The sequence below is a fragment of the Lynx rufus genome, unplaced genomic scaffold, assembly GCF_022079265.1.
Source record: "Lynx rufus isolate CCGP_SWC_20201006 ecotype Redwood Valley unplaced genomic scaffold, mLynRuf1.p SCAF_1, whole genome shotgun sequence".
In the NCBI taxonomy this organism is placed as follows: domain Eukaryota; kingdom Metazoa; phylum Chordata; class Mammalia; order Carnivora; family Felidae; genus Lynx; species Lynx rufus.
The window spans coordinates 110729716-110872593 of record NW_025814823.1 but is presented as its reverse complement, the minus strand read 5'-3'; the positions used below and the strand labels follow the sequence as shown (position 1 = coordinate 110872593).

The window sequence follows — 142878 nt, the reverse complement described above, 5'->3', positions numbered from 1 at the left end:
AGGTAACTTTCCTGTGGACCCAAGGAAAGGAGGCCCTGACCCCTAGGCCCTGAGAGGGGTCTATTTTGGTGTTCCTTCACCAAACTTTTTGTTTTTAAGTAACAAAGTTACTTGCTTTAAGTTTGCTTTTAAGTAATCTCTATACCCAACATGGGGCTCCAACTCATAACCTTGAAATCAAGAGTGGCATGCTCTATCCACGAAGCCAGCCAGGGACCCCGCCCCTTTTGTTTTCTTAGTTGACCAGATCCTAGATGATTGGGAATTTGCTATGCATGCACTGGGGGTACTGCTTCTGGGACCCCTTGCAGCCCCCACTGAGCCTCCACCAGGAACAGCTTAGAAATCTAGGGGAAACGCCTCTGGGCTGACATCCCACACTGTTAGGGTGAATAAAACCTCAATGGCCAGAGGCTAGTGCGGACATCTCTAGTTCTGAAGATTCAGCCTCCTCCCAGAGACTCAGATGTGGGGGGGGGGGGGGGGGTGGTGCAGGTGCTAACCCAATCAAACTTCTTTGGTCGGCTTCTAGCGCCACCTGGTGGCTTATTCTCTCATAGCAACCAGGTCTGTCCCTGGCTGCAGAAGGTTCTCAACCCTGCTATGTGGGATCACCCAGAGGGAGCTTTTCACAATGCTCCTGTTGGGGGCATCCTAGGACAATTAAATCGTCATCTCTGGGGGTGGGGCCGCCATAAGTGTTTTTTAGAGCTCTCCAGATAATACCAAAGTGAAGCCCCGGTTAGGAATAATCGGTAGCACGAGTTGGTTGTTTCCCCGGTCCTGTGCTAACCTGTGAGGAAGGATGGGTAGGGTGGGCGAAATTCCAGAGATTTTCTGAAGAATGTGCTTCACTCCCTTTGTGCGGACCCGCTTCAGTGCTCTGAAAACTCCGAGACAGGAAGACCAGTGAGTCATGATCACCACAATGGCGAATGTTGTGAATAAAGAACTCTGTCTGGGATTGAGCCTTAGTGTCTGTGGACATTTCATTGAGGTCCACAGGGTTTCTATGATCATTTGCTCATTTTGTGTCTTATCTCGGTGAAAATTTTCAAAAGTCAACATAGACACACCTTGCATTACCTGGATGACGATTAACTAACTCTCCCTCCCAAGGTTTTGGTATCCAAGGTCGATTTGGAACTTACTATCATGTTTATGCCAAACAGAACTACTTTAGTTGTTGTGGGTAATTAGCAAAGACTGAAAGAACTTAATTGGTGCAGAGTGTGTTTGAATCAGGTGAAAGCTCAGAGAACATTCCAGAACATTCTGCAAATGAAAGTTTTATAGCAGTTTGAACCAAGAAAGGGCTTGGGAGAATTGAGATAGCTTTTCAAAAATCCTTTCATGTTTTCAGAACTAAACTGTAGTTATTTTGAATTCATAATCACCTGCCCCATGCTGTCCTATATGTGTTCACATGGTGAATGTTGTGTGGGATGGGGAGGAGAAGTCACAGGCATTTGGACAAGAAATAAAGTGACTACTCCTGACCATGGCAGGCAAACCCCTGTAGGCTCTCACTTTGCCTTCCTTCAAATCTCCTTTCTTACCACTTCACCCTTCCTGGCTTCACTCTACATATACTCAACTTTTTGCTGCTTCTCAAACATGTCTGACTTGTTCCCACCTCAGGGTCTTTGCACCTGCTGTTTGTTTTGCTTGGACCACTCTTGTCCCAGATATTTACATGGTGTGTTCTCTGAGTCCTTTCAGACCTCATCTCTGGCCTTTCCTGACCATCCTAAGTAAATTAGGACCCTCCCCTAATTCTCCTCATTTTGTGTTCTCCATTGCACTCTTCACTATTTGAAATGTATCATTTATTGGGGTTGTGAACCCCATGCATTGTAACTCCTTGAGGGTAGAGGCCATGTCTAGCATTTCCTACAATGCCTCCAATCTCTGGCACAGTCCCTGACACATAGATATGATTTAATATTACTCTTTTTTTTGTTTAAAGGAAGTTCTATGCCCAACCTGGGGCTCAAACTCACAACCCCAAGATCAAGAGTCATATGCTCTACCGACTGGGCCAGCCAGGTGCCCTTGGAAGTGGTGATTTTCTGTTTCCATGATTAACTTATTTTTGGAGATTCTAATGTAAGGAAGAGCTGTCCCTTCTCCCCCATGTATTTTTTTAAATATTTATTTATATCAGTATGGATTCATGGATATTTATTTTATTCTGTGGGTTATAATCTATTAATATCATTAAGTATTTTGTTGCTCTAATTGTCCCACGTTTGGCAGCCGGGTGCTGTTTCAGGCTGGTTCCGTGCACACCTATCCCCCACTCCTTTTTTTTTCCTTTGCAAAATTGTAATTTCTGGAACTATAAAATATACCAGGCTCATCTTATAATTTCTCTGCCTCAGCCCTGGGGCCAGCCATTTTTTCAAGGAGCCCTGATTCGTCTATTGGAGCATGGTGTGTAGAAACCAAGATCTGGTTCCTAAGCTGACTCACTGTTACTGAAGCATCATTGCTTCTAGGTCCTCTCCATGGACAGAGCTGGGAAATACACGTCCATGTAGACTGCCCAATCCCTCCTTCCCTCTCTCTTTTCCTTCCTTCCTTCCTTCCTTCCTTCCTTCCTTCCTTCCTTCTACTCTCTTTCTTTCTTTTTCTCTCTCTTTCTTAAAAAATCATGAATTTATACTCATACCTCTGATCCCAGTTCAGTATCCATGGGTTTATGTTAACGTTTCCCCTTTCCTTATTTGTAACTCTTTTCTTCAAAAATGAGAAACCTGGCCCTCCTTATCCACATATATTAGCCCATGTGCTCAATCTCAGTGTATATACGTTGTGTTTGTTTCCTAAGGTTACTGCAACAAATTGCCACAAGCTGGGTGGTTTAACACAGAATTGTGTTTTCTGGAGTTGTATAGTTCTGGAGGCCAGCAGTCCAAAGTCAAGGTGTCAGCAGAGTTGGTGATTGCTTCTAGAGGCTCTGAGGGAGAAACCATCCTATGCCTCTCCTGGCTGCTGGTGACCGAAGCAACCCTTGGTATTCCTTGGCATGGACCTGCACAACTCCAATCTCTGCCCTGTTTTCAGATGGTCTTCTCCCCATGTGTCAAATATCCCTCTCCTTTGTCTTATTAGAACGCCAATCATTGGATTCAGGGCCCAATCTCATCTCAATATCTTTAACTTAATCACACCTGCAAAGACCCCCTTTCCAAATAAAGCCACATTCATAGGCGCTGGGGATTAGGACTCAGATATATCCTTTTGGGGGCACAACTCAATCTCCTACACACATAAAGTAGTTTTATTTTGTTTTAATTAATAAATACTTTTTATTTGTTTGTTTGTTTGTTTATTTTTAAGTACACTCTGCCCCCAACGTGGAGCTCAGACTCACTACCTCAGAGATCAAGAGTCGCATGCTTTGCTTTTTCTTTTTTTTCTATTTATTTATTTTAAAAAATTTTACATCCAAGTTAGTTAACATATAGTGCAACAATGATTTCAGGAGTAGATTCCTTAGTTCCCTTTACCCATTTAGCCTATCCCCCCTCCCACAAACCCTCCAGCAGCCCTCTATTTGTTCTCCATATTTATGAGTCTTTTATGTTTTTGTCCCCCTCCCTGTTTTTATATTATTTTTGCTTCCCTTCTCTTATGTTCATCTGTTTTGTATCTTAAATTCTTCATATGACTGAAGTCATATGATATTTGTCTTTCTCTGACTAATTTCGCTTAGCATAATACCCTCTAGTTCCATCTACGTAGTTGCAAATGGCAAGATGTCATTCTTTTTGATTGCCGAGTAATACTCCATTGTATAGATATACCACATCTTCTTTATCCATTCATCCATCCATGGACATTTGGGCTCTTTCCATACTTTGGCTATTGTTGATAGTGCTGCTATAAACATGGGGGTGCATGTGCCCCTTCGAAACAGCACACCTGTATCCCTTGGATTGCACCTACTAGTGCAATTGCTGGGTGGTAGGGTAGTTCTATTTTTAATTTTTTGAGGAACCTCCATACCATTTTCCAGAGTGGCTGCACCAGTTTGCATTCCCACCAGCAGTGCAAAAGAGATCCTCTTTCTCTGCATCCTCGCCAACATCTGCTGTAAGAGTTGCATGCTCTTCTGACTGAGCCAACTAGGCACCCCACATATTAAATGGTTTTAGAATGGCACATAATATTCTGAAGAACAAATTCACTTGCTAAAATATGGGTGCCTATTCTTTTTTGTCTTTGGTCTTACCATGTGTTATCACAATCATGCTTTCCAAAGTTACTTAGACCAGCTTTTTTCTTCCCCACTCCTCTGGTATGGTTGGCTTTGTTATTTATTTCTAATAGAATTAAATTCATTTCTTACTATCTTTATTCCATTTGGGGTTCCCCTGCATCCTGGTTGATGTGAATGATTATTACTATTATTTTTTGGTATGTGAAGTATTACCGTGGTTTTAAGACTTAGATCTAGACAGGGCCTCCTGGGTGGCTCAGTTGGTTGATTTTGGCTCTGGTCAAGATCTTGCAGTTCCTGAGGTTGAGCCCTACATTGGGGCTCACTGCTGTCAGCACAGAACCCACTTCAGATCTTTTGTTCTGCTTTCTCTGTCCCTCCCCTGCTCCTTTTCTCTCTCTCTCTCTCAAAAATAATAAATAAACACTAAAAAAAAAAAAAAAAAGAACTAGGCGAAAAGATTGGCTCAAAGAAGTAGCACTCCGCCATCTTTTCTCCTGCCTGCTGTCATTCCCTCCCTGTCACCACTGTTTCCACTCTCTCCTATAGGTTACCAGTCTCATGAATTGGCAGTTTCTCCTTCCTCAATTTCTCTTTGCACCATGAGCAGATGTTTTTACATATTTTCTTATACTCACTTCCCTTCTTTCTCACATGAAAAGTAGCATGCCATAGGTACTCTTGCATTTTTCTTGTTTTCACTTAATATCTCTTGGGAATCTATTTGGATTACGTTCCTTATTTTTCTTTCTGGCTGCAAGCTGCTGCACTATGTGGTCCTACCATAGTTTATGCAGCCACTCTCCTGCTCATGGACGTTGAGGTGGTTTCCAGTATTGTGCCACTACAAATAATTCTGCAATGAATAGCCTCGTGCATGCATATTTGTGTTGTTGAAGCTTGGTCTTCAGAGTAAATTCCTGGAAGTTGGTTGTTGGGTCAAAAGGTGAGCACAGATGTAGGTTTGTGAGGTAACCCATTGGTTTGTTAAGGCTGCTATGTAACAAATCATCACAAATCTAGTGGCTTAAAATGGCACAAGTTGATTATCTTCTGGTTCTGGGGACCTGAACTCCGAAATGGTGTCACTGAGCCCAAACGAAGGTTGTCAAGGCCATGCTCCCTCCAAGACTCTAGGACAGAATCTGTTTCCTGGTCTTGTCCAGGGTCTGGATCTGTGTTCTTTGGCTTCAGGCTTCTTCCTTCATCAACAAAGCCAGCAGGCAGCGTGTTACTGTCACTGTCACATGGCCTCCTCCTGTAAAGAACCCTGCTCTGACTCTCTTTTATAAGAACACCTGAAATGGCCTTCAGGATCCATCTGGATAATCCAGGATAATCTTTTTATCTCAAGGTCCTTAATTGAAACACATCTGCAAAGTCCCTTTTGCTATATAAAAGGAATCTGTAAAATTCACAGATGGCACGGATTGGATCCTCGATATCTTTGGGGACATTATTCAGTTCACCATAGGTAATGAATGCTTTTTGGAACTAGGTTGAATGTAATCCCTATAGATTTACTGCAAGTTTTCATTATTTTAAAGTTTGTTTGGGGCGCCTGGGTGGCTCAGTTGGTTAAACATTGGACTTTGGCTCAGGCATGATCTGGTGGTCCATGAGTTTGAACCCTGGTTGGGCTCTGTGCTGGCAGCTTAGAGCCTGGAGCCTCCTTCAGATTCTGTGTCTCCCTCTTTGTCTGTTCCTCCCCTGCTTGCTCTCTCTCTCTCTCTCTCTCTCACACACTCTCTCTCTCTCTCTCTCTCTCTCTCTCTTTTTCAAAGAGAGGGCTCCGGGTGCCTCTGGAGCATCTTCTTTTGGGTCCTTGGGCTCCCTAGGGAAGAAGTCCTGCTCCAGCAAATTTGGGCCTAATTCATGGTTCCAGTACAAACAAAGAACTGAGGGGAAAAATTTTCTACCCTGAGACCTGCTAGTCTGAACGTTCTTATTATTAGAGCTGCCAAATAGAACCTTGTGAGGCAGTGAGTTTCCTGTCACAAGAAGTTCTGAACAGACGCTAAAGGACCAGGAGATACTTCTAGGGGAACCTGTACATTATTTAGGCCCTCACTGTCTGACATGGTGGGTACTAGCCGCATGTGCTAGTTGATGCTTTATGCTTATGTCATTTTTACATTTTTAAAAACTTTTTATTGTGAAGTAGTTATAGATTATTGCAAAAATAGTACAGAGGAGTCTCATGTACCCTTCCCCCAGTTGCCCTCAATGGTTACATTTTATATTCCTGTAGTACAATATCAAAACCAGGAACTTTACATTGCTATAATGTGTGCATTGTCCTATGTGATTTTCCTACATGTATAGACTTGGGTAACCACCACCATAATGGAGATATAGAACTACTCCATCACCACAGAACTCTCCCACGTGTCACCCCTTAGAGTCACCTACCACCCTTTCTCCCACCACCCACCCTTAGTCCCTGGTAACCACTACTGTTTCCCATCTCCATTATGTTATCATTTTGAGAATGTTACATTAGTGGAATCACACACATGTGCTATTTATGTATTAGTTTATATTTTTATTTTTATTAAAAAATTTCAATGATTATTTATTTCTGAGAGAGAGAGAGAGGGAGACAAAGTGTGAGCAGGGGAGGGGCAGAGAGAGAGGGAGGCGCAGAATCTAAATCAGTCTCAGGCTCTGAGCTGTTAGCCCAGAGCCTGACGTGAGACTCGAACTTAGGAACTGCAAGATCATGACCTGAGCTGAAGTCGGATGCTTAACTGACTGAGCCACTCAGGCACCCCTATTTTTTATTTTTATTTTAAAAATGTTTATTTATTTTGAGAGAGAGAGAGAAGTAGTGGGGGAGGGACACGGAGAGAGAGAATCCCAAGCAGGCTCCGCAGAGTCACCGCAGAGCCCGACGTGGGGCTCTATCCCATGAACTGTGAGATCATGACTCGAGCCGATCCAGAGTCAGACGCTCAACCAGCTGAGCTACCCAGGAGCCCCCACATGGGCTATTTAAAGTTTAATTCATTAAAATTAAATCAAAATTTAAACTCAGTTCCTTAGTCATACTAGCCACATTTCTAATGCTTAGTAGCCACAGGTGGCCAGTGACAGTCAGTGGACAGCATGGATATATGACTGTCCCAATATTGTAGAAAGTTCTATTGGAAAGGGCTACTTTAGGGAATAAGACCAGATCCGTGATTCACAAATGCTGATTCATAGACAAATCACCCAGGAATGTGATGAAATAGAGTCCTGAGTATATTACTTACCTATTAGTACATAATAATAAACTATCCCTAAAGGTTGTGGCTTAAAACAACCTTTATGATGTTGCATATTTTCTATTGGTCAGGGTTCAGGAGTGATTCAGCTGTGTTATTGAGTTCAGAGTCTCTCATGAAGTAGCAGTAAAGTGTTGGCTAGGGAAGGGGTGCCTGGGTGGCTCAGTTGGTTGTGTTGGACTCTTGATTTCATCTCAGGTCTTGATCCCAGGGTCATGGGATCAAGCCCCACGTCGGGCTCTGCGCTGAGCATGAAGCCTGCTGCAGATTTTCTCTCCCTCTGCCCCTCTGCTTCTCTCTCCCATTTGCATGCGTGCTCTCTCTCTAAAATAAAATAAAATAAAATAAAATAAAATAAAATAAAATAAAATAAAATAAAATATTGGCTAGGGCTGTAGTCATCTGAAGGCATGGCTGGGCTGGAGGAACGCCCCCTCCAAGGTGGTTCCTCACGTGGCTGGCAAATGAGTGCTGGCTGTTAGGGTTACCAGTTGTCTCCATTTACGCAGGACTAGACTAAGAGGTTGCCTGAATTGTGGGACTTGGCTGTGAAAAGTGGGACTGTCTGAGACAAATGGGAACAGTTGTTGATGGGAGGACTCCCAACGTGGGCCTCTTACAGGGCTATTCTAGTGGCCTGTCCTGTGACATGGCCGTCAGCTTCTCTCAGAGCCAGTAATCTTAGAGAGAACAAGGTAGAAGCTCCAGTGTCTTTTCAGACCTGCCTTGGAGGCCACACAGCATCACTTCTGCTGTGTTTCGTCATTAGAAGCAAGTCCCTGAAAACTCTGGTCCACATTGGAGGAGAGGGGGATTAGGATCCACCTTTTTAAAGGCAGGATTGTGAAGGGATAGGTGGACATATTGGAAACCCTCCACAATGGCCTACACCTGAGATCCTGGTGGGGCAAAGGGAGCAGGGCCTGGGAATCCGTACTTTATCAAGATTTTCTGATGACCCCTGGTGTGCCCATCACTGGCTTGCCTGGCCTCAAAGTCCCTTCCCACCATGAGATGGTGGTCATCTCATCTATTTCCGTAGACACTCACAGGAGGCAAGAGGAGGGAGGGTGACTCCAGGCCAGCAGAACCGGTGAACTGAGCATGATTCCTTAAGCTTTATTAGATTGTATGGATGTCCCATACTGTGGTGTAAATGAACAACAACCGGGAACCATTTAGAAAATCTTCACTGCACTGCATCATTGAACTGTGTTACAAACGATCATCCCCAAACCATATAGCAAAATGGGGGAAGATATGCTACTACACACACACACACACACACACACACACACACACACACACACACACTTGAGGAACGGCTGAAATGCTGTAGCAATACATGGACAAGGTCTGGAGATGCATTTATTATACAAAAAAGAACACAACTACAGTTATGGCAGGTGGGTCGGGACTGGACAGTGAATAATTTAAAGAAATGCATATTACTGTCTATTCTGTTGTCTTTTCAATAAAAGAGGGTCATTCCTCCCTCAGACCTTAGCTCACCTGTCACCTTTTTTGAGACCTTTCCAAATTTCTTGGCTAAAGCTGGTCTTCTCTGTACTGTTTTTTAAATTTATTTATTTATTTTGAGAGAGAGAGAGAGAGGGGGGGGGCTTGAAAGTGGGGGAGGGGGAAAGAGAGAGGAGAGAGAGAATCCTAAGCAGGTTCCTCTGTCAGTACAGAGCCAACGTGGGGCTCGATCTGATGAACCGTGAGATCATGACCTGAGCTGAAATCAAGAGTGGAACACAACCGACTGAGCCACGACTGAGCCACTCAGGCACTCCTGGTCTCCTCTGAATTATTTGGTATTTTTGTGCTTTGTTTGTGCCCATATAGCCCTTGTCACATTTGCAAATCTGTTTCTCCCTGCAGCTTGAGAGCTCCTTGAAGAGAGGAAGGGACTGTCTGCTTTTGTCCCCCATGGTCTCTCTAGGGCCAGCACAGTGCCTTGGATATGCTTGCTGCCCAGGAATTGTTAATTGAGGCCTGAGTGAGGTGAGATATGAAGGAAGGAGGAGAGAGATGCTGCAGGTGAAGGAGGCAAGGGGACATCTTGCAGCTGGTTGGGGGTGGGGAGGCTGGGATCAGCCTCGTTCAGTGGGCTCTGATCCAGGGATGTCTAAGTCTTCATGGGCCAGCACTTGAACATCTGATTACATCAGTGTTCCTCAGCCTTGGCACTGTTGATGTTTTGGGCTAGATAATTCTTTGTTGTGGGGGGTTGTCTTGTGTAAGATGTGTAGCACCATCCCAGGCCTCTGTCCAGTAGAGGCCAATACCACATCCTCCCCTGTTGTGACAATTAAAAATATCTCCGAAGGCTGCCAAATGCACCCTAGGGATTGCCCATGGAGTTGTGTCAGAAAACCTGTCCAGCATCCTAGTGGGCCTGAAATCTTTGCATGAAGATGAGCTGGGGATGTAAAAGAGGGACGCTAATGCCTGTCTTAGGTGGGAACTGCTCTCTGGAGAATTTGATTCAGAACCGGCTGGGTGACAGGCACAGCCTGTGCTGCCACCTATTGGTGGGTTGTTGGGAGTGCACCCACGACAACACAAACTTGCCTGGCAGGTGGGGGCAGTGGGGCTGGCCATTAAGGGCCTCTCCTTAAGAATGGGCCAGGGAAGCCCCCAATAAGGCCAGCCAGGGTGTGCAGCAACCAGAATAGCCAGTGGGAACAGGACATTTTCCTATCATTTTGGTCAGATGTTTCATGATGTACTTGTCAAAAAAAAAAAAAAAATCAAGCCAACGTATTCTTTCTTTCTTCCTTTTTCCTTGAAGACACTATGATCCCTCCTCCTTTGAAATTCTCTGATTTGGGCCTGGCCCTCAAGGGTTTCAGTCAGGGCAGGGACACTTTGAGATGGAGTCATGCCCAGCTTCTTGCTCCTCAATCACTTCCCTTGGCCAGACTGCTGGTCATCCTAGAGATAGCCCATTCCCACAGGCTGCCCTTGTGGGGGTAGGAGGGACTGGGGGTGGGGATTAGGGGGGAGGGGTTTGTTGGGGGGAAGGCAGGAGTTTGGCATCTCCAATGGCCAAACCCAAACTTACCATCTTCTGCTACACCTGCCCCTTTCCTGTGCTCCCAGCTCAATAGGGACAGTACTAGCCCTAGTTACACAGCGAGAAACACCCCCTCCATCACTGACTCCTACAGGTTCTACTTCCACTATCAGTCTACTTCACCCACTCTCCTGCCTCCCCACTGTTGTTCTCGTCATTGTCTGAGCCCCGCTCATCCCAGTGCAGTGGCTCAGCTGGACTGTTGTAATGCATCTAGTGTTGTCTGAGGTCACACTTGTGGCTGCATTTAGCTGGAAGCTTGGCCACGGCTGGGATGTTCTAAATGGCTACACTCACATATCTGGTACCTGGGCCTGAGGGTGGGTGTGGGAAAGCAGGCCAGTCTCCCTCTCCTGCAGGGTAGTTGAACTTCTTATTTGGGGGACTGGGGCTACAAAAGACAGAGAAGGGAAGCTGCTTGACCTCTGAAGTCTGGGCCTGGAACTCGCATAGTGTTCCTTCCACCACATCTTGTTGGTCAGAGCAGAGCCCGAAGGCCAGACAAGTTTTAATTTTTTTTTTAAGTTTATTTATTTATTTTGAGAGAGACAGAGACAGAGTGAGCTGGGGAGGGGCAGAGGGAGAGAAGGAGAATGCTAAGCAGGCTCCACACTGTCAGTGCAGAGCCCCATGCTGGGCTTGAACCCACGAAATTGTGAGATCATGACCTAAGCTGAAACCAAGAGTTGGGTGTTTAACCGACTGAGCCACTTAGGTGCCCCCAAGTTTTAATTTTTAAATTATTATTATTTTTTATGGGGGGGGGAAGAGTACAAGCAGGGAGAGGGGCAGAGGGAGAGAGAGAGAGAGAGAGAGAGAGAGAGAATCTCAAGCAGGCTCCATGCTCAGCATAGAGCCAGATGTGGGGCTTGATCCCATGATCCTGGGATTGTGATCTGAGCCAAAATCAAGAGTTGGATGCTCAATGAACTGAGTCACCCAGGTGCCCCCAGCCAAGTTTAAAAAGGAGGAGAAGACTCTAGCTCTTGATGAGAGAAGTGGTTGGGAGGAATTGGCCACCATCTTTTCAGACAACCTACCAAGCCCACCTCCCTCAGGTCAGGTCAGCCTCTCCATTGAAGATTCACTTTCTCACTTCATTCATTTCTGTTTAAAAGTCACCTCCTTGGAGAGGCCTTCCCGGACTGTCCTGTGTGGACCCTCTCCCCATTGGTTTCTGTCCCTACACTGCCTTAATTTTCTACAGGACACTTTCCAACACTTGACATTATAGTTCATCTTTATTGACTTTTAGTCTTGCCCACTTGACAATGAGCCCCAAGAGGGGAGGGATTGTGTCTGTTGAGTTCAGTGCTGAGCCCTCAACATCTAGAAGAATACCTGGCTCATTGTAGGAACTCAATACATGTTTGTCAGATGAATGAATGTTTCTTTTTATCTTTTTTTTTAATTTTTAAAAAAGTTTTTTAATATTTATTTTTGAGAGAGAGACAGAGACAGAGTACAAGTGGGGGAGGAGCAGAGAGAGAGGGAGACACAGAATCTGAAACAGGCTCCAGGCTCTGAACTGTCAGCACAGAGCCTGATATGAGGCTGAAACTCACCTACAGCAAGATCATGACCTGAGCTGAAGTCAGACCCTTAATTGACTAAGCTGCCCACATGCCCCTGAATGAATGTTTCTAAGAAACTTTCTTCCATAGGAGTTACCAAAGTTCATCGTTGTGTGTTTATTTGTATAGAGATTTGAGCAAAGTCTGTCTTTTCCACAAAGAAAGGAACAGTGTATGTTTATATCCACCATTAGGTTAAATTGCCAGTTCTGGGGGCAGTGTCTGGAAACTAGCAACCTGCCATGAGGCTTGGCTGAATGAATGAACCCTGAGTGGAGGGGTAGGATTCAGGGCAAAAAGTGAAGTATCTTCCCATGGAGTCATTCCTCTTTACAGCACATGGACCCTGGATCTTGAAGAAAAAAATAAAAATGTTCTGACTTGGGGCGCCTGGGTGGCTTGGTGGTTAAGCATCTGACTTCAGCTCAGGTCATGACCTCGCGGTTCATGGGTTCAAGCCCTGCGACGAGCTCTGTACAGGCAGATTCTGTGTCTCCCTCTCTCTCTGCCCCCCCCCCCCATTCTCTGTCTCTCTCTGTCTCTCAAAAACAAACATTAAAAAATGTTCCGACTTGAGGGGCTCCTGGGTGGCTCAGTCCGTTAAGGGTCTGACTTCAGCTTGGGTCATGGTCTCACAGCTTGTGGGTTTGAGCCCTGTGTCAGGCTCGGTGCTAACAGCTCAGAGCCTGGAGCCTGCTTCAGATTCTGTGTCTCCCTCTTTCTCTGCACCTCCCCTGCTCATGCTCTGTCTCTCTCTTTCAAAAATAAATAAACATTAAAAAAAAAAAACCATTAAAAAAAATGTTCTGACTTGATATTCTTTAACCCCCTCAGGGTGTTGGTGTTCAGAGCAGCCACACCTTGAATTTCTTTCTGTGAGGTTATGGAAGGTCACAGCATCTCTCTGATCCTTCTGTTCCAGGACCACTAGTGGTGCTTGGGAAAAATGCAGATGCTGGCCGCACCACAAAAATATTAATGGAGAACCCTGAGTGGGGGAGGCCCCACCACCTGCACGTACCAGCAGCCCTCCAGGTGATTCTCATGTGTACCGTGTTTTCAGAAATACTGCTTTCCATTTCTGTTTTCGATGTTTGGGCTTTTTGGGGAGCTGGGTTTTCTTGTAGACCACTTGTGTCTCTTGAGTCCTTGGTAGCTTTATTTATTTATTTCCCTCAGAAGGCTTTGTGAACAAGCAGTCTGTTCCCTAATCCCTGGAAAATGAGGCATGTTTGCTTACTTTTTGAGGAGGCTGATGCTTAGGGTCATGGAGAGGTCATATGGTCCAATCCCCTGTGGTTGGGCAGGATCATGCTTAAACCACAAGAAGCAGAAAGGAAGCTGAAAACTGGGTCTCTCCTTCTGTAGATTTACTCTGTGTGCTTAGAGAGAGAAGGGGTGGGGTCCTTGATGTGGGGAGGTCCTTGGCACAGTTAATGGGAAGCCAGCATTTCCCCAGAGGTGAGGAGGAACTGGGGAGAGAAAGGGAGGGATAAAGGGCCTAATCTTCTTATGTAAGAGTCATGAAGAACTTGTTTTGTAATCCCAGGGCAGCAGGGCTTCTAAGTTTAGATTTGAACCTGAAACTTCCAAACTTCGAGAGGCATCTGGGCTGCTGCTCCCTTGGACTGTGTTGGCCCTGGCCAGAAGGGCTGTCTCTGGCCCCATGGTCTCCACCTGGGCAGCTGGGGGAGATGGTGGGCATTAGAGGAAGGAGACACCTAACTAGTTTTAGGAAAGCTGTGGCATTTCCAGAGAATACCCTGATGGTCAGCCCAACCCCCACAATGTCTCCTCCAGCAAAGACTTTAGTAGGCGGTGGGGTGGGGGTGGGGCATGAGAGGCTGGGGTGGGGACAATGGCAGGGGCACTTGGGGTCAGTAGCCCACCTGGTTTGTTGCCTGCCTACCTACCGGTCACTGCCCACATCATCAGGGAAGTCCCCCCCAGCAACCTGGACACAGGGGGAAGCACTGCTGGTGGGGCCAGGGAGGAAACAACTATTGTCCTGGAGCACCTGGAGGACGCCTTTGGGAATAAGAGCAGTAGGCAGCGTGGTCTCAGTTGGGGCAGATTCCTGGTCTGATAGCAGACCTAAGTCAGCCAGGAGAAACCAGGAGAAGCCAGTCCTCCTCCTTTAGAGTATATCTGTTTGTACATGTGTTTGTGAGTGGAGTGGGGAGTGGCTTAAGGGACAAGCAACATGAGAGGGAGCACAGTCCCCCAAACCATCCCCACTGACACCAGTTGCAAGTTTCAGGGTTTCCAAGGTCACCTTTACATGTAACAATTTACTAGAAAGACTCATAGAACTCACCGAGGACCATTGTACTCACAACTACGGTTATGGAATATTGCCAAGCAGGAAAGTTCACTCGAGCTTTGGTGACCAGAAATTTATTGGGGGCTCCGTGGTCAACTGTCCACGGAGCTGACATCAGTTTCCAGTCCCTCTGGAGGTCCAGCTGATACTGTGTGACTCAAAGCCCCCACCCTAAATCACATTGTTACTTTATCTAGTAGCTGGTCCACACCCTAAATCACATTGTTACTTTATCCTGTGTGGCCAGCCCTCACCCTATCTGGCATGACGTTACAAGGGCTCAGAGATTATTTTCCAGAGGCTAAGGACAAGTTCCAGATCTCTCTTTGGATGAGGTGTGGTTCAATTATTTTTTCTTTCTTTCTTTTTTTTTTTTTTTACGTTTATTTATTTATTTTGAGAAAGAGAGATAAAGCACAAGTAGGGGAGGGGCAGGGAGAAAGGGAGAGAGAGAATCCCAAGCAGGGATCCAGGGCTCTAACCCATGAACTGTGAGATCATAACCTGCTTAACTGCCTGAGCCACCCAGGCACCCCTGGTTAAATTCTTTATTACAAAGGCAGACTAAACAGCCCCCAGCCCACACCAAGGCTGTCATCCCATTCTTCCTGGATGATTGACATCTCACAGGCACGATTCCTAGCTGTCTGGACAGTAGGACTGAGAATAGCTGTCCCCGAAGTGTGCCCCCTGCATAGAGGTGAGAGTAAGCCACTTCAAGTCAGTTACCTCCTTTACGCTGTGTGCCACTCACCATCTATTTAGAAATTTGTTTACTCCCCATTTACTGAACACCTGCTACGCGAACAGCATTCTAAGGAGGGAGACACAGAATAAAGAACAAACCCATGGTTAAATAATTTTAAAGTGTGCTCATGCTATAAAATAAACAAAGGACTGATCTCAGAATACAGACAGAGAGGAGAAAAGAATCTGCTTTTTAACTGCAAAGCAGGAAAAGGCAGCTTTGAGAAGGTCCCGTGTTAGCTGAGAATGAGAAAGGAACCAGCTGTGAGAAAAGCCAGCAGAAGGAGCATGTCTGGTGCAGGGCAGTGGGCCTCAGCTGCCAGCTGATGCCCCCACACAGATTGTGAAAGGCACCTGGAAGCAGAAACATAGTTGCTTCCTTGTGGCTGACAACAGTGTTGTCAGGACCCAGGGCTTCATGAGCTGTGTGGAGACAGGACCTCAGTCCCACACATCCCCTTGGCCTGTGCTGGTGCAGTGTGTAGGCCACATGACTCAACATGGCAGCCTTGGACAGACAACATCTGGAAGCAACACCCCTGGGCAGTCCTACCAGGTTGGTACCAGGTACAGGCCATTTTAATTCCATCTGACTTCGTCCACATTTCAAATAATATTTTGCCTGTTAGCAGAGGCCATGGTGCAGAAATTGGGAAATTCTTCATCAAGTCCCAGATCCTTGAGCAGCGTGTGTGAGTTAAGGGCAAGAGGCATTTCTATTTCTGTCTTCAGGGCAAACTGCATGCATCCATTTACTGGTGGGCTCCAGAAAAGGGGTTCCCTGTTCCTTGCAATAAAAGGGGATCCTACGTGATTTTTCTCCTGGCTTTCTTCATCTTTTACGGGACCCAGTATACGCTGAGCACTGGGGAAACTCTTGCCTTCTTTTAGCTTAGCAGTCTCTGGTAGGATTCCAGCCCAAGTCAATTGTACTTAGCACCGTGAAACCCACCTACCCATACCCACACCCATGTGCACATGAGCACACATTGATGTCCCTTTCAGGGGTCTTTATAAGTACCAGAGTTGGACCTGGATTGAGGCCCAGGTTTGCCATACAATAATAGTAGATTCGGATTCCAAATCACAGGAAGTTTTGTATGGCAGGCAGGGTTCCCTGCCTGTTTTCATGATTGAGTTCAATTTGTTTACCACAGTGCTTAAAAGTCGGAACTTAGTGGGTGCCTGGGTGGCTCAGTCAGTTGAGCATCTGACTTCAGCTCAGGTCATGGTCTCGCAGTTGCTGAATTCGAGCCCCACATGGGACTCGCTGCTGTCAGTCTGTCAGCCTGTCAGCACGGAGCCCGCTGCAACTCTTCTGTCCCCATCTCTCTGCCCCTTCCCCCATATGTGCTCTTTCAAAAATACAAACATTTAAAAAGAAAACTATTTAAAAAAGATGGAACTCAGAGAAAATTAAAAAAAAAAAAAAACAACAACAAAAAACAAACACCCACTGCTTAGAAACTTGCCATTTATTGTGGACTGCATGCTTGTGTCTTCCCCCAAATTCAAATGTTGAAATCGTACCCCGCCCCCCTCCAACAGGATGGTGTTAGGGGGCAGGGCCTTTGGGAGGTCATTAGGGTTAGATGGGGCCTCCATGTTGTGAATAATGCCCTTATAAAAGGAGGTGGGGTCTCCCTGCCTCTCCCTCTCTCTCTTTCCTCCTTCAAAGGAAGGCCACGTGAGGACATAGCCCGGAGGCGGGGCTCTCAGCAAGAGCCCAACCATGCTGGCACCCTGGTCTCAGACTTGTAGCCTCCAGACGGTGAGAAACTAATGCCTGTTGTTTAAGCCCCCCAGTCTGTGGTTTTCTGTTACAGCATTCTGAGCTAAGACACCGTTCTAACAAGTCATTTATAGTATCGTCTCCTGCAGGTTTGTGCACTAGTTTCCTCAGGTATTATAAAAACCATAGACTTAGTGGCTTAAAACAATTTAGATTTATTATTTTACAGTTCGGGAGGTCAGAAGTCCAAAATTAGTCTCACTGGGCAAAAGTTCAGGTGTCAGCAAGGGCTGGTTCCTTCTAGAAGTTTTTGAGGGGAGAGTCTGTTTCCTTGTCTTTTTCGGCTTCTGGAGGCTTCTTGTATCACGTAGCTCATGGCCCATTCTGCCGCCTTCAAAGTCAGGAGTGAAGCATCTTCCAATCTTTCTCTCCAGTCTCTGCTTCTGTTGTTATATCACCTTCTCTTGCTCTGAGTCTCTTGCCTTCCTTCATAACACCCTTGTGATTACATTGGGCCCACCTGGACAGTCTAGGTTAATGTCTCCATTTCAAGACCCTTGACATAATCACATCTGTTAAGTTCCTTCTGACAAGCAAGGTAACATATTTATAGGTTCAGGTGATTAGGATGTGGACATCTTTGGGGGGGGGGTCATTATTCTGATAATGAAATTCTGATAATGAAAAACAGTCTACCACTGTTTATCTCTACAGTTTTTTTTTTCTTAATGTTTACTAATTTTTGAGAGAGAGAGAGGAAGTACCAGCTGGGGAGGGGTAGAGAGAGAGGGAGACACAGAATCTGAAGCAGGCTCTGGGCTCTGAGCTGTCAGCGCAGAGCCCAATGTAGGGCTCAAACCCACAAACCGTGAGATCATGACCTGAACTGAAGTGGGATGCTTAACTGACTGAGCCACCCAGGTGCCCCTCTACATTTTTAAAAAAATGTTTATTTATTTCTGAGAGAGTGCATTTGGGGGAGAGGCAGAGGGATCTGAAATGGGCTCTGTGATGACAGCAGCAAGCAGTCCGACGTGGGGCTCAAACCCATGAACCTCAAGATCACGACCTGAATTACCCAGGCTCTCCTGTCTCTGCAGTTTTTAATGTTGTGGTTGCAGTAATAGTAATACATGATTGCCTTCAATTAGCATTGTAACAGAAATATTTCCCCACAGGAAGTCTTTGTAACCTTCTTTCCTCAAGGCTGTGAATGATCCGTAGAGGGTATAAGCTTCAATTTGCTCAAGCTAGAAACCAGGCTGTATTCCATTCTGGGCTGCAACACATCTTCCTGAAGCTAGTATTCCCAATACTTGGGATTGCTTTAACATAGGTTCCCAGGAACAGATCAAAGGAGTGGGTTTATGATTCTTATTCCATATTGTCTAATTGCTTTCCAGGATTGTATCAGTTTATACTACCTCTCCTAATCAACCTCATTTGGCCTATTTTTAAAAAAATTTTTAATTTTATTTATTTTGAGAGAGAGAGAGAGAGAGCGAGCCAGGGAGGGGCAGAGAGAGACAGGGAGAGAGAGAGAATCCCAAGCAGGCTCTGCACTGTCAGCACTGAGTCTGATGCAGGGCTTGAACTCACGAACTGGGAGATCATGACCTGAGCTGAAATCAAGAGTTGGACGCTTAACCAATTGAGCCACAAGGCACCCTGTTTTTTTTTTTTTTGTTTGTTTATTTATTTATTTTGAGAGAAAGTGTGCAAGTGGGGGAGAGGCAGAGAGAGGAGAGAATCCCAAGCAGGCCCCTCGCTGACAGTGCGGAGTCTCATGAGGGTCTTGAACCCACGAGCCATGAGATCATGACCTGAGCCAAAACCAAGAGTTGGACGTTCAACCAGTTAAGTCACCCAGGTGTCCTCTCATTTGGCTTTCTTATTTATTTATGAATTTACTTATTTATTTTTTTAATGCTTATTTTTGAGAAAAAGAGAGAGCAAGCGTGAGCGAGCAGAGGAGGGTCAGAGAAAGAAGGAGACACGGAATTCGAAGCAGGTTCCAGGCTCTGAGCTGTCAACACAGAGCCTGATGTGGGGCTCAAACCCACAAACTGTGAGATCATGACTTGAACCGAAGTCCACTTAACTGACTGAGCCACCCAGGCATCCTCCCCTCATTTGACTTTCTTAAGAAAAAGTTATCTCATTTTATAGTAAAGGTGTTATATCTCATTACAGAATTTGTGGGAAATACAGAAAGGGGCAAAGGAAAAAAAAAAACACTCATAGTTCCATACAATGATTTTTTTAAAGTTTATTTATTTATTGTTAGTAATCTGTATACCCAACACAGGGCTTGAACTCACAACCCTGAGATCAAGAGTCACATAGTCCCATAAATTGAAACATAACTTTCACTAATGCTTAATAAATTTGTTTCCAATATTTCTCTCTCTGTGTACGTATATATAATTTTTAAAAACCATGGATATTATGTTGGAACATCTTGGAACTGTTTTAGATCTAGGTCACCTTATGTTTCTGGATATGCAGGAGAAAAAAATTTTTATTGGGATGTTCTCAGAATCTAGTCTATGTCTGTCTTTTGTGGGCTGGCTTCATTCTTAGGGCAGGTCTGCCTTTCAAAAGGCCCAGGAAGTCTGACCCGGGTCTTTGGTCCATCCCTATGAGAGCAGTGCTTTGATTGATCCAAGAAAGTCCCTGGAGTGGAGTCAGCTCCATCAAAGCTTATGGACTGACAGGAGGAGGGGAAAGTGGTTATTACCCCCAAAGAAAAACTGTTAGACCTGACCTGGGTGTATTTGTTCATAATTGCAAGAGAGGACCTGATTAGCCAATCAGTCTTGGGTCAGGTGCCCACCCCAGCCCAAAGCCCTGGAAGACAGAGTGGAGGTGGGGCTGGGGGTGGGGGTGCTAAGCCTGGCATAACAGGCTGCCTTGTACAGCTCTTCTGTTGGGGCTATGGTGGGGAGGGTCAACAGTAGGGCCTGATTCCATGTCCCACCAGATTCCTTCACTGTTTCCTGAGTGCTTACTCCTTTTGCCCCCCATTTTAGACTTGCCACAACTCTCTGAAGTTGCAGCTGAGCGGTTAGGTCTGTTGCCCAGAGTCACACAGCCAGTGACTCAAATGGCACTCAGGTGATTAATCTGAAAGCAGCCGGGAGGGGAGCCCCAGAAGGGACAGGTGGGGGATGGGGGTTGAGGGTCCTGAAAGGGGGTTTGGCAAGGAGGTGCTGGAGGGGAGGGAGCACCTTGGACATTTGTGCCAAGCATCACATCTGGACTTCACTGACCCAGGGCAAGACTCCTAGCTCATGTGCGGTTTCTGGAGCCCCATCTTCCCGCAGAGCCATCTGGCTCTGCCCTGCCTCCCTGAGGATCTGCCCTCCCAAACTCTGCTTTACCGCACTCATGGATGACTCACTGGCTTTCCTTGCCCCACCCTCTCCCGGAGTGTGCTGAGGCCTTTGTGTGCAAGAGTGGGAATGACCAGGTTGGAAAGCTCCGAGTTCCCAGTTGGCCATGGAGCAGCTCAGGGGGCCGGGGGAGAGTTCTAGCATCCGTCCTCCACGCTAAATGAGCTCAAGGGGTTTAGCTGTGCCTGCTCACGTTGCCAGTTAGACTAGGGACCTCTACAGAGCCCAGTGCGTCTTGTCTGCAACCCCCCCCCCCCCCGCCGCCCAAGCTCCCCTCTTCCTCAACATCCCGCCCCCACTGGAACAGGTGCCCTTTCCTATTTAAGCTGCCATCTCTTTCCAGCAGCCTGTCCTGACTGCCTCTGCCCACGCCCCAGTTGCCTACTCCTTGAATTTGTGCTACGTCTGATTGGGAGCGAGTGTCCCGATTTTGTAGCCCTGCGCCTCCTCCACGGGGCCCCTAGACGCCTCACGTCTGTTGGCTGCGGCGAAAGAGGTGCAGAAGCTTCATCCAGCCACGAATTGTTTAATACCTGGGGACACTCAGTGGTAATTCTTGGTGAAGGAAACCACCCACTTAAGGCCTAACGCGGAGACGACACACGCTTTCACCGAGCTCCGCGGGGAGGCAGGCCCCGGGTTCCACCAGGGGCCCTCCACTGGCCGGAACCTGCGTCTCGTCTGCGCGCTGTCAGACCCAGCAGGGGACATTCTGGCAAAACGCAATTTACTTTTTTCACTTCTCAAATGCTCCGAAAATGGCTACTAGCTGCTTCGCTGCAGGGGAAAACTCCGCGCAAACTCCGCGCACAGGGGAGTTTTCCCAGCGCTGCGCCCACGGCGGCCGCAGGGTTCCGGCGAGCCTGGAGAGGCGCGACGAAGTGTCGGGGGCGCGGGAAACACTGGGTTGGGAGCCCAGGGCCGGGAGCGGGGGGGGGGTGGGGGGGGGAGGCGACAGTCGTGGCTGCTCCTCCGTATCGGCGGCGCCTCCAGCGCCCAGTCCCTCCCACCTTCCGCTCCAGGGACCGCCCCCGGGGGCTCGGAGCCCGATTTAACAACCCGCGCGGGCTTTGCCGAGGTGAGGGTTCCGGGGATCAACTAGTCGAACCGGGGTAGGTCCTGGTCCGGCACCGCACGCCACATCATCTCTTGGGGGTGGGCCGTTGTCTCCCAGCCCCGAGAACCGGTTGGGGGCCCAGGATCCCGTGCGTCTTCCATTAGCGCAGGAGGCCCCGGGCCACGGCTAAGAGAACCGGAAGCCCCCCTCCCCCCCCAACGCGGGCTTCAACCTGGCGCGTTTCCAGCCAAAACTGGCTCCCGTGGGCGGCTGGCACGCGTGTCCCCGCGCACGCACACATCTTGTACACGTCAGCCCCACGCCTCCCCGGCCCCGTGTCCGGGCGCACGCAGCACCCACGCGTGCCCGCACACGCCCGCGGGCACACGCGTCCGCGGTGGGCACTGAGGTCGCAGGAAGGTAATGGTTCTGGCCGGGAGCTGGTTGGGGACCCGGGCCCAGGCCTGGGCGGTGTCCGGGGCGGGCCCAGGGGCGGAGCTCGCCAGGCCAGGCGCGCAGGGTCGGGGCGGGTCCGCGCCGCCGCCGTCCGCGCTGTCCCGCCCTCGGCCCCGCCGCCGCTCTCCGTTCCTCGCGCTGCAGCCCCCGCGGTAGCAGCCGCCGAGCCCGCCGCCACCGCCCCCGAGGTAGGCGCTGCGGACATGGGCCCGCGATCTGCCGGCGCCTGGGGTCGCGGGCCCTGCCCTGGGGAGCTGAGCAGGAGGTGGGGGGAGGAGCGGTCGTGGGCGAGGGGTTGAGGACCGGGCCCCAGGGGCCGAGCGGGAGCTCCCCGCGCAGAGCAGGCCGCACAGGCGGGCGGCAAGCGGGCCGGGGCGCGGGAGCGGGAGGCCGGACATCCGGGGGCGCCTGCGGCTGGGACTCGATCCTTCGGGGACCTGCGGGCGGAAGGGCACGGGCCGCCGCGTGAAGGCCTGGCCGGCTGCAGGTCTAGGTGACCTTTCCCGGCGGCGCCCTCTGGCCCTCGATCCCGCCAGCGCGGGTCGGGCGGGGAACCGCCTGCCCCCACACTCACCGGGCTGGGCGCACGGATCTGTGCGGGCCACGCTGTCGCCGCCGGCATGAGTTCCTGTGACGACCGCGGTCCCTCGCTCCCAGCCCCACACGCCCTGTCCGGCCTGTCTGGTCCACGCCCGGAGAAGCTGGCGCCCGGCGCTGTTCCGCGCGTGCCAGCTCCCTACCGGGCGGAACGAGAAGCTGAGAGTCGACTTAGGCCGCAGGAGCCTGTGCAGTAGGCTCGGCCTTGGGAAAGGACGCCCTGCAGGGAGCGGATGTGGCCTCCTTGGCCTTAGGAGAGATCCTGGTTCGGTTGCTCATTCATTCACCGAGTGCGTCTGTGCCTTCACGAAACTGGTTGGAGCCCTTGGATTTCAGGGCTGCAATCCTAGTGACTTGCCCAAGGTCACACAGCCGGGGCGATACGAAGCCTAAGTTTTCTCATCTGTACAATAGGAGCAATTGTAGCTCTCCTTGTAGCGGCCATTCATCTTTGGGAAGAATGATATGAGTTGATTAACGCCAAACCTTCAGTAGAAACCTTGACACTTGAGGCTTTTGGGGAGGATTTAGCCCATCCTCTGTAGACCATTCTACTCCACTTGGTGTTCTGGAAAACGTTTAATAAATACAGCCCCTGTTATTTTAAACGTTATTACTAAACACTTGTGTGCCAGGCACTGAGTAACTTCCATGATCATTAATGAAAAATTCTTTAAGTTTATGGACAAGGTCAGGTTGAAGTAGGAAGTGCGTGCAGACCTGAGGGAAGGTTTCACCTGAGGTCTCCATCACCCTGACCAGCCTTACCTCCGCAGAGGAGGTAGAGAATGGGCCCCTACTTTGCCTAATGTGCTGTTGGCAAGGCCAGGGCAGGCTGCCCAGGGCTTGCCTTGTTTCTCCACCCCAGCTCTGGAATGAGTTCTACAGGGTTAGGCTTAAGCCCTTTGCAGCTTTGTTTTCATTGCCTGGGGTGGTGCCATTTGGCACACAGTAGGTACTTGAGAAGGGTCTGTGGGGGTAAATGTGCTCTTCCTTTTTATCTAAGAGTCAACTTACCCTTACTGATAGGAGGATAGTTGTGGTTTTTGTTTTTTTGTTTGTTGTTTTTTTACCATTGCAGCATATGTCTTCTAGTAGTTGCTCATTAAGTATTTGTGAAGTTATTGAATGGGCGTATGTAGTGGCTGCAGCCCTGGACCATATTCTCTTGATCTTGGACATCCTTTCTGAGGGACACACACATCTATCTCACTCACTTCCAGAAAATAGTCTTGCTTAGCAGAGGGTCACGTCTGTTTAAAGAGCTCCTGCGGAAAGTACAGCCCTAGAGCGCTGAGACAGCAAAACTGTTTCCCAATTTGACATAACTGCTTTAAACGTGCTATCTTCATTCTGTGACTTTCCAAGTCCTGTGGGAAAGTTGTAGAACTGGTGTTTCTGGGCCTGCAGGGGAGGGCGACCAGGGTGAATGGGATTCTCCTAAGTGCTTTTCCCTTCTCTGATGGTGGGTGGTGGGTGGGTCGATAACTTCTGCTGGAGTTGTTCTGAATAAAATGCTTGACCTTGGGGAGGGGGGGTACTGCTCTCAGTTGATTGCTTAGTTTTATTTCTATATTTTTATTCTGTTGGGTAGAGGCAAGGGCTGTCTGTAGACACAAACACAGGGGCTCCGGGAGACCATATAGTGAGGAGTTGCCTGTGGGCTGCCGGTCCTGCTGGACCCTGGGCAGATGTGGACAGTAACCTTCAAGCTGGTGGTAATGAGGGACATTGACCCCCCCCCCCATCTTTACTGATGAGATGCTCCCAAGGCACTGAAGTTCACTTTGCCCTTGATGGAATTTTAATGGCTTGACATTGTTGGTGGTGGTGACTGGGGGAGATGTGTGTGTGTGTGTGTGTGTGTGTGTGTGTGTGTGTGTGTGTGAGAGAGAGAGAGAGAGCCAGCCCAAACCTGCAGACAGCCCCTCAGGGAACTCAGAGAGTCTGTGGCCTTGGGCTCCTCACAGACTCCTCTGGTATCCACTGAGGAAAAGTGAGCAATGGGGTCCTCTGCTGGGCCTGGGCACAATCCTCCATTTTACTGCTTGCTGTCAGGGAGGTGAGGGTGAGTGGGCTTCTAAGCCCTTTATCCAGAACTGTCCTGGAAACAGTCCTGGGGAGCAGATTGAGCTCACAACACAGCTCTGACAAGAGCCACAGGATTGAGTACAGGTCAACTCACTGTCTTGTTCCTCAGTGTCTCCTTTATAAAAGTGTGACCATCATCATCATCATCGTCACAGTCAGTCTTCATTGAGGGCCTGCTCAGCACCCTTCTGCGGGGGCTTAATGTATGTGTGACGTTGAATCTACCATCCTGCAAACCCTGGGAGAGAGGCACTCTTGTTCATGGGTTGGGAGGCTGGAGCCCAGAGTTGGGATTCGGGACCTGGTCTGGCTAGTTCTAGTGCTGGTGATTCCACACTGAAGTTGACACGGCAAGGGGCCATTGCCACCAGCTAATAGATGTGGACGCATTTGAAAGGTCGAATTTGCTGTTCAGAGGGGAACTGTTCTCCTTTCACGCTGAGCAGAGCGAACGTGTGTATGGCTGTGTGTAGGCTGCCTGGCAGTGGATTGTAATCAGTGGAGTCACTCCTCCTTGTTGCAAGGACAGTGACACTGGGTGTCTATCAGGAGAAAGGTCAGTTTTTACTGGGATGAGGTAGGAGACATTCTTCCAGGACTTACCTGGACAATATTCAGCTCAAGAGTACCTCATGTGGTCAGGGAGGACTCTGGACCTTGTGGTTGAGGGTGGCCTTTTGATAACCTGCACAGCAGCGGTAATTATACTAAGAAATCTATAAAATGTAAACCTGTAATAAAGTCCTCACGGTGATGCTGAGACAGATACTCTTTCCCCATATTTGAGCTGAAGAAACGTGAGATGCATATACATTGTGACTTGCCCTGGGTCCCATATCTGGAGAGTCGTGGAGTGGTATTGGAACTCAGGGCTGCTTGACTCTCAAATCTACTTGCCCAAGCACTGTCTATTTAAACCCCACTGGGTCAAGCCAGGCAGCGAGGTTCCAGGAAATGTGAGGTGTCTGAGGTCAGACAGGAGCCCTGGGTGCACCTGGGACCCAGACCTTGCCATGCTGCCTGCCAGCCCAGGCTTTTCTTCCCTTGATGGGTGGGTGGGCCTGCAGGCTGCCCCCAAGTCAGTTACATTCCCTTGCGGCTTCTTATGGAAGGCTGTGCTGGTGGTGGCCTAGCTCCCAGAGTGTTTTAAAATAGAAGCAATGCCTAGGAAGCCGGGCTCCCCGGTGTGAGCCTCTCGTGGAGTAGGAGGGGAGGGCAGCTGTACTGGGAGCACAGACTTGCTTCAGAGCACAGGTCACCGGCTTTGCCAGCATCCGGTAGACATAACCAGGGGCTGCCTTTTCCGTGAGATAGGGATAGGGGTGTGAGGAGGCTTCTGATGGTGTTGGCTTGATATATTGGTTTTCAGAGCTGGGCTAACCTCCTGCTGGGGAAGTTGCTTTTCCTGGTCCCCAGAGTTAGGGGGAGGTGCTTTTGTTCTAATCCCTGGCTGGTCTGGTGCTCCTCCTATGTGCTGGCCCAGTTCTGCTCAGACAAACCACCTCAAATGATGTTAGAGAAACAGCAGAACCAAAGGCTTTCCTACAATTTTCCCTTTCTAAGGGAAATCCAGGATGGTCATGGTGATGGTGATGGTGGTGAAGGTGACTGCCCTCTTGGTCAGGGGCCTTGCACGAATCAGTTGCACACTTACATGGGGTGATAAAAGAAAGCATAATGAAGGGGCCATTTGCAAAGGTATGAGCAGAGTGTGGAGCTCCTTGGCAGGAGCTGTGGCCTTGGAAAGCAGTCACTGCCCACCTGAGGCCCAGCAGGGAGGGAGCTTGGGAAATGAGTACTCCAGCCTCTCTCTCCCATCTTCTGCTGGTGCCTCCTGTTGGCCAAAACCAACGATACATAGCCTTTGATAGCAGTCCATAGTGATCAGCTCTTGGGTCACAGAGCAGGATGGAGGAGAAAAATGGATCTGAAGGGACAGAGAATATCCAGAATAATGGACTGTGATTAGCACTGCCATTTATGGAGCCCTCACCGTGTGCCAGATACTCCTACGTGCTCTGCCTACCTAACTTACTTAATCTTTGCAGTAGTTCTGGTAGAAAGGCACTAGTGTTAGCCCCATTTTATAGGTGAGCAAAATGAGACCCTGGGAGTGTAAGTTATCAGTGGCTTGTCCAAAGTTACACAGCTAGTAAAGGCTGGTGCTGGCAAATCCTCTGCCAGGCTCGTAGCTCCTTCTCATAGTCACTGTGCCTTGCTGCCTGGGCACCCAGTTGGGCTGTGACATGCCGTGGCAGGGTGGTTCCTGGTGTTTGCGTCCTAGTGCTGTTGTACCCTTGCCCTTGAAGATGGTGTCTCTTAATCCATTAGGTGTCACCTTGCTCACAAGACTGAATCTTGGGAACTTAAGGCCACCCTGCTCCCTGTGTCCCCCACCGCAGTGGTTGTTAGCTCTTTGAGGGTACCACGGCTCCTGTGCCAGGATTCTACCTCTGCCGACAGAAGTGCTGTCCTGCCTGTTTCTTAGGCTGCGAAAGGCTAAAGGGGGGAAGGAGGCTTTTGAACAAGTGCTTCAGGCCGTTCTCATGCACATTAAAGTTAGGGAGCCCTGCCCTACTCCTGCCTCCTGGGCAGGGTGGCCAGAGCCACAAGTGGTCATCTGGGGGTAGAATGTTCCCCCTGCAGGCCCTGCCTGTTACCCCTGCCATCTCAGTGTAGTTGGACTCTGTTCTTGGAACCCGGATAGATACTTCCCACGTGGCCTTTTCCTTCTGGCACCTTTATTGCAGCAGTCTGTTAGAATGTGGCTTATTGTGGCATCGGGAAGGCAGCGTAGCTCAGTTTCAGACACGTTGGTTGGGTTTTTAAATTTTATGTCCTTAAAAAAGTTATCAGTATGTACAAACAACTTTAATAAAGTGGAATAAGAAATGAAAATCCTATTTTAACTCTGCTCCTTTCCTAAACCCCCCTCGTTTCCAGAAGCAGCTCCCAGTCAGCCACAATGTACAGATGGGCTTGTAGCCTTCCTACATGCTTTCCCATCATTCACAAATGTGTGAGCGCATAAACATGTATGTGAAAGGGTTTTCCTCTAATAATGCAGAATTATACATTTTCTGTGACTTGCTTTGTGCATTGAACTACAGTTGGCCCTTGAGCACTGTGGGGGTTAGGGGTGCTTACTCCTCATGCAGTTGAAAATCCTTCTCTAATTTTTGACTCCCTCCCAATTTGACTACTACTGTTCACCTCAAGTTTTATTGATATTATACAGTCAATTAACACATATTTTGTATGTTATATATACATATATATTATATATTGTATTCTTACAATAGAGTAAGCTAGGTAAAAATATTACTACTTTTGAAAAGAACTCTTAAAAAAATTTTTTTTAATGTTTATTTATTTTTGAGAGACAGAGAGAGCATGAGCAGGGGAGGGGCAGAAAGGAGAGAGACACAGAATCCGAAGCAGGCTCCAGGCTGCGAGCTGTCAGCCCAGAGCTTGATGCGGGACTTGAACTCACAAACTGCGAGATCATGACCTGAGCTGAACCTGGACGCTTAACTGACTGAGTCACCCAGGCGCCCCTAGAGAAAATATACTATTAACGAAATCATAAGGAAGAGAAAATACATTTACAGTATTGTATTTATTGAAAAAGATCCAACATATAAGTAGACTTGCAAAGTTCAAATCTGTGTTTTTCAAGGGTCAGCCATGTGTCAAAGATAGCTTTCTATGGCACCTTGCATAAATCCACCTCATTCTTTTTGATTACCACATGGTGCTCTTTAGTTTTTGTAAGTACCTTAATTTTCATTCATTTCCCCATTGGTGGACATTTAGATTTCTTCTGGCCTGTGTTACAGAACTAATGCTGCAGTGAGCATCCTCGTGTGCTCCTCTCTGGGGACCTTGGCTGGGTTCCTAGCAGTCGAATTGTCTCTAGGTTAATGCATGCCCACTTGCGCATTGGCCAGTAGTTGTCTCCAAAGGGGCTGTCCTATGCTGGCGTGAACAGGGGTGACCATTTTCCACACCAACAGTGGATATTTTCATTTGCATTTTTGCTGATTTGTTTGTTGAGTGAGCCTTTCAAACACAGGTGTGTCATTCACTCTACAGTGGCTCCCTGAGGCCCTTAAAGTCCACACCTTGTTCTGAAGTAGTAAGTGGCCCTGCTCCCTTCTGAAGCCCGCTGGTCTCCTCAGCCTGAGTTGAGTTCTCCTTAGGCCAAGGCGGGTGGAGAGGGTACTAGTTATGGCTGTCTCCACCCCCCCATTCCTGGCGGTGCTGCAGCCTCCCTGTAGAGGGCGCTCCTGCTGCTTGGTTACATCGCCGTTTGCTTAGATTCTTGTCAGATACTAAGTTTCTATTTTTTTCCTTCTACTATAAACATACTTTCATGCTCCTTGCACATTTTCTCATTAAACAGACCTTTATATTGAATACCTGCTACTTGCCAGGGCTTGTCATCTTTGACACATAGCTTTTTACATATTTTGGATAAATTTATGCATGACAGGCTCCGGGCTGCTTTGAGTTCAAGGGTGTGAGTTGGGGGTAGGTGTGCACTTGTGGGTGTGGTGGGGGCGCTGGAAGCAGAGCAGCTGTCACTGACAGGCAACTGATGAGTCAAGGAAGATATGTCCCCCCAAGGTGGAGGTTATGTAAGTGTTATGCAGACTGTTCTGGGCGATATACTATCTCTCCCCTCTGAGTTTCCAGTATGGGCTGGATTTTCATTCCTCGGCTGGAGTGGAGCTTGCATAATCCGTTCAAGGTCAGCCAGCGAATGGTTGGGTAGGTAGGCGAACAGGCAGTGGAGGGAAACAAGGGACTCCTGTCTCCCACTGTGACTTACTGATCCTTGTCAAAGTCATCAGTGACTGTGGGAAGGTCTGCTCAGTCCAGTCCTGTCCGTCCCTCATGTTCCACTTATCCTTGGGAACCATGCTCGCAGGCTCTGCATTGAAGCCTTCACCCAGGCCGGCTTCTGATTCCCATCTGTCCAGGGCTGGCTGCTTTCCTGTGTCAAAGTGCCCCGCCTCACGCTCGGACTCTAGAGGCTGGGCTTCTGAAGGCACATGGGGTGGATGCCACCAAGACAGATGGTGAGCGATTTGGAGCGATTTGGAGCTGATCTAGGCGGAGGTAGGGGCCAGGGGGTCAGGGTTCAGCCTTAGAATCAGCACATGCAGCGTATTAAATGAGAAAGCAGGATGCTGAGGTCTCTTTCACACCCCCTGGTCCCGGCCTGAGAAAACATGAATGGAAATCATTTCTACAAGAAGATGATTTTTGCAGCGGGTGCTGAGAACTGTGTAAAAATGGGCATTTTCTAGGCACTGTTGGCAGTTGTAAGAAAGCGGAGCTTTTCAGAAGCACACTGCCTCAGGCCTTGGCACAGTCCTGTCAGATAAATGCAGGAGGCGACTGGGTGGGGAAAGAGAAGACTGCAGCAAAAGCCTAGGGGAAGCTACAGTTGCACAGCAGGTGTGGGCCTGTGGTGAAGGGAGCGTCTTGGCTTCTGGGTGGGTGTTTCCTCAGGTCCAGGAGTGGGTTTGGCTCCGCTCAGCTGAGGGATCCTGTGCATCTTCCCTGCCAGGTGCCGAGCTGGAGCCGCAAGGAGAGCCTGGCCTCATCCAAGCTCCCTCTGCCCTCCCAGCTCCCTTGTGTTTGGATGGTAATCTCCTTAGTGGCCATGTACTTTAGGGTGATGTTTGTCGGTGGTGGAGTGTTTTTTGACAGGTGGTTTTGCTGGTTCTTTTTTTGGGGGATTAGTGATGAGTGAGAGCATTTGGGGAACATTAAATGATGAGTGATCTGCTTTTCCCTGATGCGAAAGCTGTTCTTGTCTGGTGAGGTGGGTCCTAGAGCCACAGAGGGTACTTTTTGGAACGCCCTGGCCCCTGAGGTACAGGGAGGTCTTGGCTGACCCAGAGAGGTTGCCACTGTACTGCTCTTTCCTCACCCTGGGGCTGAGTTTGCAGTCCAGCTGGGGAAGGGCAGCGCTGAAGAGGGGTGCTCAGTCCACTGATACCTGTTGGCACTGGTGGCCGTAGAGAATGTTCTGGATCTTTTGCTGAGATATTCTGCAAGTTTCCTTGGGGCTCCATCACCTCAGCCTTTGACGCAGGTTTGCGGAGGGGCCAGGGCCATCTGTGGTTGAGACATATCCACGCCTTAGGCTGGGGGTATTCTGCATGACCTGGTGGATGGTTTCTTTGGCTGTCCCTGGGGTGGATGTGCCTGTGAGGTTCGCTTGGGGTGGAAGGGGGACAAGTCGAGGGGGGGGGGTCCCCAGACTTGAAACAGCCAATGGGGACAGCCTGAAATGGATCTTCCCCCATGCTCTTTGTGCCCTGATCCTAATGTGGACTGAGCTGTCCATGGTTCCAGCCTGATCACGTGCAAGAGATAACAAGAGCAACAAAGAGGATCGTAAACAGCTCGCTGGGCTGCTCCACTCTGCTCTGACAAAAAAGTGAATGGAGGCGGAATTAGCAGAACCTCTGAAAAAAGTACCATAGGACCTGGACCACAATTTTATTACTTCAAGTGGTGGAAGTTTGTCGTTGTTTGTTTTATAGCGTACTCATTGCTTCTGTGGGCTCCTTGCAGCATCTAGGATGTTAAAGCTTATGTCAGGAATGCAGCTTCCTGTGGTGATGCTGTTCGCCTAGGACCGATTGAACTATTTTTCTTAACCGACGGAGCCATCCAGGCGCCCTGATTGAGACATTTTTCATTGGGTTCCCACTTACCAGGAACATGCCTTGCAGGTGTTTGCTTGTGTGAGTGCATATGTTGGTGACCTCAGGTGGGATATATGCAGGCTCAGTTTGGAAATTTAGGTATACTATATTTTAAAAATTAATAGAACCATCCTTGGGTTAATTGGATTCCTGCTAATTAGGGCTGATAATTTGGGAAATGGAGAAGATGCAGATCATGGTGCTTTCTCATGACTCCTTTCCTCCTGGATGGAGCACACTGTGTGTGTGTGTGTGTGTGTGTGTGTGTGTGTGTGCGCGTGTGTGCTCGCGCTGTCCTGGATTAGGATTTTAATTCTGTGTATGTAATGCGTCAGAATACAGCCTCTCAGGGACACAGTGTGGCCTTAGGGAAAGGACTCTGAATTACTTGCCTTTCTTGAACCCTGAGGTGTTTAATAAATGCTTGTTGACTTAGTGATATGCAACAATTTCAAGTAGTACTTTAAAAAACAAAGTCACATTGTAGCTCAATAAATGTTTGTTTGAATTATTTTTTTTTGGCAGGGCGAGAGGATGTGGTTATATCTCCTTCCATGTGAAGAGTTGCCTAATTGTTAGGTTTTACTGTATTCTCTGTGAGGAATCTGATACTCAAAAAAATGGGGTCCCCTGAAATACAAAGTTTTTTGAAAAGTTGCATTTATTCTGGCACATAGTAGGTACTCTGTAAGTATTTTGTTGGAATGGATGAAATCAGAGCCATATGGAAAATAAGATGGCCTGAAAAGCTCTGATTTCTGTTCAGTACACTGAATGCCATAGCAGCCGACATTTTGTAAGAAGATATGTTTTATTGGCAAGAGTCCTGCGATTCAGTAAAGTAGCTGGCTCGTGGGAATTTGTCTTTGACAGTTAATTCATTCAGCAAATGTTTACCGACTGCTGCTATATTCTGCACTTGTGCTCAGTCCTGGGGGTGCTAAGGAAGAAGAGGCCTAAAGGCAGGCTGGTCTGCTGTTGACAGAACTTACCTGGGTGTCTCCACCTCTCAACATGAGGAGGCACGAGAGAGCAAGGCTTCTTCTCTGTGCACACCTGGGAGAATAAAGTGCCTGGGACTCTGTGCTGATGATTTTTATTGGTGGTTAATTATAGCTAATAATTTTTATTGATGGAAAACTAATTTCCCTAATTACTGATGTGTGTCTTCTGGTGATTCTTTTATTGTAGCAGAAGATGGCTGTGCCTCCCACGTATGCTGATCTTGGCAAATGTGCCAGGGATGTCTTCACCAAGGGTTATGGTGAGTGTTTCGGAGCTAATGGGCTGGGTTGGCATGTTTGGGATTTTACCCATCACAGTTCGGGAGACCTGGGTGGGTCAACTCTCAGAACTTTGATGTCGGGGGGAAAAAAGACAAGCCTACTATGCCTAATAAAGCAGTGTTGGTTTGTACACCTGGTAAGGGCAGGCTTACGAATCGCTGCAGACAAGTGGACGCCCTGGTTTCTTCTCCCACAGGTGGGAGCAGCTCTGTGTGTGCCGTGGTCATGGAGTGCAATTTCTAAGTGTTGCCCATCCTTAGGCCTGTGCTCGCACTGTCCCGTACCTTTCCCTGTCATTCTGCTGGGAGCGCACAGCCACTGTTCGGTAGCCAAAGTTCCACATGTAGGCAGGCAGCAGTGGAGACAGGCACCCTGCACACTCACGGCATCTTGAAACAGGAGAAGGGAGGCAGAGATGCTGCTCTCGAGCTAGTTATTTAGCCTATTAACAGTTCCCATGTTCTTTCTTTAGGATTTGGCTTAATCAAACTCGATTTGAAGACAAAATCTGAGAATGGACTGGTGAGTTGTCTGACCGACACGGAGCGTGGGGGTTTATCGTAGATCAGTGGAGAGGATGACTACCGTGTCCTGGGTGGCAGAGTCCAATGAAAGGACCTTTTCTTTTTATAAATTAAAATTTTTTATTTTTTTGAGAGAGAGAGAGAGTGCGTACATAAGTCGGGAAGGGGCAGAGGGAGAGAGAAGGAGAGAATGTTAAACAGGCTCTGTGCTCAGCAAGGAGCCTGACATGGGGCTCATTGTCACGGCCCTGAGATCATGACCTGAGCTCAAATCAAGAGTTGGACACTTAACTGACTGAGCCCCCCAGGTGCCCTGAAAGGACCTTTTTGATTGTGGCAGTTTGTGGTTGTCACATTCATCGCATCCTGTATGGGATGGGTGGTCCAGGGGCATGCTGCTGATAGGTCCCTAGTTTAGCAGCTGTTAATACTCACTGAGTTAATAAACTCTGTTTTATTTTTCCTTGTTTCTTTTTAAATTTTTTTTTTTTTAACGTTTATTCATTTTTGAGACAGAGAGAGACAGAGCATGAACGGGAGAGGGGCAGAGAGAGAGGGAGACACAGAATCAGAAGCAGGCTCCAGGCTCTGAGCCATCAACCCAGAGCCCAACGCGGGGCTCAAACCCACGGACCGTGAGATTGTGACCTGAGCTGAAGTCGGACGCACAACCGACTGAGCCACCCAGGCGCCCCTCCTTGTTTCTTTTTAAAATTGAGCTGTTTTCAATGCCACCTGATTATCAAAAAAAAAAAAAAATTAGTAATCCCTTTTAGACTGTGTGTGTGAGGATTGTTGGAAGGAGGACGTTTTGGGGTTGATGTACTCCAGTGTCATCTTGAGCTCAGTGGTTTTGGTCTGTATTTGGCTGGAAGTATTGTGGAAGCGGGATTGTCTTCCTGTCCAGACTGATGTATTACCAGGGCGGAAGGAAGCTGTCTCCTGACAGAGAATTCCCCATAAGAGTCTTTTAACTAACAGGGCTCTTTAATCCCATCTGTATTTAAATATTGAATTGAATTGTAGAAGTAGCCTTTGCCTCCACACATTCAGGTCTCACCTCTTGCATAGAGGAAAGTCCGTTCCATTTAGGATGCTTCAGTGGAGCCCTGGGGAACAGGCCGTGACTCTCTCTCTGCTTTACAGGAATTTACGAGCTCAGGTTCTGCCAACACTGAGACCACCAAAGTGACGGGCAGTCTGGAAACCAAGTACAGATGGACTGAATACGGTCTGACGTTTACGGAGAAATGGAACACTGACAACACATTAGGCACAGAGATTACTGTGGAGGATCAGGTAATGGTGGTCACTGCGAAGAGACACGGTTTTATTCTGCTGCCCTGCCTTTGACTAAACCTGGCACGTTTCTTTTCTGTTCAGCTTGCACGTGGACTGAAGCTGACCTTTGATTCATCCTTCTCACCAAACACAGGGTAAGAATGTCACGTGTTTTCTTAGCAAGGACGTTTAACAGTGTTTTTTCTGTTTGTTTTAAAAAATTTTTTTAAATGTTTTATTTATTTTTGAGACAGGGAGAGACAGAGCATGAATGGGGGAGGGTCAGAGAGAGAGGGAGACACAGAATCTGAAACAGGCTCCAGGCTCTGAGCGGTCAGCACAGACCCCGACGTGGGGCTCGAACCCACGGACCGAGAGATCATGACCTGAGCCGAAGTCGGATGCTCAACCGACTGAGCCACCCAGGCGCCCCTTAAATTTTTTTTAATGTTTATTTTTGAGAGAGAGAGAGAGAGAGAGAGAGTGAGTGCACATGAGCATGGGAGGGGCAGAGAGAGAGGGAGACACAGAATCCAAATCAGGCTCCAGGCTCTGAGCAGCACAGAGCCTGACGTGGGGCTCAAACTCATGAACTGTGAGATCATGACCTGAGCCAAAGCTGGACGCTTAACCGACTGAGCCACCCAGGCACCCCTAACAGTGTTTTATAGTGAGATTCTGTGCTGTGTGTTGTGGCCATCCTGGCTTCATCTGTGGAGGGCTACAGGATTTGTGTGGTCCAGCAATGCTGTGTTTCATGTGAGTGAGGCTGCTGGGAATGTAAGCGGCCAAGGCTGTAGGCAGCCGGCGGTGTTGGGAAGCAGTGTCTGAGCGATCATTGTTGCCAGCCCCAGTTTTCAGGCTGGCAGGGCCCTTTCCCCAGTTTTCTACATAGGAGCACTGAGAGAGGATGGGTTTTAAGTGCAATGTGGCTCCTGAGGCTGCACTTTTTGCCCCATGTCCCCCAGCCACAAACCAATTATGCTTCACTGTTATTGGGCTCATCAGGAGGCAAGACCGTGTGTTGGTTGCCTCAGCCCCTGGTGCTTTTCAAAGTGACTAGATGGGACACATGTTGCACAAATAGCATGTCGGGTTCCCTTACATCCTACACCCAGCTTCTCCTAATGTTAACATCTTACATAACTATGATGTAATTATCAGAACCAGGAAATTTATATGGCTGTCATACATTTAACTAATCTGTTGTCCTACTGATGTCTTAGTTCTGGCCCATGACCCATTTCAGGATACTAGATTGCATTTAGTCCTCAAATCTCTTTGGTCTCCTCTAATCTGGAACGTAGTCTTTCTTTGTCTTTCATGACCTGGACACTGTTAAATAGGATTGATGAATTATTTTGTAGAATCCTTCAGTTTGGATTTGTCTGATGTTTCCTCATGGTCAAACTCAGGTTATGCATTTTTATTATATTATGTTATATTATTGTTATATTATTTATTTTATTATCTTATAACACTTCTGTTATACAGCCACAGAAGTGATGTTGGGTCTGTCTTGTGCGTGATATCAGGATGTATATGTCAGTATTCTTTACTGGTGATATTAACTTTCATCACTTGATTAAAGTGGTCTTTGCCAGGTTTCTCTATGAAGTTACTTTTCTCTTTGTAAATGGGTATGTCGGGAGATACTGTGAGACTATGTAAATATTCTGTTTCTTACTTTTTGAAAAACAAAATTAGTATCCATAGTGATTCTTGCCTGCAACTAGTATGTTTGGTAAAGATTTTCTCTTCCCATCATGCCTTCTGCATTTATTAATTGGGATTCTACTCTAAGGAGGAGCTCTTCCTTCTCCATTTATTTATTGAATCATTTATTTATATTGATATGGATCCACAGACATTTATTTTATTCTGTGGGTTATAACCTATTACCACAATATATTTGATTACTCATATGTTTCAGATATGGCCATTGGGCGTGTCTCCAAGTGTGCTTTTGATAATCCCCTGTCACTTCTTTTGAGCTCTACTTCGGAAGATATAGCAGGCTCATCTTCTGCTCTAGTCCTGCCATCAGGCATTTCTGCAAGGAGCTTCAGTTCCTTTTATTGAAGAATGGCATGTAGAAACCAAGATTGTGGGCACAGTGTGTCCGCATTGCTCCTGGGTATTTGAGGCAGGTTTTGATGGTTTATGGAGATTGGAAGTGAAAGCTGGCTTTCCAAACCTACTGAGGCGGATAGCCTGGGAAAGCATCGTGGCTTCTGAAGGAGCTGAGCGTAGACCACATAAGGATGAGGCTGCAAACTCCTCTAGGGACCAGCCCCCACATTGAGTACCTACCACAGAAAAACCAGATCGTTAACTGGATATCAGAGTCATGCCTCTCTCAGGTGCTTGTCAAGTTAGTGCTATTGTTTAAGTAGCTTAAAAAAAAAAATCCCAGTAATACTTGAAAGAGGGAAAACTCCAAAGACGTGGAGTGTTGCATTAGAGCAGAAGCCTGGAGAGAAACCTGAGTCACTGCCCGAGCACTGCCTATTCTCTGGGGACTTTGTGCTCCTGGCCAGAATTCATTGAGACAGGGTAAGGAGGCACCATGTAAATGGTCTGGGATGGTTGGTCCACACCACTGGTCAGAGGCCCTGCCACAAGCAGCACGCTTTGGTCAGCAGCAGCTTTTTACCCAGTGGTTATAAGATGCCTGATTTTTACAGTGCTGGTCTCCCTCCCTTCCTAAATGTCAGCCTCTGAGCAGCTGCCTTTCATCAATCACCCCACCAGCATGGTGCCAGTTGGATAAGCCAAAACCCAGGTTGCTTCCTCCAAAGGGTAGGCAGACCAGAAGAGGTTTATTTTATTTTGAGAGAAAGAGAGAGAGAGAGAGAGCACGCATGAGCAGAGGAGGGGCAGGGAGAGACAGGGAGAGAGAGAATCCCAAGCAGGCTCTGTACTGTCAGCTTGGAGCTCTACACAGGGCTTGATCTGACGAACCATGAGATCATGACACCAGGTGCCCCTATTTTGAGTTTTTCTTATTGACAGATAATTTGTTTGGTTGTTATTCCTTTCCTTCAAAGCTTGTGAAAATGTACCAAAGCAACTTGAACAAAAGTTGTAAGCATCATTGTCACTTGTGAAGGGTGTTGGCTTTATTTTCAACCATGACCTCGGAAAGTCTCATCTCCTTGATGACTTGGAATGTTTAACCTTAAATTTTTTGTTATAGAAAATTTCAAACATACTAAAGACTAGTATATTAAACACTCATCAGGGGGGCGCCTGGGTAGCTCAGTTAAGCCTCCGACTTCAGTTCAGGTCATGATCTCGCGGTCCTTGGGTTCAAGCGCTGCCTTGAGCTCTGTGCTGACAGCTCAGAGCACGGAGCCTGGTTTGAAATCTGTGTCTCCCTCTCTCTCTGCCTCTCCCCTGTTTGCTCTCTGTCTCTCTCTCTGTCTCTCAAAAATAAACATTAAAAAAAAAAATAAACCTTCATCATGTTACCATCACCCAGCTTTAATAATTATCAACCCATAGCTAATTATGTTTTATTTATGCACTCACAATCAGTCTCTTCCACCCTCAGATTATTTTGAATAACAGTTATTGCATAATTTCATCTGTAAATGTTTTAATATATATCTTTAAAAATTTTTTTTTAATGTTTATTTATTATTGAGAGACAGAGAGACAGAGCATGAGCATGGGAGGGGCAGAGACAGGAGAAGACACAGAATCCAAAGCAGGCTCCAGGCTCTGAGCTGTCAGCACAGAGCCCAACATGGGGCTCGAACTCACAAACTGTGAGATCATGATCTGAGCTGAAGTCGGACACTTAACTGACTGAGCCACCCAGGCGCCCCAATATGTATCTTTAAATGATGATTTTTTTTTTTTTTAGTTTATTCTGAGAGTACAAGTGGGGTAGGGGCAGAGAGAGAGGGAGAGAGAATTCTAAGCAGGCTCTGAGCCATCAGTGCAGAGCTTGACATGGGGCTTGAACCCGTGAACTGTGATTTCATGCCCTGAGCCGAGATCAAGAGTCAGATGAATTGACTGAGCCACCCAGCTGCCACTTGTTTTTATTTTAATTCTGGTAGTTAACAGTCTTGTGTATTAGTTTCAGGTGTACAATATAGTGATTCAACAATTCCATACATTACCTGGTGCTGATCATGACAAGTGCACTCCTAAGCCCATCACCTATTTCACCCAACCCCTGGCCCCCTCCCATCTGGTAGCTGTCAGCTTGTTCTCTGTAGTTAAAGATTTGCAACGTTTCACAAATTTGTATGTTGCCCTTCTGCAGGGGCCATGTTAATCTTCCCTGTATCGTTTCAGTTTTAATACATGTGCTGCTGAGGCACACATTTTTTAAAAAAAGTTTAGTCACAATATGATTACATTGTAAAAAATTAGTCATCTTTCTTTAATATTGTTAAATCTCTAGTCCGATCAAATTTACATAATTTCATAAAAAAAACTTTTTTTAATGTTTATTTATTTCTGAGAGAGAGAGAGAGAGAGAGAGAGAGAGAGCACAAGTGGAGGAGGGACAGGGAGAGAGGGAGACACAGAATCTGAAGTAGGTTCCAGGCTCTGAGCTATCAGCACAGAGCCTGATGTGGGACTCAAACTCCTGAGCTGTGAGATGATGACCTGAGCTGAAGTCAGACACTTAACCGACGGAGTCACCCAGGTGCTCCTACATGATTTCATTTTTAATTTACAGAATCAAAAATTGTCCGTGCAAAATTGTGAAAATTGGGTCATTTGCCTCCTTAAATCTCTTTAATTTTTAGATTCTCCTCTGCCTTTTTTCCCCCCCTTCTAACTTATTTGTTGAAAGTAGGTCATTTGTCCCATAAGATTACACATAGACTAAACTATGCTGTGTGTATCTCTATGGTCATTAAAAAAATTTTTTTTAATGTTTTTATATATTTTTGAGACAGAGAGAGACAGAGCATCAGCAGGGGAGGGGCAGAAAGAGAGGGAGACACAGAATCCGAAGCAGGCTCCAGGCTCTGAGCTCTCAGCACAGAGCCCAATGTGGGGCTCAAACTCACAGACTGTGAGATCATGACTTGAGCTGAAGTCAGACACTTAACCGACTGAGCCACCCAGGCGCCCCTCTCTATGGTCATTTAACTTGTTACCCTGTCCCTCATATTTACTGTGAATTGGTAAGTCTACAGGCTTCATTGCATTTAGATTCCATTGGGGAGGGGAGAGGGTAGAATAAAAGTGGTGACATATGCTTCCATTGGATGTGCATAGAAGGCTGGGTTTTTTCTTTGTACGTTAGTGCTATTCACAGTTCACTCAGGGGTTACAGACTGGTGATAATTCCACTTTAATCATTCATTCTTCATTTGTTAGGTAGAATATTTCGATAAAAAGAAACTTCTTTTTTTTTCAATATATAAATTTTATTGTCAAATTGGTTTCCATACAACACCCAGTGCTCATCCCAAAAGGTGCCCTCCTCAATACCCATCACCCACCCTCCCCTCCCCCCCCCCCATCAACCCTCAGTTTGTTCTCAGTTTTTAAGAGTCTCTTATGATAAAAAGAAACTTCTAAACTATTGGTTACTCTGAGATAGTGTAGGAAAGGTGGAATAAACATTTGCTTCCTTTTTATTTACTGTTTCAAAGTAACACATTGGTTCTCTAGTCTCTAAAGATGCCCAGTGTCTGTGTTTTAAGTGTCAGTATGAATGAATTCATAGATTTAAACATATTTGATATGTTTCAATCCATTGCCAGTATTTTTTTTTCCAAATTTTGTAATGTTTATTCATTTTTGAGAGACAGAGACAGAATTCGAGCAGGGGTGGGGACAGAGAGAGAGAGAGGGAGACACAGAATCTGAAGTAGGCTCCAGGCTCTGAGGTTTCCCAGCCCCCATGACTGCAGGGTCCCGGGTTCTACATCTGTACCCAGGTCTCTGAAATACATGCTCATTGGGATCTCATGAATACCGAGTTAAAAGCTATCTGTCATATTTACTTAGGAGGGATGTACCTAGTATTTGTTTATTTACTAAGTGAACCACAAAGTAAGAAAGCAACCATCTCCTTAAAAGCTGCTGTTTAGGAGCCCTTGGGTGGCTCAGTTGGTTAAGTGTCCGACTCTTGGTTTCGGCTCAGGTCCTGATCTCAGGGTGTTGTGAGTTCAAGCCCCACATCGGGCTCCATGCTGACAGTGTGGAGCCTGCTTGGGATTTTCAGTCTCTCTCTCTCTCTCTCTCTCTCTCTCTGCCCCTCCCCCACTTATGCTCTCTCTGTATCTTTTGAAATAAAAGCTTGAAAAAAAAAGCTTCTGTTTAGATAGATGCCTTCATGACAGATACACTGTGTCTTTTTCATAGACTTGAAGAATAGCAAAGATACATCTGTTTCATAATTACATGAGCGCTCTACCTAATAAATGCCTGTGTAGGCCATTACATTAGGCATAGGGAGAGGTTAGTAAAGGAAAATTACTTAGTGCCCCCCTTGCCTGTGTTCTCACTTGATTATTGAGGCATTTCTGCAGATGGGTTTGTGGTTGAAGAGAGGTTGTGGTCTTCCATTGGGGCACAGCAGCTGCTTAAGGGAGATCTGGGGTGTGCTGACTTTGCCCTCCATCCCTGTATATAACCTGAGCTTTAAAACTTTTTTTTTTTTTTTTTTTTTGCCTTCTTTTGGTATGGTTGTCACAAGGTGAGTAAGCTTATGACTTTAATACAATTTCTTTTCCTTCAGGAAAAAAAATGCTAAAATCAAGACAGGGTATAAGCGGGAGCACATTAACCTGGGCTGTGATGTGGATTTCGACATCGCCGGCCCTTCGATCCGGGGCGCTCTGGTGCTGGGCTATGAGGGCTGGCTGGCTGGCTACCAGATGAATTTTGAGACTGCAAAGTCTCGAGTGACCCAGAGCAACTTTGCAGTTGGCTACAAGACTGACGAATTCCAGCTCCACACTAATGTGTAAGTGTACGTGAGTGTCGTGTGTAAGTGTGTGCAGGAGGGGGATTGCTTTTCAAGCTCACATTTTAATCACTTTAAAGTGAGTGTTTTGACATCACATGAGCCACATGGCCTGCTGGTCTTTTTCTGTTTCCCACCTGTCCAATTCTGGAAGTGGTTTAGGCTCTTTGTGTTCTAGAGACGGTCGGAGCTGTCACTGGTACACACAGAATGACTGATCAGTTACAGCAAGGGCATGATGTCAGTCCAGTGGAGTGTCCCTTCCCTTTGTGGACATTGGAACTCCTTTCATTGTTAGTAACAAAATAGTGGGGAAAGGTGTGGCTGTCCCTCTTTCTCTGTAGGAAGCCTGAGGTCAGCTTGCCATGCTTAATGAAACATAGATCTGAGACACCAGGTTAGGGGATGATGATCTCAGTTCCATACAGTGTCTTCTCATGGCAGAGCATGCAAAAGTTGACTAACTACCAGATAGTACAGTGAAGGGAAGAGAAAAGTTCAGACTGGCTTAGAGAGCCCCTTGTAGTTAAGCTTGGGAATTGGAGTGCAGTGGAGTGCTGATGTAGGTGAAGGGAAATGGATGTTTCATCTCTAAAATCCCAATGCCACAATTGGGGGACAACTTTTTCGGATTTCTTTCTTTCCACTAGAGGTCACTAAAGGAGTGACTTCTTAAAGTTAAGTTAAGTGGTACATGTATAGTATTTAATAACATTTCCACTTACAAAGTTTTTTGAAAAATTTTTATACAGTAGTTCCCCTGTAACTGCCATTTCACTTTTTGCGATGTCACTTACCCATAGTCAACCACGGTCCAGAAGTGGATGATCCCCCTTCTGATGTATTTTTGGAAGGTCAGCGGTAGTCCAATGTACGTCACAGGCCTGTGTCACTCACCTCACTTCATCTCATCATGTAGGCATTTTATCATCTCACATCATCATAACAAGGCCATACATAGTACAATAAGGTATTTTGAGACAGAGAGCACATTCATATGACTTATATGACAGTATGTTGTTATAATTGTTCTATTAAAATCATAAAAGTTATTGTTGCTGATCTCTTACTGCATCTACTCTATAAATTTTGTCATAGGTATGGATATGTAGGAGAAAATGTAGCATATATGTAGGGCTTGGTACTGTCTGTGGTTTCAGGCATCCCCTGGGGGTCTTGGAACGGATCCCCTACAGATAAGGAAGGGCTACTATAATTAGTATAATTAACATAACAGAATTAATATAACATCTATTATTTTGAGTTTTGAGTTTATTTATATTTATTTATTTTAACATAACAATTAATATAACAGATCTATTTTAAGTTTTGAGTTTATTTATTTATGTTAACATAACAGAATTAATATGATATAACAGATCTATTATTATAATAAGTTTTGAGTTTATTTTTTCAATGTTTATTTTTGAGAGGGAGAGAAGCAGCGTGAGTGGGGGAGGGGCAGAGAGAGAGGGAGACACAGAATCTGAAGCAGGCTCCAGGCTCTGAGCTGAGCCGTCAGCACAGAGCCTGATGCGGGGCTTGAACCCATGAACCGCAAGAGCCGAAGTCAGAAGCTTAACTGACTCAGCCTCCCAGGCACCCCTATTTATTTATTCATTTTTAAAGTTTATTTTTGAGAGGGGGGGAGGGGCAGAAAGAGAGGGGGGGTGGGGACAGAGGATCCAAAGCAGGCTTAGCTGACAACAGCGAGATCATGACCTGAGCCTAAGTAGAAAGCTGGACGCCCAACCAACTAAGCCACCCACGCACCCCAGTTTTGAGTTTTTTGAAGCTAAAAAGTCATAGGAAAACCAGAGTAATGGACAGTCCAGTGGTTTCTGGAGTGGGAGTGGGGGAAAGTGTGACTGCCCAGGGGTGGTGTGAGGAGATTTGGGGGTGGTGGAGCTGTTCTGTATCCTGATTGTGGTGGTGGTCACACAAATCTTGTACACGTGTTAAAATTCATAGAAATGTACACCCCCCCAAAAAAAGTCAAAAAAGGTATATAAATTCAAAAAAAGCAACATACAAAAATGTCACAGGAAAAAGGGCACAAGCAATAGAAGTGTTTTTTAAGTTAGAGTTATGACTGAAATGGAAAGTCCTTCCTTGGTGTCGAATTGGAAATTGGCACCAATTCTAGGAATAGCAATGGCCGTTACTGTTTTCCCCACATACCTGAGCCTCACATACCTGATTTTATTAAGTGGACACGGTTTATTTTTAGCTGGCATGGAAACTGCCGACACAGCCATCTGGGTTGTCCTAGGGCTTGCAGAGGTCCAAGTGTCATAGTTGTGCTCTGTGCTTCATGTAGATGAATTTGAACAATGACTTCCCTCTGTTTATGGTTTTGAGAGCTCCCAACAGGAAGGCAGTGTTGCTGGTTTTAGAATATAATGAAAAATCTGACATTTTTTAGATACACATGTGAGCCCAAGAAAATTTCCCGATTTCAGTTATACTAAAGTTAATCAAAAACTTTAGTTTTGTCTGTGGCAAGCTGCTGTTCTGTGGACTTTCTGGTTCCCTGCAAATCAGGGGGTGCCTGTCCTGGCCTTGTACTTTCTGGAAGTACAAGGTCTGTATCACTGAATTTCAGGGGAAAACTTGAGCATTTAGAATGTATTTAATGAGCATCTACTTTAGGGAGAGTATATTAGTGAGGAGGGGAGTTTGCAGTGAATCAGCAGTTTGTCCCTGGATTAGTGAGTTCTAAGCTCTTTGCTGAATTCTGGAGTACGTGGGCTCTGCCTTACTAGTTTCTGATGACATTTCTACTTGAAGCACCCAAAATGACGAGGCAGAACTTTGACATTGTTTTGTGTTAAAAATGGAAAGGAGGGGAAAGGGATATTTCCAAAGGCTGGAGTCACTGTGGTGTGTTTGGAAGAGATGAAGGAGTTTGTCCAGTTCGGTTTCAGTCCATTTTTGAAAGACGGGAACATTTTGTAATGCACCAAGTGTCTCCTTTTCATCCCATCAGAACTGTAGAGATTTTGCAGTTTGGGCCAAGAGTATTGCACAGGTGGAAAAGTCTGAATTGCAGGTCAAGTTCTTCTGTAATTGCTGCCCCTCCAGGGGGCTAGGTGGGTTTTGGCTGTGCCCGCCCAGCAGTGGCTGCAGCTGGTGGTGCTAAGGGCTGTAACCTGCCTTCTGAAGAACACGGGTGGCCCAGCCTTTCTTACCATTTCTGGTTGTGTTCTCTTCTCATTTGCTTCTACTCCCTTACCACTGTTATGATAGATGCATTGACAAAAGAGTTAATATTAGCAGCAGCAGCAAAAAAAAAAAAAAAAAAAAAAAAATCACCCAGAATTCCATTTTCTTAGTTGCTGCTTCTATTTTAAAGAATATTTTGGAAGCAGATTTCAAATTCCATGCAGCCTCAGCTTCCTGCCTTTGGGTGTTCCCAATGGTGGTTGAAAACTAGCCTCTCCCTTTGAACCTTCCCAAAGCTGGTGTCTGTTCCATTCCTATCAGGCTTTTCCCTACTTTGGTACTCGTTTTGTGATCATTTTGGTCCATTTACAGCAGCCCTGCCCTCTGTCAGACTTGGACAACTGTGCCCAGCTCCAGCCTGCCTTCAGGGGTGGATGGGCACCTGTGCTTTGATTGTTTGCAGAAACGATGGGACAGAGTTTGGTGGCTCCATTTATCAGAAGGTGAACAAGAAGTTAGAGACCGCTGTTAATCTGGCCTGGACAGCAGGAAATAGTAACACTCGCTTTGGAATAGCGGCCAAGTATCAGATCGATCCTGACGCCTGCTTCTCGGTGAGTACCTGTGGAATCACGCATCACCCAGGCTCCACCTGAAGCTTAGGATGGAATCCTTCTGGATTGCAGGAGTTCCATGCTGGAGCTAGAGATTTTTTTTCTCTATGCAAAGAGTTTGACATGAGGAAAGTGATAATAATAGCTCTTACTGTAGATGCCAGCCACTGTGCGGAGCCCATTATGTGTGGGTTACTGTCTTTAATTCTTACACAACCTATTTGAGGCAGGTGCCTTTAAAAAAAAAGAAATATCATTCCAACCCTGTTTGCACAAATGAGGAACTGGAAATTCAGAGAGGCTGAGGGCAGATGGAGCAGACATCTGGTAAGTGCTGGGGTGCTGGGCCTGGACTTGACCCACACTGGTTTGCTCTGGAGCCTACTCTTATCAGCCCATGTTCCATGCTGCAGACTCTAAAGGGGGGTCACCTTGAATCCTAAGGTTTTATTTTTTTTATTTTTATTGTTTTAATGTTTATTTTCGAGAGATAGGGCAGTCAGGGGAGGGGCAGAGAGCGAGGGAGACAGAGAATCCGAAGCAGGCTCCGCGCTGACAGGGGAGAGCCTGGTGTGGGCTCGAACTCATGAACTGTGAGGTCATAACCTGTGCTAAAGTTGGCTGTTTAACTGACTGGCCACCAAGGCATCTCCCCCCCGGCTTAAAAAAATTATTACTATTATTATTTTTTTTGAGAGAGAGAGGACCCTCAGGATTCATGTTCATTTAATGCTTCTCATTTTTCATCCTCTTGCCAGCTCTTGTATTGGATATTAAGAAACCAGACCCTGGCACTTAGTAGTTGGCATCTAATCTTGCAGACTCGGTGGCATTGCTCGCGGTTGAGTTGCTGCACGATTTTTGCATTAAATCCTGTTGAACTCATCTCTGTTGTCACAGGGCACTGCTGGCTGCTTCCCTTTGGGGTGGAATGCGGAAGTCTCATGTTGCAGGATGGTTATTGTGTAATTTACAAACAGCCCATTTGAAACAGGAACTGAATTTGGCTCCCTTAAAGTTACGCAGTTAACAACAAAGGAAGAGGGGCCTTATTAATTAGATGGTATAAGCAAAAAGGAACAGCCAGATGGGGCCCTTACTGCCAGGAAATCTTTCCCCCTGCTTTGTTCTTTCTTATGGAAGTTGTCAGGTCTGAAAACAGCATTCAAGCAGGAAAATGTACCTTGGCAGCCTTAGCTTTTGCCAGGACTTGGTGTTCTCATGACGTGAGCCTTCTCTGCTCCTGACCTCTCCTTGTTTCACTAGAAAGGGGGTCAGGGGGAGTCCCAGATTTTCCTACAACTCAGGCAGAGGAATGAGGGTAACATTGACTCAACTTCTTTATTGAACTTAATTATTAATTAGCATTCACAAAATGCTGAAATTTAAGTGACTGGCTAGGTCATTCTTTTGCTCCAGTATGATTTTATTTTATTTTAATGTTTTATTTATTTTTGAGAGACAGAGTATGAGCGGGGAAGGGGCAGAGAGAGAGGGAGACACAGAATCTGAAGCAGGCTCTAGGCTCTGAGCTATCAGCACAGAGCTTGATGGAGAGCTTGAACCCATGAACTGTGAGATCATGACCTGAGCTGAAGTGAGACTCTTAACTGACTGAGCCACCCGGGCACCCCATAACTTTCCTTTAACTGACAGTTGTGTTGACTCTTTGAGTTTCTTTTCTGAGACTTTGCTCTCAAATTTGATATATTTCATGTTGAATTTAATGAATCTCATAATCAAAGTGGTCATGAAAAAAGAGAATTTGATTCTGAAGGCCTGAGTTGGTTGGTTCCAAAGCTCTTACTCATTTTGGAGATGAAAACATAAAGTACTTAACAATTTCACTCTGTCTTATCTTTTCCTTGACTAGGCTAAAGTGAACAACTCCAGCCTGATAGGTTTAGGATACACTCAGACCCTAAAGCCAGGTAAGTGTTGCTTTGAAAGTTAGTGAAATTGTTTCTTTGCCTTAAAGAAAAATTGTGCTGGTTTGCTGCTTTATGTTACAGCTTATATAATGCCTGAATAGTACATTATAAACGAGTGGAGAGAAAGTTTTATAATTAAATGTTTATAAAAGTGTGCAGAATTGTTATAAAACATTTGGAGCATAGAAGTAGTAAGTAGGAGAGAAAAAGGCCAAGGCTAGAGTGTTACACTTTTGGTTATTTTCTTCTATCTGTTTTTCCATTGTGTACGTAGTGTCTGATACTTATTTCTAGCAGATTCTTAAAACTAGTCCATAAGTCATCCTCATTGTAAAACCGTTGTGCCGATTTCCTCTGCACAGGTGGCTAGTCCGGCCCATGGTATGTTAGAACTACGGGAGATAATACCACTTTGGGATTGGTTTCGTCAAGTTGGGTCTTTGAACTCTACAAATCTGAGATTACATGATGAAAGAATCAAACTTTTATAGGGAAAATACCAATTAGTCGCGTGCACGTGTGTGTGTTTGTGTCCATGCCGAGAGTGAGATCTCAGAGTCTGATTTATGGTTGGACTTCCTTTCAAGGCACTTTTGCTGAAGAAGCTTACTGCATGGTGCCACTAGAAGAGAGATGATTGTAGCAGGGGCAATGACAGGACAAAGGAAAGTGGACTCCCTAAAGTGGATGTGGAAAGCCTGTGGAATTAATCAGATGGGTGTTCAGTAACAGGGACTGATGGGCCGTGTGGTTTTTTTGCCTGCTGATCACACACAGCTGAAGCAGGTTTTGCATCTGGTGTTGTCTTGCCATTGTGCTTAGGTACTCCTCCTTGTGTTAACCTTTCTGCTCTGTGTTGACCTTTCTTTTTGTTTCTCTCCTCCATCCCTCCCCTTTCCTTGTCCCTGGTTATTCCCCTTGCAGGTATCAAACTGACGCTCTCAGCTTTGCTGGATGGCAAGAATGTCAATGCTGGTGGCCACAAGCTTGGTCTAGGACTGGAATTTCAGGCATAAACAAATACTGTACAATCGTTTAATTTTAAACTATTTTGAGCATAGCTACCTTCAGAATTTAGTGTACCTTTTAATGTTGTATGTCTGGGATGCGAGTATTGCTAAATATCATGTTAGACCTCCAGGTTAAAGATGATTCAGCTTTAAGGTGTTACCCTTTCAGAGGTACAGAAGAAACCCAATTCCAAGAAAAGTCCTTTCAGCTGTAGACTTTGGGGGACCTTGGTGGCCCTCTAGAATTGTCAGGTTTCTTTTTTATCTAGAAATGGCTGCAAGTGGAAGCTGAGACTTCGTAGGCACTTTGTAAACTGGTATTGAGTAAATGGATGAAATTATGACTTCCTGAGAATTAACTTTGGTTTCCTACCCTAATGAAGGAGAGACTCACTGATGGTGTGTACAAACTCATCTGAAAGAGACTTTTTTAGACAGATTTACGTGACCTGTTTCCACCCCAGTCCATCACCTCTTTTACACCAAAAGTAGTCTGCAGGGCGTGGTAGCTGTTTCTTTTGTGCCATTTGGGGTGGAGAAGGTGGATGTGATGAAGCCAATAATTCAGGACTTAATTCCCTCTCATGTTGTGTTTTTTTTGCCCTTGCACCAGAGTATGAAATAGCTTCTAAGAGTCCCAGCTGCAAGCTGGGAAGAGTCTCTGTGACTGTAATCACATGGTGACAACATTCGGAATCTAAATTGGACTTCTGTTATATTCTCGCCACTCAGTTTATTTTTTAGCAGTTTAATGGGTACATTTTAGAGTCTTCCATTTTGTGTGGAATTAGATCCTCCCCTTCAAATGCTGTAATTAACATCACTTAAAGTAAAACTTGAATAAAATATTGAAACCTCATCCTTCTGTTGTTTTTATTATATTAATAAAAGTGTGAATAAACAGGGCATTTGGCATTTGTGTTTGCACTGTATGTGTGTATGTTGTGTGTGTATGAGAGGGGGATTTTTAGTTTTCTGTTGTTGCATAACAAATGACCCAAATACAGTTGCTTAGAACAACACTCAGTATTTATTTCCCAGGTCTCTAGGTCAGAATTCCAGCATGGTATGGCTGGATTTTCTGTTAAAATTCTCATAATGCTGAAATTAGGATGTCTGCCAGACTGTGTTCCCGTCTGGAGCTTGAGGTCCCCTTCCGGAGCTTGAGGTCCCCTTCCTAGGTCACATGGTTGTGGCAGAATTCAGCTCCTTTCAGTTGTAGGATAGTGGCCCCTATTTCCTTGCTGGCCATCAGCTAGGGGCTCCTCTCAGCAAATAGAGACCACCTGCCTTCCTTGCTGCATGGCCCCCTCCCATATTCACAGCTGGAATGGAGTAATTCCATTACTGTCAGATCCCTCTCACAGTTGAAATCTCCTCCAGGAAGAGCCCCAGCTATACTTTTCCCCTTTTAAAAGTTTTAATTTTATTTACTGAGTTACAATTGACATAAAAAATTGTATTAGATGCCCAACATGGTTCAATATTTGTATATATTATGAAATGATCACTACAATAAGGCTAGTTAGCATCCGTCACCACACAGTTACAATGTCTTTTTCCTTGTGATAAGAACTTTTTTTGGGGCGCCTGGGTGGCTTGGTCGGTTAAGCGTCCGACTTCGGCTCAGGTCATGATCTCACGGTCCGTGAGTTCAAGCCCCGCGTCGGGCTCTGTGCTGACAGTTCAGAGCCTGGAGCCTGTTTCAGATTCTGTGTCTCCCTCTCTCTCTGCCCCTCCCCTGTTCATGCTCTGTCTCTCTCTGTCTCAAAAATAAATAAACGTTAAAAAAAATTAAAAAAAAAAAAAACAACTTTTTTTTTATTTTTTTATTTTTTTCTTTATTTTATTTTATTTTTTTCAATATATGAAATTTGTTGTCAAATTGGTTTCCATGTGATAAGAACTTTTAAGATCTACTCTCTTAGCAGCTTTCAAATATACAATACACAGTATTATTAACTCTAGTTACCATGCTGTACATGACATCCCCAGCACTTACTCATTTTATAAGTGTCCCAATCCTTTTAAGGACTCAACTGATGAGGTCGGGCCCTCTGAGGAAAATCTCCCATTCTTGTTTTTTTTTTTAATTTATTTTTTAATGTTTATTTATTTGACAGAGAGAGAGCGAGCGAGCAGGGGAGGGGCAGAGGGAGGGAGACACAGACTCAGAAGTAGGCTCTAGGCTCTGAGCTGTCGGCTCAGAGCCTGACACAGGGCTCAAACTCACAAATCTCAAGATTATGACCTGAGCCGAAGTTGGACGCTCAACCGACTGAGCTACCCAGGTGCCCTGAAAAAAATCTGTTCTTAAAGTCAACTGTGCCATTTAATAACGTAACCACAGCAGTGGCAGCCCATCATTTTTACAGGTTCCTCCCACACTCAAGGGCAGGGGATCATACAATGGCACGGATCATTGGGGTTCGTTCTAGAATTCTGCAATATGTTTAGTTTTTAAAAACGACAATGTGTCAATTTCAAACATTTACAAAGTAGAAGAGTAAACTCTGTTACATTATCAAGCTTCAATAAATGAACATTTTTCTATTCAATAATACACATTTTTTTTAATGTTTATTTTTGAGAGTGTGACTGGGGTGGGGGGCAGAGAGAGAGAGAAGGGGAAACACAGAATCTGAAACAGGCTCCAGGTTCTGAACTGTCAGCACCAAGAGCCCAATGTGGGGCTTGAACTCGGGAACAGCGAGACCATAACCTGAGCTGAAGTTGGATCCCAAATGACTGAGCCATCCAAGTGTCCCAATAATATGTATGTTTTTAGGCAGAGTTCCTTTTTTTTCCTTTTTTTTTTTTTTTTTTAGGTAGGCTCCATGCCCAACGTGGGGCATGAATTTATGACTCCAAGATTAAGAGTCGCATGCTCTTCCGACTGAACCAGCCAGATGTCCCAAGGTAGAATTCCTTTTTATGTATGTTTGGAAGCGACCATGCCAAACAAGTATCACATTTACTTGAATATTTTGTGTAACTGATTACCCAAAACTTGCTTGCCTCAGCATTTGTCATACTGTCTTCATCAGGTTTATGAGGATCTGTATGTTTCAAAGTGAACTTTTGAATTTGTCCAGAGACTTTGACACATAATGGTTGTTAGGTACATCCAGTCAGATGCCAGATACATACTGCTATTTTGAAATGTACACAGGGCCCTCTGAATATTGAGGGTATATTTCCCTCCTCACATATTATCTGCCTATACAGCATGTCAGAATATTGTGCAACTGCCTTAGGTTCATGATATCTCACCAGTAAGAGGACTGAAACACTCTGGTGTGAGGACAAAGGAAGAAAGGGAACAAAGAAGAGAGGATTGAAAGTGTGTTTATTACAGAAAAAAGGCCTATGCCTGGATCTCCCAACAAGCAGAAGCTAGAATCGAGAGGCTTATTCATTAAACTGAGTGATGGTTTCTGTACTCACAGAAGGGAAAGCTCCAAGGGAATTTGGGAAGACTTTGTATCCTGGATACCCTGGGAGGTTTGCAATAAGGGCACCATTCAGTCTCTCTGGGCTTGTGGTGGGCTTAGGCAAATGGACATGAATGACCTCTTAGTTTTCTTAACAACACAGAGTTTGTGTGTTTCTGAGCTGTCACTGGGGCCAGATGAATGTTAAGGGAAATAAGATTCAGGAGAACAGGGGCCCTTCTCTCTTTAGGGGGGCAGCTCAGCTTTGTCTCTGGAAGATAGCAGCAATCTTCTGTGGGAATCATGGAGATCAGAGTGGTGAAACTGTGGGTACAACAAATATCTTGCTTCATGCCACAATGATTTTCCTGGAAATCAATCAAGTGGAAGGAACTTCCATGGTTTTAAGCCTACTGACATTTATTTAAGAAACATTTGCAGAACATACAGACCAAAGCATGTGCCAAGGCCATAAGGGAACTTCCTAAATCTGCATTTTCATATGCTGGGGGTTTTAAAGATTAAATTTAAAAAGTAACAGAAGCTTATTGTAGGAAATCTGGAAGCTGTTTGCACCCTACTTCCTACCCCGCTTTCCTGCTTTTTCTCCATAACACCTTTCCCATTGTATAGTGTATATCTTACACTATCCTCTTCTTCACAAGAAAATAAACTCCACAAAGGTATGTGGTTTGTATTGTTAACAGCTGTACAATGAAATATGAAAGGGTGCTAAGTATTTGTTGAAGGAATAAATGGTTAGGAAAAAGATAAAAAGTAAAACATTACCTATAATTCCACCACCCAGATACGGCAAATGTGAACATCTGTGTTTCCGTTGCCTTTGGGAGAGCGAAGGCGGTTACTTCCTCTTCCAGACCAGTCTATTACCCAGTTGGATCTTCCTTTTAACAATATTTTAGGGGCCTCTGATTGGCTCAGTGTGTAGACCACGCAACTCTTAATCTCAGGGTTGTGAGTTCGAGCCCCACTTTGGGTGTAGAGATTACTTAAAAAATAAAAATAAAAAAAAAGTTTATTTTTGTGAGAGACGGGGTGGGGGTAGGGAGTGGCAGAGAGAAAAGTAGACAGAGGATCCAAAGTGGGCTCTGTGCTGACAGCAGACAGCCAGATGGAGGGCTGGAACTCACGACCTCTGAGATCATGGCTCCCTTGGAAGTCGGAGGCTTAACCGACTGAGCCCCCCAGGAGCCCCCCAAATAAAATAAATCTCTAAAAAACAAACAAAACAAAAACCCCTCAATGTTTTAAAATACTTTCATGAGCTGTAATAGTATCCCATCACGTGGCAGGCAGAGAGAGGCTCACTCTGAACCTCTCTACATCTTTCACTTTACAACCTCGACCCGAAAGGGGCTGGGGCAAGACCTACCCTTCGCTGAAACTCCCACTACCCTTCCTCTTTAACCCGGTTTCCGGAGCGCCCCTCCGGGCTGCGACGTCATCACGTTGGGACGTACGTGCTGTGGTGCCTTACGCAGTGTCTGATGTCATGACGTAGAGCCTAGCAACAACGCAGGCTCCCGGCGGAGTCCGTTATGGCCGCTGCTGTCTTGAGGAGGATGAGGGGAACCGTGCAAGCGAAACTGCGGTACTCGCCCGGCCTCCAGATCCCGGGAGGGTTGGCGCAGCCGCTCGTCCTGGCGCTCCTGCTTGCGTCCGCCACCTTGTCCAGTGGTAAAGTGGGCGCGGCGGCAGGGCGGGCGCGGGAGGGCTGCGCGGGCGGAGAGACAGGCCCGGCCAGGGAAAGGGCGCTTCCGAGTGTCCTGAGCAGATGGCGATGTCCAGATGGGGCAGGGTCTCTAGGCGCCGAGGAGGGAGGGTAGGCTGTCTGATGGAGTCTAAGGAGGTGGGGTTTCTGAGAGGCCCGAGATGCGGGGTTGAGAGATGTGGGAATCCGGGCAGCAGAGTATGGAGATGGGCGTGAGGGAGGAGTGGTGGTGTTATCTACAGTGTCTTGAAGAATGCGTTGCACAGGGAGTGGCGGTGGTGGGGGGTCTCCAAAATTGCTTGGAGGGAGGAGTTATGAGGAGGCAGAGGGAACAGATGCTGAGGAGATGGCCATGGTTAGGAGGTGTGGTGTCTAGAGACGTTCCCTAGGTGGGGGGAGGTACCCAGCGGTCTGGCAGGGCCAGGGGAGTGTGGGGGTTTTCCAGAACGGGCGGGTAAGTGGTAGAGATCGAGGTGGGCAGGGGCAGGGACCAGACTGAGCTGATGGAATATTTCGGAGAGCAAAAGTGAAGGGGAAAACGCTATCTTAAGGTAGTGCTTCATCTCTCAGATCTGGGAGGTTCTGGTGCTTGGTAAAGAGCCAGAATACTGGGGCTTTGGGCTCCTGAGGGGTTTATGAGGACGAGAGGGAGAATGCAACAAGGGAGATTCTTTGTAAACATGGTTCCCTGTGTCCTGGGTTAGCTGGGCAAGACTGCTTCATTTTTAATAGAGTCGTAGGATTTGATTATTTCATTTAAAACATTTAAAAACTTCTATTTAAAAAAAAAGATTTAAAATTAAAATTTTTTATTTGAAAGTTTTTATTTATTGAGGTATGATTGGCATATTACGTTATGTTAGTCCTAGGTGTACAGCATAATGGTTCAGTATTTGTATACAGTGGGAACTGATCACCACCGCAGCTCTACCATTCACCATACAGAGTTACAGATTTTTTTTCTTGTAATGAGAGCTGTTAAGATTTACTCTTTTAGCCACTTCCAAATATGCATTACTGTAGTATTGACTGTAGTCACCAAGCTTTATATTACATCGTCATGACTTACTTATTTTTTTTTTTTTAAATTTTTTTTTCAACGTTTATTTATTTTGGGGACAGAGAGAGACAGAGCATGAACGGGGGAGGGGCAGAGAGAGAGGGAGACACAGAATCGGAAACAGGCTCCAGGCTCCGAGCCATCAGCCCAGAGCCCGACGTGGGGCTCGAACTCCCGGACCGCGAGATCGTGACCTGGCTGAAGTCGGACGCTTAACCGACTGCGCCACCCAGGCGCCCCTGACTTACTTATTTTGTAACTGGAAGTTTGTACCTTTTGATGCTCTTCATCCATTTCGCCAACCTCTTATCTACTCCCCTCTGGCAACCACCCGTCTCTTCTTTATATCTATGAGTATGGCTTGTTTGTTTGCTTGTTTGTTTTGTTTTGATTTTTTCTGGACTCCACATATAAGTGAAATCATATGATATTTGTCTTTCTCTGACTTATTTCACTTAGCATAATGCCTTCAAGGTCCATCCATGTTGTCACAAAATTTCATTTTGGGTGTGTGTGGCTGAGTAATATTCTCTTGTATGTATATATATATACACACCACATATTCTTTATGTGTTCATCTATCCATGGGCATTTAGGTTGTTTCCATATCTTGGCTCTGGTTATTTTTAGAGAGAGAGAGAGAGAGCATGAGTGGGGCAGAGGGGAAGAGGGAGAGAGAGAATCTTTTTTTTTTTTTTTTTAAATTTTTTTTTTTTTAACGTTTATTTATTTTTGGGACAGAGAGAGACAGAGCATGAACAGGGGAGGGGCAGAGAGAGAGGGAGACACAGAATCGGAAACAGGCTCCAGGCTCTGAGCCATCAGCCCAGAGCCCGACGCGGGGCTCGAACTCACGGACCGTGAGATCGTGACCTGACTGAAGTCGGACGCTTAACCGACTGCGCCACCCAGGCGCCCCGGGAGAGAGAGAATCTTAAGCTGGCTTCATGCTCAGTATAGAGGTCAATGTGGGACTCTAGCCCATGACCCTGGGATCATGACCTGACTTGAAATCAAGGGTTGGATGCTCATCCGACTGACCCATCCAGGAGTCCCCATATCTTGGCTTTTGTAAATAATGCTGCATGATTAAATATTTCTTTTCTTAGAAATGTTACATTGTGAATGAAGATATTGAAGCCTTTATCAGGAAATAAATCTGTAAACTAGGGCTTGAGACTTCGGGGGAACAAATCTATTAATAAGAATTTGTAATGATTAAGCAATATTTTATTTAGTAATCTCTTTTTTCTTTCAGGCCAAGACACGGTCCTGCTTTTTTCCGTAAATCTTTTTTGAGTTTTCAGATGAAAAACATGGTGAATGGGATAGCAATTTTCTTATTTGCCAACAGGGGCTGTCTAGCTACACGTTCTCTGCTATAGTGCTCTGGTTACTTCCTTAGGTTTCCTCAGCAGCACTGAGGGTGGGGCATCCACTGTCCCAGAAGCATTTGTAAGTCTGTGGGGAAGAACTGAGGTCCATTTTTCCAAAGCTCTTTAATAATGACTAAAATATAACTAGGATTTCTCTGATCGATGCAGATATTCCTGTTCCTAAAGTACTTATATAGCATAATTGTTTTGGTTATTTAATCATTTAAGAAAACAACTAGCATTTAAATATTTATATTTCTTACTGAAATGCTAAAGACATACAGCCTGAGGGATATGTAGCTGGTAACTGTAGTTGCAGGAAGAACTTTTCCCTTTAAGAGATGGTTGGAAATCTTGTGGAGAGGGGCAAGTGAGGGGGTAGTTTGGAGTATTAAGGTGTCTTCTTGTCTTTGTTTTTACTTACTAGACCCTCATAAATATTGCTCCAACCATACTGGGACATTTTAGGTAATCTTTTTCTTTTTTATTAAGTCTTTATGTCAATTTAAAATTCATATTATTCCCTACTGAAAATAATTTAAATGTAAACTAACATATATGCTTCTAAGGGGGAAGCAGCTACATTTAAGTACAGCATAGCATTTGTAAAGGTTTGGGTAGTGTAAATGTTTTTTGTAAGCATGCCTTGGAGTAGTGTGATTTCAAAGTTAATTACTCTTGTAATATGAAACTTATAGTCTAGATAGGAGATGTTAAGTCCCAAACTTCAAATAAGCATAGAAAGTTAGGAAGTTACTCCATTAGATGTATTTAAACTTGTTCCATATTAGGTTTCTTAAAATTTCAGTTCTCAGGTATATTCCTGGCAATCTGAAAGGATTTTAAGGTTCTACATTTTTATTTTGACAAAATCTAAAAAAATTAATATAAGCATTATTTTGGATCACTGGATGATCACCTTCTGATTAAGTCTTGCCAGGCCATTAAGACAGTTTTTTAAAGGGACCCATAGAAGAGAATTAAATGTAGAAAGTTATTTTTAAAATGTTTTAATGAGGGAGGTAATATCAAATAGGAAAGGACAGAAATGGAACATTTAGAAGTCTAAAGTACTATATATGATTGTAGAAGCTCAACAATTAAATCCATAAAGTCAGAGTTCTCACTTTGTTCTGCATACCCTTCATTTCTGACTAGATCATATTCTCTGATTTGAAGGAGTGGAGGTCTAGGAGGTTGATCTAATTTGCATCAAATGTTTCAGATGGATTTTTCATTTGTTTTCTGTGTATTACTTCCAAGTTTTTACTCTTTGAACAATACTTACTAATTCTGCTCCTACTTGGTGCTAGGTTTTGGAGTTACAACAACAAATGGGTTAACATTGACGATACCCTTAGAAGAATGAGTGGGTTTTTCCTGGCTGAAACTATGGGAAAGGCTTTTCAGAGGGTGTGATAGGTGCAAAGATCCTACTTGAGAAGTGGTGTAGGGTTTGTGGTGAGAATTGGGTCAAAAGCATATTCTATAAACATTGATTGCTATCTGTTAAGTAGGCAACAGGGATAGAGGAGTTTGGGAGATAAGTAAGAGATAAGATTGAGGCTCCAGATCCTGTAGGATCTTGTAGGCTATTACAAAGACTTGGAATTTCACTTTTGAGAGATGGAGAGCTCTCAGAGGGTTTTAAGCAGAGGAGCAACATCAAACTTAATCACATTGAACTTATATCACATTCTCAAATGTGATGATGACTCGAGCTGTTGTGTTGAGAGTGGACAGTAGGAGTTAGGGTAGAAGCAGGCAGATTAGTTAGAAGGCTACCATAATACGCCAGGTAAGATGATAGTGGCTTGGACTAGGCAGTACCAGTTACAAGGTGAAAAGTCTTTAAATTTTAATACACTTTGAAGGTAGGGTAACAGATTTGTTGTGGGATATTAAGAACATAATGATTACAGGGTTTTTTCTTCAGTAACTAGAAAAAAGGAATTGCCACTAACTGAAATATGGACTGGAGGTAGAGCAAGTTTTTTTTTTTTTCTTTTTGTGTGGGAAGTAAAATTCATTTCTTAAAACTCTTTATTTTGAAATAATTGTAGATTTACTTGCAATTGTAAGAAATAATACAGATCCTGTATACCCTTTACTCATTTTCCCTAGTGGTTACATCTTAAGAAACTGTAGTACATTATCATAGTCAGGACACTGACATTGCTAGTCAAGATAAAGAGCATTTCCATCAACCTCTCATGTTGCCCTTTTATAGTCACTCCCATGTCCTTCCTTTCCCTACTCCCTCCTGAAATTCTGGCAACCACTAATCTGTTATTTATTTCTTTAATTTTGTCATTTTGAGAATGTGATATAAATGAAATCATATGGTATATAACTTTTTGGACTTGGCTTTTTTTACCTAGCATAATTCTCTGGAGATTCATCAAGTTGTTTCATGTGTCAATAGTTTTGTTTTGTTTTTTTAATTGCTGAGTAATATTCCATTATCATGTAGCCACACTACACTTTGTTTAACCATTCATCCTTTGAAGGATGTCTAGGTTGTTTCCAGTTTTTGAGTGTTATGATTAATATGAAGTAAACATTGATGTACAGATTTTTTGTGTGATCCTAAGATTTCATTTCTTTGGGATAAATGTTCAGGCGTGCAATTGCTGGGTCATGTGGTAGTTAGATACTTAGTTTTTTAAGAAAATGTCAAACTGGGACACCTGGGTGGCTCAGTCAGTTGAGTGTCCGACTTCGGCTCAGGTCATGATCTCACAGCTCGTGAGATCGAGCCCCACGTTGGGCTCTGTGCTGACAGCTCAGAGCCTGGAGCCTGCTTTGGATTTTGTGTTTCCCTCTCTCTCTGCCCCTCCCCTGCTCATGCTCTGTCTCTGTCTCAAAAATAAATAAAACATTAAAAAAAAAAAGAAACTGCCAACGTGTTTTCTGGCATAGTTGTCCTGTTTTGTGTTACCACCAGCAACATAGAAATGATCTAGCTTCCCTGCATCTTTGCATATTTGGTGTTGCATATTTGGTGTTGTCATTACTTTTTATTTTACTGTCATTCTGATAGTTGTGTAGTGATATCTTTATTGTGGTTTTAATTTGTGTTTCCTTAGTGGCTAATACCTTTTCATGTGCTTATTTGCCATCTGTATATTCTCTTCATTGAAATGTGCCTTTGTGTCTGTTGCCTGTTTTCTAATTGGATTGTTTCCTTTTTCATTTTTGAGCTCTCAGATTTCTTTTTTTTTTAATTTTTTAATGTTTATTTTTGAGAGAGAGAGAATGAGAGAGACAGAGTGGGAGCAAGGGAGGGGCAGAGAGAGAGGGAGACACAGAATCCGAAACAAGCTCCAGGCTCTGAGCTGTCAGCACAGAGCCCGAGACGGGGCTGGAACTCACGAACTGGGAGATTATGACCTGAGCTGAAGTTGGACACTTAACCAACTGAGCCACCCAGGCACCTCGAGTTTTCAGATTTCTTTATGTGTTCTGGATACTCTTCCTTTGTTGGGTTGGGCCTTACAAATATTTCTCCCATTGTGTAGCTTATCTTTTCATCCTCCCATGAAAGTCTTTCCATGGAGCAAAAGTTTTTCATTTTGATAGAATCCAATTTATGGGTTTTTTTTCTTTTATGTATTGTGTTTTTGGTGTCAGGTCTACAAATTTGTGCTTAGTCCTGGATTCCATAGATATTTTCCTTTGTCTTTTTCTATAAGTTTTATAGTTTTGCATTTTACATTTAAATTTGTGATCTACTTTTATTTATTTAGTAATTATTACTATTATTATTTTTTAAGTAATCTGTACACCCACTGTGGGGCTTGAACATATGACCCCGACTTCAAGAGTCACATGCTTCATTGACTGAGCCACCAGGTTCCCCCATGTTCCATTTTTAGTTAAGTTTTGTAGAAGATATGAGACTTATATGAAGGTTCATTTAGCTTAATATGGTGGACTGCATTGATTGATTTTTGAATATTGAATCAGTTTTGCATTGCTGGAATAACCCTCACTGTTCATGGAATATCATTCTTTTTATGTATTACTGGTTTCTATTTGCTAATATTTTCCTAAGGACTTTTGCAGCTATTTTCATGAAAAATACCAGTCTGTAGTTTTCTTTTTCTGTAGGGTTTTTGGTTTTGGTATCAGGATAATAATACTAGCTTCATAAAATGAATTGAACAATGTTCCCTCCTATTCTCTGGAGGAGATTCTGTAGAATTGGTGAGAATTCTTCTTTAAACATTTGGTAGGATTCACAATGAAACCATCTGAGCCTGGAGATTAATTTTTTGGGAATTTTAAAATTAAGGATTCAGTTTCCTTAATGATAATAGGGGTATTCAAATGATGTATTTCATATTGAGTGAGTTGTAGTAGTTTGTATTTTCAAGACTCTGGTCTTACTTAAACTTTCTCTTTTGGTTAGCTTTTTATGACATAACTCTGGCAGGGGAGGAGGGAATTACTGCACATTATTGTCAGGTAGAGGTAGGAATCTGGAGTCTCCATTTGATCGCTGTTGTCACCCAAAGAGTGGTAGTCTTCTTGTTACTTCTAGACAAGAATGGGAGTTCTGTCTCCACTGATGGCCTGTACTTACATAGTGGTGGGAGTGGCCTCATTACTATTGGGTGATGGTTAAAGTCTTGACTCTCCATTAGGCCTCTTCTGACAACATTATTGTGGAGGGGAAGAGGCACCTTATTACAGCCTGCTGAGGGTGGAAATCTAGGCTTTCTACTTGGCCTTTGTTGGTGTGGATGTGAGCAGAGCCACAGTTTTTTTGTTTTTTGTTTTTTGTTTTTTTTGTGGGTGTTTGCCTCGAGTAGAGCAGTCATTGTCTAGAAGTTTTCTTTCTTACGAGGCTGCGTCTCTCCTGATCTTTTAGAGAGAGAGCTTTTTTGGGGGGAGGGGATGGCATGTTTTTGTCCATACTCCTTGCCGTTTCCAGGTTGCTGTCTTCTTCAGGTACAAGTCTAGAATATATGAGGCAAAAAGAAAATCCAGGAAAGTCACTACTGGGTTGTTTCTCAAATCTTGAGGTCTCTAACCATTCTGCTGTGTTCTCTCCACCTTTCAGTCTTCTTAAGCTATTTTACATATAATATCCAGAGTTAGTTTTTTCACTGGAGAAATAGGGAAAAGTTTTCTACTCCATCTTCCTAGAAGCCAAAGTAAGAATTCATTTTGAGTATGTTAATTTGAATGTCAGACATCAAGAGGAGATGTCAAGTAGCAGTGGATTTATGAGTCTAGAGTTCTGGTAATTCATGGAAGTTCTCTTCTCATGGCTTCCTTTTTCTCTGAGAAGTTAGGAAGTGATGCCAGTGAAAACGAGGACAACAGAGAAGGTGTTGGGAGAACAGAGGAACTTGTGAATGGTCTCCTAAGGGAGCAAGAGGGTGAATGGACTAGAAAAATACAGTATAATTGCCAGTAGTATTACACATACACTTGAATTTTTGGCATTGAATTTAAAATGAAATAAAAATGGTGACATGGTTTTGTATTTATTTCCAGCCAAGTTCAGCCAGTTGGTGCAACAGGGAGTGGTCACAGAGTTTGATTTTACTTGGGATGTAGCCTTGCCAAGTGAGTGGAACAAAGTGAGCAAGGGGATGGGGATTGGAGGTGTATGTAAGGGATGCATAATGCTGACTATAAAATTGAATCTGGGTAAAGAGGGAGGGCAAAAATATTGGGCAAGTGTGGGATGGTGGCCATGAGGGACTGAAAAGATGGTAGAATCAGAACTGTAGGTCCTGATAGATTCAGGATACCAGGGAATGAATTAGAAGGATAGGTGGTTATGTCAGCAAGTAGGAGGATGCATGAAATTGAGATTATGGAAGAGTTGTGATGATAGTGACCATGGTGTGACAGGTTAAGGTAAGGGGGAGGGCTGGTCATCAGAAGAGGGGGCAAGGATTTGAAATCAAGACAGGAGCACCTGGGTAGCATGAACTCTAGAGCCAGAAGAATAGGAACTGTGACCGGGAGTTGGTGGACAAAGGTTAGTGGGTGATAGCTGATGATAGGAGAATCAAGGCTGGTGCATTTAGGGAGGGGAAAGGGAGAATAGTCTGGAAGGTTCCCCCGCCCCACACACCCCATGCCCCACCCCAGAACAGTTTCCCCCCTTTTCCAAACTCAGTGGTACAAGGATGTGGGTGAAAAAACAGCTATTAATTAAAAGGGCTTCAGGGGAAGTGTATCTTTAAGGGAGAGCCAGGTTTCAGTTATCACAACAAAGTGAAGGATAAAGGAGGGGATTTGCTGATACTTGACTGAATTCTAGAGTGCACAGTGGATGGGTTTCTAGATGTGGAGATGGGTAGGAGGTGGGGAGAATTATAATCACTGCCACCCTTATCAGGTTGTGTCCTTTAGATATACATGATAATTCTATATTAGTATATGTGCTGCCGAAGCGAGCACTATACACGATTATTCTAAAAAGGGGCGCCTGGGTGGCTCAGTCGGTTAAGCGGCCGACTTCGGCTCGGGTCATGATCTTGCGGTCCGTGAGTTCGAGTTTGAGCCCCGCGTCGGGCTCTGTGCTGACAGCTCAGAGCCTGGAGCCCGTTTCGGATTCTGTGTCTCCCTCTCTCTGACCCTTCCCCATTCATGCTCTGTCTCTCTCTGTCTCAAAAATAAATAAACATTAAAAAAAATTTTTTTAAAAGTGATGTATAGAAAAATGATTTTTTAAAAAAAGTCAAGGTTAGTTAGTTCGCTCCCAACTTAAAAAAATTATATTTTAAATCATATTTTCACCAACTTTGGCAGGAAAGTTAAATATACCAGAGAAATAATAATTTGTAAATGTCTGAATCATAACATTTGAAGTGACAAATGTAAAAATTATTTTAACAAATTCCTGTTAATAATTTTCTGAATAATGTACTCACTTATAGGCCCTGTTTCTTTCTTCTAATGGAAAGTTTCAAGGAATCAATTGTTGAAAATATTTAAGAGAGTGTTACTAATTTACTAATTTTTTTTACCAATTTATTAAATTATTTTTTCTAAGAGATTCCATTCAGTCCAGTTGACACTAGCTATTTATTTTTTCTATACAAAATAGGTGTCATCTATGATACACAAACCAGAGTGTATTCATGTATTCAGGTATTACATGTTCGAACAGAGTGGTCTGTTAGATTCTTAATTTATGTGCATGCACATGTTTGTGAAAGCCCAGGAATTATTTGGTTTAATTTTACCCCTATAAAATATTTTACTATAATTTGATAGATGTTAAAATAGTATCTGTGTATTTTTAGATCTCACGTGACCATTCTTTTTTTTTTTTTTTTAATTTTTTAACATTTATTTTATTACTGAGAGATAGAGACAGAGTATGAGCATGGGAGGGGCAGAGACAGGAGGAGACACACAATCTGAAACAGGCTCCAGGCTCTGAGCTGTCAGTACAGAGCCTGACGCAGGGCTCGAATTCACAAACCACCAGACGGTGACCTGAGCTGAAGTTGTACACTTAACCGACTGAGCCACCCAGGCGCCACCCCCCCCCCATTTTTTTCTTTTTTACAAGTATAATGGATATTCTTGAAGTTCTTCAACAGATATTACATTAGCTTATAAATTAGAGACACTGTTAAATTTCAGCAGGGATTCTTCTAAACTTTTGCTGTGTAGAGTTACTTCTCTAAATAATTTAAACTACTTAAGTAAACCACACTGAGTGGGTAGGAGTACAGGGAAATAAGAGCTTGTATGTATTTGGTGTTATTCCCATACCTGGATTGCCTTCCCCAATCGTGAAAAGTCTAGTTCACACTTAGTTTTCAAGTTTCCAATTTCCATTTCTTCCCTTTTAGGAGTTTTCCCTTAGTCCTTCCTAAGAATACTTAAAAAATTGGGAGAGGAAGTGTTCTGGTTCTAGTATCATTTAGAAATGCTACCTACAGCTTGCTTATAGCTTCTCTTAAATTTGTTGTATTGGAAATATTTAGGCTCACATTCCATATCTGGTTTGTGACCTACTTGAGCTAGGATCAGCCACCGATCTTTCTGTTCTGGGGATGAGGTGCAGTCTAGGCAAGGATTACTGAAGTACAACCTCTTTGTGAAATGAAAACGGGATGCATAACAACTTTGTGTGGATTTCACCATTGTGACCTAAAGTCATCCCTCTCTATTCTTTTTCTTTCTGTGACAGGCTGTGTAATGTAGTTGTTACTTTCTGGCTAAGGAGTTATTATCTGATGAATGATTGACTAAGAAGAAATGTGACTGATGGCTGGCTGTTGAGACTTATTAACAAATTCTCAAGAGAAAGAGGGATTTGGCAAAAAAATGCTTAGCAAAAAATTTAGGCAAATATGCTTCTAGCTTGATGGAGATAAAGTTGGAGATTTCAGTTTAATGTTTTTTATTCACCATTTTAGCTGTACCACAGACTGATTTGCTGAGCCAAACTATACTCCAGCCAGATGTCTCTGCTCCAAATATGAGTGTTTTAACACATGAAAACCAAACCAAACTTTCTGTCTCCCAAATCAGCGCCACTCTCCGTCCCACAACTAGTACAGAGAAAGGTGGAGGGGCATCTGTGGCCCCTCATCCCTCACCTACTACTTCCCTGTCTCAAGAGGAGGCAGATAACAATGAAGATCCCAGCATAGAGGAGGAGGATCTTCTTACGCTCAATAGTTCTCCATCTACCGCCAAAGACACTCTGGACAATGGAGACTATGGAGAACCAGACTATGACTGGACCACCAGCCCCAGGGACGATGAGTCCAGTGAAGCTCTGGAAGAAAACAGGAACTACATGGAAATTGAACAGTCAGTGAGATCTTTTAAGACCCCATCCTCAAATATTGAAGAGGAAGATAGCCATTTCTTTTTTCATCTTATTATTTTTGCTTTTTGTATTGCTGTTGTTTACATTACATATCACAACAAAAGGAAGGTAAGTTTGGGGTTTTCATCCCCTCTATTTGTCCTTTATTATCTCCGTTGTATTTCTTATGAATATTTTTGATGATTCAGAATTTTTTTTCTTTTTTAGTCAAGTTTAAATTGATGGTAAAATATCAAGATGTCTAATCAATATAAATCTCTGGTGTATTTTTACAAATTAAAATGCTTTACCTTGTATGCTTCTGAAAAAGAAGTCAAATTGTTTTTTAATGAACAAATCCAAAGCCCAGTGGTTTTTTAAAAAAAAAACCACTTAGGTCTTAAGTTAGCATTGCTACTTCAGTGGGAGTACATGTGGAGAAAGATTGTTAATTTAATACTTTTAATTAAGCATTGAACTTAATGATATTTTAATAACTTTTTCCTTGTTATAAAGGTATTACACGTTTATTTTATTATCATTTTTAAAATATTTGTTTATTGTTGAGAGAGAGAGAGAGAGAGCAAGTGGGAGATGGGCAGAGAGTGAGGGAGACAGAATCCGAAGCAGGCTCCAGGCTCTGAGCTGTCAGCACAGAGCCCGAAATGGGGCTTGAACCCGTGAACTGTGAGATCATGACTTGAGCCAAAGTCAGAGGCTTAAATGACTGAGCCACCCAGGCACCCCTACATGTTTATTTTGAGTGCCAGTGATACTCTAACCCAGTGTTGAATGTTGGGCCAACAAGTGGGCTCCTGGGCTCCACTGTGATCTACTAACTCATCTCTGCAGATAGAACCCAGGAATCAGTCTTCAGCAAGCACTCTGTACATAAAATTTGAGAAGCACTGTTTAACTTTGTTTACAAGATGAAAAATACAGTCCTTTTGTTGTTATTTTATTTTCCATAGTTAGGAAACTAGGAGAGAGGGAGAGTGCACTTGTTATACATATTTTTACATATCCTCCACTTTGTTTTTTCCACATCTAATTTATTTTGTTCTTTTCCAGATTTTCCTTCTGGTTCAGAGTAGGAAATGGCGTGATGGTCTTTGTTCCAAAACAGTGGAATATCATCGTCTAGACCAGAATGTTAATGAGGCAATGCCTTCGCTGAAGATTACCAATGATTATATTTTTTAAAGCACTGTGATTTGAGTTTGCTTATTATGTAATTTTATTTGCTTGACTTTTTTATATAATATTGTGCAGATGTTTGCCATAGGCAGTTGGTACTTAAATGAGAGGTGGGTCTCTCTTTATTTTGCCTTGGTGCTTTCGAAATGAAATGTCACAAACAAGGAGTATATAATTTTTTATCTACACATTTAGAGGTAAATTCAATCAGGTGTCCAGAATGTGGAGCTAAGCATTATTATTAGTTTTGTTTTAGATTTCTTTATTGTTCTTCTTCTGGAAGTGTTAGTAATACTAGTTTTACAAGATCCCAACCTTGTAACTAAATCCTAACATATCTGGTACTGCTGGCTCCGATTCTCTTTCTGCCATCCAAATACTGTTTTATAAGCACACATTTTGTGATCCCAAACTGTTAATGTACAAGGATGTGTATAATAGCGCTTGGCATATAAGTAACATTTTTTCTTCCAGGAAAATCGCTTTGGATATTTTTGGATGATTTAAACATAACTTAAGATAATGATAATGCTCAATCTGACCACAGTTTTAGGTAACATATTAATAAATGTCTCTAGAAATTCTGGCAATAGAGAGACTCTGCAGTTTGCCGTGGATATAGATGAAATGTTATAGAGATACCATATTTTGGCTTAAATTACTGAATTAAATTTAGAGGTAGAAATTGTGGCAAAATATTAAATACACATACAGTTGCTTTCAGTCAGCAATTGATTGTAGCACGGGTTCCTCCAAGCTTCCAAGCAAGGAGCAGAGTTTAAAATTCTATCAGATTTTTTCATGTTGTCTATTACTTTATAGTAAGTTTGAATAAATTTTAGGGGTCATTATCACTTAAGTAATTCTGTATCTAGGCCTTTCAAATTAAAATTATACCTGAATGAAGTTGTTTGTATACATAGAGGGTATATGTGTGCACTGACTTTTTCTCCCCCTGTACTTGTTTTATTTTCTTCTGTTTTGTTTTTCACAGCAACTGGAAATTATTTACTGTAATTTGTTTTACCCTGTCTTTCTATAATAAAGAATTGATCAATATGTACATATGTGATTTGAACCATGGTTGACTTACAAGTGTCACTGCAACTTTGTAGAAAACATAACCCCTAATATATGTTAAACACCCACTCAGAAAGTCCGGGTGAGCCAGTGGGCATGAGCTTTGTGTAAAGAAGGAAGAAGCGGGGCAGTCCACCATTTCTTTCAGGTGGACAATTAACTGTCCTGATAAGGAAGGGCAGCACAATGGAAATATACCTGAACTGTTTTATGGCAGTAATTTTTCATATCTGAAATTGTATTATTTAATATTTTGAATAAGATTTTAAAAATAAATGGCAAAAATATAAATCTATGATTTTATAAGTGTGTTTCATTTTAGTGATGGCATGATGGAGCCCTTCATATGGGTGGTGACAGAGGGGTAGTGCTTTGTTTGGGAGGAAGCTAGCTTGGTTTTGTTCCTTTTAGTAGTAGTACTCTATGAATTCCCCTTAGATTTCTAAATCCTACTTTAGGCCCAATATTCTGCTGAGTAGTGAAGATTATTGAAAATGTGGTAAAGTAGGATTGCAAAGAAAAGTAAAGCAGCTAAATCAGTGTGTACTTTCTGGCATCCTGGCCTTCCTGTTTCCCTGTCGAAGGCTCCCCTATCAGGAGGCTCATCCTCCCTTAGTGGATCTAGCGTTCTTGTGCTCTTCCTCTTAGCACAGTCTCTGCGTTCTAAGCCCCAGTGTGCTGCAGTCAAGTAGTCTTTGATGTTTGGAGCGTCGCATCATACATCGATCAAAAATGCTGCCAGTAGGATGCCTGGCGGGTTCAGCTGGTAGAGCACCCGACTCTTGATCTTAGGGTTGTGAATTTGAGTCCCACGTGAAGATTACTTTAAAAACATAAAAAATCTTAAAAAAAGAAAATGCTGTCCAAGTCTTAGGCACCTGAGCTGCTGGGCTATAAATATGTATATAATTCAGACATACAGGTGTATGTTACAACTTTTAAGTGAATTTGATCTCCTCTAGGGTTTTGTGTCTTGCTCGTTACCTAACAAATGAACATTTTTCATATCATTAATATTCTTTAAAAACCTCTAGTAGCTATATAATTTAGTTAGCTCTTTTCCTGTTTCGATGGTTTCCAATTTTTGATTCAGAAATAATGTGATGAACTTTTCTGTATTGGAATCAATTTGTTGGATTATATGAGGCAAAGGAGGCACAAATAGAACTGGATGGTGCAAACAAGACCCACATGTGAGTCTGAAAGCACCAGAATAGCCTACTTACGTGTGCTGTCTGCTCTCTTCTCTCCACATCCCAGTGTGGGCAGACTAGGTGCTCTGCACCGAATGTTGGAAATAATAGCATAATAGGTTACCCTTTAGCTTCTGTTTCTGTGTCTTACCTGAAAAGGAATGTTTTGAAATTTGTGAGACAGATGGAAACAGACCAGACATTTTGAATTTGTGCAGGCAGGCAGGCAGGCATGTCGTAACTGGGATTTTGATTTTTTAAAATTTTATCATTTTTTAAATATTTATTTTGAGAGAGAGAGCATGAGCTGGGGAAGGTCACAGGGAGGGAGGGAGAGAGAATCCCAAGCATGCTCCACACTGTCGGTGCAGAGCCTGACATGGGGCCTGGTTCCACAAACCATGAGCTTGTGGCCTGAACTGAAATCAAGAGCTGGATGGATGCTTAACCGACTGAGCCACCCAAGGCACCCTGGGGATTTGATTTTAGATGTGATGTCACGTGGGTGAGTGCAGTCTCTTGTAGAAAGTGTGCAGAGGTGGCTCTCTCTATAGTTTACCCCAGAATGGAAGCTTGAAAACAGAGGACTGGCTGTTACTCTTCTCTGGCTGCATATTCAGCACTGCCTGTCTCCTACTAGGCCCCTGGAAATTGTACAGTGATGTCTTTGTGAAATTAGATCAAGAGAAAATCCAGTCGAATCAGGCTCAGCTCTGGCGCATGTAGTTGGCATATGGGCTAATATTGACATCCGAGACCCAGAACTCCATGCAGTGGCGGAGAACCAAGATGTAGTGTGTCCACTTTGTTGGACCGGCCACATTTCTACTTGGAGCTAAAGTCCACATTAATTGTGTGAGATCTCAGCCCTCCCTGCAAATCCCAGGTTCTGATCAGAGTAGGCTGCCCATGGAAGCAAAGGGGAGGGAGAAGGTTACTGGGATAGTGCAGTTGCCCACAGTGTCCAGGTCTTTCTCTCTCTCTGGCTGACTTTGCCCTTTGCCCTCTCAACCTGGTCTGCTGGTGCAACAGTTTGCCTCCCTTCTGGGCCCAGCAGTGAGCAGTTCCATCCTTTCCAGCAGAAGTACAAGAGGTTGGAAGGATTCTGAGGGCTAGGTGTCTTCCAAGGGAATGGAAAAGAAGGCTGTCCCAAGGTGTGAAGTCCAGTCTGTGAACAGGATTCTGTTCACCTGTGGGTTTATAGTTACTTTTTTTAAAATTTAAATTCAAGTTAGTTAACCAAGAGTGTAGTATTGGTTTCAGGAGTGGAACCCAGGGATTCATCACTTCCATGTAACACCCAGTGCTCATGGTCTCCTGGGTTTTTAATTTCGACGTGAGGAAGTTGCCAGGATAGATTCTGGAAATGGACCTGGGGTCATTTTTGACCTCCACCCCCCCCCCCCCATCTCAATAGCCCTGAGGTAGTGACCTGCTGTCTGGATGATGTGTCTCAGGGAGCCTGATTCTGGAGTAGTAGGCAGCACTTCTACCCTGTAAGCTCCAAGTCCACCTTTCTTCCAGCTCCCTCCTAAAGAGCCCCAGACCCCTCTGCCACTATTGATGAAGCTCCAGGTTTAAAATTCCTGCTCCTTAGGTGGCGTTTCTCCACCTGACACCCTAATATCTTTGCTTTAAAACCCTATGCTTCTTTTTCTCACAGCCCCCAAGCTGCTTCATTTCTCTGCTGGGTGATGACGGCATGTTCTGGGAATCCTTTACTTCCTGCATATTTTTCTCATAGGGTCCTTTGTGCTTTTGTGCCAGGCCGCCCTTTGGCATATGGGTTGGACAGCACTCCCATGTGGGACCCTTCTAAAGGGTCTATCCCTGGTGGGCCCTGGAGTCAGACTGGTCTGGGTTGAATTAACAGTCTGGGCCTGACCTCTCTGCTGTGTCCTCCCTATTTTGTAGCCTCGAGGGAGACGCCAAACACATTTCTTGATACATTTGGATGTGAGAAACGGTGTGGGGTCTTGAGGGCTAAGTTGAATGCCCTAGGCTTTGCTGGGGCTAAGATGTCCTGGCCCATGTTGCAGCTACCTGCCTTTCTAGGAGGACCTGGGGAGAAATGGAAGAAGGGAAAGAGGAGTGTAGGATGAGGTCAAGTCTAGATGACCTTGGTCTGAGCTCTTTGTGTTTGTATCAACCTCCTACCTTGTAAAATAGACAGTTGAGTAGCTCACAGGTTTGTCAGGAAGAGAAAATGGATTTATGTTTGAGAAAGGACTTTGTGTAGAGGGAGGAGTTTCCAACATGTCAACCCTAAAAGAGCCAGTTCAAGGCTTGGGCCCATCAAGGAACAAGAGCTTGATGGAGCTGCTCAGGAGTTGCCCACAGTCCTGGGACTGCCTTCCCAGCTTCCTTGAGGCATGCAGCTTATCACAGCTGGGTATACCCCAAATCATCCAGGCATGTTCAGTTTGCTAGGTGACATTTGGTGCTTCCTTGGAGTTTCCCAACCCCATTCCGTGTTCCCTATCCTCATCCTTTTCCTGAATCAAGGCCAAAGGGTCCTTCTCACCATGCTCTGGCTGTTCCCAAGAACTTTTGCTTAGAGGCAGTGGGGCCCAGGACCCCGGAGAGAACTACTCTTAGGCCACTTAGTATGCCTGAGCTAAGGGGGCTTGATCCTCCCCTGGGGGAGCAAGGACAGAGGCAGGGCTTGGGTGCCAAGGTTTGCTGTCAGGCGTCCACATAATGCCATTACCAGAGCATTGTGTTAAAAGCAAAATACCTGGGCTCTTCTCACGGGGTCCCTGTGCTGCCCCCTGGGGATGGCAGTAGGTCTAGACAGACACCATCTCTATACCCATGGTGCTCGCTGTCAGAGAAGAGAAGAATTAAGAAATTGCAGTAAAGTATTACACACCAAAAACTGGATTTCACTTGTGTTTCTTCACTTTAGACTTAGCACTGTAATAGCAGCCTGGTGGGCCAGGCACTCTTCGTTCTGTGTGTGCACACCAGCCCAATAAGGTACTTACTGTTATTACCCCCATTTCACAGATAAGGAAACAGAAACCTACAGAGTTAAGTGACTTGCCTGAGGTCCTGTAGCTGATAAGGGAGAGCTGGGATTTGAATTTAGATAAAGTCACACTCCAGACTCCTTGTTCTTTATCACTAATTTGCCTGTTGTTAGAGAAAAACAGCTACAGAGAAGTAAGAAGAAAAAGTATCCAGAGTTTCTGTCCCCTTAGGCCCTAAACATTTAGGTGTATTCTCTTTTTCTTTCATTTAAAATTGCTTTTATTATGAATATAACAGAATATACCACAGGAAAATGCATCAGGCAGATGTGCAGCTTAACCAATTATTACAAAGCAAATGCTTGTGTAGCTAATCGCCCAGACAGAGAAATAAACCTTTGCCAGCTCCCACGCTCCCTTCCTCATAACTATCCTTTTCCTGTCCCCATAGGGAACTATTATTTTGACCTTTGTGGCAATCGCTACCTTGCTTTTCTTTTTGGATTCATCACCTAAGTACATATGCCTTAACACCATAATTTAGGCAGTTTTGGATTTTTATATAATTGGAATCCCATAGCATACATTATATATATTCTTTTGGACTGATTTCTTTCATTCTGTGTTCTGATGGTGAGATTGATCATGTTAGTTCATTCATTTTCATTGCTGCATGGTATTCTATTGTGAAGTATACTGCAATATATTTTTCTAGTCTACTGTCGATGGATGGTTGAGTTATTTCCACTTTCAGACTGTTACAGATGACACCGTTAGCCATGTTCTTGTACATATATGTGTCTTTTGTTGCTTGCAGCAGTGTGTGCATTTCTGATGGGGATATACCGAGGAGTTGACTTGCTAGATGCACACTTTCAACATGAACAGCTAATGCCAAACAATTTTCTCGAGTGATTGAACCAATTTATACTCCTCCTAGCAGTGCGTGAGGCTTCCTGTTGCTCTACATCCTTGCTAGCACTTGGCGTTGTTAGTGTCCTTAATTTAAACTATTCTGTGGATATGTGTAGTGGTATCGCATTGTGGTTTGACTTTGGATTTTTCTAATGATTAGTCTTATTAATAATTTTTTCATGTGTTTATTGGAATGTTCTTTTTTTTTTTAGTGTTTATTTTTGAGAGCAGGCTCCAGGCTCCAAGCTGTCAGCACAGAGCCCAACGCGGGGCTCGAACTCACAAACGGTGAGATCATGACCTGAGCCGAAGTTGGACACTTAACCGAGTCACTCAGGTGCCCCTGGAATGTTATGTTTTATGAAGTGCTTATTCAAGTCTCTTCTTTCTCATTAAAAAAAAAAAGTTTATTTTGAGGGAGGGAAAGAGGGAGAGAGAGCTCGAGAGGGGGCAGTGGGACAGAGAGAAAGAAAGAGAAAGAGAAGCGCAAGCAGGCTCTGTACTGTCAGCGCAGAGCCTGACACGGGGCTTCATCTCAAGAACCATGAGATCAAGACCTGAGCCAAAATCAAGAGTCGGGCGCCTAAGTGACTGAGCTACCCAGGCACCCCTCTTACTTATTTTTCTATTGGAGTATCTGTCTTTTTTCCTGTTTTGTGGGAATTCTCTATTCTGGATATGAGCCCTTAGTTGGTTATTCAAATCCATTTTCTTACTCTATGTCTGGCTTGCCTTGGCAGTCTCTTAAGGGTGTCTTTTGATGAACAGAAGTTCTTAAAGTTTTTTGAGGAAATTATAGCTGTTTTATTTGTATACTTTACATACATAAATTCACAGATTTTAAATGTTCAGTTTAATCGTTTGGCGATTGTGTATATATGAGTAACTGCCACCCCAAATAACATATACGGTATTTCCATCACCCCAGAAAGTGCTCTAGTGCCTCTTTCCATACCCTGCTTTACCCATTTAATAGAGCTAACCACATTCTGATTTTGATCACCACAGAATGGTTCTGCTTGTTCTAGAATTTCATATAGGTGGAAAAGAAGTATGCATTGTCTTGTGTCTGACTTCTTTGGGGCAACATAATGCTTTTTTTGTATCTTGAGATCCACCCCTATTGTGGCATTATCAGCAGTCCATTGCTTTTTATTGCTGAGTAGTATTTGTTGAATGACTAGGTCACAATTTGTTCATTCATTCTCTTACTGATGGACATTTGTATTGTTTCTAGATATATACCCATATATCTGTGTCTGGATTTAATATATATTCTACAGATATTAAATATATGAATGATGTATTTTAATAACTTACTGATACTCAATAATTAACATATTAAATATACAATGTAAATATATATAATGCTAAACTTTAAGTTTTGAGATAATTGTAGATTAATATGCATGTAAGAAGTAATATAGAGATCCTGTGTTTCCTTTACCTAATTTCCCTTGATAACATTGTTTTTTTGAGAGAGGGAGAGAGAGAGAGTGAGCATGAATGTGAGCCAAGCTCATATTCTGTGTATCCTTTACTCAATTTCCCTCGATAACATACATTTATTTATTTATTTATTTATTTATTTATTTATTTATTGTTTTGAGAGAAAGCACAAGTGTGAGCCAAGCACAGCATGGAGCCCAACACAGGGCTCAATTTCACAACCGTGGAATCATGACCTGAGTCTAAATCAAGAGTCAGATGCTCAACTGACCGAGCCTCCCAGGCGCCCCTGTAGTAATATCTTATTATGGTTTTAATTAGTATTTACTTAATAGATAATAATGTTGAACACCTTTTCATGTACTTGTCATCTGTATATCCTTTTAGGTGAAATGCCTACATTCTGTACAGTCTTTTTCCTATATTATAATTGGATTATTTACTTCTTGCTCTCATTTTTTTGACAAACTTTTTAACTATGGCAAAATAGAAAATTTATCATTTTAGCCATTAAGGATACAATTCAGTGGCATTAATTACATTCACACTGTTGTGCAACCATCACCACTAATTGTTTCCCAAACTTTTTCATCATCCCAACAGAAACTCTGCCATCATTAAGCGATAACTGCTCCCCACTACCCCTGATTATCTCTAATCTACTTTATGTCTCAATGAGTTTGCCTACTTAGATATTTCAGACAAACGGAACCATACAATATTTATTCTTTCGTGTCTAGCTTATTTCACTTAGCATAATGTTTTCATGTTGTAGCGTGTCTCAGAACTTCATTCTTATTTATAGATGAGTAATATTCCACTGTATGTACATACCACGTTTTGTGTACCCATTCATTTGTTGGCGGACACTTAGCTTGATATCACCTTAGAGCTCTTTTGAATATTGCTGCAATTAACATTGGTGTACAAATATCTATTTGGGTCCTTGTTTTCAGTTCTTTTCGGTATATACCTAGGAGTGAAATTGCTGTGTCATATGGTAATGTTATATTTAGCATTTTGAAGAACTGCCAAACTACCATAACAGCTGCCCCATTTTTCCACAGCCAGTGTATGAGGGTTCCAACTCCACATCTTTGCGAACATTTGTTTTGTTGGTTTGTTTATTTATTTATTTTGGTGTTACATAGTTTTATTTTAAAATGATTTGTCCAGAGTTAAATTTGAAACTTTTAAAAACATTGAATAAAAAATGTTAGTTCCCACCCCCTCCTGGATTTAGGGGTAGAATGTGTATCAGAGGAATGAATTTTTGAATTTAGTCATTTATTTTATTTTTCTGATAAGGATGATCTTAACAGAATAAAAGAGATTTAGCAGACATATTGACAATCATATCTATCTATCTAATTGTATTTATATTGTATACATATTGTGGGTGTCTTAATATATTTAGTTCAGCTAGTTTATTCCTAATAAATACAAAGCCATGGGTTTGACTCAGGTAAACGTGTTACTTTTTGTTTGTGGTTATTTAGAAAGAGTATTTTAAAAAAAAAGACTCTGCTGTCACAATTAGGGAAAAAGAAAAAAATATACAAAAACCTCAAATGAGTCAAATAGCGCGTTTTATAAATAGAGATGCTTGTTTTATTTATAGTAAAGCTATGGAGTGATAGAATATCCATTCAATTGATACCGTCTATTAATGTATGATAGAAGCAACTTTTATGAATAAAAGAATAAAAAGTAATTTTGTCATGGCAAAGTAATAAGGAATTTCAGATCTTTACAGTTTAGTAAACAGAATAGGTATCAACCATCTGGGTATGGCGCATTCCACATACACGCATACTGCGTCCAGTGGTTACAGGGTCATCTCTGTGCCCACAATAAATGAGCCAATTTTGCCATTTAAACTTGGCGTATGGTCTCAGAGGTGTTGATTATTCAAAATACCTGTTTGCCCCAAGTCTATTGAGCTTAAAAACTACATTTTAATAGTCGTAAGTAAGTAACTAAGTAAGTAAATAAAGTTGCTTTAAATTTTTATTTAAATTCTAGTTAGTTAACATATAGTGTAATCTTGGCTTCAGGAGTAGAATTTTGTGATTCATCACTTACATATAATACCCACTGCTCATCATAATAAGTGTCCTCCTTAATACTCATCACCCTTTTAGCCCACCCCCAACCACCCTCCATCACCCCTCAGTTTGTTCTCTATAGTTAAGAGTCTCTTATGGTTTACTTCCCTGTCTCTTTTTTCCTTCTGCTATGTTCATCTGTTTTGTTTGTTAAATTCCACATATGAGTGAAATCATATGGTATTTGTCTTTCTCTGACTGACTTATTTCACTTAGCATAATGTACTCTAGCTCCATCCATGTCTTTGCAAATGGCAAGGTTTCATTCTTTTTAATGGAAGAGTAATATTCCAGTGTGGATATATACCATATCTTCTTTATCCATTCATCAGTTGATGGACATTTAGGCTCTTTCCATAGTTTGGCTATTATTGATAGTGCTGCTATAAACATCGGGGTGCATGTACCCCTTTGAGTCTGTGTTTTTGTATGTAAGTACCAAGTAGTACAATTACTGGGTAGTAGGGTAGTTCTATTTTTAACCTTTTTTTTTTTTTTTTTTTTTTTGAGAGAGAGGGCACAAATGAGCCAGGGGCAGAAAGAGAGGGAATCTCATGAGGGGGAGAGGGGTGGGAGGAGGGGAGTGGTGGGGGGAGAGAGAGAGAGAAAGAGAGAGAGAAGTGGGGCTCACCTAAAGTAGGGCTTGTGTTCACCCGGAGTGGGGCTTGTGTTCACCTGAAGTGGGGCTTATGCTCATCCAAAGCAGGGCTCAAGCTCACCCAATGCAGGACTCGAACTCACCAGCTGTGAGATCATGACCTGAGCTGAAGTCAGATGCTTAACCAACTGAGCCATCCAGGTGCTCTCTATTTTTAACTTTTTGAGAAACCTCCATACTGTTTTGCAGAGTGGCTGCACCCGTTTGTATTGCCACCAAAAGTGCAAGAGAATTCCCCTTTCTCTGCATCTTTGCCAACATCTGTTTTTTCCTGTATTGTTAATTGTAGCCATTCTGACAGGTATGAGGTGATATCCCATTGTGGTTTTTTTTTTTTAACATTTATTTATTTTTGAGACAGAGAGAGGCAGAGCATGAACAGGGGAGGGGCAGAGAGAGAGGGAGACACAGAATCTGAAACAGGCTCCAGGCTCTGAGCTGTCAGCACAGAGCCTGACGCAGGGCTCGAACTCACGGACCATGAGATCATGACCTGAGCCGAAGTCAGACGCTTAACTGACCAAGCCACCCAGGCACCCCTCCATTGTGGTTTTGATTTGTATTTCCTTGATGATGAGTGATGCTGGGCATCTTTTCATATGTCTGTTAGCCATCTGGATGTCTTCTTTGGAAAGATGTCTATTCATGTCTTCTGCCCATTTCTTTACTGGATGATTTTTTTTTTTTTGGTGTTTGATGAATTCTTTGTAAATTTTGGGTACTAACCCTTTATCAGATATGTCATCTGCAAATATCTTCTCCCAAACCATAAGCTGTGTTTTAATTTTGTTGATTATTTCCTTCACTGTGCAGAAGGTTTTTGTCTTGATGAAGTCCCAGTAGTTGATTTTTGCTTTTGTTTCTCTTGCCTCCAGCAATGTATGTAGTAAGAAGTTGCTCCTGCAGAGGCCAAAGAGGTTGATGCCTGTGTTCTCCTCTAGGATTTTGATGGTTTCCTGTCTCAGATTAAGTCTTTCATCCATTTGGAATTTATTTTTGTATATAGTATAAGAAAGTGGTCCAGTTTCATTCTTCATGTTGCCATCCAGTTTTCCTAGCACCATTTGTTGAAGAGACTGTCTTTTTCCATTGGATATTCTTTCCTGCTTTGTCGAAGATGAGTTGGCTATATAGTTGTTGGTCCATTTCTGGGTTTTCTATTCTGTTCCATTGATTTATGTGTCTTTTTTTTTGTGCCAGTACCATACTATCTTGATGACTATAGCTTTGCAATATAGCTTGAAGTCTGGAATCATGGTGCCTCCAGCTTTGCTTTTCTTTTTCAAGATTGCTTTGGCTATTTAGGGTCTTTTGTTTGTTCAAGCTCTGTGAAGAATGCTGTTGGTGTTTTGAGAAGGATTGCATTAAATGTGTAGATTGCTTTGGGTAGTATAGACATTTTGACAATGTTTGTTCTTACAATCTATGAGCATGGAATGCTTTTCCATTTCTTTGTGTCCTCTTCAATTTCTTTCATAAGTGTTCTATAGTTTTCAGAGTACAGATCTTTTTTTTTTTTTTTAAAGTCTATTTATTTATTTTGAGAGAAACAGAGACAGCACAAGTAGGGGAGAGATTGAGAATCCCAAACAGAATCCAAGCTGCCAGCATAGAGGCGGATGCGGGGCTCAAAACCATGGGATCATGACCTGAGCCTAAACCAAGAGTCGGACACTTAACCAACTGAGCCATCTAGGCACCCCCAGAGTACAGATCTTTTATCTCATTGGTTAGGTTTATTCCTAGGTATCTTACTGGTTTTGGTGCAGTTGTACATGGGATTGATTCCCTGATTTCCTTTTCCGCTGCTTTGTTAATGGTGTACAGAAATGCAACAGATTTCTGTACATTGATTTTATATCCTGAAACTGCTTAATTCATGTATTAGTTCTGGGAATTTTTTGGTGGTCTTTCTGGGTTTCTACATAGAGTATTATGTCATCCGTAAATAGTGAAAGTTTGACTTCTTCCTTGCCAATTTGAATGCCTTTGCTTTCTTTTTGTTGTCTGATTGCTGAGGCTAAGACTTCCAGGACTATGTTAAATAACAATGGTGAGAGTGGACATCCCTGTCTTGTTCCTGACCATAGATGAAAATCTCTCAGTTTTTCCCCATTGAGGATGATATTAGCTGTGGGTCTTTTGTATATGGCCTTTATGATGTTGAGGTCTGTTTCATTTATCCCGCTTTGTTGAGGGTTTTTTTTTTTTTTTTAATCTAGAATGGCTGCTGTATTTTTCTGCCTCTGTTGAGAGGATCATCTGGTTCTTATCCTTTCTCTTGTTAATATGGTGTATCACATTGATTGATTTGTGAATATTGAACCACCCCTGCAGCCCAGCAATAAATCCCACTTAATTGTGGTGAATGATTCTTTTAATATACTGTTGGATTCGATGTGTTAGTATCTTGTTGAGGATATTTGCATCCATGTTCATTAGGGATATTGGCCAATAATTCTCCTTTATAGTGGGTTCTTTGTTTGATTTTCGAATCAAGGTAATGTGGGCCTTGTAGAATGAGCTTGGGAGTTTTCCTTCGATTTCTATTTTTTGGGACAGTTTGAAAAGAATAGGTATTAACTCTTCTTTAAATGTCTGGTAGAATTCTCCCGGGAAGCCACCTGGCCCTGGACTTTGGTTTGTTGGGAGATTTTTGATCACCAATTCAATTTCTTTGCTGGTTATGGGTCTGTTCAAATTTTCTATTTCTGCCGGCTTTAGTTATGGTAGTTTGTATGTTTCTAGAAATTTGTCCATTTCTTCCAGATTACTCAGTTTGTTGGCATATAATTTTTCATAATATTCTCTTATAATTGTGTTTCTGTGGTGTTGGTTGTGATCTTTCCTCTTTCATTCGTGATTTTATCTATTTGGGTCCTTTATCTTTTCTTTTTGATAAGTCTGGCTAGGGGGTGTATCAATTTTGTTTATTCTTTCAAAGAACCAGCACTTAGTTTTGTTGATCTGTTCTATTGTTTTTTGTTTTGTTTTGTTTTCTTTGTTTGTTTCTATACTGCTTATTTCTGCTCCAGTCTTTATTATTTCCCTTCTTCCGCTGGCTTCGGCTTTATTTGCTGTTCCTTTTCTAGTGCCTTTAGTTGTAAGGTTAGGTTGTGTATTTGAGACTTTTTTTGCTTCTTGAAGTAGCCCTGTGTTGCAATATACTTCCCTCTTAGGACTGCCTTTGCTGCATCCCATAAGTTTTGGACTTTTGTGTTTTCATTTTCATTTGTTTCTATGTATTTTTAAATTTCTTCTTTAATTTCCTGGCTAACCCATTCATTCTTTAATTAGTCATTCTTTAACATCTATGTATTTGTGGTCTTTCCAGATTTTGTCTTGTGGTTGACCTCAAGTTTCATAGCATTGTGGTCTGAAAATATGTATGGTATGATCTCAATCTTTTTATACTTGTTGAGGGCTTATTTGTGACCCAGTATGTGATCTCTTCTGGAGAGTGTTTCATGTGCACTCAAAAAGCATGTGTATTCTGCTGTTTTAGTATAGAATGTTCTGAATATATCTGTTAAGTGCCTCCAGTCCAGTGTGTCATTCAAAGCCTTTGTTTCCTTATTGATTTTCTGCTTAGATGATCTTTCCATTGTTGTAAGTGGGGTGTTAAAGTCCCCTCCTATTATTGTATTATTATCAATGAGTTTCTTTATGTTTGTTATCAATTGATTTATATATTTGGGTTATTTCAAGTTGGGGGCATAAACATTTACAGTTGTTAGATTTTTACTTTTGAGACAGAGAGAGACAGAGCATGAACAGAGGAGGGTCAGAGAGAGAGAGAGGGAGACACAGAATCCGAAACAGGCCCCAGGCTCTGAGCTGTCAGCACAGAGCCCGACGCGGGGCTCGAACCCACAAACCATGAGATCATGACCTGAGCCGAAGTCGGACGCTTAACTGACTGAGCCACCCAGGTGCCCCTATAGTTGTTAGATTTTTTTTTTTTTAATTTTTTTTTTCAACATTTTATTTTTTTTGGGACAGAGAGAGACAGAGCATGAACGGGGGAGGGGCAGAGAGAGAGGGAGACACAGAATCGGAAACAGGCTCCAGGCTCCGAGCCATCAGCCCAGAGCCTGACGCGGGGCTCGAACTCACGGACCGGGAGATCGTGACCTGGCTGAAGTTGGACGCTTACCCGACTGCGCCACCCAGGCGCCCCTAGTTGTTAGATTTTTAAAAAATGTTTATTTGTTTGAGAGAGAAAGAGAGGCAGAGTGGGTAGGGAGAACAGGAGACACAGAATCCAAAGCAAGCTCCAGGCTCCGAGCTGTCAGCACAGAACCCAGTGTGGGGCTTGAATCCATGAACCATGAGATCATGACCTGAAGTTAGACTCTTCACTGACTGAGCCACCCAGGACCCCCCTTCTTTGTTAGATCTTCTTGATAGATAGACCCATTAATTATGATATGGTGCCCTTCTTCATCTCTTATTACAGTCTTTGTTTTAAAATATAGGGGTGCCTGGGTGGCTCAATTGGTTGAGTGTCTGACTTTTTTTTTTAAATTTTTTTTTTAACGTTTATTTATTTATTTATTTATTTATTTATTTATTTATTTATTTATTTTTTCCCAAATTTTTAATTTGTTTTTGGGACAGAGAGAGACAGAGCATGAACGGGGGAGGGGCAGAGAGAGAGGGAGACACAGAATCGGAAACAGGCTCCAGGCTCTGAGCCATCAGCCCAGAGCCTGACGCGGGGCTCGAACTCACGGACCGCGAGATCGTGACCTGGCTGAAGTCGGACGCTTAACCAACTGCGCCACTCAGGTGCCCCTAACGTTTATTTATTTTTGAGACAGGGAGAGACAGAGCATGAACGGGGGAGGCGCAGAGAGAGAGGGAGACACAGAATCTGAAACAGGCTCCAGGCTCTGAGCTGTCAGCACAGAGCCCGACGCGGGGCTCGAACTCACAAAGTGCGAGATCGTGACCTGAGCTCAAGTCGGCCGCTTAACCGACTGAGCCACCCAGGCGCCCCGAGTGTCTGACTTTTGATTTTGGCTCAGGTCACGATCATTTGTGAGATCAAGCCTTGTGTTGGGCTCTGCGCTGACAGTGCAGAGCCTGCTTGGGATTATCTCTTTCCTTCTCTCTCTGCCACTTCCTTGCTTGAGTGCACTTTCTCCCTCAAAATAAATAAATAAAGTTAAAAAAATCTAGTTTGTCTGATATAATTATGGCTACTCTGGCTTTCTTTTGATGTCCATTAACATGATAGATTGTTCTCTATCCCCTCAATCTGCAGGTGTCTCTAGGTCTAAAATAAGTCTCTTGTAGGCAGCATACAGATGGGTCTTTTTAAAAAATCCATTCTGATATTCTATGTCTTTTGATTGGACCATTTAGCCCATTTACATTCAGAGTTATTTGTTAGATATGAATTTAGTGCCATTGTTTTACCTGTAAAGTTGGTGTTTCTGGTGATGTTCTCTGTTCCTTTCTACTCTTTGTTGCTTTTGGTCTTTTTTCCTCACTCAAAGAGTCCCCTTTAATATTTCTTGCAGGGATGGTTTAGTGGTCATGAAACGCCTTTGGTTTGTCTGAGAAGCTCTTTATCTCTCCTTCTATTCTAAATGACAGCCTTGCTGGATAAAGTATTCTTGGCTGCATATTTTTCCCATTCAGCATGTTGAATATATCATGGCACTCCCTTCTGGCCTGCCAAGTTTCTGTGGACAGATCTGCTGTGAACCTGTCTTCTCTTGTAGGTTTAGGACATTTTTCCCTCACTGCTTTCAGGATTCTTTCCTTGTCTGTGTATGTCATGAATTTGACTCTTATATGTCTTGGTGATGGCTGGCTTTTGTTGAATTTAATGGGAGTTCTCTGTGCTTCGTGGATTTCAGTATCTGTTTCCTTGCTAGATTAGGGGAGTTTTCAGCTATCATTTGCTCAAATAGACCTTCTGCCCCATTTTCTCTCTCTTTTTCTTTTGGGACTGTGATATGAATGTTACATGCTTTAAGGTATCACTGAGTTCCCTAAGTCTGTATTTGTGATCCATTACCTTTGTTTGCCTCTTCTTTTCAGCTTCATTATTTTCCATAATTTTATCTTCTGTATCACTGATTTTTTCCTCTGCTTTGTTCATCCTCATTGTCATGGCATCCAGTTGGGTTGCATCTTAGTTATAGCACTTTTAATTTCAGCCTGGCTAATTTTTAGTTCTTTTTAACTCTGCAGTAAGGGATAAGGGATTCTCTAGTGCCTTTTGTGTTTTTCTCAAGCCCGGCTTGTATCCTTATAATTGTTGTTTTACATTCTGGTTCAGACATCTTACTTAATATCTGTTTTTATTAAACCTCTGGCTGTGACTTCTTCCTGTTCTTTCTTTTGTGATGAATTCCTTGGTCTTGTCATTTTGTCTAAGTCACTATTTTTTTAATGTTAATTTATTTTTGAGAGAGTGAGCAAGCAAGCAAATGGCGGGGGGGGGGGACAGAAGATCTGAAGCAGGCTCTGTACTGACAGCAGACAGCCTGATATGGGGCTCTAACTCATTAACCAGGAGATCATGACCTGAGCCAAAGTGGACACTCAACCGACTGAGTCACCCAAGAGCCCCTAAGTCACTGTTGTGTGTGTGTGTGTGTGTGTGTGTGTGTGTGTGTGTGTGGGTGATTTTTAGGGAAAGCCTGTTATATTCCTTCTCCTGAGAGTAATGGCTATATTGACAAGAGGTCAAAGCAAAACAGTAACAAAAATAGAGGAAAAAAAAAGAAGCTAGATCCTATTTCCTCTAGAGCTAAAGCTTTGTAGCACTCTATGATCAGTAGACTAGGTGTGTGTGAGAGGAGTTTGTGCTGGTCTTCTGCGGGAGGGGCCTGGTGCTCTGGTTCTTGGGTGGGCTTGCTCTGTGGAGATGCACCTGCAGGGTGCAGGGGGATGGGGCTTGGGGTAAGCACCTCAGGCATATACTGGGTGGTGCTGTGATGCACACTGAAGTTGGTCAGTGCTGATAGGGGATTACGGGGTGGGAGGAATGGTGTTGCCTGTTCTCTCCTCCTTGGAGTGGGGAATTTGCACCCTGCCACTCTTCAGGAAGCCTTCATAGAAGAGCAAACATTCATCCCTCTTCTGTCCTGGCTTCAGTCAGATCCCTGACTTCACCCTGTCTGTGTCTGAGCTGTCTGCCGGGAAGCACAGTGCTGTGTTTTATCTTGGGCGTCCAGCTGGGTTTCAAAACTCCAGACTCCAAGTTTTAAGGAACTGGCACATGCAGACCCATGCTGATCTGTGGGAGAGGGTCTTACCATGTTGTGGCTGGTGCCAGTTTGCATGACTGTGCAGCAGTGGGAGTTTATGGTAAAGTGGAGCAAAAAGCTGGCACCAAGGTTTACTGCCCCCAGCAGATGTCATTTTTTTTTTAATTAAAAAAATCTTATTTGTTTATTTATTTTTGAGAGAGAGACAGAGAGAGAGAGAGAGAGAGAGAGAGAGAGAGAGAGAGACAGAGACAGAGACTAAGCAGGGGAGGGGCAGAGAGAAGAGGGAGACACAGAATCCAAAGCAGGCTCCAGGCTCCGAGCTGTCAGCACAGAGCCCGACGCGGGGCTCAAACCCACAAGCTGTGAGATTATGACTTGAGCCGAAGTCGGATGCTTAACTGACTGAGCCACCCAGGTGCCCCTGATGTCTCTGTTCTTAAGCTAATAAGTGGGGCCACAAGTTGGCACCTGTCAACTCTTTTGTCTCCTGAGAGGCCTTGCCACCTCTACCAAATGCACTCCAAAAAGGGGAACTGTTTCTCCCTCTGAGACCCAGGGGATCTTTGAAGTATGCTGTCTGCTTCTGGGCCTCTGTCCTCCCTCCCCATAGGAGCACCACTTTGCCTGCCAGGCTCTACCCAGCAGTGGTGCAGACTTCAAAAACTTCAGATTATGGGCTCCAGTGTTGTAAACATTTGTAATCCTCAGCTGCCCTAGTCTTCCTAGTCAATGGTTTTAGGTAAGTGTTTCTCTGATGCAGTTCCCTGCGTGCTGCCTTCTCTTTATCTCTCTCTGTCTCTGTCTCTCTCCTCTCTCCAAGATCAAGGCTCCCTCCCCTCTGCAGCACCCTCGATTCTTTTCTTCCTGGAATCACGACTCCCTACCTCCTACCTTTCCATGATGTAGCTTCTTTTCTCCCTCTAGTTCTGCAGTTTGTTCTCTCACCATTCAGACTTGGATGTTTGGAATGTTTTGATAGTTATCTGTGTTCTAGGGGCGAGGCAAGACTACAGTCCCCCTACTACTCCACCGTCTTAACTCCCCCTCCCTAATTTCTGATTTTAGTTATTTGTATCTTATCTCTCTTCTCTTTGTCAGTGTAGCTAAAGTTTTGTCAATTTTTTGATCTTTTCAAAGAATGGAATTTTAATTTCATTTATTCTATTATTTTTCTGTTCTTTACCTCTTTTTAAACCTTTATTTTCTTCCTTATGCTAGCTTTTTTTTTTTCTTAAGCAATCTCTGCCCTCAGCATGGGGCTTGAATTCATGAGCCTGGGATCAAGAGTCAGATGCTGTACTGACTAAGCCAGCCAGGCACCCCCCTTTGCTGGCTTTGGGTTTAATTTGCTTTCTTCTCCCTCCTCCTCCTCCTTTTTCTTCTTCTCTTTCTTCTCTCCTCCTCCCCCTCCTCTTCCCCTTTCTCTTTCCCCTCCCCTTCTCCTTCCTCCTCTTCCTCTTCCTCCTTCTTTTCCTTCTTCTCCTTTTCCTTCTCCCCCTCCTCTTCCCCTTTCCCTTCTCCTTCCTCCTCCTCCTCCCCTCCTCCTCCTCCCCTTCTCCTCCTTCTCCACCTCCTCTACCTTCTCTTCTTCTTCTTCTTCTTCTTCTTCCTTTTGTTCTTCAAGGTATAAAGTTGAAATTTTTCTTCTTTTTTTAATGCAAGCATTTACATCTATACTTTTCTCTCTGAACATGGCCTCCTCTGCATCCCATATGTTGTAGTATGTTGTTTGTCATTTTCATTCATTTTTATGTCTTTTCTAATTTATCTTGTACTTTCTTGTTTGACCCATTGGTGTTGTATATTTTAAAATTTCTCCATATTTGTGATTTTTTCAGTTTCTTTTTTGAATTATTTATTTCTAGCTTAATTCCATTGTGGTTGGGAAAATAGTTTGTTTAAATTCAATTAAAAAGTTGATTGAGACTTGTTTTGTGACCTAATATTTGGTCTTTCCTGGATAATACTCCATGTATACTTGGGAAGAATGTGTGTGCTGCTGATGGATAGAGTGTTCTATATATGTCTGTTAAATTTTATTGGTTTACAGTGTTGTTCAAGTCCTTATTGATCTTCTGTCTGACTATCCATTATTTTTATGTATGTATGTGTTTTTCGGTAATCTCTATGTTTGAGTGTGGGGCTTGAATTCATGACCTCAAGATCAGGAGTTGCATGCTCTACTGACTGAGCCAGGCAGGTGCCCCTCTATACATTACTGAAAGTGGTTGTTATTGAAGAGCTGTCAATTTCTCCTTTCAATTCTGTTGTTTGCTATATACGTTTTGAGGTTCTGTTGTTTGGTTTATATATGTTTATAATTGTTATATCTTCTTGCTGAACTGGCCCTTTTCTCAATATATAATACCTTTCTTTGTTTCTTTCAACAAATTTTAACTGGATGTATTTTGGATATCACTATAAGTATCCCAGCTCTCTTTTGGTTACTGTGTGCAAGGAATATCTTTTTCTGTCTTTTCACATTCAACATATTGATGTCTTTGGATCTAAAGTGAACCTCTTGTTTATACAGCATGTATTTGGATAAAGCTTTAAAATAAAACATCCATCCTACCAATCTCTGCCTTTTCACTTGGAAAGTTTGATCCATTAACATTTAAAATAATTGCTGATAATGGAGCACCTGGGTGGCTCATTTGGTTGAGGATCCGACTGTAAGTTTTGGCTTGGATCATGGTCTTGTGATTTGTGAGATTGAGCCCCACATCAATCTGAGAGTGCAGAGACTGCTTGGGATTTTCTCGCTCCCTTTCTCTCTGCCCCTCTTCTGTGTGTGTGCACACACACTCTCTCAATATAATTAAACTTAAAAAAAATCGCTGATTAGGAAAGACTTCTGTTATTTTGTATTTGTTTTCTGTATGTCTTATACTTTTTTTTGTCCTTCATTCTTCCATTTACTGCCTTCTTTTGTGTTTAGTTGATTTTTTTTGTAGTGAACTGCTTTGAATCTATTCTCATTGTATGTATGTATCCTATATTTTCTTTATGATTACAATGTGATTATATTTATGATCCTGAATTTGTAACAATCTATTTTAAAGCTCTGCCCTTATATAGCTCTGTCCTCCCTCCTTTATTTTGTTGTGTCACAAATACCATCTGTATAAATTGTGTGCCCAGTTACATAGATTTATAATTATTTTTTATGTGTTTGTCTTTTAAATCCTGTAGGAAATAACAAGTGGAGTTATACATGAAAAATATAATAGTAGCTTTTTATTTGTCTATATATTTATCTTACTAGGCATCTTTATTTCTTTATATAGATTCTTGTTACTGTCTAGTGTCCTGTCATTTCAATCTGAAAGAATCCTCTTGACATTCTTGTAGAGCAGGTCTAATAGTACTGAGGTCTCTCAGCTTTTGTTTATATGGGAATGTTTTGGTTTATCTCTTATTTAAAAAAAATTTTTTTTTTCCAACGTTTATTTATTTTTTTTGGGACAGAGAGAGACAGAGCATGAACGGGGGAGGGGCAGAGAGAGAGGGAGACACAGAATCGGAAACAGGCTCCAGGCTCTGAGCCATCAGCCCAGAGCCTGACGCGGGGCTCGAACTCACGGACCGCGAGATCGTGACCTGGCTGAAGTCGGACGCTTAACCGACTGCGCCACCCAGGAGCCCCTATCTCTTATTTTTGAAGGACAGTTTTGTTGAATGTAGAATTATTGGTTGAAAAATTTAAATTTCAACAGTTTAAATATGTCATCCCATTGTCTCTGGCTCCATTGGTCTCTGATAAGAAATTAACTGTTAATCTTATTGAAGGTCTCTTGTATGTGATGTGTTGCTTGTCTTTTGCTATTTACAAGATTCTGTCTTTGTCTTTGTTTTTCAGCAATTCGATTCTAATGTGTTTTCAGTGTGGATCTCTTTGAGTTTCTCCTACTTGGAGTTCCTTGAGCGTCTTGGATTTTTGGATTTGTAGATTCATGTTTTTCATCAAATTGGGGAAGCTTTTAGCTGTTTTTTCTTCAAATAGTCTTTCTGCTTCATTCTCTCTCTTCTCCTTCTAGGATCCTCACAATGTTGCTGTGCTTGATGGTGTCTCACACGTCTCTTAGATGCTATTTATTTGTTTGTTTGTTTGTTTTTTTCCTGCTCTCTAGACTTGATAATTTCAGTGGTCCTATTTTTGAGTTAGAGAGACAGAGCACAAGTGGGGGAGGGGCAGAGTGAGAGGAAGACACAGAATCAGAAGCAGGCTCCAGGCTCTGAGCTGTCTGCACAGAACCTGACGTGGGGCTCAAACCCATGAATTGTGAAATTATAACCTGAGCCAAAGTCAGATGCTTAGCCGACTGAGCCACCCAGGTGCCTCTCAGTGGTCTTATCTTTAAGTTTGCTGATTTTACTTCTGCCTACCCAAATCTGCTGTTGAACTCCCATAGTGAATTTCAGTTATTTTAGTTCATGAATTTCTGGATGTCTCAGCAGACTTCCAGGAGTGTTAATATGGTATTAACATGTGTTAATGAGATTTTTTTTCATTTTGGCAGTGCCATAGCACCAATTTCCCTTAACACTTTTGCTCTCAACCCAGTAGCAGCTACTTTCTGGCAAGCCTTGGGCAGTCCTCTTCCACACATGTATAGCCTAGCTGTCAACCCCAGATTACCAAGGAACCCCTCCATTGACCAACTGGGCTCCATATGTATACAGCTCTATTCTCTCCAAAGACCTAACTTTCAGATGATAGCTCCATTAGCTGCTCTAAACTATGATCTTTGCCTCCTCATCTTAGTGGTACTACCATGCTCTACTTAGACTTTAGCTCTTTGAAACATGATTGGGCAATTGGCCTTAGTCAGACAGCTGGATGGTTGAGTGATTGTGCAGCTGACCTTATGAGTTTTCCTTCTCTCAAGGATCAGTGTTTATTATTATTATTTTAATGTATATATATATATTTTGAGAGAGAGAGCAAGAGACAGAGCATGAGTGGGGGAGGGGCAGAGAGAGAGGGAGACACAGAATCTGAATCAGGCTTTAGACTCCGAGCTGTCAGCACAGAGCCTGATGTGGGGCTCAAAATCACAAACCATGAGATCATGACCTGAGCCAAAGTAGCACACTTAACTGACTGAGCCACTCAGGTGTGCCTCTCAGGGATCAGTCTTAAACTTCCTGCTGTCCCTGCCTGAATCATATATATTTATATATGTCCCTGCCTAGAATCATATACATATTCTAGGTTTATAGTTGTTTATGGTGGGAGGGATAGAGTGCTGTTAGCTACTCCATCAGAGTTACAGGCAGAAGTTTTCCTCTTTTTTTCTTGATGAAGTGGATCATGTGTTGGCAAAGATATTGAGACAGATGTTAGGCAGAGCCAGTCACTTTCTCTGACCCTTTGCCTTTTTCAGGTTCCTATGGACAATAGGGTGATCACTTGTTAGGCTCTTCAAGTACACAGATATATGTCTTACACCTCCAATATCCTTAGCATACTCCAAATGAAGAGACGTATACTACATAAGCACTGATGGCAAAATTCTCTTGGAACCTGGAAGCCATTCCCCTTATTGTTGTTGGCAAATAATATGTTCATTTCTCATTAAAAACTTAGTTCTGCCTGTATTGCCCTTTTGCAGCAAGGAAGTTAAGGTTGCCCTGTTCTTGGTTGAGGGTGGATGGTAGCATAACATTTTCATAACGGTCTCTTTGGCTTCTTTGCTGCTGTGACTAGCACATGGACCAGACCCCTGGCCTTGGGCCTGCAGGCAAAAAGCCATATAATAAACCATGTTCCAGCAGAGAAGGACACACAAGGGATGTCTTTCAGCCCATTAGAAAGGAGGCACAGCCAAGTCAAACACCAAAACAGAGAAGTTACTCTGAGACATGCTGTATCTACAGAGGAACATGAAGCTTGGCATCTCACCAAGCTCCAAGAGCCCACAGGCACCTCATTCATTGAAGAGACACTTAATGATTGCCTATACTGAGCCAGGCCCTGTATTGGGTTCTGTATGTACAGGATGAGGGGAAGATTCATCAAAGACATGATGCTGGAGTTGGCTTCTGGGGTCAAATCTTGGTTCCAAGGAAAACTGAGGAAAAACATTGCAACAAGCTCATCTTTCCCACGTTTCTATTTGAATAAAAGAACATACAAACTGAATGTATTTTCTAGAAAAGTACCCAAAGATTTCATTTTGGAGGGAAGCACTGTTTTGAGGTGGACCTCTAATCTTGTTTAACCTACCCATATACTCTTAGAACAGGCCCTCTCAAGAGCTCATGCCTGGTTATGTTTCCATGGCTAAAGACATGAACATGATCTGGCCTTTCTGGAGTGCTGAGGACTCTTTCTTTCTCCAAGAGGTAGATGTTTAAGGTTGAGATGCTCATCCCATGTTGTAAGGTCAGGTGTGGACCTTTGAACTCCTTCCCTGAGTTACTCGTCGGATGGGGCCGTCTCTTCTTGCCCTCCTTTCACCTTTGGTTTGTGGTTGGGTTTCTCATAGACAGAAAAGGGAAATTTCTATTATAGATGCCATGAACCTCCCTCTAGAGTGGGGACACTGCTGGCCAGCATGAACATTGCAGATCTAGAGGTCCTTTGGATAAGTGAACCCACCACCCTCAAGTAAAGTCTTGGTGTTTTCTCTGAAAATGCAGTTTCTTTTGAAGCAAAGTCTTTGCAGGACCTAATGGTCCTAATGGTCCCAAGACTCCAGAGAGTTCCTAGGTTTCCAAAGATGATTTCTGCACATAAAATTTTTTTTAAAAAAATGTTTATTTTTGAGAAAGATAGAGAGTGTGAGCACAAGCAGGGGAAGGGCAGAGAGAGAGAGAGAGAGAGAGAGAGGGGGAATCTAAAGCAGGCTCCAGGCTCTGAGCTGTCAGCACAGAGCCCATGGGACTCGAACCCACAAACCATGAGATCATGAGCTGAAGTTGGAGGCTTAACCCACTGAGTCAGCCAGGTGCCCATGGACATTTTAAAAAGTAGGTTTACAAATATATCTCTGACTTCTTTTCTCAGTCATGTTCCTGTGAGCCCTCTGGCTTGGGGGCCTGGAGTCACAGAATAAGGGAAGTCAGGCAGGGCTGTCTTGCCTGCTGGGTGTCATTTTTGGGTTCTCTTGGCCACAATGGTAGATGAAGTCTCCAGTTCTGGACCACATGCTTGTACAATGCCCTTGACCATTCCTTGTCCTGGTTTTCCCATCCTCTCTCTCTGACCCTTCCCCTAGGTTCCATAGCTCTTTTTTACTTGTATCCACTGTCCCTGGCATGAAGATGCTCACATATACAGTGCTCTTCCATGGGCAGGCACAGAGTTTTGAGGAAACACAGATTGTTCTTTGGGGGCTGAGGAAAATCCATTGTCATAGATTTTGTCTGATTGTCAGAATTAACTATGATGGAAATTTGTTGATTTAGAGATGAAATAGGGGTGCCTGGGAGGCTCAGTCGGTTGAGCGTCCCATTTTGGCTCAGGTCATGATCTCACGGTTCGTGAGTTTGAGCCCCATGTTGGGCTCTGTGCTGACAGATCAGAGCCTGGAGCCTGCTTCAGATTCTGTGTCTCCCTCTTACTGCCCCTCCCCAGCTTGCACTCTGTCTCTCTCTCTCTCTCTCAAAAATAAAACATTAAAAAAATAATAAAACATTAAAAAAATTTTAAAGATGAAATAATTCAGTCTGGAAAAGATATCTCACAAGAAGTTCTCTAAGTGGAAATATGTGGTCTGCGTGCTATGCTGTGTCTTGTAGTTGGAATGGGATTGTTGAATCAGGAGGCCAGAACCTGCCCTGAGAAGCAGAGGGAACTGAGTCACCATCATTAAAGGTTGGCAGAAACATGAGCTGTGACATTCCCAAGTGCTGGTTACAAACCTCCTCTTGGGAGAGTGGGTGTGAATCCTTGTCACAAAAGGATACTTCTATCAACCTGCTCTGTTGTACCAAACAAGTAAACCACTTGGTAATGCTAACCAAGGCTCATCATGGAGTAATGAGCCCGAGCTTAGAAAAAGTGCTTGGCAGGAGGCGGGGCGCCTGGGCGGCTCATTTAGTTAAGCATCAAGTCTTGATTTTAGCTCAGGTCATGATCTCACGGTTGGTAAGTTTGAGCCCCATGTTGGGCTCTGTGCTGACTGTGTAGAACCTGCTTGGGATTTTCTCTCTCTCTCTCTCAAAATAAATAAACTGAAAAGGAAACAAAAGGAATGAAAAGAAAAGAAAAGGAATGAAAAGAAAAGAAAAGGTGCTTTGGACTCTCCAGGAATGCCCCAGAAGGGGAGAGGGAGGGAGAGAAAGGGGGAATTTACAATTGCTTCTGACTCAAGTAAAAAACAACGTACCTCCCCCCAAAGAGTTGCACCCACCCCAATAAATAAATAAGTAAGTAAGTAAATAAATAAATAAAATATTGAGATGTGAGCCAGTATTGGCCAAATGTATTCAAAGCATTCTGAAAGGCCAGACTTTGAGGAAAGGGTTTTCATGATGCATGAAGCACTCTAAGCCCTAATGAGTCTGATCCCTCCCTTCTGGCTCTCCTGGCACAGTGAGAGGAGGATTTTGTATAATTGGCCCTTGAAACATTATTACAATCACTTTGTGGCCTCCTTCAGCTTATTTTTAATTACAAGGTCTATTGCATTGTTAAATTATTAACTCTGACAATTACTTATCTTGGCATTTTCTTATCTTGATGAAAATGAAAACAGCGAGGTCATGTTAGCTCACTTGAGGGTTTGGTCCGCTACAAGCTTAAATTAAGCTGGGACGACTCAGCAAATGTTTGCAGAGCAGGGACGAAGCAGGCTTGCGCAGGGTCTGTTAGTGGAGTCTGGGCTGAGAGGTCTCGGCACCCAAAAGTGCTTGTTTTGGGGTGGTTGGGGCCAGACCTGAGGAAGGGGGAGGGGCTCTTGCACATGGTGGGGGTTACCTGTGGCTTTTGCCCCTCCAACCTTGAGGAAGGGGCCTGTGCACAGGACCACTTTGAGCAGCTGTGAGAGACAGCTGAGGGCAGTCAGGAAGTGCAGGGCTTATTTGTGCCTCTCCTGATGTGTCCCAGCTCTGCTCTGGCCATCATCCCCCTTCTGTTTCTCTAAGTCCCCCTCACGTGGGGTGTGTTAGATCTCTTCTTCCCTGACTCACACTGACCCCTGGTGCCTTGCCCACAGCAGGCTCTTGGCACACGTCCACAAGTGCTGGCCATGGCACTTGTTGTCATGCTGCCTTCTGTCCAGCAGGGGGTAGTGTGACTACACTATAAAGGGGCTACCCTCTACCGATGTTGTCCGAAAAAGAGAAACTTCCGAGCTTCTGCAGGTCCTGAAAGAAGGCTTCCGACTCTAACAGGGGGGTCCGAGGCTCCCACAGGCAACAGGGTGAAATGATTCACAGCTACATTCCTGCCTGTCCCCCAGGCTGGGGCACTTGGGGTCTGTCAGTAACAAAGTCACGTCATTCTGTGTTCAGTTCCCAGTTTCCTCTGATCCCATAGAGGCCAAAGGGCATGAGCTTGGAGAAAGAGCTTTGGCCTCTGTTGGCAATACAGATTCTATGGCAAGCACTTGGTACCTTGCTTCCTTAGAGATACACAGGTTCCCAAACCAGAGAGCCACTTAGTAGGAATTAGAGATTGGGGGTGCACCGATGCCCAGATGTGTTATATATGTCAGTGGAAGGCATACAGTTGGAAGATTGGTTGGCCATTTGGGATGATAGGTAAATCCCTAGGCTGTCTAGAGCTTCTTAGTCAGAGGCCTGTGAAAAAGTCCTGTTGTTCCCACAGCCTGGGAGCCAATTGCAACCATGGTATCATTCCCAAAGGGGAAGGGATGAGACGACTATGCAACATGGTTGGGTCAGCTCTGACCTCTCTTGCCTGTGGAGGGCCAAGGTGAGAAGGTGAGGTGAGAGCTGGCTCTCACTCTGGGGAGTTTCTGTTGACCCAGCTGTCTCTGTGGTCTCATGCTTTTGGGGAACAGGCAGGAGCGTCGCAGGAATGACTCCACAGACATTTCTTATAATACCAGGGCCGGCTCAGGACTCTGAAGGCTGACTTTCTACTTTGAGGAGGAATTTTCCGTGTCTGTGCCCAGGAAGGGTGGGGCTAGGAGACCTCCTGGATTAACTTCCATGAGGGTTCAGGTGCTGGGTGCCTCCATTCAGCCCACATTTGAGGCTCTAACTCCGATGGACTTGCAGATTGATGGGGCTGCCCAACCTCTGGGTTGTAGAAGTGCTTTGGGTTCAGATGTTCAAAGTGGCCCCAAATTATCTTTATAGCTTCTCCGAATTCCACTCCTATTTTCTAGGCCCCTGTGAAAAGAAAGTGCTAATCTATCGCAGAGTGCTAACTCCCCTCCCCTCTCCAGCTATCGGCCTACTGGTAGCCAGTAGGAAAAGAGCAATCAGAAAGTGTACCAACTGTCAAACGTCTGCAAGGTCAAGGTGATGCCCACATTTTGGGCCTTTTGGTTCCCACCACCAGGCCTCACCTCGGACTGGCCTTCGCTGCACAAAGTTCTCGGATTTCAGGAAGCTATGTGTCTGTACACATGCTCAACCCAAGTCCTTTTTGAGAGATTTGCCATTCAGTGCCTGAGTAGCAGCTTAGGAGGACATATTCCCTGATTCCTGACCTGGTAGATGGGTTGGGACCTGGTTTAAAGTAATAAGAATAATGGCAATAATAATGATGATATTGATGTCTGGCAGTTTTGAGCACTTTAAAATTTTTTTTTTTTCAACGTTTATTTATTTTTGGGACAGAGAGAGACAGAGCATGAACGGGGGAGGGGCAGAGAGAGAGGGAGACACAGAATCAGAAACAGGCTCCAGGCTCTGAGCCATCAGCCCAGAGCCTGACGCGGGGCTCGAACTCACGGACCGCGAGATCGTGACCTGGCTGAAGTCGGACGCTCAACCGACTGCGCCACCCAGGCGCCCCAGTTTTGAGCACTTTAACACTACTTGCATCACATGGATTACCCACTTTAATTTTCACTGGAGCCCTAGGATGCACCTGCTATATATATTATAGATAATATTATGTATAGATACATTAAATATATATATTAAAATATATCTTATCTACTTTCTTCAAGGTCTCCATTATATAAGGTGGAAACTGAAGTGTGGAGAGTTTAACTGGAAGGTCTTTCAGGGAGACAGTTTCTGAGGCACCAGCTGGGGAAAAGGCCCAGAGAAGGCAGGCATAGGAGTCAGAAACAAGCTTCAGATCTGTCTCCACCCCAGCTGGTTACACCCATCTGATGTGGAGCCACATGGGGCTTGGTAATTATAGCACAGCCTAGATCCAGTGTCCAGAAGCTAAGCTTCAGTCCCCACGGTGGAGAGCCGTGGTCTCTCATGAGGTTGCCCAGACTTAAGCCAGTTCACATCAGCACAAACCACATGGTTGAAGGGGGTTCTTGGACCCACTGAGGAAGAAATCTACAACAATGCCACAGCATGTTTAAATGTGTCCTGTAAACATACTCCTTCCCCAGTGGGGTCCATTGCCATTTACCAGGGGGAGTGTAGACTAAGGAAATATATATGGTCCTTTTTGGGGCCACTCGACACGGAATCTTAATTTTTACTAAATCCTGGGGACTCAAAATGGCACTGTAGCCTACCAGTCAAAGAAAAGATTTATGGTGGTCAGGTGATGAATGAAGTTTTGAACAAACTTCATCTCACGTTGAGTCCATGGCCTTACTCTGTGATATTACCTTGGTCTCCAAATGTATAGTGGGCAGAGACACGTTCTGCAACTGGTGGAATCATCACGTAGCATCCTGAGCTGTGAGTAAGAACTGTTATGAGCTCTCCCCTTCCTACAAGGATAGTAAGCCAAAACAATACTGCATTTTTGACAGGAGTTGGGGATAGGGGGAGGATTTCAGAGATTAACATGAAAGGTCCTGAAGGGTGTAGGGATAGTGGTTACTGTCATATATCTACTTAACTCATCTATTTGGCCAGTGCAGAAAGATGGTGGGTCTTAGAAAATTACTATGCATTATTGTAAACCTAAATTAGTTGGTGATTCCAATTGTGGCCACTTTTCTAGTTGTGGTAACTTTATGGGCACAGATCAACACAAACCCTGGCACCTGGTATGTAGTTTTTCAATCGGACACATACTTTACTCGTCAGAAACCCTGTTGACAGGGCACCTTGGTGGTGTCATCTCAGACTGTAATGTGGACTGTAAGGGTCGTGGCCATCTTCACATGCCACAGAACATCACATGGATCCACTGCTCTGATGAGGGCTTGCTGGTTGGGCCTGATAAGCAGCACATAGTATCTTAGAAAGCTTCAAGACGCATACAAGCCAGAGGGTGAGAGAGTAACCCCGTGAAAATTCTCTTAAGTTTTTTGGAGTCCAGTAGTTTGGAGAATATGGGGATATTCCCTCCAAAGTGGAAGAGAAGTTGCTCCATTTGCATCCCTGACCTTTAAAGAGGCACAGTGCCTTGGGGCTTTTTTGGATTTTGGAAGCAATATGTACTACATGCTAGGATGCTGCTCTGACCTATTTATTAATTTATAAGGCTTAAAGTTTCGCGTAGAGCCCAGAGCAAGAGAAGACTCTGTAGGAGGTCCAGGCAGCAGTACAAGAAGCTCTGACATGCAGCTTTAGGACCCAGCAGATCAAATGAACTTGAGGTTGTCTATGGTAAATAAGGATGCTGTGAGGAGACTCTAGTAAGCCTAACTTGGGGAATCACGGCATCTACTGTTAGGGTTTTGAAGAAAAGCTATTCTTTCTTATGTGAATAACTATTCTCTAGGACTTGAGAAATAGCCCCTGGCTTCCTACCCCTGATAGACTAGATGCTTGAATAGTCAGTGTGAGCTGCCCATCATGCACTGGGTATTATTTGACCACCACTCCTAAGTCACGCTTGCACAGCAACAGTCCCTCAAGTAGGGACTCTCCCTGAAAATAAGTGGAGAGTACACATAATTGCATGAATAAGTAAGGCAAGAGTAAGTGAGTAGATACTCTTACTGCATTCCCTCCTTTTCCTCAATCCGCACCTATGGCCAAATGGGGACTTTGTTATAACGTATAGTTGACTGAGGGAAAAGAAAATTGGGCGTAGTTTACAGAAGACTCCGGAAGTTATGCTGGCACATTCTGGAAGAGGATTGCTGCAGCAGAAACTGTAATAAGGAATATTTCTGAAAGAAAGTGGTGAATAGAAATTCTCTAAGTGGACAGAACTTCAGAACAAGGACTCAGAGGTTGTTCTGGGCTCAAAGGTGGCCTGAAGTGTGTATCTACTCTAATTCATGGGTAATGGCTAATAGGTAGGCTGGATGATCCAGGACTTGGAAAGAATAGGGTCAGAAATTGGTGGCAATCTGGGTAAGAGGTACATGCATAGATCTCTCAGGAAGGGCACTGAGCATGAAGACTTTTGTGTCTCATGTGGGTGGTTACCAAGTTGCATCCACTACAAGGAGGCTTTCAGTAGTCAGGTGGACATGATGACATGTTCTGTATAGAAGCTGTCAACCTCTTTCCCCAGTGAGAACCCGTGATGGAAGGAATGGAGACAGCACAGAGACTCCAAACCTGAACTTGTCTTCTTCAAGGCTGATCTGGTTATCACCACCGCTGCTAAGTGCTTAACCTACCAGCAACAGAGACCAGTGCCAAGTCCCTGATATAGCATCATTCCTTGGGATATTTGACTCCTTCCACCATGGTGGGGATCACAATTTGGGATATGGAATGCCTTCTAAGTACCACTAGTACCACTAAGTACCACTTCTAAGTACCACTAAGGTACTCCTGCAACATTGCTTCCCACTAAGGAACTCACTTCAACACTGTAAAAGAAGCACTGCAATGGGTGCATGCCCAAGGAGTTCACTGGTCTCATCATGTGCCCCATTACCCAGAAGTAGTTGGCCTGATAAGAGGTTGAACCATGTGAAATTGCTAATGTTCAATTGTTTTTGACTTATAAAATCAGTGATTTCGATGATTCAACTCAGTGTAATAGTGGAATAGCCTTTTGAATATTCATGATTAGCGCCAATTGGGAGACAACATCCTGAAAGAATGGGAATCTATCTTATTAGATGCAGTGTTTGCTTTGAATCAAGGACCAACCATGCTGGATTCTCAGAATCCAGGGATCTGAAAATCAAGAGGTGAATGCGGGAAGAGCTCCCTTCGCTACTCTACCCAGCACTCTTCCGGAATGGTTTTTGCTTCATGGCCCTGCAACTTTGGGCTTAGCTTGTTTTGTAGTCTTGATTTCTGAGGGAGGAATGCTTCCACCAGCAAACAAAACAATGATAACGTGTAACTGGAACTTGAGACTGCCACCTGGCCATTTTGGGCTCCTCAAGAAGCTGAGCCAACAGGTGAAGAAGGAGTTTACTATCCTGGTTGGGAGGATGGATCCCAGTTACCAATAAATTCTTTGTTCTGCTTAAGTCACTTGGAGTTGGTTTTCTGTCCTTTGCAATAAAGGTATACTGCAGGAGTTCTCATTAAGTAGTGAGTCATAAATTAGTTTCTCTTCAATCTCTTTGGGTTGCTCCATAGTTGGGCCACAGGATACCTTAGGTAAATCTTTTTTTTTTTTTTTCTCTCTTGGTGGGAGCCATCTTTCTTGACCACACCTGGAAAGGCAGGTGGGATGACCGTGCCACCTGGAGAAAGCAGCAGAGAAGGAAGCCAAACTTTCGGTTCTCATTTAAAACATGAGAAATGAGAAAAATGTAGCAATTTCACAAATAGCAATTTATGTTTTATTCCTCTCCCAGAGCACTCAGCAAGGCCTCTAGAAGCTTCTGCAGTACAAAATTTGGAATTGCTTCTTTATTTCACACCTTTGCAAGCAATAGCTTAAGGTCTGAGTCAGAGCTCTAAAAGAAGTTGACATTTTCCCCCTCTTTGCCTTGTTACAATGTCCAGTGATGCCATTAATGGGCCAGAAATGAGGTCCCACATGTCCATGTCAGGGCTTTGAGAATCTTATCTGGTGTCACAACTTTTACTCAAAATTAACGCATTGCGTGGTTTAGGGGATGAATAAACTCATTAGGGGAGCTAGCTGATGTCCTCGTTGTCACCAAACAGCATTCATTGTGTGCGTGCTTAGAATAATGTCTTTCCTAGAAGCCAAATGGGAAAATGCTCTAATGTATTTCCCTGAATTTGGCCTGCCACTATTGTAAATTACCTTGCTTAATGGACTTTGGGATTCTGTTATCTATTTGGAAACTTCTGAGCTCCTGGAGAACCAAATCAAGTGCTTTAGTCCCCAGGAAGGGAAGGCAGGCTTAGAAGATTTACAACTCCGTGAACATCATTATTGATGTCTGTTGTGTTTTGCAAACAACTTTCCTGTGGAATAAGTGCTTATGATGAGGCCGTAGGCACTTTTTTTGGATAAGTCACCCTGAAATAATGACTACCAGGGCCTATAAATCTCCTCTGGAAATCAACATGCCAGGAAGGTATCTGGCAATGATCCTACCCCCACCTTCACTCCAGCTGTGTGTGGGAATCTTGCCAAGGCCCTCGGCAACCTTCCGGTCATTTACTAAGAGCAGCTAAAGTAATCATAACCACCACCACAACCACCATCACCAAAGCCCACAGCTGTAGAGCACTTTACAGCTGTTGAGTGATTCGTAGGCCTTATCTCACCTGATGAGATGGGAAACTGAGGTCAGGAGAGGTCAGCCAGTAGTGAGGGCAGGAAGCAGGTTGGAGGCTGGGCCTCCTGACTTGCTCCTATATAGCGTCTTTGCTCTTTACACTGGGGTGGTTAAGTTTTTTTTTTTTTTTAAGTTTGTTTATTTATTTTGAGAGAGAGAGCACGAGTGAGCACAAGCTGGGGAGGGGCAGAAAGAGGGAGACGGAATCCCAAGCAGGCTTTGTGCCATCAGTACAGAGCCCGATGTGGGGCTCGAACCCACAAACTGTGAGATCATGACCTGAGCCAAGATCAAGTGTCAGACGCTTCACCGACTGAGCCTCCCAGATGCCCCTGGGGTGGTTAAGTTTATGTTGCAACTTAACTGGGCCATGGGTGCCCAGATATTGGGTCCAACATTACTTTGGGTTTCTGTGAAGGTACATTTAGGTGAGATTAACATTTGAATCAGCAGACTGAGTAAAGCAGATCGCAGTCCCTAATGTGGATGGACCTCATCCAATCCTTTGCAGGACTGATTGGAACAAAGCCTGGCTTCCCCTGAGTGAAAGAATTCTCCTGCCTGATGACCTTTGAACTGGGAAATCGACTCTACAGATTTTGGACTTGCCAGACTCTATACTCATGTGAGCCAATTCCTTATGATAAACTTCTCTCTCTCTATTTATATCTCCTATTGGTTCTGTTTCTCTGGAGAACTCTAATATAACCATTTCCTCCTGGAATGTAGTTACAGGACATGCCCTGCCTGCTGGTCCTTGAGCTGGGGCACAGGCCTGAGCTTGGGGTTATGAGAAGGCCAAAATTGGTTGTGAGAGTAAAGGTTTTAAAAAATTGTTTTTAATTGTGGTGAAATACATATAACATGAACTTTACCATCTTGACTATTTTTAAGTGTAAGTGCGGTAGTGTTAAGTATATTCACACTGTTGTCTAAAGTTCTGATTAAGATTGGACTCGATAGGACTTTTTACTACCTGAAGATGAGATCATCCTCACAGTGAGAAATCATCCCAAAAGTTAAGGGATTTGCCCCAGAGGGCTCTAAGCGATGGGAAAGGAGAGCCAACGGAGTGTGAATGCAGGTGGGAGTGAGAGAAAAATTAAAACTAAAACTGCTGTCCATTTGTCTCTGTGGAGCAGAGGCCTTTCTTTAAGCCAGGAGCAAAGCCAGCTGCAGGGCCATGATAGCATCAGGGGAGGAAGGGGCAGGCACAAAAAGGAAGCTTGGGAGAAGGGGGGCGGGCATCTGAGTCAAACATGGAAGGATACTGGGGTTTGAATAGTTGGAGATGGGAGGGGATGAAGGGGACTTGAGGCCGAGTGAAGTGTGAGTGATGGCCAGCCTCAGCATGTACATGGGCCTCCTCCCCTCCAGTTGCCGGTTGTGTGTCCTTGGGCCATGTGCCCCTTTGCGACCATCCACATTTCCTCCAGCCTCTGCGCCCTGAGCCCAGGCCTCTAGAGGCTCTCAACTTTTGGAGGAGCACCCCCCAACTCCTCTTGCCCTTCCAATCCATGCCTGAGAAGCAGCATTTTATAAATAGCTGTGTTGAAAAAACTTAAATATAGCACCCCCGGAGCTTACTGACCCAGTGGCAGAGCTGTAAGTAAGTACCATCTGGGGTGTGACTAGTGGTGCTGGCGGTGCAGGGAGGGGCAGAGGATCTGAAGTGTGGCCAGTCAGCCGTGCCTTCAGGTTCCCTGCCCCCCCCATCCTGAGCATTTCCAGCAGGACTGGCCTGAAGGAGTGAGGTGGGGACCCACCAGGAGCAGGCCTACCTAGTACCCCATCACTCTTCTGATCAGAGAGACACCCTGGGGTTCTTTGTCTTGAATGGCTTCTTCTCAGAGACCATGAGATAGCAGAGGCCACAGATGGGGCTGTTTGGGGAGCAGCCAGCTTCCAGGGTCAGGCCTGGGACCTGCCCAGAGGATTCCAGCTGAGCATTTCAGTCCTGGGAAGTGGGTTGCATCTCAGGTCTGGGGGGTCTGGCTCCACCCTGTTCTCAAGTACCCCCCCCTCCCCACTACTGTCCTTTCCACACTGTGGCCACAGGCGCTTCTTTGGGGACCTCACAAGCAACAAGCCCAGGATCCACATGGTGTGCCTCTCCCTGCCCAGAGCCCTCTCCTCTTCTCGCTTCCTCCACATCCCAACGTAAATTCTTTCCCTGACCACTGCACCCCTGCCCTGGCTGAGGGCAGGACCCCTGGCGCATGCTTGAGAGGCACTGGTGCCTCAGATTGCAGTAGTTATGAAGTACTCCTTGGTGTGCTGCTGGCTGAATGTTTGCTACCTTTGCAAGACCAGGAGCTCTGTGAGGGCAGGCTGTATGTGGCTTGCCCCTCCCTGGATCCCTCCTAGGGACCCCTCCCTCCTAGCACAGGGCTTGGCATGTGGTGGGTGTGCAGTCAGTGTGCAATGAATGGAAGAAAGAATAACTAGTGAAACTCACACTTCTCTAGAACCAGAAGCACCCATACCCCACAGCTGAGACCTCTTTCCACCTCCCTGGAAACATCTGGCAACCTCACCCAATGAGTCCAGCTGAAGGGAATGGAAAGGGCCCGCTGGACCCCACTGAGGCCAGCAAGTTCTGAAGACACAGAGCTGGGTGCTCCAGGGTGAAGTCTTGGCCAGTGAGGGCAGTGGATGCACCACCGGCTCATGGTTGGTGCCATTGTGTCTGCCATCCATGTGGTCCCAAAGGGGACAGGGAGACCGCCCTCTACCTGCAAGGCAGGCTGTGTGTGTCTGGGGGCGAGCTCCTGGGGAGGGGCACCTGGGCAGCGTAGGCCATCCAGGCTTCAGGGGGAGATGTGCGAAGCTCTGGGGCGTGTCAGGAGATGCAGAGATGGGCCTCAGTTCTCACATACGGAGCCTTGCCTGATGAGTCCAGGCTTTGCTGATTATGTTGGCAGCGTGATGACATGGTGATTTAGATCCTCTGCTAGAGAGCTGGAAGTCTGGCACCCCTGGGCAAGCCACGACCCAGCAAGTCCCAGGGACAAGGAAGTTTAGCCAGCAGGGAACAGCTGGTCCACCCAGGGCCGCAGGTCTCCACAGCTTAAGGGGCTCCAATGTTGGAGAGGAGGAGGGTGGTGGGGAGAAGGAGGAGGGGGAGGGGCACCCTGACCTTGGGGTCACTGGGACAGGCCCTGTCAGGCACATGTGGCCCCAACCCTGCTCCTGGAGAGGCAGGGCCCTGCCTGGAGCCAGGGCAGGGAGCCCTCTGGCCTAAGCCTCACATTCACAATCACCTCTTCACATTTAGACTTCAGGAATTATTCCAAGTGAGGTTTTAATGTTAAAAGCAGTAATTTGTTAAGTGTAAGCATTTGAAACATGCCAGAGGTTGTATAGCTCCATCTTGGCATGTCTTTGGTCTTCCATCTACCAGAGGCCCGGAAACAGTGGAAGTGATCCAGACAGACCCACTGGCTGTGGGCAGCCTGGCTCAGAGGGCCTTGCTCAGGGACAGAGCCTTGGCCATGGGAGCCCTGGACCCAGTCCTGCCTTGCACACAGTTGCCTGGTGTCTCACCTCTTGGGTTTAGCTCTATCCAGGCCCCCAGCCTCCCTCTTGAGTTTTCACTGCCTCTTACTCACCCTGTTGGTGACAGAGGGATTCCCACCCTAGGATGCTGGCCAAACCCACAGCACCTGACACTGGACAGGTGTCAGTCATACAGACACAAAGACTGGGGAGGGAAGACACAGCACACCATACAGGGCCACTTGGGGGTTGCATGTGGGAACAGAGTACACAACCAGGGTTTGTGAGAGGCAGGCTTTATAGCATCAAGATGATGAGGTGGCCTCCTGCTTCCATGGGAAGATGTGATTGTCTTGTTTGAATAATTCAGTGGACTGGCAAGGAACTGACACCTGCTACTCACATGTCAGGCAGCATGTAAGATTAGGCCTGCCTTGAGGGCAGGACGAAGGACACAGGCCAAGACTGAGCAGATAGCCATGTGTTCTGGGAGCTCAGTGGGAGCTTGGGAGGGGCTTCTGGAAGCTGCCAGGGCCCAGGACGTCACCTAGGAAGACAAATGAAAGTTCTCCTCTTGCTGGTTATGTTCCTATGGGTACTTCTTGAGGCTGTTCCTGCTGTATTTGAACCAAGTCAAACTTATTCCCAGTAGAGGACTGCCCCATTTTTCTGGCCTAATGGAGAGCACATATGTTGGGGTATCCTTGGGCCAGGGTCTGAGGGCTAGAAGCCCAGCCATCAGGATGGTGACTGACCCTAGTAAGTGCAAGTTCAGGCTGCTGGGAGGCAGGAAGCCCCACACAGTGTTCTTTGTCCCCCCTGCTCCTTCTGCCCTGCAACTCTGGATCCAGGCTCACAGGATGGCCTTGGGGGCCAGGGGCCGGGTGGAGAGATGTGGCCTCAGGGTCACACACTGCATGTGTCCATGGTTCTGCCCTGTGATCAGGATTGTTGTGTTGGCTGCCGTTGACTCTGATAAGTCAGCTCCTCCCAGTGCACCTGTCACCCTAGCAGCCTCCACACCGCCCACCCCATGCCTCCCTGCTTGTCTCCTCCCTGTGCAGGATGCACAGACTCCCCTGTGTCTTCCCAGAACTCATGCTAAGACTCTTCTGCCCTCCACTGGCCTTTCCCAACTCCTCCGACACTGGAGCATCTTCCCTGCAAAGTCTCACGTCCTTGTTATACCTTCCTGAAGTGTGTGTAAAAACACACGGTGCAGGGATGGTTTCTTAGGACATGAATCTGTTTTGCTTTCACCGAAAAGCTTAGGGAACTTTTCCTAAACTTGGGAAGGGGCTGGCGGTTTGGCCTGAAGGTTTTACAAGCAGCAGAGACCAGGGCCCCAGGCCTAGGTGCCGCCTAAGAACAGGAACCCAGGGAGAATGGCTGCATGCTTGGTTTGGCTGACGTCCACTCTAAACGCCAAATTGGAGTAATCAGAGAAGACAGAAGATGTTAGGATCCTTCCCGAACCTTCTGCTCTGTGCAGGACCCCCCAAGAATATGGCATGACTCTAGGGAAGTAAAGAGACCTCCCTAAACCGAACAGATGCTGCATTTCTCATCAATGTTGGTGAGTGGCATGCTTGTGAAAAAAAAAAAAAAGTAATTTGTGGAAAAGTACAAAGACAACCATCCTCCCCAGAACTCCACTGCCCAGAGGGAAGCATTGTTGCTGTTCTTGTACCTCTCCCTCCAGTCATACTTGATGTGCATTTATATATATATATGTATATATGTATATATATATATATTCATTCATACACATATATATATTTTTAAAAATGTTTAAACATGCTAATTAATTTAAGAGAGAGAGAGAGAGAGAGACAGTGCGAACAGGGGAAAGACAGAGACAGAAAGACACAGAATTTGAAGCAGGGCTCCAAGCTCTGAGCCTCACAGAGTCTGACATGGGGCTCAAGCCCACGAGCTGTGAGATCATGACCTGAGCCGAAGTCAGAAGAGCCTATACTTCATGAGCATTTAGATGTGGACATGTCCAGGTCACAGGATGGGGATTCCATGGGGAGGGTTTTGCTTGCTTACTCTGAGTTAACAGCTGCACCATATTCTACTCTGTGGATCTGTAATCACATAACCACTTCCCCTATTTTAGGTTATTTGGGTTGTTTCCAGATTTTTTTTGCTATTATTAGTAATGCTGCAGTAAATATCCCAGCATGTCAATTTTTAGGTATGTCGCCAATCAAGTGATTTGTCAAATGACACCCTGCAAAGACCACCACTTGGGAGTAAAGGGGATCTCCTGACCTAGAGGTCCAAAGGCAGAGGCATGTGCCTATTTCCAGAAATCTTCCCCACAACGTTGTGTTTTTTTTTTTTTTTTTTTTTTTTTAGTGGTCAAAAGTTTCCCTTTCTTGGGGCTGGTGTAGCAAGTAGGAATCCCTCTTATCTGGCAGCCCTAACCTCACCTCATTCCACTTCACCCCACCTCCTTTTAGTTCTCCATCACTAAACTGGAAGCTAGCTATGCCTAACCTGAACAGAGCTTTGGAGACTTTGAAGGGAGAAGGGACAGGAGACAGACATCGGGGGTGAATGGAAAACCATTCTGGTAGCATTCCCTAGCCTCCCCCAAAAGCTTTTAAGGTGGATGCTTTTCTTGCCTCCAGTTGACAGATGAGAAAACTGAGGCACCAGACAGAGGCCGATTAGTTGCCCAAGGCCACAAAGTGAGTAAATGGCATTGCTGGAACATAAAAACAAGACAAACAAATCACCCCTTCCCCTGCCTCCCACATAGTGCAGAGAGGGGCTCTGATCTGAATGCAGATCATATGGTCTCCGGCAGGCTGGCTCCCGTACCCATCCGGCCCCTCCTGCTGCATTTTCTCTGCCGTGTTTCACACACCCCATCTTTCCGGTGGGTGTTCAGAACGCTCCCAATTCAGGACTGTTGAGCCTGACACTTCCTCTGCATTCATGTAGCTCAAAACTGCTGTCCACCTCCACCTACCACATCTGAAGCTGTGAGAAGGAAACTTGAAAATGCTACTGGAGCAGGAACGTCACGCTTTCCAGTGCGGGACCCATGTGACTCACTGTTGGGCTCGGAGCCTCTGGCAGTGTTCCTCTGGGCGAGGGGGTCGCTGTGGCCAGAGGAGCTTTGTGAGGCTGAGATCTTTCCTGACCCACTCCCAGAAGAGAGGACACCCCAGACCTCCACAGCTTCCTCCATAGATGCTCAGAGGAGAGGGATCCAGACTGCGGGCATCCTCAGTGGCCACCACACACCCTGCACTCTCCCCAAGCCCAGGATCCTGCAAAGCTCCTGGGCCATCTTTCCAGAATTTTCTTCCCATCAAAGCCTAAGAAGCTGATGAAGAAAAAGCAGAGTGCATGGGAAGTGCTGTGGGTTGAATTGTGATCCCCAAAAGATATGTTAAGTCCTAACCCCTGGTACTCCAGAATGTGATGTTATTTGGAAATCATCTGCAGATATAGTTAGTTAAGATGAAGTAATACTGGATTAGGGTGGGCCCTAAAGCCAAAGACCACGTGAGGTTAAGGAGGCCACGTGAAGACACATGGAGAAGATGTCTGTGTGGTGAGGGAGAGGCTGGAGTGATGTAGCTGTGAACCAATGACTGCCACAGATTGCTGGCAATGGCCAGAAGCTAGGGCAAGGCAAGGAAGGATCGTGCCCTAGACACTCTGGAGGGAGCGTGGCCCTGCCAATGCCTCGACTTTGGATGTCCAGCCTCTGGAAGAGTGAGAGAACAAATACCTGTTTTTTTGTTTTTTTAAGTTTATTTCTGAGAGAGAGAGAGAGAGACAGAGACAGAGACAGAGACAGAGAGGGAGTTGGGGAAGGGCAGAGAAAGAGGGAGACACAGAATCTGAAGCAGACTCCAAGGTGTCAGAACAGAGCCTGAGTCAGGCTTGAACTTAGAAACCCCGAGATCATGACCTGAGTCAAAGCCAGATGCTTAACTGACTGAGCCACCCAGGCGCCCCTAAATTCCTATTGTTTTGAGCCACCTTGTTTGCGGTCATTTGTCATGGCAGCTCTGGGACACTAATACAGAGGGTGAATTGGGGTGCTGACCCCTCTGAGGCATTCCTGCTCCTGGAGGCTGTAAAGGTGTCCATAAGAGAGGAGAGAAGTGTTTTTAGAGCATGGCACCTGAACTCAGCCTCTTGGCAATCTTACTGTTCCCTCCTGGGAGTCTCCCCATCTCTTCAGAGTCTCCAAGGTGCACTGGGCCTGCTGGTGCACACCTGATGACCAAGGATTAGTCTGGCAGAGGAGTTTTTGTATGTGACAGGATCAATACTGAGATTGGACTTTGTATGTCCAAACCTGAGGGTATAAAGGAATTTTCTTTAAATCACCTTAAAAAGTTTCTGATTAGAATTTTAAATTTGTTGGGGCGCCTGGGTAAATCAGTTGATTAAGTGGCTGACTCCCGATTTCAGCTTGGGTAATGCTCTCAGGGTTTGTGAGTTCGAGCTCCGCATTGGGCTCTGTGCTGACTGCTTGGAGCCTGCTTGGGATTCTCTCCCTCTCCCTCTCTGTCTCCCCCCTACCCCCTGCTCTCTCTATCTCTCTCAAAATGAATAAAAATAAACCTAAAAAATTTTTTTTTACCTTTATTCATTTTTGAGAGACAGAGAGAGACAGAGCACAAGTGGGTGAGGGGCAGAAGGAGAGGGTGGCACAGAATCCGAAGCAGGCTCCAGGCTCTGAGCTGTCAGCACAGAGCCTGACGTGGGGCTCGAACTCACAGACTGTGAGACCCTGACCTGAGCTGAAGTCAGACCCTCAACTGACTGAGCCACCCAGGTGCCCCTAAATAAAAATAAACTTTAAAAAAATCATAGAAAAAGAATTTTAAGTTTGTTTATCAGTACAAGGGACTCTGTATCACTCTCTACTGCCCCCCTTCCCCATCTTTGTCTCTTTTCACCAGAAAGTTAAAATAGTTAATTCATCATCATAGTTGAATGGGGGAACTACCTGATTCTCCTACTCTTTTCTTTCTCTGGGAACTGCTGGCCAGGGAGGGGATCCCTGGATATTTGTACCGATGGGGAAGAACCCTGGGTCAAGCCCAGCTTAGGCCAGAATGAGCGTTAAAGCATAACACAGTGGGGGCAGAACTTTCCCTTTTCTGAAGCCAGCCAACAACTCAGATGATGTGGTTCAGGGTAAAGTTCTCATCTTCCTCTTCCTTCTTTTGTGATTTGTCAGCGTTTGAAAATCCTTCATCCCCTTTAGATTTTGGACCTGATTGGCACTGACCCACCATTTGCTTATATGCAGGGTTTTTATTGTGTCCGGCTACTCTGAACTGTAGGTCCCAGGAAGGCAGGCTGTGTCTCCAGTGCCTAGCACATGCCTGGCACATATAGGTGATCAGGAAATATTTATTGAGCCAATAACTTAGAAAAAGATTGTTGCTTTACAGAGATGCATACTAACTGTGAGCTCAAATCCATGCAGAAGGCAACAGGGAGGACACAAACCCTTTTCTCTGAATAAGAACAATCATCAATACCATATACTTAGAGTGCCTTTAACTTCTTCAAAGCACCTTCATAGGTGCAATGTGGGTAAAGAGGGTGTTATGATCACCATGTCACTGATGGGGAAACTGAGGCTGTGTGGAGTGAAATGACAGACCAATGAGGACACAGGCCTGGGCAGGACTGGGACAGGAAGCCGGATCTCTCCGCTGGAGGCTGGGTCTGGTAGCCTGGATCAGTGAGGAGTGTTAAAACAGTGCTCTTGACTTTGACATTGAAAAAGAAAACAGTTGGCTCCTTCAGCATTTTCTGAAATCTGTTCTAAGAACTTTGAGTCCTCCAAAAGCTTTGTGGGTCAGCAAACTCTGGTCTGTCTCATAGAGAATATATGAGAATATGTCACATTTATCTGTCAGAATCTCTGACAAGTCCTGCCCTAAGGGGCCCATTTAACCTCTTTGAGCGCTGTGTTGCCCTATGATTTTAGGCCTTAGAAACTTCCCTGGCTCCCTCCTCTTTCCTTTCATTTCTAGTAATAAATAAACATTCTGCAACGGATACCTTGCACGCTGTCAATTCTTTGGTTTCTTTCTCACAAGAAATGCTATTATTTGTCATTTTCAGACGATCTCGTGAAGGGGAGGAGGGCACAGGGCAGAAACCTCATGGTTAGAGCCCCAGACGAGGCCAGTCCTCCCAGGCTCTTGGACTTGGTGATCTTCCTGCTCCCCAGGAAGGCGGGTGTCTCAGGCATAGCTGGGATCCTGGGCAGTGAGAGAAAGAGCTCACTCCCTTCGTGGCAGCTGCCTTCCTGGAGTCCAGTGGAGCAGTCTGTAGTTAATTATTTGCTTCTCCTGGATAGCACTGCCTATGCCAACCTGCGGCTCCCTGGGCCGGATCGCACTACCCTCTCCATGCAGATTCATCTCGAACTTGTTTGATGCTTCTCCAAAGAGCTCCATCTGGTTCCCACACCATTTCTGACAGGTGGCTAACACGGCTCTCTGAAGCCCCCAGAACACCAGGAGGCATCTTCCGCAGGATTGACTTGGCTTTCATGTCATATTTCTGTCTCCCTGTCGTGTATTTGCCACGACCACAGACATTTGTATGAAAATGGAGTCTGTGTTTGTAAGGGCTCATCTGCTCAGGCTGCAGGGTGAGGAGGCGCTGGGGGGCAATCTGCGCAGCCCAGCACCCACCCACGCAGCTCTGCAGTTCCCCGCGTGAGACTTCTCTGGCCTCTGAGAGAGGGGGACGCCATCCGGCCGGGATTTATGGCCTGAGTGGGGCTCCCTGGGCCACAGTAGCATCTGCTTCAACATTGAAACAACGTCACTCTGTCTCCAAGCATATGTCCAGACCTGGGCCTTGTGGGCTGCGGGCTGCATTGTGGAGTGCTTGGCTGGACAGCAGGGCCAGCCTGAGGGGCCAGGGAAGGCCAGTGAGGAGTCCTAGGGCCAAATGATTATAAACAGGCTGCTAAGGTTAGAGATGAGCCACTGAAAACACACCAAGAGAGTGTCAGGGACTGGGTGGGAGCCAGCACAGGCCCCAGCCTGATGCAAGTCAACAGTGAGTGCATCATTGCTGCCATCCTTGTGAGCATGGAACATTAGCGTTTTCAAAGCATCTTTACCTCTGTTTGGTGTTTTCAGGATGGGGTGTTAAGGACTGGAAGTCCATGTTTCCCCCAAACTCGCATATTGAAGCCCTGACCCTGCAATGTGATAGTATTTGGAGGTGGGGCCTTTGGGAGGTAATTAGGTTTAGATGAGGCCCAGAGAGTGGGGCCCCCACAATAAGATCAGTGCCCTTGTAAGAAGAGAAAGAGACAACACAGCTTCCTCTGTCTACCAGGTGAGGACACAGTGAGAAGGATTCATCTGTAAACCAGGAAGACAGCCCCCATGAGACCCTGACCATGCTGGCACTGGTCTCAGACTTTTAGCCTCCAGAGCTGTGAGAAGTGTCTGCTGATTAAGTCTCTGAGTCTGTGGCATTCTGGGACAGTAGTCTGAGCCATCTGAGGTGACAGGAAAGTGCAGCTGGCAGATGGAAGAGGTCTATCTCTTCCAGGTCACACAGGCCACGTTTTCCAGCCCCAAACTCCAAACTCCTTGCCTTGCACCCGTGGGTCTTGGTCAGGGAATTGCAAGCCACAGAGAATTCCAAGGAGCCCCAGGATGGGGAGGGGCACCTCGAGGGTGGGAATGGGGGATTGTCCACTCTGATGATGGGGGCCCACTCTGTGTCTGGTTCAGAGCAGGCCTGCCTCGGGGAACCTCCTCCCCTCCATTCTCAGTCTGCATGGTTTCCTCCCCCCCTCCCGCCCCCTCCAATTTCACCTCCCAGAGTGTATTAGCCCTGGCCTGGCCACTTCAGCAAATGCCTGCTGAGCACCTACTACGTGGCACTTGCTCTTTAGGGGCTGGGGATACAGCAGTGAAGAAAATAGGCAAACGTCCTTGCCTCTTTGGGGTAAGCATTCTTGTGGAGGAAGAAAGACAATAAACAAAATCAGTAAGTGAAACATCGACTGTGTTAGAAGAGTAGGGATGGTTGGGAGAAAAATAAAGGTGAACAGGGGGAATGGGGTGTAATGAAGAGGGAACTGAATTGTGATGACAGTCAGAGAAGGGGACATTTGAGTGAAGACTTGCAGGAAGCGAGAGAAGAGCCCTGCAGAAGTCTGGTGGAGAGCAACTGACAGAGGGCACAGGAGGTGCAATGTCCCTGGGGCAGCAGCACGTGGGTGCTTTTAAAGAATGGCCTGGCACCTGCAGTCAGTGGAGGCGAGGGAGAAAGGATTTGGAGGTGGGGATGGGGGAGGATTTTGGTTTTACTCAGGGGGAGATGGGAAGGTGCTGGGAGGCTCTGAGCAGACAAGTGATGATACCTCACTGTGTTTGACAGGAGCACTCTGCTGAGAGTGGGCAGTAGGGGACAAAGGTGGAAGCAGGGAGGCATATTGGTAGGCTGCTGTAGTGCAGTCCAGGTGAGAGATGGCAGCGGGAGGCCTGGACCAGCGAGAGGTAGTTGAAGGAGTCAGATTTTGAAATATTTGCCAACCATTTGGATGTGGAATGAGAGAGAGGAAGTGAGGATGCTTTTGGCACTAAGCAAATGGAAGGATGGATTTCCACTACCTGAGAGGTAGATGGATGTAGGAAGAACAGGCTTGCGGCAAAAAGACAGGATTTCCATCTGGGCAATTAAGGTTTTCAGCATTTATTTGAAATCCAAGTGAGGCTGGCGAGTGATCCCAGAGCTCAGGGGTGAGCCTGGGCTGGAGACATACAGTGGAGAAGGTCAGCACAGGGAGGGCACTGAAGGTCATGAGACTAGAAGATACCACAAGTGGGTGATTGTCGCCAAAGAGAAGATGCCCAGAGCTTGTGAGTATCCTGAGCTGGTCAGTATTAAACAGCGGGGGAGGGGGTGCCTGGGTGGCTCAGTCGGTTGAGCATATGACTTCATCTCAGGTCGTGATTCTATGGTCTGTGGGTTCGAGCCTCGCGTCGGGCTCTGTGCTGACAGCTCAGGGCCTGGAGCCTGCTTTGGATTCTGTGTTTCCCTCTCTCTCTTCCCCTCCCCTGCTCATGCTCTGTCTCTCTCTCTGTCAAAAATAAATAAACATTAAAAAAAAAAAACAGCGGGGGAGAAGGGGGAGAAAACCAGGAGGATGTGCTTGCTGGAAGCTAAGACTTGTGTTTTTCATTCCTCTGGCAACCGTGCTCGGTTCAGGCACATGACCCATGTGAGTCTAAATAGAGTATATTCATGGCTTTTATTGGAATACGAAGCTTTCTTCCACTTCATGGTGCTTAGTTGGGGGATCTGACTGGAGTTGTTGGTAGCCGTTTTAGCCACTGGAGTGAATAGCCAGTGCAGAATCAAAATCACAGACAAAGAAGGAAACACAGCTCTGATAGACATCATCTGATAGAAAATCCTGGAGTTATAGTTTCCCAGTTTTGCTGAAGTCAGTTTGAACTGGATTTCTGTCATTTGCAACCAAAGACTTCTGACCAAAGCAGTGAGGTGTGCCCCTATTCTGATATCATTCATGTGGAAAACCACCTCACCCTCCTCCCCTATTTTGAGGCTCCCCCCTCCCCCACGTTGAACCCCTGTCCTGTGTGGCATTGCTCCTCTTTCCACAGGGACATCTTACAGTAGTCAACCTTTATTTGGGGCTGAGCAAAGGGAGAATGAAGAGAAAGTCATGGAGAATGATTGAGAAGATTTTTTGTTTGTTTGGTGGTTCATTATTGGCTTTTAAAAATTATTTTTAAAATGCATTATTCTTTATTTTTTTATTCACTTTATAATGTTTATTATTTTTATTATTATTTGTTTTATTTACTTATTTATTTTTAGAGAAGCAGATGACAGGACCATATCAGTAGTTTCCGCCCCAAGGGCTGTGACAGAGGTGAACTTGAGAAGCTGAGGCTCCCAGGCCGGTGAGCTCCTAAACTCAGGAATAGGCAGAGTGATGGGTTCAAGAGAAGTAGAAATCTTGGAGTCGCGACATATTGACCTGAAGGGTTGGGGGGGAGATGGAGTCAAGGAGGACTCCTGTTTTTGTTTTTTGTTTTTTTTTGTTTTCTGTTTTGTTTTGTTTCTGTTTTGTCTGCAGCACGTGGGTGGACCGTGGAAAGCCACTGAGTCAGAGCAAGGGTTGAAAGGGACCAGCCCCTGGGAAGGCCCAGAGGGCCCAGTCTAGGCCTGGGCCCTTGCAGCCCCCTCCCCATACTGGCAATCTCTTGCTGTGTCCACACGTTTGCTTTTGAGGGACATTTTCCCTCCATGCTTTGAAGCTACTTAATTCATTAGTTCTTCATCATTTATGTCCTATTTCATTATGTTATAATCTTTACAGTTGTTAATTTGCATTTCATTTCCTGCAGTGACAAAAAACCCCCAAAACTCTACCCATGAAAAATGTTATTGTTGTAAATATTAATACAAGTCACAAATGATCACCATCCAGAGCCCATTTCACGTAGCAACGGCTCTCTTCGTCTGAGGCTGGGAAGGTTGCAGTAATTACCAAACTCAAGAGCTCTGCATGCCCTGAGGGCTGGACGAGGAAAAACCAGTCTTAAGCCCTGAGATAGTATTAAAAGAGGCAGAAAAAACTGCGCCTGAGGACAGCCACATCCCACTCTTGTACCTAGTGTCACTCCTGACCCAGACCTCACACAGTCTGCACCTGGGCCTCTCAGAGGCTCAAGAGGGACAGATGGCTGTCTCTATGCCCCACAGGTAGAGGAGAGCCTGTGCCCAAGAGGACAGAGGAGGAGAAAAGCCCAAGATGAGGTGAGGCGGCCCTGGGAGGAGAGGACAGGGTGGGCAGTGGGGGAGCTGCTCTAAGTGCTCCAGTTCCAACCACCCCCCCCCCCCATACCTTCTCTCCTGGTCCAGAATAGGACTTGTGCTTTGTGCCCTTTTAAGGAAAACCGTGCTGCAAAGAATAACTTCTTTGCATTGAAGACCAGAGATAACCAATACTTCTAGCCCCTGAACAAGTTGCTTAAGCGTCTAGACCTGGTAAGGAAAACCTGTCAGTCCTGAAGCAGTTTTGTGGCCCTGTAGGAAGTGCTGGAGCGAGCCAGGGGCTGCTGAGTCACAGCTCTGCCCGCTGAGACCCAGTGCTGTGCAGGGAGGTTAAAGCTGCAAGTGCATCCTTGCTGTGGGCTTGTGACTTAGTACTGTTCCAGACCATACCTGGGTCCCAGGTCTAACCACTGACTGGCTCCTGCCTGCACCCGACCCCAGGATGAGCCCCAGCTCTGGTTACAGACCTGTTTGGACCCCACCTCTGATGAAGCCCTTACCCTGGGCCTTACTCTTGCTCCAGTTACTGGTTCCAGATAGATTCTCCCCCCCCCCACCCCGTTCATTCACTTTTTCCCAGTATAGCCTTGGCTTTAGTGGAATGCATGGATCTCCCTTGTCACTCACACCAAGTTCACAGGTTGGTCAGACAGGGGCAGCGGCTGCTGGAAATCCCTCCCCTGGGATCCCTCTCCTCAGTGCTGGTAGTGCCCATCCCTATTCCTCCAGGGCACCTTCTCCAGTCAGTCTAGCCCTCATGGACTTGTCCCACCATGGGCAACCGGAGGGCTGGTCCCCCCTGACTTTCTGGTTCTGTGTGGTTGTCTTGCTAATATTAACGGCCCTATGCATTCTTCATAGTCCTTAGCCTCTAATCTTCTTGAAGAGGTCAGGAGATTGAATTCAGGTCATTCAATCGTGCAGAGGGCAAAGGATGCAAAGGAAGTTGCTCAAAGTCATACAACATGTAAACCACATATCTAATGGGTTTGAACCAGGTGGTCCCGTGCTTTCTTTTCTTTTAAAACATTTCTTCCTTTTTTTTTTTTTTTTTGGAAGATGTTAACCCCATAGAAAAGTTGGAAGAACTGTGTTCTCCTGTTAATCGGTTGCCTTACCCACTCCACTTTTCTCCCTTTATATACAGACACCATTTACTTTTACCAAATCATCCAGAAATGGGCTGGGACACTTGTGACACTTGACTCCTAGATGCATGGGATTCTCAAGAGCACAGATCTAATTCAGAGTCTCACTGGGCATTGAGGCTGCAAAATTGCTGTAGTGCTCCTCAGTTGAGGGCAGGCAGAAAGTCGGCTCTTTGCAGAGTCTAGAATGGTGGTCTGTGTAAGGTCTCACAATCCGAATTTGTCCGACTACTTCCTTGTGGTTAGATTCAAGCCAGACAGCTCTGTCAGGAACACTAACCGTGTAGGTGCCTCCCACTGCCCACAGGCAGGGGGCTGGTGCCTGGTTGGATTTCTCTTGTGGAAGTGCAGCCAGCCTCCTGGTTAGTTTGGAGGTTGCCCCATCACTCCACTGCGAACTCACTGTTCTCCCTCCTGAAGGGCTCAGGACCCACCACACGCTGAGGTTGAGTGATACCCTTTTCCCCATGATAGGCTTATTTCCGCTAGTTTTCATGATTCTTAAAAAATTTTTTTTTCAACGTTTATTTTATTTTTGGGACAGAGAGAGACAGAGCATGAACGGGGGAGGGGCAGAGAAAGAGGGAGACACAGAATCGGAAACAGGCTCCAGGCTCTGAGCCATCAGCCCAGAGCCTGACGCGGGGCTCAAACTCACGGACCACGAGATCGTGACCTGGCTGAAGTCGGACGCTTAACCGACTGCGCCACCCAGGCACCCCAGTTTTCATGATTCTTAACTGACCTAACATTTCTAGTTCTGTCGTCTCTTCTACATTTATTAGTTGGGATTCTCTTATGAGAGATTTTTCTTTTTTTCTTTCCTTTCTTCCTTCCCTGGCCCTCTTTTTTGGAGTATCACTGTGGACTCATAGATTCCCCCCCACCGCCTCCCCCATTAAATGTACTAGAATCTCCACAATTATCATTCTTCTTCTCCTTCCTCTTTCCTCCTTCTCCCCCTCTCCTCCTCTTCTTCTTCCTCCTCCTCTTCTTCTTCTTCTTCTTCTTCTTCTTCTTCTTCTTCTTCTTCCCCTTCTCCTTCTTCTCCTTCTTCTTCTTCATCAGTAACCTCTCTGCCCAGCTTGGGGCTCAAACTTCTGACCAGGAGATCAATAGTTGCATGCTCTACTGACTGAGCCAGACAGGCACCCCATTGTTATTCTTTTTGATGGTAACTTTGTCCCAAATTCTTGTGTCTTTTTTAAAATGTTTATATATATTATTTTGAGAGAGAGAGCGAGAGAGCGAGAGAGAGAGCAAGCACATGCATGGGAGAGGGGCAGAGACAGGGAGAGAGAGAATCTCAAGTAGGCTCCAGGCTGAGTGTAGAGCCTGGCAAGTGCTTCATTCCCATGACTGTGAGATCATGACCGAGCCAAAATCAAGAGTCAGCCGCCTAACTGACTGAGCCACCAACCCAGTAACCCCGGTTCTTGTGTCTTTGAAACATGACCCCATTAAGCCTTTGATAAGTCCCTTGCTTTCTGGTCCAAGAGCTTCCAGGTTCACTTTGTACTCTCTTTGCTCAGAACTAGCTAGCTCCTTTTCCAAGAAGCCCTAGTTTTTTTCCCCTTTGGTCTCCTCACAAGCTGGATATAGAGAATATACCTATTTCTAATAGAATGGGCCTCTCAGAGAGATCTGTAATATAGATCTTAAATCACTATTTGAAGGTGATATCTGTGGTGACGATGGTTGTGACAAATGGAGATGACCTTTGGGCAGTAACAAATGACCAACTAGAATGCTAAGCATGAGCTCGGTTACCCATAAACCAAGGTACTGAGTGCCCCCCAGAAGATATTTCCATATTCATATTATCAGACCTGTGAATATGACCTTTTTGGAAAAAAGGATCTTTGTAGATATAATTAAGTTGAAGATCTTATGAGGAGAGCATCTACCCAGGTCTACCCAGGACTACCCAGGTCCTAAATCCAATGATTTGGATCCTTATGAGAGAGAAGGCAGGTACAGACACTGAGGAGAAGGCCATGTAAAGATGTTACCAGAATCTACGGTTATCCAGAGATTAGTACCTGCAGCTGCAATCCAAGGAGTGCCTAGAGTCACCAGAAGCTGGAAGGGACAAGGAATTCTCTCCTAGAGCTTTCAGAGGAAGTCTGGCCCTGTGAACAACTTGATTTTGGACGTCTGGATTCCAGGACTGTGAGAGAAGAAATTTCTGTCATTTTAAGCTACCCAGTTTGTGGTGTTTTGTGAAGGCAGGCCCAGGAAGGTCACACTGGCACCAAGAAAACAAAATTTGCCTGAAAAAGCATCAAGGTAGTTAACATAGAGGAAATCACAATGGTGTCAGACCTCCGTATGTTTCCACTATAGTATTGTTTTTACCTGAAATCACTGCTCAGATCCTCTGAGGTCTTGACTCAGCTCTGCCCCCATGATCCTGGTGGCTGGTGCTGTGGCCGTGGCTCTGTGGTGTTTGCCATGGCCGGCAGAATGGCTGACAGAGTACCCCCAGATAGAGGGACGGCCTGCTCTGGGCCCTGCGTCCAGGCATCTGAGGGGCCGCCTCTATCAGGTAGCTGACGGCGCAGCCCGACAGGCCCCCCCCCCCCCCCCAGTGCAGAAGGCCAAGTGGCTGACTGCATCTCTGATTCCCTGGTCTGTGCGCGCAGGGCCACATAAATGGAGAGGCAACACAGAAGGGTTGTGGCCTAGGGGACAAAACTAAGGTGATGCCAATGTGCTGATCTGGAGCCACTGGTAGCAGCCCCCACGGCGCAGGTTTGGGGTCCCACAGCAAAGCTAGGTGGGGGCCGGAGGGCTAGAAGGAGTCTGATGGAAAGCTGGTGTGGTGGGGCTCGGTGGCTTGGTGCACCTGATCTAATGTGGTTAGGGGGTCTGCCGGAGGGTGTGGTGCCAAGCCCCAAAGGGTTGAGAAGGCGGGCTTGTAGCCAACCCATCCCGGTGATCGTCTGGTCTGACTCAGGGGAGGGATGGCTCTTGTGAGCGCCATGTTTCTCTCAGAAGAGTCAGGGTTAATTTCAGGTAGAGTCGTGTGTGACCTCAGGCTCTGCTGAGTGTTTTCGTCCCCTGAGTGTTTTGGGGCTTTTGAGAAGGTGGGTCTTCCAAACTGAACCAGGTCGGGGCACCTGCGTCCGGCCTTGTGGTCCGGGCCATGGGCATGAGGGAACTCCAGAGGAGTGTTTTCTGCAGAAGCCTCCCACCCCCCCACCCCTAGGGTATGCAGAACGTGTGCCTTTAGACTAGAGGAGGTCAGGGGGAAATGACCTTGTGCCCAGCTCTGAAATAGTGACACTGCTATGACCCGCCTGATCTCCACTAACGGCCAAACAGAACCATAAATTCCGATTAGGAAAAGATGCTGGTTGGCAATGACATACAAAAAAGTTTGTGATTAGTGAACTGTAAAAGCTAACATGACATGCTCATAATTGGGATGTATTTACTGCGTGAAAAACACCACGCTGCCATTGGGACAAAGTGACTTTGAGGGAACTTTCTAAAGGAGGCTGACACAACTTCCCTCTTTTGCTTACCAAACAGCAGTGACCATTATTGATGGTGCTTTTCAAACAGCAGCTACAGAGAGAGAGGGGCTGTGATTTCTTGTCAGAACTACTTTACGGTGTCGTATTTTCCGGGTGTTTAAGAAGCCCTGTTCATTTGCAGCATTACCCTGGGTGATTTATGGACCCTCAAAAAGCTTACTTCATTTCAATGTTTTAGACATTTCGCTTTTTTTTTTACAACAAACCTTCTTCCACTATAATCAATGGAGGTTTCTCCATCTGGCCTGGGAGGGGAGTGCCGTGTGGGTTTATAGCAAAATCAATATGAGGATAAATGGACAGCAAAGAAAGTCCATTGTCAGGGTGGAAAGAGGCTTTTAAGTCCCTGGCCCAGCGGCAAAGCCATCGGCAAGGGATGGTCTGGAGGCTGGCCCTGCTCAACGTGGTTGCGGTGTGGTTTCCTTACTGACCAGCCCAGAGGGGTTGGGGACAACAGCCAGGTGGTGCAGAGAGGGCTCAGCCACTCTTTAATTAAATAAGTTTCTTTGTAAACAGCCCCACTGCAAGTCTCGTTAATGTTTGATGTTGTTTGAATCTGAGTTTTCTAATTAAAGTAAAAAATGATTCCCAAACATATCAATGTTCCAACATTTGCTTTCTAGGGGATGAGAAAGCAGATGAGCAGCTCATGGTCGGGTCTAATGTCTCCTGGAGGAGACCTGGCAGCAGCAGGGGCCCCTGGAGGAGCTCCAGACATGCTTGCTCACCCTCTCCCCTTAGTCAATGCCAGGGAAATCCCCTGTATTTTCTCTGAAGACATGGAGGGGTACAACATCAGGCCACTGCTTCCGGGGGGGCATAGAAGTGGAGGAATGTGTGGGGCACCCGGATGGGACCACTGTGAAGCAAATGAGGTCATTTAAGACAAGTTAAGAGTTTGCTTTATTGGAGAAGGAAAATTACAGGCCTCTTGAGGTCCCTTGGTGGAACACAGTAAATATTGAATTAAAGAGCAAACATAGGACGTTCAGGTTGGAAATAAAATTTAGTTCCAGGCAGAGTGGACACACATGTAGGGGATACTTCTCCCCTTGGGCAGCCTCATGGTGCAGACAGTTGCTCACTGTCCCATCAGCAGTGTTCATTCACTCATGCGTTCACTCTCTGAACACGTGGGACAGGCCAAGGTCTGCCCAGGGCCTTGCGGACACAGTGTTGCCTAGGACAGATAGGGCTTTGCCAGCATGGAGGTCATAGTCTTGGGCAAGAGTAGATTCTGAAGAAGTGAGCACAGAGACAAACATATAACTACCAACAAGAAGTATAACAAACAGCCCACTTAGCTCCCCAGTCCCCGTAAGCACCCCCAAAACCCTCCGGCCAGAGAGACCACCTCTATTCCTAATGCTTGATGGATTTTGTTCTGGCCCCTGCCAGGCTCGGCTTTCTTAGAGACTTGCTCATTTCCCTCAGTCTTTTGCTTATGAGGGAGAATTGTGCCCTTGCCGGGCCGGTTGCAGAAATCGCCATGGATTGCTTATTTATTTTGAAACTTTACATCATAGAAATACATATACAGAAAAGTAGAGGGAATAGTATAATGAACATATATAGTATAGTGTATGTTATACTAGTATAACAGACACCCTTAGGCCTACCACCTATCTTTAACTACTGTTTACATTCTGACATAGTTGCATCTTCTCTTTATTTCTGAAGTGTTTAAAAATAAATTACAGATATCCCTACACTTCACCCATAACGATTTCAATTTGCACCTCCAAAAACTAAGGAGATACTCATATATAACCATAATGCCATTGTGTTAGTTAAGGTTCTCCAGAGAAACAGAACCAACAGAATGTATGTAGATGCACAGAAGGAGATTTATTGTAAGGAAGTGGATCATGCAGTTATGGAGATTGAGAATCTCAAGAGTTGCAGTTGGCAAGCTGGAGACTCAGGAGAGCTGATTGTATAGTTCTGGTCTGAAAGCCAGCAGGCTCAAGACCAAGAAGGAGCCAATGTTTCAGTCCAATGTTCCAGTCAGACAGGAAGCATTACCCCTTATTAGCGGGGGTGGGGGTGGGGGTGGGGGTGGGGGTGGGGGTGGGGGTGTGTGTGTCAGCCTTTTTAGTCTATTCATTCCTTCAACTGATCAGACAAGGCCCACCCATGTGAGAGAGGGTAATCTGCTTTACTCTATTCAGGTGTTGGTCTCATCCAAAAAACTCTCAAAGACACACTCAGAATAAGATTTGAGCAAATGTCTGAGCACCCCATGGCCCAGTCAACTGGACACATAAAATTAACCATCTTGGCCATTATTTTGCCTAACAAAATTAACAGTCCCCTGATCTAATACCTTGTCTATATTCATATTCCCCAAACATTCTTCAGACTAGTGTCCAATCAAAGATCAAGCACTGCATTTGGTTGTTGCCCATGACCTTATGAAAAGCCCAGAAGCCAGGATCAATGACTCCTCCAGCCTTGTGGGGGAAGATGTTTGGATGTGGAATTTGGCTGTGGGTCTGAGAAGATAATTGTTTATTACTGAGAACAAGCACAAGTGAAGCCTCATAACACCCAGGGCTGCATGCCTGGTAATTTATGGGCTTCAGTCACAGAGCAGTTATGTCTCTAAGTGCTTTACATCGTTAATTAGCCACACCCGGGAATCCTAGCAAGGGCGAGTCAGCGTGACCAGGGTTACCTCCAGCAAAGCATAAGAAGCTGAGCTTCCCAGTAAAGGTCACCAAGCAGGTCTGAGGCTGAGTGTGGGGCAGAGGTCCCCCCAAAAGAGTCCAGGACTCTTCTTCGAGGGTTGAAGCCAAAACCCAGCCAGAGAGGGACTGGGTACCAGCCAGCCTTGATCCAGTTTTTACCAGACTTAGGACGGATTTAGCCTCCTTCCCTACAGGGAAGCTTGGCAGGCCAGCAGCAGCAGGTGCCTGGCCCGGGGCCACATGTAGCTTCCGATTCCAGATCAGGAGAGGAGACTCCTTCTTGGAGTGTGCTCCTGCTGAGGCAAATGGCCTCTGGCTCTAGAAGGCCCTCACTCCTCTCTCTGAAGAGCAGTTCTGAGTGCCCCTGCTTGGAATTCACAGCCAGTTGCCTTTACTCCCCCTGCCACATTATTTTTCAAAGCGATGACCCAATGAAGCAATTACTGTTCCAATCAGGATGAAGATCTCTGCAGCCTGCAGCCAAGCATGGCATCTGCAGCATCTGTTACCCTCCTTATCTCTTCCTCAGCCTCGCCAAAGACCTTCTCCATTTTCATGCCCACTCAGATCTATGAAGGCTCCAAGAGCAAGGCCAGGGCCCCCTCGGAGTGGACACTTCCTAAGGAAGGGAGCTTCATGTTATCCAAGAGACTTTGTGAAGAAGCACTGGGTTCCATCCATGCTGTTTGACTCTGGGTGCTTTTCTCCCCTTGGAGAGCAAACTTAATTAAAATTCACATTTTATTTGTAGACAAATTGTGACTACAGTCTAGAAAGAATAGTTGATGCTTGGATTGATCGTTAGTCTATGAAATGGCTCCTTGCTCCCAGATACCTTCAAGCACAGAAAATTCTGGAGCAGAAGGAGATAAGATGGGGGAGCCCACAAGTTGCTTCTGCACTGACTCTATGGCTGCACAGTGTGTGGACACTGCCACCGAAGAGGAGAGGACCGTCTTTTGTGGTGGAGGTGGAGTCCCAGCCTACTTCAGAAAATGGAGATGTCAGGCATCCTAGCGGCAGGGGGAACGTGAAATGAAGTTATGCGACCTTGCACTTGGAAACAAGCAGGGTGGGCAGGGACATTGATGCTAGGCCTTTCTCACGAGGCCTGCCGATTCCCCCACCTTTCCCCAGAAGTGGCCCCTTCAAGGTGCTCAGCTGGCTCTAGGTCAGACAGTCCCTCCTAGGCTCTCCACGTCTGCTTAGAGGAACTGGGAACAGCTGTGAGCAGCTGTGCTGTTCTGGACAGCTGCTCACAGGAAGTTCCAGTTCCAGAAGGCTGTATGCTCTGTGACCCCATGGGCCTTAGCCGTATCTGAATGAATATGGACCAACTAGGACATGGACCACAGAGTCCTTGCTCCCCCTCGGCTGGGGTGTAAGTGCAGATGTTCTTGAGCCTCCAAAGAAGTTATAAATCCATGTGGTCACAGGTTGCTTTGCTGGGTAAGGGGGTCTGTGAGGGACCATTTTCTGACATACTGCAGAATTCCATCTAGCTGCCCTGCCTGAGGCCGCCCCAATTGCCTGCCAAATGGGACGCAATGGGCACCTAAGCTTACAGACAAATCCCAGACCCCTCCCCCCCCCCCCTCGCACTTGGGATACCTAACTTCTCCCAAAGGGGGCCTGGCTTCAGAGCTGTCAAGACAATGAAGTGTTTTTGAATACTGTTGCCCCGGTGTCCCTGCAGGAAGTCTCAGAACTGTGCTCTCCCAAATCAGAAGCCAGAGCTATGCGACTGTCATCACATTTTGTTATTCTCTGCTTGCATTTACATAACATTTCTGCAAAGTGCTTTATAATCATTTCATTAGTCATTCATTTGCTTAATTGCATAGCCTTCAATTCAGTTAGAAAATCTGATTTTAAAGTTTATTTATTTTATTTTAGAGAAAGATAGCACAAGTGGTGAAGGGGCAGAGAGAGAGGGAGAGAGAGAATCCCAAACGGGTTCCACACCCAGCATGGAGCCCGACTCAGCTCTCAGTCCCATGACCATGAAACCGTGACCCAAGCTGACATCAAGAGTCAGATGCCCAACAGACTGAGCCATACAGGTGCCCCCAGTTAGAAAATCTGATTTAAAAAATTTTTTTTTTCAACGTTTATTTATTTTTTGGGACAGAGAGAGACAGAGCATGAACAGGGGAGGGGCAGAGAGAGAGAGAGAGACACAGAATCGGAAACAGGCTCCAGGCTCTGAGCCATCAGCCCAGAGCCTGACGCGGGGCTCGAACTCACGGACCGCGAGAACGTGACCTGGCTGAAGTTGGACGCTTAACCGACTGCGCCACCCAGGCGCCCCAGAAAATCTGATTTTAAATTCAAGTTTTCATGACTGCAAGTTTAATTCAGAAAAACTTTTTTTTTTTAAATGAAGTGGAAACATTTCCAAATTTTGAGCCCCTTCCCACCAGCAGGGACTGGTTTTGGAGTACAGAGTGAGACATCAAAATTTTAATTTTTAATTTTTTTAAATGTTTTGTTTATTTTTGAGAGATAGACAGCGTGAGCAGGGGAGGGACAGAGAGAGAGGGAGACACAGAATCTGAAGACAGACTCCAGGCTCTGAGCTAGCTGTCAGCCTGACAAGGGTCTCGAACCCATGAACTGTGAGATCATGACCTAAGCCAAAGTCGGACACTCAACCGATGAGCCACCCAGGGGCCCCTTAAATTTTTTTTTAACATTTATTTGTTTTTTGAGAGAGAGAGAGAGAGAGAGAGAGGCAGAGAGAGAGGGAGACAGAGGATTCAAAATGGGTTCTGTGCTGACAGCAGAGAGCCCAATGTGGGGCTTGAACCCACAAACCGTGAGATCATGACCTGAGCCAAAGGCAGACGCTTAATCGACTGAACCACCCAGGCACCCCAGAGTGAGACATTTGAAAGCGGTGGCAGTGGTGACCTGCTTCTAAGATCTAATTTAGAACGGCCAAGAAACCCTGCGCACCACCTTGAAACAGCAGGAGCACCAGGGGGAGCACTCATGTGGCAGTCAGAACGAGTTCCATTGCTAAAGACTCAAAAGACCCACAGGGATCTATGGTTTATTGAGGGGCAAGGGTGCAACACAGCAATGGCATTATCAAAAGGAAATGTATCACTGCCAAAGGCTGCCTCACGGCACCAGGCACTACCGTCTGGAGAGTCCAGGCCTGAGCTCCAATTATCCTCTTTGTTAAAAGGTCATTCTGGATGCACTTTATCTCTTGGACCAAGAATCTTCAACGTGTGCACAGAACACTTCAGAACTGGGAAGTCTGGAATGGAGCCTTGGCCATGGCTTCTTAGGCCCTGCTGGTCACGCAGGCATATTTCTTGCTGTGGTATGGGCCTAATGGTAGAGGCTTTGACGGAGGTGGGGGGGGAGGGGAGCTCATTGAGACCAACTGCAAATCATTAATCTTGTTGTTATCAATAAATGATGCCGTCAAGCTGGTACATAGTGCCCTGAAACTCCTCTGACCCATGGTTGCAAAGCAACGCCATTAATCAGTGTTTTCTGCACTGATCATGGGGTCAGCACTGTGTAGGTACACCTCTTATTTCAGTAACGTGGCTCAGGCCAATTCTAGGCCCTGCTGGAATTAACCCTCCCAGCTCAGCTCAGGGTGTGTGTGTGACCAAGAGAGAAGAGGGCATAGGTCTACTCCACCCTGCCAGAGTGAGCCTGACCGTGATTCCAGGCTGCAGTGTCTCTCCCTTCCCCTCCAGTCTCCATGTGTCACCCCCATCCCATTCCGAGCACACAAATTTGGTTATGTCCTTATTCAGATGCCAGGCTTTTAGCAAACCCTTCCATGCATGCCCTAGTTTAAATTGTACCCCTCCCACACACTCCCTGTTCCATTTCCCTGCTTTGCCTTTTTTTTCATGTATAACTAACATATCTTGCTTATTGTCATCTGTCCCACTAGAGTGTAGGCGCCACGAAGCAGGGGTTTTATCTGTGTGTTCACTGTGTCCCTGTACTTAACTCAGTGAGTACTTGGCATGCCTCTGGAATGCCATGGAATGTCTCTGCTTGTTTTCTCAAACCCATCTTAGTCCCCCTGGTTTTCAGAACCCTAGACTGCACCCTCTCAAGCTGAGCCCAAACTGCCTTTTTGGTCTTTTTTTCCATTGGTTATTCCATCCCACCCAACACATACCTGCCATTTGCCAAGTGCTTCCTGGTCCTTTTACACCATTCCCGCTGCCCGTCCCCCAACCCCCCTCACCTCACACATGCTGTTCACCAGCCTGGAATTCCCTCCCATTCCCCCTCTCCCTGTCACCTCCGGCACCACTGCCCCAACCCCGCTCCTCCGGCTCCTGTCCATCCTTCAAGGCCCATTTGGAATGTCACTTCCTCCCAAATGCTTCCTCCTACCCTGCTTCCCCAGAGCATACCCACTGTCAGAGCCCTCTCTGCTGGCCCTGCAGCCCAGCCCCACTCCTGTGGCTTGCTGTTCTGTGGAACACCTGCCTGGTGGGGATCATGAGGCTTTGAGGGAAAGGCTAGGACAGGTTTTGCAGGCACTGTGATGGCCACCACCATCAGGTGCCGGGCATTGGGCTGAGTGCTTGATCTGGATGATCTCATTTGTTGTGCCCATCTCCCCCCGAGGTAGGTATGTCACTATTCCCATTTTATGGAGAAGCAAATGGAGGCTCAGAGAGGCCAAGAACTTTACTGAGTGTCACACAGCTAGTAAGTTGTGGGGACAAAAGTCAGAGCCAGGTCTGACTCCAAAAACCTGTGCTCCTAACCACTCCTCTCCTGCACCTTGTTCCCCTAGCTAATGTTTTCTGTCGCCATGCTGTTGGGGGGAAAACACCACTTCTTCATACCAGTGGTTGCCCCCCCTCCTCCCCCCTCCCTAGCCTCTGACCCCTTGTCCCAGCCCCTGCTCCTGGCTGACAGATTCAGGAGAGGAAGGGGGTGTGCATGCCCTGCTCCTCTCCATTCTCTTGGTCCTGGGAGGCATTGTGCCCCCAGACAGCGTGTGCTCCTGTCTTCTCTCAGTCCTGTGGTTGTGTCCCCACCTGACAGGCTGGGAGAGCCTACCCATTTTGAGGTGGAGTTTCAGAGAGCCACTTGCCATCAGATATAAGTCATGGTCCCCAATTCAGCCTGTTTAGAAATAAAGGTGACCTTTTGGTCTCTCCCTCGCTTTAGTATCTCCTGTATCAATTGGTTCAGGGTTCACTCAGATGAGGGGGCTGTTATCTACTGGCCCTTGAATGTGGGCTCCATCAAATATTTCCTGAATGAACTAAGGTGGGGGAAGAGAGTATGAGGAGCAGAAGGCTCAAGGCAGGGAGGAGGGTGCCTTCTTAGGTCCACAGACCTAAGGAGAGCCCTGGGACAAAGGAGAAGCTGCAGTGAGGTTCTGGGCTGGGCTCCTGAGCCCCAGAGGAGCCCATGCTGGGGCTTAATGAGAGGGCGGCCAGGGAGCAGGTGGTCCCTGCAGGGCATCTCCACACGGCATTCTGAAGATAATCTTATGCATCTCTTGTGGGCCTGGCCTTCCTCCGGTTAGTGTATTGCTGGAGGCCATGGCCAGCCAGCAGGGGCAGGCGGAAGTGCTCTGGGTCCTGCCTGTATGTGCTGCGCCTGCCCCAAGCTCAGGCCTGGGCTTTGCAACCTTCCAGCTGGCTTATGCTGGTATTCCTGGCTGCTCCGGCCTGTGAGGCTGTTTGGAGCTCTCACGACAGTGTCTCACCTTGCGGTCCCCTGGCCTACCCTGAGAACAGGCTTCCTAGTCCATCTGCCTGGCTACACATGGCTGGACTGTCCTTGGAGGCTTGGAGCCTCGCGGAGCCCAGAGCTGGTGGCCTAAGGTGAGGATGCTTCCCTGCGCGGGCACGACTGCTCAAAGCTGGGCACTCAGAGGCTGGGTGGCCATCCTCTCTGCCAGGTTTAGTCTGGGTGCTCGGCCCTGGGGCTTGGCAGGTGGAAGAGTGCAGAGGCTCAGGGGCTTCCACAGCTCAGCCAGAGCCCCCAGAACTCCCCCTCTTCCCTCAAAGAATATCCTCCAACTTTTAGTAAGGCTTATGGTGTACAAAGCACTTTACGCACGGCACCTGATTTCATTCCCGCCCCACCCTCAAGCCCTTGTTCTCCCTTTGTGGCTGGACCTGGGATCCACAGCCAGCACTGCCCTCTGGAGCTCCTGCTTCTCTCTTCCAGCCCAGAAGCGTCCCAGGCTGCTGTGGTTTCTGTGAGGACTGCTTGGACTCATTTCATTTTCACAATGGCCATCACTTGCAGTGAGTCTACTCCGGCCAAGGGTGGGGGGCACAGTGCGGTCCAGTTCTCCAGGGGGAAGTTGGCCTTGTAGGAAAAGCCAAAGTACCTCACTTACTTTTCAAAGCAGTCTCACCTTTGGCCTATTAGTGAGCTCACCTGGCAGCATCTTTAGCAGGTGTTAGTGCTTCTCTTTTTGTAGGTGAGGGATCTGCGACCAGGGAGCATGCAGAGCCCGCGGTGGGAGTCGGGGTCCTGAGGGCAGTGTTTCTCCCACCACACCCTCCTGCCTTCCACTGTGGTGAAATGTGTGTGAGGCCTGGCAGGCCCCACCTGGAGCCCAGGTGTGTCTGCCCATGGAAAATTCTGGCCAGGACTGAGTCTACCAGGTCTCCATTTCCTTTTTTGAGGGGCTGCTGTTTGCTCTCATTAGATCCCTGATCTTGTAACTGTCACTCTGCACCTGCCTCTGGAGCCTGCAGAGCTGGAAGAGGGGGCCAGAAAGTATTGGTCATAGCCCTTGGGGGTACCTGGGATTGCTCAGGGCAAACACTTCCTACCGAGACAGAACATCCTTGACATGTCAGTGTGTTAAATGAGTAATGCCTTAAAGTTGATTTCTTACTCATGCCCAGTCCATTAGGGGTAACCCTGGTCAGGTAGCTGACTCAGTGATTCAGGGACCCAGGCTCCCTCCATGTCGTGACTCAGTTGACTTTACTGATCCACAGTCACGAAGTGGCCATCACCACTGTAGGCAGAAGGGAAAGCAGCAGGGTGATTCTCCCAGGCTTGTAAGGGGACATGTCACTTGTGCCCACTCTCAGTCAGGACTCAAATGCATGGCCACATCTAACCACAGGGTCATTTGAGAAATGCCATTCAGCAGAAGGCTCAGTTGGGGTGGAACACAAGTTTTGGTGAGCATACGGTTCTCTACCATAAGGCCTGGCTTGGTTACGTGGGGGCCAGCTGCAGTCTCAGCTCATGTGTCTTCCTGATGCTTCCTGGGGTGTCTCTCAGGCTGGGTGAGCCCGTGGCTGTGGGCCTGGTGCCTTGGCAGGATCAGGGGCCCTGAGTGGTAAAGGCTGGGGTTGGGCTGGGCTCCTGCCCTGAATATATGCAGGTGGACGCAGGTGAGGCCTTGTACCCCTCATGGCTCCAGTACCTGATGAACCCAGCCTGCCTGTCAGAGTTGTCAGGGGAGCAAGTAAAGGTGCCCAGACAAACAGAAGGGAGGGGGAAGCAGGAAGAGGAAGTGAAGGTAGGTCACAGCTGGGCATGCCCCACGGAAAGGCTGTGGACACACTGCCCCTAGGATGCCCAGGTAGCCAATTAATATGGCTCATTAGGCACCGCCCTGCCTTCCGTGGCCAGGCCATCCACCTTGAGCCTTTATCTGTTTATCGTGTGCTGTATACTGATCCTCCCGGGGGATCTTAACATATCAGTGGCATTTGATCCAGCACCGTTCTCCTCCAGTTAAAAATAAGGCTCATAAATTGAGGCCATGCCCTAGGGGACAACAATGTTATAAGCTCATCACCTGATGGTGTTCAAACCTAGTTACAAAAATATACAGCATCTCGGCACCAGGGAGTGAGTGACCTACTTATACCACGTGGACTGACACTAAATTGATGGGGGCAACATCTAGGCCCTCACTGTGTTTTGAAATTCCTGATAACCCCATGGTCTCTGGCTCATGGCTCTTCCTAAAGCTAGAAGCCCCTAACCAGTGTGGTGTTTTTTGGCTTAATGCCACAGCAGGCCCAGTTTTGGGTCCACACAGCAAGGTGGACCCAAAGAGCACAGGTCCTTTGAGCATCTGACCAGGAGGGTTCTTGGGTGTCCTTCCTGTCTCTGCCACCAGGGTGGTGGTCCCCTGGAGTGAGGAATGAGGACTTCAGGCATTTGATCTCTTCCCTTCACTGTGCCTGGTGCCGAGGTCCCTGTAGGTTGGGGCTCTGTTGTCCTTGTTCCCATTACTCTAGTATCTATGGTCTACTGTGAGAGCCCTCCTGCCTCAGAGCCTCCCCTGGGTCCAGAGCCCGAGGACACACAGAACCATCTGCTCTTTACACATTCTTTCAACAAGTGTTAAATATCTTTATCAACCTATATAGACAGAGAGATGGATAGGTACACACACACACACACACACACACACACACACACACACAAACACACACAGACATGACAGGGGTCCATGGGGGGAAAGGGAGGCACACACATGGCATAGCGTGGGGAGGTTTGCCCTAGTCACTGAAGACAGGGATGGCTCCTCGGAGGAAGTGATGAAGATACTAAGCATAAAGATGAGGAGGAGTGAGCCAGGTTGGGGATAAGAACCAAGAAATGGGCTATGGATCAGAGCATGGTAGGTCAGCCGAGGTCCTGCATGGGGCCACCTAACCATAGCTGCGTGTGGCTCCCACCCTCTGTGTAAGGACCTGTGCCCAGGGCCGTGTCTTCTGACCCTGCTCCTTCAGTACCCCTGCGTCCAGCAGCCTGAGACACGTTGTGGGTGTGCAGCACTCTTGCTGGGCTGAATTCAAGAATAGTTCATTTTTGGGGGCACCTGGGTGTCTCAGTCAGTTGAGCTTCTGACTTCAGCTCAGATCATGATCTCACGGTTTGTGGCTTCGAGCCCCACATCGGGCTCTGTGCTGACAGCTCAGAGCCTGGAGCCTGCTTTGGATTCTGTGTCTTCCTCTCTCTTTCTGCCCCTCCCCTCTCACACTCTGTCTCTAAAAAATAAACATTAAAAAAGAAAAGAACAGTTCATTTTTTTAGTAACCTTCTTGAGTTCTCAAGGGTTATGTAGCTTCTCTGAGGCCACCATGTAGCTCGGAATCGCCTGTTTGGTTGAGGTTGGCAAAAGTGGGGGCAAATGCCCAGGATTGTCTCTGTTCCTCCTGTGAATTTCTAATATACTCTTGATGTTCATTAAAAAAAGGAAGATCTTTGTTTTCCTGGCCAAACCACAAAACCGTGAGGAGATTGCTTACTTTGGGAGTAGGGATGCCCTCCTATGTGGCATGTTTAGAAGCTGGACCTGAGAATTTCAATTTCTTTCTGCCTGCTGCCTCCTGGTTGATCTAGCTGCCTGCACATCAGCATGTGGTCACATAGCTCTGTTGTCCAGGCCGTGGCCAGCGTGCTCTCTGTGCCAGGGCTGGCCTGACATGGCTCCAGGAGGAAGGTGCTTGGCTCCTAGGTGTTGCCATGTGGCAGAACCCTCCGGAGGTGGTCCTGTACATTGTGGGTGGGGGACTGCGATAAGGTGAAGTCGCCCAAGGCCACACAAAGAACCCACGTGTCCGTCTGCAAGGCCAGCTGTCAGTCCAGCATAGATGCCTCCTCTCATTCCACGCTGTAACCGAAGCACGCAGTGCTTAGTTGGGGAGGGACCTCACTGTGGTGCTTGTTCTGAGGCATCCTACAGCCTGTCCGCGCTGGGACTGGCCTCACCACCCCTCTTGTCATTTCCAAGGCTGCATCCAGCCTGTTTGTGGAAACACCCAGCCTTCCATACCGCCCTTAGCCAGGCAGCTTCCCCGGAGGGAGAAACCCTCCCGAATTCTGCGCTTGCAGGACCCCTGGAAAACCTAGGATGGGAACCAGAAGGGGTTTGTAGATCTAGAAGGGCCAAACCCTGGCGTTGGGGGGCATTAAAGAGATCATTACTGATACTAGCGTTCCCTTTCAGGAACAGTTAGATTATAATTAGGTAAATAAATGAATTGCATAACATTGGTTTTATCATGTTAAATTTATACTTTGCAAAGAGCTTCCCCAATTGGGCTGTCATTTACTTCCCTCTAACAGGATCCTATATGCCATAGGACACTATGGTTTTATAGGGTACTATGATATATAGGTACTATAATCCTATTTGGCAAAAGAGAAACAGGCCAGAGAGGCTGCTTGACTAGCTCATTTTCTCGTCCCTTCCTGGCCAAGCTGTGAAACCCTAACGCACAGCGCGCCTGTACCCATGTCCTCGGCTGTTCATCCGGAGAAGCCGATCTAACACAGGCAGGGAGGTACTTTCTCTCTTCCCTCTGTGTCTCCCGTTATCAAAGTCGCAGAATGAGACAGGTGGTGGAGTGGCTCTTCTCTAGCAGAACCGCTTCAAGATCTCACCTGAGAGGTGGAGTGACTTTTGGAGTCATATGTAGTCTCTGGCCCCACACACACTTCCCTGGACAAGAGAAGAACTGTATCGCCTAAGGTTGAATGTGATGGCCCCACAACCAGACCCTCTCCAGCTCTGAGGAGCAGAAGCCAGTGTCTGGGCTTCCTCGTTCTGTTGGTTCATGACCCAGATGGGACTGAAGGATCAGAGGGGCAGATAGAATGGTCCTGGCCCAATGTGGAAGGCAAGACTTGGGGACACCTGAAGACAAGCAGGGACCCTGGAGGCTGGAGCATACCCTTCCCCAAAGAGGAAACACAGGCATGTCTTGGTGCAGACTTCTGGCAGTCCTCGCCAGTGCACTGCCCATCCCACAAGGGCCCCAGGGAACGGGGTTCTCCCATCTGGATGCTCAGACCTCTGTGCTTCTGCCCTCCAGTCTGCTCTGCCCAATGCATTATTAATGAGGCAGACTTCATTTCCAGTTTTTGGGTAGCTAATTTGTTCCTACAATCATGATTTCAAATATCACATGAATAATTCAGAAAATTATTTTACTGTAGTTAGATAAGCCTGTTAGCTGTCACACATCTGAATAAATTAGTTTCTCCATCCCATGGGGCATGGAGAGGAGGTGCTGGCCATGCAGCAGGGGGTCTAGCCCAGACCAGTGTAACACTCAGAACTGGGCTTCAAGAGGCCAGGTCCGCCCCGGGGACGAGGGGATAATAGGCATCGTAATTTGTCACAGAGGAGCTTGGTTGCTGCTCAGTGAGAATGGGTCAGTCACAGATGGCCATCTGTCCCCTCCACCCCCGTTTGGATTGGAGATGTGTGTGGTTGCTTAACAAGCCCTGGGTGGTACAGCCCTGTCCTTTTCCAGCTCAGAAATGCACAACAGTGTCCATCTTGCATGTGTGAAGCAGCAGGTAATCAGACAGAAAAATTCCCCCAGCCTCATCGTTCAGGAAGGTGGGCCCAGATAGAAATCTACTTGATTTTTTTTTTTTTTATTCAGCTAAGAGGAGTGACCTGGTTCCATCCCCTTCTTAAATGTGTTATATTTGGGAATTTGCTTCCCTTCTCTGAACCTCAGTTTCTTTATCTGTAAAGTGAGCACACTCTTCCTAGGATGCCTTAGCCCACTGAATTTTTGTCAGAGACTGAAACGAAGTAATGGGTGTGCAAAAACTTTGCAGACTACAGAGGGCTGCAGGGATATAAAGGTTACTGTGTACCTGCCTCCTTCAGGACAAGGACATCTCCGTGTCCCTCCTCAAATACCCAAGAAAAGGCAATTCTAGCCTTCTCCCCAAAACCCATTCTGGGGTTTGAGAACCTACCCAGTTCCCTGTTTATGGAGCGATCACTGGCCATGAGCCAGGACCTGTCTCTGACTCTGTCCTTGCATCCTTGGGATGCCATTCTCAGGAACACCCCTGGGTGGGACAATTGGTCATCTGTGCCAGAGGCAGCAAAGCTTCTGGCCCTGGGGACCGAGCTGGCTCTGGTGTAACCTTTTGTCTGAGATTCTCAGAAGAGTAAGATGCCATAGCCCCTATCAGGGAGCGGCCTGAGCATTAGAGGCAAAAAAAAATAATAATAATAAAAAAAATAGAAAATAAATAAAAAATAAAAAAAGGAAGAGAGAGAGAGAGAGAGAGAGAGAGAGAAGGTGTGGCCTGGTGGCACTTCTGCTTGTGTCTGGCATGAGTCTGGCATGATGTTGGCAAGAGCAGGGGCTCATTGGATGCCTGATGAAAGAATGACAAGTCCCTCAATGCTGTTGGGGGAACCTGGGCCCCTTGCTGGGTTCCTGCTGAAGTGCAGCTGGAGTGAGAGGGTGGGGAACAGCTCGGCCTGGGCCTGGGTGCAGGCAGGGGAGGGGTGAGGTCAGTTGTGGTCAGGGCAGCTGGCTGAGGGTAGGTGGAGGTCTGGGGTTCCCTTCGGGGAGGTGAGGAAGGAGGCTTCAGGGGCAGCAGCCAGGAGGGACAGGAGACAGGACCGGGGCCGGGGCTGTGGGGACCACGCTGAGTGCCAAGGACAGTGAGGGGAGGAGAAATGGTCAAGGGCAGCATGGCCCAGAGGTTTATGACACAGGCTCTTGGGTCAGTCCTAGTGTCACCAGTGGACAAGAGCTGTGGCTTCTCTAGGCTTCCTTTTCTGTAAAGTGGATGGCACTCATCTCTGCACACTGGGCATTTGTTCTAAGAGATAACGCCCTGATAACAGTCAGCACAGTGCCTGGCATATATGGGTGCTCAGTAAGCATCAACTACCACTACTCCCCTCATCCTTGTACCTTTTCTTATGATCATCATTAGTTTCGAGGTGCTTCTCTGCTGCCCAAACGGCAGAGTTTCACCTGGCGGCCAGCCATGGGAATGGGATGTGCACGAGGCTGCCCCTCTCAAGACTCCTCCCGTGGCTGCAGGTCAACGTCGTGTGTCACACAACCCAGAGCCTGGGAGTCCAGAACCTTCTTGTTGACTCCAATCTTTGCCTCAGCTTGTTCTCAGCTCAGATGCCCCCAGGGGTGTGGAGTCTCTGTATCCTTAGAGGTCCTAGGCGAATTTAGCTAATTTAGATCGTCTACTGAGGTGCCTGGTGCTGGACAAACTGGGGCCGATGGAAGATGTCCTGGGGTGTCCTCTCTTTTAGGAGGCTCCAGGACAGAGTCAGGAGAGCAGACCATCCCAGGAAGGAGGGGTCTGCGTGGCTTTGCAGAAAAGGGGGAAAGCTCGGCTGAGATTCTGGATGCTTGCAGGGCTGCTGAGCAAGCCATTTATCAAGATCTTGGTGACAGGTGTTTAAAAGGAAAAATATTTGCCTGTGTATATTTTTTCAAAATGATTAATATTCAAATTAGTGTTGGAGATCCAAATTGGTAAAGTGTAACTAGGCAGAAAACTTCTCTCACAGCTTGTAATTTTCAGTCCATTCCACCATCCTCCTTGCCCCCCACCCTCTACCTAGTTCCCACAAATATCTCTGGGCTTCTACAGACTTGGCCGGGAGTGGAGCAGCTCCCTGGGAATTCAGTTCTTGACTCTTAGCATGCTGTGGGCACCTGACCCTCCAGGTGGAAAGAGTGGCTTCCTTGTGACCTAGAGCCCTTGATATGCCCACGTCCTGAGAGGCTCCCCCCACCCCACTCAGGCATCTCGTGCACCCATCACCATCCAGAGGTGCCAATTCTAAGACACAGCTTTAAACATCCCACCCCCTGTTCTAGCAACATCAGGGTTACCCTGTTGCTTATGGAACAAAGCCTGAATTCCTTTTTCTGGAAATCATCATCAGGACCCAAAATAGCTTTACAGCCCTCCAACCTCCCTAGCCTCGGCTTGTCTGCCCCCACCAGCCACGGCACCCTGGGCATGAATGTATTTCCCAACTCCATGCTGCTGCTGTGGCATGGGTGTGAGTGCTTTCACTGGCCCACTTGCCCTCAGCCAAATGTAATCCCACTTGACAGTGTATGAAATGAACCAGGCGGAAGGTAGTGACTCTAGCTACTTCTGTTTCTCAGGTTTAGAGCACGTGCTAAATGTGCATCCCAGTTTAGAGACTGTTCTGAATCTTATAAGATACAAATGGAGGAAGGAAGTTCCCTGCACACTTGGCTTGATAAACTTTGACAGATCTTCGTTTCTACCTTTGACTGCTTTTGTCTGAGGGGAGTTCACTGAGCATGGGCCCCATGAACCAGCCACTGGCAGACTGGTGCTACCAGTTGTCACATGCTCTAGTCACTGGCAGTCAGTGAATCCCTCCTCCATGCTGAGCATTCCCCAAGGACAAGTGTACTTGTCAATCTCCACGTCCCAGCACTTAGCATCCATACACCCATCCATCCATCCATCCATCCATCCATGAATCTAACTAATATTTATTAAGATCTTAATGGGTTTTAAGCCCTTTGCTAGGTGTTGGGAATAGAGCAGCTAACATCCCAAATCCATTTCTTGCCCTCAAAAAGCTCCTTGTTGAGTGGCAAGGGCAGAGAGGCAAACAAGCAATTACCATACAGTATGTCAGAGGACTGTGGGAGACATAGAAGGTGCAGACCCAGGTAGGGTGGTTGGTGAAGGAGCAGAGGGGAGGGGACAGAGAAAACTTCTAGAACCAGTGATGTCTAGGCCAGAAGAATGGGTGTTTGAGAGAGGGGGCTTTGGGCTTAGGTGGCTCTGGATTTAAGCCCCAGTTCTTCAAGGTGAGGGACTATGGACCAGTGGATTAAACTTTCTGAGCCTTGGTGTCGTCTTCTATGAAATGGAGGTAATAATATCTATCTTCTCTGGTTTCTGGAGTGATTTAATGAAAAAATATGTGTCAGGCGTTTAGCACAGTGCCTGGCACTTGGTATGTGCTCAAATCTCTACCTATTGAGCTGCAGTTTGAAGGGTGTGTGTCAGAACTGGCCAAAGGCAGAGTGCTCCAAGCAGCAGGACCTCCCCTAGTAGCTGGTGAGGGCAGAGTGGGGAAGATCTCAGGAGGCTTAGGCCTGGATCAGACAGCAGGGGCTGTCACTTTTGGAGTTGGGTTGGGTGTTCTGAAGCAGGTGGCTTAGTCTCCTGGAAGTCACTGGAGATGGGTAGGGAGCCAAGCCGTTCCACATCCTCGTCTGTGTGGCACTCAGAGGGAGGTCTCCAGGCCTCCATTGTTAACTGACAGATTTGCACCCAGCCACTAGCTTCAGATGGGGAGAGCAGGTGTCCTTTTCACAGGTGTGACAGGGATGAAAGCGTACAAATCCTCTTAATCTCACCCTGCTCCCTGGTGAGTCCTCCCTGGCTGGAGGACTCAGCCTTTGTATGGTACGGCCAATAGGGAGCTTTTCCTTGCCAGAGAACTACAAGTTGAAAGCAGAAAGACTGGTGTCAGGAGGAGAGGCAGAGGAGATCAGGGGCCTGCAGGACCTGGATGGGAGAATATTTAGGGGTGGACCCGGCTGCAGGTAGGCAGCGTGCAGACAGAGTGAAAGGTAGAAAAAAAAGATTTTAAGAATTTTTGCTTTGCGTTAGGAAGGGTTCTCCCTTTGGACCTAAGGGGTTAGCTTGCTTGGCAATCATATTTAATTTTTTGGGCTGGTACTTTTTGGAAAGCAAAGTTATCCTCAGACTGGCTCAGGAGTCAGGCCAAGTCTACATGGTTTACATGTGAGGGCACCTGGCCCGAGAGGTAAGGCAGGTCCATGGTCACACACATGTTCAGCCAACACTCGTACCCATGCACCCCAAACTGTGCCATTTTCCCTAGAGCATGCTGGGCTGTGGGTGAAATTCCATCTACCACATTCCCAACCATAGCACAAGGGGGTTAGAAATACATGAAGAGTAATCTCGGGGTATTCCACCAAATGACATTTAAAAAAGTTGTCTTAAGGGATGCCTAAATCAAGAAGAAAACCCAGAAAAAATTGGAATAATTAAAAAAAAAGCACAAACTATCAAAACTTACGGGATGTTGCCAAAATAAGACATTTAGAAAAGCTGCCCAATTCTAAATCCCTGTGTCACCAGGAAAGATTAAAAAGAAAAACAAAAACCACAGACACAGCGAGCTGCATCTCCAGATTAAAGATTTTCAGGATGTAAGAAAGAGGCTGAGAAAATTCGGAAAGCAAGCAATAATAACTCTGGATAAACAAGGCAGGAGAAATGAGTATTGATGGACAGAACCAATAATTAGGCCTTTGAGAAAATCTGCAAAGCCATTAGTCATAAACTGATCAAAGAAAGAAGAAATATGTAAACAAATAAAACCAGAAATAGAGCATGAGATGCAACCAATAATATGAAAGACATTTGTAGGATCTTGGGAGAATACCAGTTTTATTTATATGAATAAATAGATGGTATGGATGTATATCTCCAAAAAGCCCAGAGTACAGCACCTAATGCCACTGGCATACTTGCAAAGAAAATGCATCTTCTTTGTCACTGAGTTCTCTCAGGGATTGAATTGTGTCCTCTACCCTGACCCTCCCCTCCCCTGCCGACCCGTCCCTCCAAATATGTTGAATTCCTAACCCTGGTGTGTGGGAATTATGACAGTACTTGGAAATAAAGCCTTTGTTGATATAACCAAGCAAAGATGAAGTCATTAGTGTGGGCCCCATTCAGGATGACTGATAGCCTTATGAGAAGAGGGGAGATGTGAGCACAGACACACAGGGAGAGTGCCTACGATGATGGGGGCAGAGATGGGAGAGATCCAGCTGTGAGCCAAGAACACGGAGGACTGACAGCCCCATCAGAGGCTAGGAAGAGAAAAGGATGGGTTCTACCCAGAGTCTCCGAGGGAGCATGGCCCTGCTGACACCTTGCTTGTGGCCTGTGGCTTTCAGAACCATGAGGGAATAAATTTCTGCTGTAGCCACTCAATTTGTTACAGCAGCTGCAGGAACCTAATACAGATGCATTCCTTCCACGTGTCAGCTATTGGACCATGCAGGTCATGTTTCTATGGTCTTTAGTTTATTAGCCTTCTTGATCTGTCACTTGGGGGGGGCAGAATGTACAGTCAAGGGGTATTTCTGTGCATCTTTCCTGCATCTATTTTGTGGCCTTTGTGAGCCCCATGTTTGTGTTGGGTCACCATTGTTGATTCATTGAAAAAAAAAATACTATTGTAACCTTGTGTATTTCATAAAATTCTTTGCTACCAAATCTACTTTATCTGCTATAATGTAACTTGTTTTTTTTTTCATAGACAGTAAATATTAGGGCAATATTTTAGCATTTAGTATTTAGGGTTAGGGTTTGGTAAGGGTTTTGTTAGTCTTTCTTTTGGTAGAACTGCATGTTTATTTTGCTTTAGAATTATTCATGAACTTTCTCAAGGATGGCTTACCCAGAAGGTATTATGTGCACACACCGGATTGGCAGTAGGGACTTGGAGATGACCCTGAGTTCCTAGCTTTGCCCTCCCAGACCTCAAAATCCAAGGAAATTCTGCCAGTGGTGGCTCTTCTTTAAGTAGAGAGAGGTCAGCTCATCTGCATTTCGTGTTAGAACTCAAACAGGGATGGAATACTCTGCCACTGCCAGTAAAGAGAGCATGAGCAGTGGAGAAAAGCAGGATGAAAAAACAGGAGGGCAGGAGAAAGGAAGAGGGGCAAGAAAAGGGAAGAGAAAAGGAAGGGCTTGGGATCTTTGAGGATATTTAGAGAAGCATTGTTTTCTTGTAGCCAGAGGCTTAACAGGTGACATCCTTGCTCCTGTCCAGTGGATCAGAACTAACTTGGCTGAGGTGGGATTAGTGCAGTGGGGAGCTTGCATTCTTCTTTCTAGCATCTTTACGTCTAAAGTCCACTCCTGTCTGATCCATGGTCTCTGCCCTCAGGGCTCAGGGTTCATATTGTCCTCTGTTCTCACCTCTACAGTAAATGGGATCTCCCAAGTCTCCCCTGTCATCATGGCTTGGAATCCCCTGAAAAATCCGGCTCCTTGGAGCAAGGAAGGCCCCTGAGGAGACAAGGCATCTTTGGAGAACATTGCCTCATGATCTCATGTCTCTCACACTCCTGCCTTGAAGAAGCTGTGGCTCTGACACGAGAGAGAGGGCCCCACATGTCACTGCCCTTCAGGACTGTTCAGTTCAGCTGGCATGGCCTGAGCAGCTCGTGGCTGCCAGTGACAGGGGCCTGGACAGAAAGGTACTCTTCTATGAACCAGCACTGCACACTCAGCCCTCACTTTGATTTCCAGCTCCTGTCCAGCCATAAGAGTGAGTGCATCCATCACCCCTACAGCTTCTACCCTGGAGCCTTCACAATTTAAGAGGCCTTTTCTGAAATATGCTCTATTAATAGAAGCCGTGGGTGCAATTCCTTGCCTGGCCTTCTCTGGACTGGAATTTTGAACTTAGCCAAAAATATTTATCCTGATCTTCATGGGACATGAGGGGGTGCCCCTAAGAGCCCATAAACCGAGCAGCATGGGAGAAGGGTGAGCAGCTCAGAAATAAGTCACCAAATTGATGGTTCTGTGCTCTGACCCTGAGCTTGTATTCTTTGAGTCCCTTCTCCACACCAGCCAGACCTACTCAGAGGGAAGAGGATGTCCATCAAGTTCATCTGGCTCTCAAGGTCAGTGGCCTGGCAAGTGAAAGGCCAGTAGGCCAGGGGTGGGGGCTGGCTCAGTGACACTACCCCTTCAGGCTTGTCCCTCTGTGAGCACCCCATACTCCATCAGCACTTGAACCCCAGTTCCTGCCATCCTCAGAGACCAAAGAGGAGTCCAAAGGCCGGGAAGGGGTTCAATCTGCCTGTAGTCTGGCCTCCAGAGTATCTGTCTACACACAGTTCCAGAGGGCAGGTGTGGGTGTATGGCTTCCCTGGCCCCTCTTCAAGCCATCTCCCCTAGCTCAGCCCCCTGGACCATGGCCTAAGACTCTTGCCACAGATTATCCAGAACAGTCACTGATGCTACCACTGCAGACACAGAGGGTGGCTTTGGGATACACCCAGGATATCCATTGCCATTTTTTTATAGCTGGTGAACACCCATGTAAGTTTCCCTTCTCTGAATCGCCGACACTGATAAGGGCCAGAGAGACACAGAAACCAGAATGCAAGTTAAATGTTATTTCAGATAATCCACACTCGGGAGAGACGGTGTCCCTGACAGCTCTGAAACTTTGGGAAAGCTCTGGAAAGCTTAGAAACTCATGGGGAATGAAAAGGAATTCCTGTGATTTAATGCTGGGCTGTTCTTGTCAGTTTCTCAATCCTCGTTATTCTCTTTTGACCTCTCTGAATCTCCCAGGGGACCAAAACATGATCAACTTGAACTTTGGCATTTGGATCTCCCCTCATCAAACTCTTCATCCTGAGTGAGACACCCAGGGCTTTGGAACTCTCAGATGGCGTTCAGTGTCTGCCTTACTGTGTGTCTAAGAGACCTCTAGCCTCTGTGAATGCGGGGAGGTGAGAGGTGGATTTGGAGGAGGCTGATGGCTGGTCACTGAGCTCCCTAGGGAAGATCACCTAAGAGGTCTGAGCTGGGCAGCCCTATCTTGCTACCCACCCCTCCACAGCAGCACGTGCAGCCCCTGAGCCTGCCTGCACCAGGAGGTCCCACCTCTGCTGCTTCCTCCACAGACTCACACATCTGCAGTCTACACCCCAGCACGTCCTGGAATGTTTGCAGTCTTGGAAGTAGTCAGAATGCGCTAAAAATGCAGTGACAACAGCCGTCTTTGTGGGATATTTTTAAGGGTGATAGGATCGGAGAGTCATTAGTGCCAGAAATGTGGGTCTCATCTTATTTTTAAAAACCAAGTGCCACATCTCCAGATGCTCCAGCCTACACCTCAGGCCACGTCCTTAAACAGCCACACCCCTGGTGTGTGCCGAGGGCTGGGGACATGGTCAGAAATCATCCTTGTGGGATGCCCATGTTGGGTGGGTTCCACGTCTTCACTGTTCCACCTGGGACAGAGATCCCTGTGTGAAGAGGCAAGGCTTCTCGTCGAAGCCACTTCTCCTTCCAGCTTGGGTGCATTTCACTTGAGGCTCACTCAAGGGCATGATGATGTTTGGGGCCCTTTGAGCATGAAGACCACACCTGGCGGAGGGGGTCCCACATGAAGCATGCATGGAGGACCCCTGTGGTCAGTGTCCAAGGCCCAGGCCCCCAGGGACTGAGCTCCATCAGCACAGACTGGAGTCCACACTTCCTGGCTCCGGAGGAGGACACAGCCCTCTTGCTTGCTCAGATGCACAGGAATAAGCAAGGAGTTTGGAGCTGGGGAGTAAAGGTTTCCCTGCTTCTGGTCAGAACTGCTTCTCAGACGATTTTTTCCTCCAGATCAGCACTGCCCTACACAGATCTAATAGTGAGCCATGTAGGTAATTTAAACATTTCTCGTAGTCACATTAAAAAATGTAGAAAGGAACAGGTAACAGTAATTTGAATAATATATTTTATTTAACCCAATCTATCCAAAATGCTATCATTTCAATCTGTAACTAATATACAAAACTGTTAATGTGATAGTCTGCTTCCTTTGTACAAAGCCTTTGAAATCTCCCATGTATTTTTTTTATTTCTTAAAAATTTTTTTAATGTTTTTTTTTATTTTTGAGAGAGAGAGAGACAGAGACAGAAACAGAGAAAGCACTAGCAGGGGAGGGGCAGAGAGAGAGGGAGACACAAAATCCGAAGAAGGCTCCAGGCTCTGACCTGTTAGCACAGAGCCCGATGTGGGGCTCGAACTGATGAACCATGAGATCATGACCTGAGCCGAAGTCGGACGCTTAACTGACTGAGCCACCCAGGTGCCCCTTCCATGTATTTTATGTCTACACATAAATATGGTCTAGTTACCAATATTGGCTCAGTAGCCAAACATGTGGCTAGTGGTTCCCTATTGGACAGTGTAAGTCTAAGGCCTGTGCTAGGTGGGCATGTGGGAGGGGCAGCAGATGAGATGGGAATGGTCTCAGCATCTGGAGGGGCAGATAACCCATATTCCCTAGTTGCCTTTCCCAGGGGACCGAGACAGCTGGTGGTGGGGTGAGTGTTGGGGCTAGTCCTTTGCACACGCTGTTTCCTCTCCAGACGACCATGCTCAGGGCAGGGCGGGTGTGGCCACGGAGCTGGGTCCGGGGCCTCCAGTGGTTCCTCACACAGGCTGGAAAGGGTTCAGAGACAGCCTTGCTGGGGGTGTGGCCCTGTGAACAGAGAGCTGCTCTCACACGGCTCTCTTCTCTCCCACAATACTGTTTCTCTGTGAGACCAGGAGCAAGGTCATTCACTCTTCAACAAATACTTCAAAGCACTGGCTGCATGTGAGGCCCTGCTCTAAAATCTGGGAATAAATAGAGCAGTAAAAAAAACAAGAACAAAAAATAGACAAAACCCCTGCTTTTATGGATTTTACTTTTTAGTTAGGGAGAAGGTGCCTAGAAAGAGACCATAAACGTTTATTGGTAGTGATGAATATTGTCTTAGGCTGGTGTAACAAAATACCATAGACTGGGTGCTTTTAAACATAGGAATTTCTCTCTCACCGTTCTGGAGGCTGGCAAGTCCAAGGTTAAGGCACCAACTGATTCATTGTCTTTTGATGACTGGCCAGCTTCTCACTATAACCTCATGGGATGGAAGGGTCGAGGTAGCACCCTGGGGCCTCTTTTATTTATATTTTTACGTATTGTTTTTTTAAAGTGTATTTATTTATTTAGAGAGAGAGAGAGATAAAGTGCACACGAGTGGGAGAGGAGTAGAGAGAGAGGGTGACAGAGGATTCCAAGCAGGCTCTGCACTGTCAGCATGGGGCCTGATGCAGGGCTCGAACTCACCAACTGTGAGATCGTGACCGGAGCCGAGATCAAGAGTCCAGCACTCCACTGACTGAGCCACCCAGGAGCCCTTGGGACCTTTTCTAAAAGAACACTAATCCCATTCATGAAAGGTCCACCCTCAAGACCTAATTACATCCTAAAGGCCCCACCTCCTAATGCCATCACATTGAGGGTTAGGTTTCAACAGATGAATTTGTGGAGAGACACAAACATTCAGTCCTTAGCAACCATTGAGAAGCAAAATGAAATAGGGAGAGAGAAGGGGAGTGCTCAGAGGAAATGCTTACATCTGTATGTGGAGAAGCATGAGGACTCTGTAATGATTAACACCGCTCAGAGACCTGAAGGGATGGTGGGAGAGAAGCAGCCTCACAGAAGTCTGGGGATAGCCTGAGAGGCAGAGGGAACTGCACATTCAAAGGTCCTGGGGCAGAAGTGCACCTGGTGTGTGTGAAGAGCAGCAGGAGGCCAGGGAGCATGGAGGAGAGCAGGGGGAGGTGAGGTCAGAGAGCAGAGAAGGGCC

The 142878-nt window shown here is 45.8% G+C and overlaps 2 protein-coding genes, 1 long non-coding RNA gene and 1 other non-coding gene across 4 annotated transcripts; 2 read left to right on the top strand and 2 right to left on the bottom strand.

The window, feature by feature from the left end:
* The first annotated feature begins 21973 nt into the window (after positions 1-21973).
* VDAC1 (voltage dependent anion channel 1) lies at positions 21974-48898 on the top strand. Its single transcript, XM_047084588.1, has 9 exons — positions 21974-22051; positions 32471-32543; positions 33038-33087; positions 34236-34388; positions 34473-34525; positions 41092-41319; positions 44948-45098; positions 46972-47029; positions 47954-48898. The coding sequence occupies exons 2-9, from the start codon at positions 32477-32479 to the stop codon at positions 48043-48045; spliced, it is 852 nt and encodes a 283-aa protein (XP_046940544.1). The 5' UTR covers positions 21974-22051; positions 32471-32476; the 3' UTR covers positions 48046-48898.
* On the bottom strand, positions 38605-38707 carry LOC124523133 (U6 spliceosomal RNA). Its single transcript, XR_006964928.1, has one exon. It is a non-coding gene; the product is annotated as a U6 spliceosomal RNA (small nuclear RNA).
* On the bottom strand, positions 48772-52426 carry LOC124515621 (uncharacterized). Its single transcript, XR_006962852.1, has 2 exons — positions 52263-52426; positions 48772-49364 (listed from the first exon to the last, which is right to left on the bottom strand). It is a non-coding gene; the product is annotated as an uncharacterized LOC124515621 (long non-coding RNA).
* Positions 52427-53008: 582 nt separating this feature from the next.
* Positions 53009-67013, top strand: CUNH5orf15 (chromosome unknown C5orf15 homolog). The gene is made up of 3 exons (XM_047084596.1): positions 53009-53171; positions 64044-64570; positions 65513-67013. Exons 1-3 carry the CDS (start codon positions 53033-53035, stop codon positions 65642-65644), a joined length of 798 nt encoding a protein of 265 aa, XP_046940552.1. The 5' UTR covers positions 53009-53032; the 3' UTR covers positions 65645-67013.
* Positions 67014-142878: the final 75865 nt, after the last annotated feature.

Excerpts from the sequence above, each read along its gene's own strand:
- VDAC1 (XM_047084588.1), top strand. The coding sequence starts at position 32,477 with ATGGCTGTGCCTCCCACGTATGCTGATCTTGGCAAATGTGCCAGGGAT. Across the intron at positions 45,099-46,971 it reads ATCCTGACGCCTGCTTCTCG|GCTAAAGTGAACAACTCCAG; the intron begins GTGAGTACCTGT and ends TTCCTTGACTAG. Across the intron at positions 47,030-47,953 it reads CACTCAGACCCTAAAGCCAG|GTATCAAACTGACGCTCTCA; the intron begins GTAAGTGTTGCT and ends TTCCCCTTGCAG.
- CUNH5orf15 (XM_047084596.1), top strand. The coding sequence starts at position 53,033 with ATGGCCGCTGCTGTCTTGAGGAGGATGAGGGGAACCGTGCAAGCGAAA. Across the intron at positions 53,172-64,043 it reads GTCCGCCACCTTGTCCAGTG|CTGTACCACAGACTGATTTG; the intron begins GTAAAGTGGGCG and ends TCACCATTTTAG. Across the intron at positions 64,571-65,512 it reads CATATCACAACAAAAGGAAG|ATTTTCCTTCTGGTTCAGAG; the intron begins GTAAGTTTGGGG and ends GTTCTTTTCCAG.